Here is a 144179-nt window from a genome sequence, read left to right on the forward strand (position 1 = left end):
AGGTTTCGATAAATGAATATCACATATTTATAAACCATTTTGCGGCAGGATTTCAAGGAACTAAAATGGTTTACGAAAAGATTATGCTAAACATACCGGTTTTATAAAAACATAAGTGTTTTTCGAAACATGCATGAGTTTTAATAACACGAATGACGTGGGCAAAGGCCCAAGAACATGGGCAGAGGCCTAAGGACATGAATAACTCTCACATTATATGTTAACTAGGGTATGGTTAAGCTAGGGAATGAACTGTTACATCAGGTAAGCGAATAGTAATATCTCTTAAGTGCCATTGATCTTGTATAAGACCGAGGGCAAAAGTGGTAGATCTATCGGGTGTAGCGAGCCCCACTCTTGGGTCCTTGTGTGGCCCATGTAGTGCTTTTGTTGTTCTAACCGGGTGGACCGGGGGAAATCCGCTAGGGTTGAGTGCTTCCTATGTCGCCACACATATTAATGTCCTTGCAAAACATTAATGATCTGTTCATAGACGCTTACATACCAGTTTTAATACTCAGATTTTCAAATGTTTTTAAGATTCATTTGAAGTAAACTCACAAATACATGGATTTACAAACTTTGGTAACGTTTTTCAAACTATACCTAAGTAAGAGGACACGCTGATCCTGCTTACAAAGGTTCGTTTGGGCTCGGCTCATTCTCTCTCGTGCAATGCACAAAGACTCTCGTGGGCTAGACTCACAGTTTTCATATATCATGCCAAGAAAATGATTTTACTATATTTTCTCAGCAACTTTAAAACCGGTTATCAAAAAGATTTATTTTAAATCTTTTCAAAACAAACTATGAACTCGCTCAACTTTATGTTGACTTTTTCGCATGTTCTTTCTCAGGTTGCATTTTCAAAACTATGGAACGGTTGGAATAAGAGAACCCATGGGAATTCAAGTACTTAGCGGCGTTCATTTTCTAGAAGTCTTAGCTATTTGCTTCCGCTGTGCAATGAAGATACCGGTCCAGTCACGCCATGCTCTGATATTTTTCGGGGTGTGACAGATTGGTATCAGAGCTATAGGTTTCAGTGAATTAGGTTTCTATAGAGATACCTAGGCTTTAACCTCACTATCCTCTGGGGACTTAGATATCAAGAATTGAACATATACAGAACGCCTAAGACTCGAATATGGGTTCCAACCGTTGCCGAAAACAATGAGTCAACAATTTTGGTTTTAAACAAACACAAGTGTTGTGTTGATACATAGTACACGAAACAATTACACACATAAAGCAAGACTTTGAGAGTTGTGGTAACACACATTTAGGACCTCTGGAAAACTTATGACGAAATTCGTTAAAGGTCCTCACGTAGGAACTGTGATTATTAACTCGCGCAAACGCCAGTATATTATGTCGTCTATGCTATCTTACTTACCCGAGCAGGTAACCTACGCGGAACGAAACACTAGTGCACGAGAATACATGAAACTCAAATTATACGTCAACGGATATCGGAGCACATCACATTCTACGCGGAACGAAACGCTAGTGCGCGAATATACATGAAACTTAAACTATACGTCAGCAGGCGTCGAAGTACATCGCACACGACTTTCGAGACATGGCCTTTGGAAAACATGATTGGGCACGATAGAAATGATGCTAATCCCGACAGCGGGAGAACTACCGACTGCAATGCAACACTTTGCCACGTGATCATGCAAACGACACGAATCTCGCTGAGGTACGTTAAAGCAAGATTTCACAACAGTCAATACTTAGTCTAAAGAGACTCACAATTGTTGGCGCTGCAAAAGAAGTCACACGTCTTCGCATCCCCCCTCTTTCATTTATGGCGATTAGGCTATGTTCGACATTCCATGGTAATGTCATTTGACAACCGGTCATCACACGAAATTCCAGGTAAAGTCCTTAAATTTTTTTTTCTATTGAAATCCTGACTTTTGCATATAGTGAGTAGATTTTCGTATTTCTACTCTCCCTAATGGTCATTGCATCATGATAACGAACGCTCAATTGTTTCATTTCTTGACAAAGTCATCCGATACGCATGCATTGTGTGTTGCGCATGTGGTTTCACTCCAAATGATTGATTTATCAAAGTCCAAATATTGTTTCGCTATACTTGATCTTTGCATTGTGATCTAGATGACCCGCATTATTGCAAAGCGTTGTCTCTTTGGTATCGAGTCAACGGATTTCTTGGAAAACTCGTTTTCTTTTGAGTGGCACACATGCTTTTTCGTTGTGGCCATGTCGAAACTTTCTTATTGATATATGAATTCATTGTTGGATTAAGTTTCAACCAAGTTCAATTGATTGAACTTGCTCGTAATATATATTCGATTCAAGATTCCATATGATGGATTGAGGCCATCATATTCGAAATAATCCCAACAAGCACTTCATTTGCTTTGAACCATTACATGCTTGTCTGGTCTTCGACTTCATTAAATCGTTTCTTTGATCACGATCACCTTGTGGTGGCGTTTTTCACAAGTTTGAAGCTTGCGCTAATCTCATTGCTCACATCATGTACGGATTTAATTATTTATTTATTTGTTTAGTCATATTAAATCCGCTTTGCCGATTTATCATATAAAAGCAATCTTAACACAATCGTGTGTTAAGATAATGGTACACAAATCCATGTCATACTTCGGTGTACCTCTTAACGGTTCTTTCATCATCGATCGAACATTTAGTAATGTTTATTGCTTTCCAACTACGATCGAAAAACATTATTTATTTGTTTCATTTTCAATTGAAAATCCTATGAGATTTGATTGAAACAAGCATTCAGATTTACTTCGCTTAGCCCTCAATTTGATTTCAAACACGGTGATACTTGTTCTGTCGCTGCTATTATTGAACTATTTCAATCACTACGACACCTTGTGGTGTCGGTATACATTTGTAGCTTGGGCTAATCATGGTCGATCGTTTCATGCAAAACTACATACGTATTTCGTTTGACTAATCATTTAAATGGTCTTAATGCAACTATGTATTAACATGATGATACACCAGGTTCGGTTGTATTTCATTTCGGTGTATCCTTGCAACACGTTGATTTTATTCATTTAACGGTTCGATTGTTGATAAATCATTTTCATGAGTCTATTTATTTGAACTTGTTAAACTCGAGTTTCAATCATACAACAACCAACACCAGTTTCTGTTGGTGGTGAATTCTATTGTTTCAAAAATTGATTTGCAGTTTGTGAACTTTCATTTGGTATTCCATTGGTTGAATTTCCTCTTTTGTTGAACTCTATCAACTTGGTCGCATTGGTGATAGTATCACTATGCTTCGTTCACTTGACATCGATTTCTGTAACAAACTCAGCTAGGGTTCTTATTGTTGCAAAGTGTCTTTACACTCACGTAATCTGAAAGTCTTGATTCGATTATGCGTTCGTTCACTTTGTTATTATCCGGACTTACCTGCGAACCACACAACTTTGAGGAGATAACATAGACTAAATTTCGAGGACGAAATTTCTGTAACAGGGGGAGAATGTGACAACCGTTAATTAACGGCTCCTAATTATGCGATTAACAAACATTTAAGGTGATAATAAATATTGTTTAAGGCACGAATTAACTTAATTAGACTATTGAAATTACTAAGAACGACTATTCGACTTTACAGTACGCGAATCATAATCTGCGGAGAAACTGCGTAACGATAAACGATAACGAAAGGAAACCGAACAAAATACTGACAACGCCGACTAATATTAAATTTTTACGATATATTTTAGATTCGTAATTAAGTTTTTATATCGGTAGTCGAAACCGAATCGAAAAACGGATTAAAACGGCGAGCGACGCCTTTTACGCGCTTTCTACGTAACTGACGATCAAACGCGACAAAAACGACTAACCTACGCTATTTTAAATATTTTTGAACCTAAAAACTTGAGTTTACAACGTTCCGTGGTGCTCGGGTGTGAAGACGGGTTCATATGTACAGACGGGCCGCTTAAAACACGGAGATTGGGCTCGTGGGCCTTGGGCCCAAGCCCAAGCCCATTAGAGAAAACCTACCTATTTAATAGAAGTGTAACCCTAAATGCATCAATTATTTTCAGCCGACACCAAGCTTTTATCTTTTATTTGTCTGCACTTCATCATCTTTTGAAGGAAAACCCTAAAACCTCTAACATCTTCACACATACTCTCCATCTCTCAAAAACACACCACACATCAGAGCTCACCTCACCCTCTCCCTTCGATGAACAGTCGGCCGATGACCGACGGCTCCTTTTCCGATGTCACACCAAACGCAACCCCCCCTCCTTCGTTTTCGTCGGTCAAGAAGACACCACCACCTGACGGTGGTGGTGAGCGGCAGTTGCGGAGAAAGAGAGAGCGAGAGAAGAGAGAGGCACCGGCAGCAGCGACAACATTCTTCGGGTAAGCCTTAAACATCTACCATTCTTTGATTTTTCCGATCAGTAGACGGGTTCCATTTTAAGATTTCATCTTCTGATTATCTTTCCTCTCTGTTGATGTTGATGATGAACGATGATGATGACGATGTCGAGGTTGAACATATGATGGTGTTAAAGAATGACAGAGGGAGCGAAGACAGCGGGGACGCCGTTTTTTTCCGGCGACAAAGGTGGAGACGGCGCTGCCGTCTGCGGCGGTGGCGGTGCGTGCCTCCGGTGCCGTTCTTGTTCAGGTGTGGTGCAGATTCAGTTCGGGTCAACAAGTTAACTTGGTTCAGGTTTGGGTTTCATATGGTTCGGGTTTTTGGTTTGAGTCAACTCGGTTAAACCGAGTGAACTCGGTTCGGACTTTGGTCAAAGCGAGTCGACTCGGTCAACACCCGAGTCAACTCGGGTCAACAACAGGTCAAGCATGTCAACAGTCAACAGTTCGGATTCGGGTCAAAGACGGTTCGATACGGTTCAAATTTAAAGTTCGGTTAGATGATTTCGGTCGACTGGTCAACGGTTCGGTCAATTCAGTCAAACTCAGTCAACGACAGTCAACGGAAGTCAAACCAGTCAACACGCGACCCGGTAAAGTCAACGACGCGAAATTTAGTTAGTTCGATATAGTTTTTAAGATTCTTAGTTAAACTCGCAACCGAGCTTGACCCGATTAAATAACGCCTATATATTAGCGACCTTGTTTTGATTTTGGCACATTTGACAAGATTATTATATATTGTTTGGATTATTGTTGAATTTTTGACAAAAAACGACAACTTTGATTGTCGAGGCATCCTAAAAACAAGGGAAACTCTGCCCGATTTTCGTAAAAACCCGACTTACAAATCGGGATTTTATCTTAAAAAAACGACACCAATCGAGACTCTAGTTTTCGTATAAAACTAAATATAAAAAGTATATGTATTTTAATGTCGTTTTATAACTTATAAACTGCAAATATAATATTTCGACAACAAATGAGTTATAACTTAACGAAACCCGACACATATTTAGATAAATAAAATTATCTATATTTATTCAAACATTGAAAATCCGATCGTTTTTATAACATAAATATAATAGTTTATATTTATTTCAAATATCGCGAATTCGAATACTTACTTCACACATCAACCTTAGACGCTTTTGGTGAACTAAATATACTTGTTATACTTATTTTAAGCGTCGACGACTCGAATATTTTCTAGTATTTTTATAACAATAGTATATTTGTTTGCGTTCGTTACAAAACATCAAGTTTTCGAATAGATGTATATGTATATATGTTTATTTATTTCCATCCTACGAAAACTACAACGGTATATTACCGTATCATATACGACACAACAAGACGCACCCTTATCCACGTACTTCTATTCGCGTCAACTAACACGACTTTGTAAAAATATTTATATTTATAAATAAATATATATATTCTAAATCACTCAAAAACTAAGTCGATCTCGAGACTTAGTATCTGTCCCGCTTAAATGGGATCAAATAACCATAAATTGGTTATTTCAAAACCAAGACGATAACACTATACTAGAATCGTTTAGTTAACGATTCGGTAGAGCTCGGACACGTAGTTTAACTACGTCTTTAAACTAGAAACTGATAAGTTATTCCCTGTTAGGTATGCTATAGTTGCACGCTAGCGAGTTCACATTCTTGGAATTACACTACGGATTCACGTTAAGCTAGCTTGCACAGGAATGTCAAGGTGAGTTCATAACCCCCACTTTTTACTCTTTTACATTTTTATAAAATGTTTTCGGGGTGGAAAGACATGCAAGTTTTGCAAAATCACACAAGGTTTCGATAAATGAATATCACATATTTATAAACCATTTTGCGGCAGGATTTCAAGGAACTAAAATGGTTTACGAAAAGATTATGCTAAACATACCGGTTTTATAAAAACATAAGTGTTTTTCGAAACATGCATGAGTTTTAATAACACGAATGACGTGGGCAAAGGCCCAAGAACATGGGCAGAGGCCCAAGGACATGAATAACTCTCACATTATACGTTAACTAGGGTATGGTTAAGCTAGGGAATGAACTGTTAGATCAGGTGAGCGAATAGTAATCTCTCTTAAGTGCCATTAATCTTGTATAAGACCGAGGGCAAAAGTGGTAGATCTATCGGGTGTAGCGAGCCCCACTCTTGGGTCCTTGTGTGGCCCATGTAGTGCTTTTGTTGTTCTAACCGGGTGGACCGGGGGAAATCCGCTAGGGTTGAGTGCTTCCTATGTCGCCACACATATTAATGTCCTTGCAAAACATTAATGATCTGTTCATAGACGCTTACATACCAGTTTTAATACTCAGATTTTCAAATGTTTTTAAGATTCATTTGAAGTAAACTCACAAATACATGGATTTACAAACTTTGGTAACGTTTTTCAAACTATACCTAAGTAAGAGGACACGCTGATCCTGCTTACAAAGGTTCGTTTGGGCTCGGCTCATTCTCTCTCGTGCAATGCACAAAGACTCTCGTGGGCTAGACTCACAGTTTTCATATATCATGCCAAGAAAATGATTTTACTATATTTTCTCAGCAACTTTAAAACCGGTTATCAAAAAGATTTATTTTAAATCTTTTCAAAACAAACTATGAACTCGCTCAACTTTATGTTGACTTTTTCGCATGTTCTTTCTCATGTTGCATTTTCAAAACTATGGAACGGTTGGAATAGGAGAACCCATGGGAATTCAAGTACTTAGCGGCGTTCATTTTCTAGAAGTCTTAGCTATTTGCTTCCGCTGTGCAATGAAGATACCGGTCCAGTCACGCCATGCTCTGATATTTTTCGGGGTGTGACAGTAATCACCATATTACAGCCGGTATGTGGGGTTTTGTATACATTACTTGTTTCCCGTCACACTTGGACAAACGGGTGGCCAAGGGGTGATCTGACCACAGTCACAGACACCATTGGACAAATGGGCTAGCCAATGGTTGGTCGAGTGACAAATACTGTGGGTAGTTGGTTTGATATCAGAAACATTGTAATTCCCCTTAATTCTGTAATTTATAACTAACGGGTCGTTTTCAGTAAACAGAATGATTCACTCAGTATTTCCCCGCTGACAAAACCTTTTCCAAACATGTTTCAGGTGATCTGTGTGATCCAAGAAAAGTGCAGTAAAGCACTACAAGCTCAGAGAAGTGGCTCATTGTGAATAAATAAATAAAACATGTTTTAGAAAATAATGATTTCTGTGTGAAATCAACTGATTGTAAATTATGGGAATTTATCCCTAAAACTTTGTATAATATATTAAACGAGCATTTTTACGGTGAAAAGATCCTGTAATAAAAGACTTCCACTGCCATCAGATACCACGGGTACCACTAGACTGCTCACGGCTCCCGATTCCGTCCAGGGTGGGTCGGGGGTCGCGACATATATTAAACTCATCACGCATGGTATGTTATGCAATTGGAAGCAGAATCTAAAAAGAATAAAAACTGAAATCATGCCAAATGACGGTTTTAACACGATATGTTTTTTTAAAGGTTTAAGTCTGTCTCTTATTGTAGGCTTTAGTTGCTTATGTGCTTTTATGGGTGTTGGAGCAACATTCATGTCTGCTCAAATGGTCAAGCACCTTAGTATTTTAAAGGTAGGCTTCTTTTTTACTTATTGTATACTTATATTCCCAGGCTTTCGTATATTTCTGAGGACATCCCAAATTCTAAATTAGAGGTAGCAAAACAGGTGGGTTTTGTATAGGTTCATCAAAATGGGTTGGGGCCGTTGGGCTGACCCGCTGGCTCTTTTTGATTAACCCATTTGACCCTTTAGAGATAAAAACATAACTAAAATTGATCCATTTATTGAATCATTTCCTTAAAACAATATAATTGTGAAAGATGAAAATGCTACGAAGTTGTAATGAATTTCAAGTTGTAGGCTGGAGCAGCTGGATTCATATTGCAAGCTTCAGTTCTGTAACACTCTAGTTATTATATTAAAGGTTTTCGTATAAATTACGAATACAGACATGTATTTAGTGTTAAGTATCCTTAGGAAATTCCGAGTAAATTAAAACTTTTACAATTCATAAGCTATTCTACAAACGTGATTGGGTTCGTCGTTAAAATTTACAACGAGGCAATGTGCGGAAGCATGAGTCTTTATAGTGTTCGGTTCTTCATTGAGCTTGATCGTCTTCCGGCATCTAAAATGTACCTACATTTCATAAACATGAAATGCTTTAGTCATACGGGACTTAAAACGCGTCTAAACGAATTCGAGAAACAATTGATAACAAAACAAAGTTTTCAACCTGACCTCCACCGTAAATTACGGTGGCACCGTAATTTACGGTGGCCACTGGTAGTACAGGCCCCCACCGTAAACCAGGAGGGATCCACCGTAGCATTTTTCAACTCCACCGTAAATTACGGTGGACACCGTAATTTACGGTGGCCCCTGCATCAGCAGGTCTGCAGCTTAGTTCAGCTATGCCAGTTTTTACGGAAACGGCCATAACTTCTTCGTTATTGATCCGTTTTACCCGATTCCTTTTCCTACGCGTCCGTAATTTAATCCTCCATCTTATGAGGTTAAAATCCGACATTCGACTTAACAAAATTTAAGACTTCTAAGTTTTCGGCTTATTTCCCTTTTTTGCCAATTTTGACCCGTTTGCGAGTTCACCATCAAACATGTTTATTTGACCCTTATGTCACATATACCTCTTCGACTTAATGTTGCCTATCATATTAGATTTTAATCGCCGGTTTAATTACTCAAATTAAACCCATTTTTACTCGGATACTTATTTTGACCCGTTACGGGTATTTAAGCATTTTCAAGCCTAAAAACGCTTTCGAATGCTTCTATATTTATTCTAAGCATTTACCTAATCATAGAACTCGTTTCCAAACAACTTTTAAAGGTTGTTTGCTCGAATTAGCCAACAAGGGCGTTTTGGTCGATTATGTTCTTTTTACTACGAAAGACTCTCTATCCCATTTATTCGACCAAAATAGCATTTTAAACTACGACATGAATATGCATACCTGGCCCGGATCAACAAGTAGACCCGATTTATAAATACCTTGCTTTTTTAATCGCTAAGTAAGAGCGATGCGAGTATTCATTGGATTTCTATTCCTGTAAGCATATAACTCGACAAAAGATCATTAGTCAATATTGTCAAAAGGTGACGTCTACACCTTTTGACCCGTTTGGCCGAATTGACCGTTTGTCTTTTCGAGATGATATTTATTATCATCTCAACTACATGACCCGCTCCGTTTAACACGGTACGGTCATTTTTACTTATAAACCTTTTATTACCACTTTCGTCATAATATGACCGAATTATCTATTTACTTCCTTTTTAACCATTATTATGGTTTCTTTCATCTTTGATTATCTAGTTCCGTACGCCTACACGACGGAACATCGTATTTTAATTGTTTAGTTATTCCATTCGTTATTTATACGCTAAGGGAATATTACACAATCTAAGACTAGTGTAAGCTATACTTACCTTGCATCCGAATAATGCTTTTCCACCATTCTTGCTTCGTTTGACCCGCTTCCTTTCCAAGCCTCCACCTAGCTTGTCAAGCGTCAAACTATCATCATAATTCGTAAGACGATTATATTAATCATCATTAATTATGACTATTCCATCTTACATATTTTCTATCACAAATACCGTTCGATCTTATTAATGGTCGGTTTGACTATTCAAAAGTCAATTCACCAATTAACACTTATGATTGCACTATCAAGTTCACAAGACTCAATTAGGCACATTATCAACACTTAATTCTCATTTAGGCATTTTAACAAACACCTAGTGTGCATGATTTTACATATTTACTAACTAGTCCATAACTAGTTATCTTTACCAAGATTTACATCAAAAATCAAACCTCTATGTCTAGTGTTCATGGACTATATCAAGAACTTATTTCAAAACAATCAATATTCATCAAATTAACACTCTAATTCAAGTGTTCTTCATATTGTCAATAAACCCATTTACCACACATGTAGGTAATCACCAAATCATTCAAGTCATAGCATCATATGTATGATTTTCACTTAGGGTTTCGTTCCTAAGCAAGTATTCATCACTAATCTAGCCATAGCTTCTCTAATTCATGCCTAATTCGCGATTAGGATGATTATCAATTTTTACAACTTCACGAATGTTAGAAATTCAACATACCTCACGATCCCCTTGACTTGGTGATCGTTTCTACACGTTCATGCATTGATTTGGATCTTGATTCGAGCTTCAATTTGGTGAATTTGTTGATTCTAGGGTTAGCTCCCATGGAGCTTGTCTCCTGCTTCATCTCACGCACACACACACACTCTTGTGTGTGTGTGTTATGTTTTATTTTTAAGTTTATAATTCCATTTTCAAGTTACCCGGCTTTGGTCCCTCGTGTTTGGTTAGTTATTAATTAGGTCACAACCTAATTATTTTCAATGATATTCCCACTTATTAACTAGGTTTAATATTCCTAGTTAACTTAGCGGGTTCGGGAATATTTATGACTAAGTTTATTTTAGGTCCCGTTAACTCGGGCCTTTTATCCATCTTATTCCTTAAAAGCTTTTATTCACTTCTTATTTAATATTAGGATTAATTATTTAAATCCTAATATTTACCGGGTAAGTTTTACCACTAACGGTATTTTACCCGTCTCTTAGTGCTAATGTGGATTGATCACCAAACCCATTTTCGGGGTGTTACAAGTTCTTACAAAGTCGGTCGGCGTATATTGGAGTGGAGCTCTTACAAATCAGACCGCACTTCTGTTTTTTCTTGGTTTTATTGTAAGTCTACTTTTCTTATGTCTACACACACACAAAAACAAATGGAATTTACAGCTAGCATAAAAGACAAGTTAGTTGTGTGCTGGGTAATGTGTCAAAACAAATTAGATTGACCTACCAACATTGTTTTTGAACTTTTTATTAATACATTAAATATAATACTAATGAAATTGTGATCTAGCTCTTAAACATTTCAATATAGGAGATTGTAAACACCTTTCCATCGGCTATTGACCCGTTTGACCTGTTATTAGTAATTAATATCCTTGGCCAGTTTCATATTAAGACCTTAAAATTGCCATCTCTAATGGAAGTTGTGATCTTTTTCGCATCAGAAAAAAAGCCCATTAATTATGCTATCACTGTGTGACATTGGCATTTTAATAAGCTACCATTATCAAATTTCTAAAATGGTTATATATAAAAAACAACTAATATATAGGTGTTATCAAGACTGGGACACATGTCGTATGAAGTAATCGGCTCACAGATTCTACAAACCGAGATCACGCCTTCTAAAGCAAATCTTATCGGGGCAACCGAGGTTTCAATTGCCAGCTTAGCAGAGTCAATAATATTGGGTGTTGTTATAATTGCAAACCACATTTTGGATTTTTGGCCACACTTTCCCTTATATCGGTGGTGGGTGCAGCATGGTTGTTTTGCTGGTGGTTGTTATAATTGCTAACGACGTATCACATTTTGGAATCTTTCTACTGCGTTTATCGGTCTCGGGTTCATATTTGCTACATCGTGGAAGCTAACATGTAATATAGGCATTGCAATTTAACAAATAAACTTTCAGGATTCTAGCGGTTCCAACATGTTTCTTATAACTTGCATTTTTGTTATTTTTAGTATTGGCTTTAGTTATTGTTCCATTCATTTCAATTGGCAAGAGTATTGAAATTCTTATAGGATGACTTTTTAAGGTCAAACATATTAGTATTCTAATACAAATTTGGGATAATTATTTTTAAAATTTTGAAGAGGTTGACAACTAGGTTGAATTATACATGAGTAAGCACTATAAAATCTAGATCTCTAATTTTAGTTTCATAAAGAAATCCATGTTCTCTTAGATCAGAATAGGTAAGAAGTTTGACCTAAAAAGTTCAAAGTGTACATGGCTTTTGGAATAGAAGACACATTCTGATTATTGATGGAATAAGTCCCTTTCCAATATTGCATATGTAGTTTTTGTTCTTTAATTTTATATTCAAATTAGCAAGAAGCTACACATATATAACATATCGGCCTGTTTACTCATGATGAACTTATCGAAGTTGACACGTATATAAAATATGAGATTACAAATGTGGTGTATAAAGAAATTTTTAACGACTTGTGATGTTTTGTTGTTCTTTCTTTACTCTTCATTGTGATTTTATATTAACATAAGTAGCGGGATGTGTCTTTCATTCCAAAGACTATGTCAACACTGTTTGGTAATATAATTTATTAGTTCAACTATAAATAACTATTTTTAGTTAGTTAATTGCCGCTACATTTGTCAACTGTTGTGCCATTCAGTAGCGCCTTTCATTTAGGATGGGTGGTGTGGAATAAAGCCTCTATGGGCTTTAGCACGTAACGTCAACGCCAATTGCACAAGAGTCCCATTGTGGGATAAAACCCATGTCATAATTAATAAATCAGTTATTTTAATTTAATTTTGTTTATTAGATTATAAACATAATAAATTTATAACAAAATAACATAATAAAAAAAACAATTAAGACAAGAATTACCATAAAACTAGAATAAAAAAGAAATTACAAACAAGAAATAAAAAAATAATCTTTTAATAGTTTATGTAATACTATTAAATAATAAAATGTTTGTGTTAAGTCACCCGCGAAATTCGCGGGGTTCTTAGACTAGTTTTTACAATATATAAATTGGGTCCTATGACTTTAGTCTGCCCCCTCAAAACTTTTGATCAAGCTCCACCACTAATCTCCAATACATTTTAGTCGGGTCTTGAATATTTTCAATTCTCTAAACTCATTCTTTACATTATAAAAATAACACATGGATAATAGGGCATGTTCCTTAACAATAATAACTTTTGGACCACCCTATTTTATTTGCGACATTAATATGGAGGCTTATGGTCTCCCATTACATGTAAAAACAAAATGGACTATTATGAAAATCTTCCCTCATAATTGTCAACTGAAGTAGATTGATGGTCTCCATGTGCTCTTTTTTCAATTGGTTAGTTACAACTTACAGGACTTCACTTCTCTTTTTTTTAACGGCAAGAACCACGTGTCAACCATCGTAATACCGGGCGCTGTGGCCAAGGTTGACTACTCGACCGTCGCCAGCCCCTTAGCTCTCCCAGATGCGCGGAAACCCAACCTTCACCTACCCGAAGGCACGGCAGTGGAATAATTGGTAAAACCTCGCCTCCATCCAAGACGAACCGGCGCCACCAGTATTCACCCTTCACCTGGATGCCGTAGAAAATAATGTGAAGAGTGAGAGTCGAACCTGGGTTACAAGAAACACTAAATCTTTCCTCAACCACTCCACGGCTACCTCATTGGCACTTCACTTCTCTTTTACCTTTGTGTTTTATCCGTTTATGATGCATATAAGCTCTTGTTAACAAATTTATAACCATACCTATTATATGTATGTATCACTATCAAATATCAACTTTCTAACATTCGAGATAAATTCAATAGCGGAATCAGGACTTCATTGTCGGAACAAAGTTTGACGACTACAGTTAAAAGGTCTTAACTCACATATTCGTCATGTAGATAAGTAGATGATCAACGTTCAAAACAAGAGTAAAAAAATTGTTCTGGTGTGTTTCTCTTAGCAACAACGCGTTTAAGATCAGTTTGTTAATACATTGTTGTCAATGGTTTAAGAGAGCCGTATAAATCATGGAGGTTGTAAGTGTCAATCACTGTTGAAGTGAATTCATGTCATGTGATTAGTATTTATGAGTATTCTAGTCAAATTCAAGACACTTATGTGGATAACACCTCCCTATAGAGAAGACAAAACATCCATTTCATTCTATGAAAATTTATCAAGGTGGTAGTTTTCTAAAAATCTATCATTTGTATCCAGATTCATTATAACATCTAAACTACCAGTTATCTTAGCATGTATAACCTAGAACAACAATCAGACCTGAAGAGGTATGATCCCAAATCACATGTGAACATGTGTTAGAGGGACCACACCACTCCAAGCTGGCAGCCTTGCCACACGAAAGCATCCAGAAGGTTCTGGAAGATTCTGGAAGGGGACACCTGACGACAAGAAGATACTCTTAGTATACCAAAAAGGACGACATGTGCCACCAATGGCAGGACGCCAACACCGATCGCAAGATCTCCATAGGACAGATCGACAGCCAGTACCAAAGGACGCTAAGCTGGAGCGAATAACCATGCGCCACGTCACCTCCAGGCCTTAACACGCCAGAGGGGACAAAATGGATATCCCTCTTGGTTGGACAGCTGGCAAACAACGGCTAGCTGGCAACCTTCTTCCTTCACACTCCTCTGGCTATAAATAGAAGACTCAGCCTCCAGGTTTAAGGATCTGATTTCTTACTCTCTCACTCTATACACACACTTATCCTCAAAGTGATTCCTTATTTTCACGCCGGAGGGTGGTTACAAGGAGAACCCTCATCTTCTCCTCCTTGTAGCAAGTCACCGGTCTTGTTCTTTTTGCAGGATACCTTGGAAGAATCAGTCATTCGTCGAGTGAAGAACAGAGATTGAACCATCTTGTATGAGACGACCCAGTTAAATAGTTCCGTGCTATCTAGTGTTTCTTCATTGGCGCCCACCGTATTTTTACAACAATTTTCATCTCTTTTCTTTCAAAAACACTTTTCGATGGCTGATCCAAACTCTTCCTTTCAAATCGACGGCGAACACTCTCCGTTTGGTACAGCGGAGGACAACACACATGTCCAAGGCCACCAAAGGGATGAGCAGATCGATAGAGAGTTCACAAAAGCAGGAGTCACTAACGTTTTTGGTAGTGCTACCCGAGCAAACCAACAGACGAGTCCTGGTGCATCAACGACGAGTACAATCAACACACCCTTCCCTTCCCTTCCCGAAGGAAAAACACCAGCGTCCTGGTACACTAAGTCACAAGCTGTTCTGAACATGGCATACGTGCAGATGTGCGCGCACGCTCAATTTCCAGCACAAACGCCAATGCAGCAAGCACATGTGCAACACACATCACCACACCCATCGCAATGAGCTCAATCACTCCACCAGGAGTTTAGTTGTGACACCGAGTCATACCAACAAACACCCTCACGCGCGACAGCACGAAACACTAGCGAACAACACCCAAGAAATAGTTATCAGAACATAAGCAGTACTCGCAACACACACACTAACACAGGAAATCCCAACGATACATACCTCATGAGGCCTAGAGGGCGCATGCCGGTACTCGACCGACTAGGCCCACGTAGGATGACAGATGAGTTCAATGGAATGTCAGACAAACATGACTCAACTTATCAAGAGAGAGACATCACAAGCGTGTTTAGCAGACTCCCACCAGGCTACGAAGCATATAAACCCTGCGCGCACAGGGTACAACCCGACAGCAGAACACGATTTTACCTTGAGCTACAGACCAGAAGGAGTAGCTGAAAAATCAAAGTTTGTCAGAGAAATCGCCATGGCTCCACTTTAAAAGACAAAGTTGCCACACAATTTTGGGAAGTATAACAGGCTTACAGGTCAAGATGATCATATTCAAATATTCACTAGTGCAGGTGTCGTGGGAGGATGGTCACTTCTAGCCTGGTGTCATTTATTTGTCTAGACTTTCATTGTCGCAGCGCGCACATGGTTTGACAGTTTACCATCCGGAAAGATCAGGTCTTGGATGGATTTCCAGGAGAAATTCTTGTCACATTTCAGCCAACAACGCAGATATACCAGAGATCTAGCCGATGTTCTAAACATCTGGCGTAAAGTAGCAAGGGCATTAAAGACTTTATCATGAGGTATAACAAAGAATGTCTAGAGATTGGCAATGTGGGTGACGAGATTACGTGCGCACACTTCATGCGCGCTATCAAATGTGATGATTTAATACGAAGAGTGAGAGGAAGGGATGGAGGCCCAAAAGATTGGGAGACATTTATCGCAGCTGCAAAGATCATTGCGCAAACAGAGAAAAACCTAACCGGTGACGAAGGCCGTCTGTACACTCATAACCAGCACACCAATGGAAGACGTAACAAAAAAAGGGTGAAATCTTGCATGGAAAGCGTCTGGTTATTATGAGAAACTCCAACCTTCAGAGGATGCTCGCGCAACCATCAATCGGATCGGGGTAACGAAAAGAAATTAAACAAGAAAATAGAGAAAGACAATGGACACCTCTCACCAAGACTCCTTCCGAAGTATTATCCACCGAGAACCTTCAGTTCAAAGCTGCACAACAGATGCGCAACAAAAAGGGGCAAGACCCAAATCTTTTCTGCGACTATCACAAAGATTCCAGCCACTTAACGGATGACTGCATAAGCTTAAGGCAAGAAATCGAGAGGGCGTTAAAAAGTGGAAAACTGACACACCTGGTAAAAAAAGTCAGGACAGACACACGCCACATCAATCGAAGAGACGAAGGGCCAGGCAACAAAAAATTACGCTTATTAGAAACGCACATGGTGCAAGGCGGTCCCAAAAGAGGAAAAAAGAATTACAACAAGCGAGTGCAGGATGACACGTGGCGTGAACAGCAAGTTGTTTTTCCCTTCGTCAGAAATGGACCACGAGAAAAAAAGACCCTTTGTGATCTCAGGTGTATTTTACCATTATCAAATAGACTATATCTTCATCGATCCCGGCAGCACCACTGATATCATATACGAACAATGCTTTAACCAGTTAGACCCAGAAGACAAGGCACGCTTAGAACCGGTTGACTACCCTCTCACCGGCTTCTGCAATGAAGCTGTCTTTCCTCTGGGCCAAATATCATTCCCAGTCTTGTTTTCAGACGGGAAGTATTCAAGAACAGAAGACGTCACTTTCATGGTGTTTCCTGCCAACTCTCGTCATGACATCCTTCTAGGACGAGAATCTCAAGGAGACTTCAGCATGATCTGTTCAGGACCTCATTCTGCAGTCGGATTCCCAACTGAAACACGGATGGCAATCATTTATGTAAGCAAGGAAGTGCTGGTAACAGAAGAGGCATGGCCAACGAAAGCAAGCAAACCCACACTGCGCACCGAGCTGGAAAAATGGATCCTCAACAGAAAGTACCCAGAACAAACGATCATGTTGGGACCCTCAATTTCTGAGAGCGTTCGCACGTTTTTGAAGTAGTTGTTTAAAAACATGGATATCTTCGCTTAGACCCCAACAGACATGGTGGATGTCCCACGAGATATCGTAGAGCATCACCTAACTTTCAGAGAACGTAAAACCATTCGTCTAGACAAAGTGTAATTTGGGCCCAGAAAAAAATGAGGCAATGAGAGAGCAAGTAATGGAGCTGGTAAGCGCTGGCATTCTACGCGAAGTGCATTACCAAACGTGGGTCGCAAACCCAGTAGTGGTTCCAAAGGTAAATGGAGGGTGGTGCATGTGCGTCGATTATAAAGATCTGAACAAAGCGTGCCCAAGGGATTGTTACTCATTACCCGAAATTGATGAAAAAATCAACTCCTTGGCCGCTTTCAGGTGGAAATATTGTCTTGATTGCTACAAAGGCTATCACCAAGTTCAAATGGCCTTAAAAGATGAAGACAAAGCAGTATTCTGCACCGCAATGGGCTTGTACTGCTGTACCAAGATGCCTTTCGGACTGCGCAATGGAGGGGCTACGTACCAACGATTGATGAACGAATTGTTTGGGGATGACGTCAGTAAACACGTGGAAGTTTACATGGACGATCTGGTAATCATGAGCAAAGAGGAAGATCAAATGCTATAGAATATCGAGAAAATTTTCAATACGTTGCGCAAGGCCAACATGAAGCTCAACTCGAGCAAGTGTTCATTTGGCATGGAAGAAGGGAAATTCTTGGGGTTCATAGTTAAGAAAGACGGCTTCAAAGTGAATCCAGAAAAGGTGCAGGCAATCGAGCGCATGCCATCACCTTCAACGCTCGAGGAGATGCAAGCCTTGGCAGGACGATTAGCTACGCTAAACCGTTTCCTTGCCAATCAGGCAACAAAGTCATTCCCTTTCATAAAAACATTGCGTAACTGTGTCAAGAAGAACAAATTCCAGTGGACCCCAGAGGCAGAAGTAGCGTTTAGGGAAATGAAAGAGTGCCTGATACAGCTCCCAACCCTCATAGCCCTAATGAAAGAAGAACCATTAATAATGTTCTTGTCAGCTTTTGAAAAAGAGGTTGGAGCAGTTCTTTTGGTTGATCGAAAAGGCGTGCAAACTCCAGTATATTATGTCAGCCGCATGCTGAATGAACCAGAAACTCGATACTCGATGATGGAAAAGCTAGTCTTAGCTCTTGTCCACGCTTCTAGACGATTACGCAGATACTTTTCAGGACATGTCATCCATGTTCTCACTAATTACAACATCGGTCACATCTTAGCAAAACCAGAAATTTTAGGAAGATTGGCTAAGTGGGCCATTGAACTAGGAGGACACAATGTGGTTTTTAGACCAAGGCCAGCAATCAAAGGGCAAATGCACGCAGATTTTACCATAAGAGTCCCTGACGAGAAAGACAGAGAATGCAAAGCAATGGAAAAACCTGAACAGAAAACTACAGACGAAGTCTGGTTTTATACATGGACGGCGCATCCAACGAGGATGGAGCAGGAGCAGGTTTACGGTTGGTAAGTACAGATAAACACGAGTTCACGTACGCTACGCCTAGAGTTCAAAAACACCAACAATGAGGCAGAGTACAAAGCATTCTTGGTAGGCCTACGCTTGGCAATAAAAATGGGAGTTAAAAATCTTGAGGCACACGTAGATTCGTTACTAGTTGCAGGCCAAATAAACGGGTTATATGATGCAAGGGGAGAGACCATGGCACTCTACTTAGAATAAGCCAAATCATTAATCCAACAATTTCAATCGTTCAAAATCACTCACGTACGCTATACGCCTAGAGTTTAAAAACACCAACAATTGCCAGTGTTAATCTTGTGCCTATTTGTTGAGGCGTCATCTACCAGCCATGTAACAACCCGCACTTTCGTGCGTTGTCACTACTCGATCTACTCGTTACGCCTAGCACCAGAGATTCGGATCATAATCTACTCACATCAGATACATCACTATATCGCAATATTTTCGCATATTCTATCACTATCACATCACATTTCACTTGCTGACAACCACGAAGATATCAAGTGAGGACCAATTCTACCCTCCTTGATAGCCGTGATGTATCGCAGTGCAACTCATTACTTAAAATACATCTAACGTTCACGATGGCATTGAGAGAGGACCTATTCTACCCTCCTCGATGACCGTGAAGCATCGAAAGGAAATCGAATACTCGAAACGAAACCCAGTTATTGTATCGCAACTTTGATAATTAAATATATAATATGAGTACGTATACACGACCCTTTTGTGATTTATTAAAATGAATAAATAAATAGAGAATAAGTATATGAAAATGTGTGACCAAAACTATCGCAACGCGCAACACACGGATCGAAACGCCAAAACATAGCTCGCTGAAGGACATCCGAACAGGTAGGCCGTCCGGACGGATGGGCCAGCCGAACGGCTGGGCCAGCCGATCGGATGGGCCAGCCGATCGGACGGGCCATCCGATCCGGATCACTGCTCCTCCCTATCCTCCTCTTTGCCTATAAATACCCCACTTGTCACATCAAGCACACTTGCTGTGACTGTTGCTGTTCGACCAGACATTCCAACCTCTTCATCTCTCGATTTCTCGCGATTCTTGTAAGTTTTCAACTCAAATCTTGTACTTCTTTGATCTATACGCACTCCTCCACCTTTCTATCTTTCGAATCTCAACTTTTAACCATGAAATCAATGAATTTGAGGTGTTCTAGGGTGATGTCATCATGAAGTTCTTATGAACTTCAAGTGTTGGCCTCATTCCACCAAGAACAACTCAGATTCGAAGGATTTCCACAAGAATAAACAACATTTTCACAGCAGATCTACTCACAATCATGCATAAAAGGATTAAAAGATGGTTTTCCAACTTTCTTTCAACTCTTTTACTCTCAAAGCACTCAAGATCGGTGGAATCGGAGCTTATACCGACCTTCTACTCACTTCTAGTGTCGTGTGGGTCCAAGATCTGATTTCTAACGATGAGACGACCAATTTTGGGTTAAACATGAAAAAACCGTTAAGAACGGCCAGATCTGGTGGGACGGGGTGGTTCCCGGCCGTTAGAACAAGTCGGACTTGATGGAATTTCAGTGCTTAGCACGTCACAGCAACGTCTCGACCAAAACCACCGAAAAACCTTCAAAATATTGTCGAATACAGCTGGACGGGCCAGCCGATCAGACAGGCAGCCGATCGGACAGCCCAGCCGATCGGACAGGCCAGCCGATCGGACAGGCCAGCCGATCGGACAGCGCATCCGATCGGACAGCCCATCCGATCGGATAGCAGCCCATCCGAACGGGCCGGCATTCGATCAGACTATTAATCGTTCTTGTTTATTCCGCTATCATTTAACGTGCTATCAAACGCTCATGCAATCAGTCTGTAACTAGGGTATTATTCTCAGACATTTTCCCGTCAATCCAACCAAGCTGTGTTAGCCTACCAAAAACGCACTGTGAGTACACTTAAACCCCTTTTTATCGCATTTTGGGTGTTACATACGTTCCTAACAAATCGAACTTAACAAACGAATTATTCTGTCAATCAATTTATCACTTGCGAATAACTGTTATGCATAGATATACGTGATGCTAGTTGCATATATGCTAGGACTTATACTCGTGACGTTCCACCACGACTAGTATAGTACTATTGCGCCCGACGGGGTCTAGTTATGCCATCGAAGAATCGAGCATCGAGGACTTAGCTGGTAGTATCAGTTTTGTGAGTATATATGTCGTGTATTATGTTTATGCATGTGGAAATTCGCAGCACTTTTTAATCTATTATGCTATTACATATCAAACCTGTATACTCGCCAATACTTTAGTATTGACATTATTTTAACGTATGTTGCAGGTTTAGTCGCAGTCTACATCAATATCAAGCTAGGAAGTCTAGAGACTCACCTAAAAATCTAGGTTGTCGGATTGTGTTGTTCGAGAAGACAAGAAATATGTGATAACTTATGCGATTGTATTATTTGTTAGTATGGGATAACGAATGTAATAAATATTATCACAAGATAGTTGTTATGGATTCTCTTGAGCAATCTGATTCGCCTAGTGCCGCGCCCCGATGATTCTGCCATCGGTTGGGGTGTGACAGATTGGTATCAGAGCCATAACTATAGGGAATTAGGCAAGACTCGACCTAGTCCGGGTCGACGTCTTAGAAATTGACCTAGTCTATAGTCTAAGTACCCACAGGCCGACTCATACGAACTCAGTAGGGTTTGTATTGGGCCTACTTGATACTCTTGGTTAAAATTTCTAAAAGCTACAACTTTGTGTGAACACCGCATACTACAGCTTCACACGAAGAAGCCTTTCCTAAGGCCGAAATACTACTTAGCCTTTTCTAAGGCTGACACAATACACATGTTTTCGAAAATACTCGCATCTCACAACCGAGTGAACCAGTCGAGACCAGGTGTGAAAACCAAGAACTCTCGATAGGGTTGCTCACTCAGCACATTTTCTAGCACGAGAATCTTTCGTTGGGTTAGGAGTGACATCTATACCTCGACGAAAGCCTCCATTTTGAAATTCTAGTGGAAGCACTCGGATTCATTCGATGAGCATAACCACAATTGGGAACGAAGCTGTTAAGACAGGGGTGAAACCCGTACCTTAATAAACCGTTCCACTCTCTAAAATGGTTTTTGAAAAGCTCTCACCAAGGACTGACCACCACAATGACTCGAGCCACGCGATGACTAAGAGGACGAATGCCATGAGCTGCATCCCAGTGGAAGCATAAGTCTTCTAGGTCAACGCGCATGCACGAACTTGTTGGGTATAGTTGGGTTACCTTGGGTAGTCAACGCCTAAACACCCAAGGCACTCCGGTTATTTTACTAAGCCTACGACTCGCCGGTTTTACACCTTGATGAACTTAGTTATGCTTTATGAGTTGATTTTACGATTTATCAATTTTCGCTCCCTGTTTTACAAAATGCACAACTCGCACCGCCATCGCAATCTAAAAAGAAGACCGAATGCTCGCAACAAAACAAATGACTAACTACTCGCCTACGCTCTCTCTCGCTCTCCCTCTCGACGCGTCCTTGCGCATTCTAAACCGCAATATATGTGTGTATAAGTGTAAACTACAACTATCTATATCTAAATACAAACAAATCATTGTGTGGGAACCTAGGAATCTCGTGTCTCCTATGTGGCTCCTATGTGGAATCTAATATATTATATACGTTACAAGTTTTGATCGCGCTCAATCGCATCGCAAACTCAAAAATCATTATGATCGAATCTCATTCCAAATATCTCTCTCTGTCTAGATGCCTTCCAACAACTCTACCTCGAGACGAACAGCTAGGAGAAGAGCCAAACGAAGCCGATAAGAGGATTGCCTCGCTTGTGACCAAGGAAGTGGTCAAGCTCATTCCTCAAATTGTCGCTCAAGTACACTCTCTCAGCCACTCTCGAGTCTCGGAAGACTCTAAGATGGAAGCGCCGCAATTTGCTTTTCTCTACAAACACTTCAAAGCCTATGATCCGATGGAATTCACGGGCGAAGGAAGTGTGACCCAACTACTCCAGTGGTTCGATTATATCGAAGTTACCCTTCGACAGAGTGGGTGTCCCGATAGTTTCCGTACTACTTGCGCTACCGGAGTATTTCAATCACGAGCACTCGACTAGTGGACCGCCGAACGCAACAAACGTGGGATCTCCGTAGCTTACGCTATCTCTTGGGAAGAGCTGAAAGAGCTCATGAAGAAAGAGTACTGCCCGCCCCACGAAGTCCAAAAGCTAGAAGACGAATTTTGGAAAATCAAGTATGTCGAAGGTGACAATGCTGGCTACACTGCAAGGTTCAAACAGCTTAGCATAATCTGCCCAAGTCAAGTCAACACTTCAGAAAAGGCCATTCCAAAGTACATCCGTGGCTTGCCTGAGTGTGTGGGCGATTTTGTCCAAGCTGCAAGACCTGCTACCGTTGAAGAAACCTACCGTTTGGCCGCAGAGATCAATGACAAACGAGTTTTGGATGGATTCTTCTCCAAGAATCCTGTCAGACAAGCTCATCAAGCAATTATCATCAATTCTTCTGACGATTCTTCCAGCGAATCTACCGACAATCCTTCTGAAGGCTCCACTGACGATGTCTCCAGCAAATCACCAGACGAATCTGCCGACGACACTGCATCATCTCAGGAAGCTCAGCACAGCTGTAAACGAAAGACCGTGAGCCCAGACTCTTCAACAACTGGACTGTCGCAACCAGAACCTCTCCGAGCAGCCCCAGTTCAACTGAAACGTGCTTACAATGGACCCCATCACCTGTGTCTCAAGTGTACGTATCATCACCCGCCAGACGCTAACTATCGCTATTGCGCAAATTGCAACTGGTACGGTCATCTTATGCAACACTGTCGCACGGGACCGCAGCTTTGAGGAAATTCAGCAACAACCGCAGTCTCCGCAGAAGTCCTCCACAACAACGTTATTTTGCTTCTAATGTTGTTATAATAATACGACTTATCGCCGTTAATCTCTTTTATGTGTGGAACTTGTTTCATCCATCGTCGCATGTGGATACTATTTCTCTTATACTCGTGCACCATCTAAATGCTAGCACTATGTACTATATAATATACTTTACCCCTATCATGCGTTCTTGAGGTGAGGTACGATAAACGTGCAAGAATCAAGTTAATCACGGGTGCACACATGATTATTTTGGTTAGTGCACGGAGATCGCAGTGAATCTCAACGATGCCTTAACGTTCAGAGCATGGTTAAGCGTGGTGGATACGCCACTGGTACTTCCTATATATAAGCGTCTTGACCATGTCTGACGAATTGTGACACATATTCACGGAACAGAGGCGCATGGATGAAACATGGCGGTGTTTCGCTATGCCAACCGAAGTTTTGTGAAGAAAGTGCCATGTGAAGTTGGAACGTAGACCTATTATACTATTGTGGTTATTTTCGACACACTAAACTATACATCGCAAGGCGTAACAATCTCAATCGCAAACCAAAGCGTGTACTCGCAAGACTTTTCGTAAGTCAACACACTCGCAACCGCATTATCGCAGGGAATCTATCTCGCAAAATCGCAATCGTATATGATGTGTCTCGATAAAATCTATCAAACGCTTATAATGTGTTTTAATCTCAAACGCTTACTATGTGACTCGAAATCGCAAATATATATTGTGCGTATCTCGCAATCTCTACCGATGCTATGTATCGCTTGCTGAGAATCGTGTATCGTGAATCGCTTGACGAGTATCGCATGTCACTCGTCGCCTCTCGCTGTAACGCTTCTCGCACCTATCTCATCGCTTTGACATTCTCAACGTTCATCGCTATTCGTGTTATCTGTGTTAGCTGTGTTATGTTAGCACTCATGACCTCGCTTCACGGGACGAAGCTAACAGGGCTAAGACACGGTGGTGTTTTAGCCGTATCAGTAGACTTACGTGGAAAAAGGCCATGAGGGTTAATGGTAGTTAAAATTGTGGTGTCATTAAATCTAATCGAATCGAATGTCTCCATCGCTTGTAACGCATCGACTGTCGCATATCGCTCGACGGTTGTCGCTATCAATTAACGCAATCGCTCCTCGCTTTTCGCTTATCGTCGTCATTCTCGCTTATTGTGTTACGTGGTGTTATGACTCGATTTACTATATCTCTTGTATCGCTGAACTGAGTTCGGAAACGACTTCATCGCTCAGCTCACCCTTTTAAGACTTGATCCAACCTTTCTCGTTTGGATCGAGTCATCGCAATTCTGTCTGTGCTATGTCGACACGTATGACACCGCCTCACGAGACGGAAGCCATAGGAGTAAAACATGGTGGATACGCCGCTGGTACTTCCTATATATAAATGTTTTAGCCATATTATAGAACTTTCGTGGGAAAGTGCCATGCGGGGCCGACTTTAAAATAAATTTTTTGGTATAATAAAAAGGTTTTGTTTAAACGATAAATTTTAAACTTATTTTCTTTAAAACTTCTTCCAAAACCTTTGTACAAAACGAGATTTTCTTGTGACACCAGTGCGGCAATCGACTCAAGTCACCGCTGTGAGGCGAGAAAATTTCATAAAATAAGTTCAGTCACTTAAACAACGCTACAGCTAACGCCGCACCGTGAGAAGATTTTCATAAGCAAGATTTTCCTAATTAAATCGACTTTTCAGAAATTTTAAACGCCCTCTAATCACTTTCGATGTGTGTTATCAACATTTGTCCTGCAAATCACCCTACTCGCTGCTATCACCGGTTATCGCAACACTCTCGCTCGTCGAATCTTAATCGATCGCTCGCTTACCTAGACGCTTTTAATCGCTACTCTCATTCGCATCAACTCTTACAACCCTACTGGTGGATTAATTTCGGGACGAAATTTCCTAAAGCAGGGGAGACTGTACCAGAGATTCGGATCATAATGTACTCACATCTCGATAGACTCGTTAACAACCCGCACTTTCGTGCGTTATCACTACTCGATATACTCGGTACGCCTAGCACCAGAGATTCGGATCATAATGTACTCACATCACTTACATCACTATATCACAATATTTTCGTATATTATATCACTATCACATCACATTTCACTTGCTGACAACCACGAAGATGTCAAGTGAGGACCAATTCTACCCTCCTTGATAGCCGTGATGTGTCGCAGTGCAACTCATTACTTAAAATACATCTAACGTTCACGATGGCATTGAGAGAGGACCTATTCTACCCTCCTCGATGACCGTGAAGCATCGAAAGGAAATCGAATACTCGAAACGAAACCCAGTTATTGTATCGCAACTTTGAATAATTAAATATATAATATGAGTACGTATACACGACCCTTTTGTGATTTATTAAAATGAATAAATAAATAATGAATAAGTATATGAAAATGTGTGACCAAAACTATCGCAACGCGCAACACACGGATCGAAACGCCAAAACATACCTCGCTGAAGGACATCCGAACAGGTAGGCCGTCCGGACGGATGGGCCAGCCGATCGGACGGGCCAACCGATCGGACGGGCCATCCGATCCGGATCACTGCTCCTCCCCTTCCTCCTCTTTGCCTATAAATACCCCACTTGTCACATCAAGCACACTTGCTGTGATTGTTGCTGTTCGACCAGACGTTCCAACCTCTTCATCTCTCGATTTCTCGCGATTCTTGTAAGTTTTCAACTCAAATCTTGTACTTCTTTGATCTATACGCACTCCTCCACCTTTCTATCTTTTGAATCTCAACATTTAACCGTGAAATCAATGAATTTGAGGTGTTCTAGGGTGATGTCATCATGAAGTTCTTATGAACTTCAAGTGTTGACCTCATTCCACCAAGAACAACTCAGATTCGAAGGATTTCCACAAGAATAAACAGCATTTTCACAACAGATCTACACATAATCATGCATAAAAGGATTGAAAGATGGTTTTCCAACTTTCTTTCAACTCTTTTACTCTCAAAGCACTCAAGATCGGTGGAATCGGAGCTTATACCGACCTTCTACTCACTCCTAGTGTCGTGTGGGTCCAAGATCTGATTTCTAACGATGAGACGACCAATTTCGGGTTAAACATGGAAAAACCATCAAGAACGGCCAGATCTGGTGGGACGGGGTGGTTCCCGGCAGTTAGAACAAGTCGGACTTGATGGAATTTCAGTGCTTAGCACGTCACAGCAACGTCTCGACGAAAACCACCGAAAAACCTTCAAAATGTTGTCGAATACAGCTGGACGGGCCAACCGATCGGACAGCCCAGCCGATCGGACAGCAGCCCATCCGAACGGGCCGGCATTCGATCAGACTATTAATCGTTCTTGTTTATTCCGCTATCATTTAACGTGCTATCAAACGCTCATGCAATCAGTCTGTAACTAGGGTAACATTCTCAGACACTTTCCCGTCAATCCAACCAAGCTGTGTTAGCCTACCAAAAACGCACTGTGAGTACACTTAAACCCCTTTTTATCGCATTTTGGGTGTTACATACGTTCCTAACAAATCGAACTTAACAAACGAATTATTCTATCAATCAATTTATCACTTGCGGATAACTGTTATGCATAGATATACGTGATGCTAGTTGCATATATGCTAGGACTTATATTCGTGACGTCCCACCACGACTAGTATAGTACTATTGCGCCCGACGGGGTCTAGTTATGCCATCGAAGAATCGAGCATCGAGGACTTAGCTGGTAGTATCAGTTTTGTGAGTATATATGTCGTGTATTACGTTTATGCATGTGGAAATTCGCAGCACTTTTTAATCTATTATGCTACTACAGTACTACATATCAAACCTGTATACTCGCCAATACTTTAGTATTGACATTATTTTAACGTATGTTGCAGGTTTAGTCGCAGTCTACATCAATATCAAGCTAGGAAGTCTAGAAACTCACCTAAAAATCTAGGTTGTCGGATTGTGTTGTTCGAGAGGACAAGAAATCTGTGATAACTTATGCGATTGTATTATTTGTTAGTATGGGATAACGAATGTAATAAATATTATCACAAGATAGTTGTTATGGATTCTTTTGAGCAATTGAAGTGGTTAGGATAACCACAATTGAGGCAGGTTCCTTGTGGGTAGTTAGGACAAACATGTATCGCATGAGGAGTTGCGATAGGTTGAGTAGGAACTGCCATAGCTTGGTTTGGCGTAGTAGCTGAACGACAGACATTTACTGTATGACCAATAAGTCCACAGTTTGAACATTTTCGGCATTGGACACTGGCATAGTGATGAAGGTTACATTGATTGCACAGAGGAGTTTTTCCTCTATATGGCTTCTTAGCTGGTGGCGATGCCACCTGGCTAGGTCCCACTTGGTTAGGCGGAACTGGAGCAATCGCTGTAAGATTCCTTGAAGCTTTACGTTTCCTTGATTTTCTTGAAGGCTTGGCTTTTGTCTTCTTAGGTGCCTTGTGAGTAGTTTCATCATCGAGGTGAGACATGGCGACAGCTAACTCAATGGTTCGACAGAGTATTATGCTTATTTGTTGGGCGATTGTGTTAGCCAGTTCAGACCTTTGAGTATCGCTGCGATGAGGAGGCATTCTAAAGAGAGTGGAAAATATGAGAGAAAACAAGTGAGATGTTATTGGATAATCAAACTAAACGTTTAAAAATATCGACAAAGCATAAGGATTGTGATCATTTGTTCGTTACCTAAAACAAACAAACGACACAGTGACTAATCAAAGTAAATGGATCTTTATAATGTATTGCGAAGACATGCTTTAGCCTATAGGTGGACACTCACCCCAAGAGTTCCCAGGTAAGAGTGACTGTTCCGGTGATGTGGATTTGTACGAACACTCTACCCTTAGACAGAAAACTCAGAGTACAGGCATCCACCCTTCCGGATTACACATGTGCACATTATTAAAGCCCAAACTTTGACGAGATTTTTGAAAACATCAAAGGCTTAAAAGCCTAAAACAAATCATCTAAGGATAGATGATTTCTTGTGAAGTTCTGGAAAAATTTTGACTCGAGAGAATGAATTATGTTTTGTTTTGTTTTTGGTCATCACCTAAGGATAGGTGATGGTATTGTATTAAGAATCTAAACGCAAAGTTTCTTGCGTTAGGGTCCTAGGAAGGTTATTGACTAGGTCAAGAGCATTACTAATAACCTAATTCCCTATAACCATGGCTCTGATACCAACTTTTCTGTAACACCCCGACCGCGTAATACAACAAACCACGGCGGAAACATCGGGGAGTCATGTCACATAATCATTGTTTCACAACACATGGTATTTGAAGTTTCATTTTGTTTCGTTAATAGACTCGTTGTTTTGATACAAACCAAATAAATACAAACAATTGTCTTTCAAGTTTTAAAGTCACTAAGGCTCGCGTCCATCCTATGTGTGTGACAACCCTCACTAAACCAGGTATCCGTACGATTTAATTAATAATTAATTGCTGCTTAATTACTGTGCTTAACTGAAATTACTGATGAACTGCTACTTGACTGTTGATACTTGTACATATCTGCATCATACTTTGATTTCTGTCACTACATTATTTACATGTTGTACTTTAGTGACAAACTTGATGCACAAAAGCACAGTAGCACTATGAACGGATAACCTATTGAACATGCTGATAAAGCCAGCATCAGGCAGACACTGCCTCTAAGGCCTGTATGAGCCAGAAATATTTTACTACACCCATAGTGAGTGTAGGGATACAAGGGTTGTAGAACTGCGTCTCTAGGAATAAGATATAATGACTGGATGTGCCTAAAACATACTCTAAGCACCAGACACAGCACTTTAATTAACATACCAGCTTCTGGCTAACTAATAAAGTGCCAAAACATGAGGAAAATATTCCTGACACTTTGAGAAATAAGTTGTGTCACTAAAAATGTTATTTACGACACTTAAAAGCTTACTTAAGCACTTTAACGGATTACTATCCAACCGAACAACCGGACTTTACCCGGAACATGAAAATATTGACATTAACAATATTGGTCTTTTTCTGAGCTAGTTAGGGTCCCTGAATACCCTAACACCCGCATTAGAGCACATCACACCACTAACCGAGTTAATCTCTAAACTAACTTGGTTTAACCTAACTATAACCTAACTAATCTTGTTGGAATCGAACCAAGACCCCCCCCCCCATTGAAATCGGCCAACTAGAGGGGACAAGAGTTGATTTCTTTTGATTAAAATATTATGGTTGTCCCATATCAAGAAAACATAATAACCCTTGGACGATGAACTTGAATTTGTCTATAAGATCACCACTTAACTCAACATATCATTCACTTAACAACTCACCACACAAGCACACTCTCTCCCCCTCCCTTGGCTCTCGGCCGAGATCCACAACCACCATCCATCCATCATTCGACTTCCATCCTCAAGATCCAAGATCATTCAAGTGTTCAAGGTCACGCATAAGGAGTCTTGGAGCTAACGGAAGGCGAAGGACCTCTCTATCTCGCTTTTATCCACCACTTCTTCGCATAGATTCTTCCCTAGCCCCGAGCTAGAGGTATAACACTTGAAACTCATACTCGAATCATTCTAAGGTGGTTAATAAGATTTGTAACGGTTAAAATGCGGAAACTTATCTTTTGAAGCTTTAAAGGCTACTAAAACATGAATATTGTTGGATAAAAGCTTAATACTTGTGTAAAAGTTGCAGTATTAGAAAGTTGTGAATATTGAGGCCCGATCTACGTTGTGGTAGCTCGGATCATCGTTTAACCCGACTTTGTTAAGATCATAGATCTTGACATAAGCTTGTTTCTATCGGTACAAGGGTTAAAAGGTGAAACTCTACCACACGAGAAACATGAACTTGTGTAAAAGTATTTTTACTTGTAAAATAGTGTTTAAAACTAGCAGATCTACGTATCTGCAAGTGGTATTTTCAAAGGACCAAGTGTCGAGAAAATCATGTTCTCTAAAAATCGGATAACACACTAACAAGTATGATTTTTACAAACCACAAGGGTATAAACACTTGTGAAATGAAAGATCCGACAAAATAATAATTTTTGCAAAAGATGACGGGAAGTTGTAAAGATAGATTTATTCTAAAAACGAGGTTTTTACAAGATTAAGTTACTTTACACATAGATCCACAAAATATAACGGGATCTACACTATAGTTTCGGAAAAACTACAAGTTCATGCGATTATGCGATTTACATACTTGTTGACTAGTTTGATGTGTCGGAAGTTGATTGATTGATTAAAGAAGTGTTGAAATGATTTGGTAAAAGAAAATGATACGCTTGAAAGCGTGGCCACCTCCAGTTACAGAGGAAACTCTGGCGAAATTTTTCTAAAACCTAACACTTAGAATTATTTACAAGTGTTAGAATTATTTTCGACATGTTTTCAAAATATATTTCGCCACGACTTTATTTACAAATATTCGGAGGTGGGATTTTCACAAAACTAAACGTGATAATTATATATTTGGTAACTATAATTTTTCACAACACTGTTTATGATTATTTTGTGAAAATACACAAATATTATTTTTAGAGTAAAAATAATATTTGCAAACGTTGACAAATCCAAAATAATACAAACGCTTTCACGATAAACATATAAGTTACAACGGTAATTATTATTACCACACGATTACTAAAACGTAACTTATGCATTATACGGAAATGATTATGAACGTATATTTTATCAACGTATTATTTTTGGGGAAAAATTATGTGAATTGGAAATATAATATTTTTGAGAAAAAATATTTATATTTGGAATGAAGATATATTAAGTGAGACTTAATATTATAAATTGAACGCACATGTATTAAATCCCCCATCCTTGGGAAGGAGATTAACTACCAAGTACATGCAAAATATAAACACGAAATAGTTGTCTAACTATTTCCCAAAAACCCAAACTATAAAGCTAAGGCACGGCCATCCGTCTAATAGAATTAGTACATGTAGGTCGTCGCACAGCTGACATTCGGAGTACTTGGTAGAGACGCATTGACTGTGAGTTCATGTCCCCCTTTTCTCTTAACTGTTTTCAGTTTTCTAAACTGCGGGGGTGAAATACATGTTACTTTGATTATGATTACTTTATACATGGTATGGTTAGCGTAAGGAGGGTTACTACTTAGATCATGTGAATGGGTAGGCGGAAACTTGAGGTCATTAATCCTCAGGGTAGGACCGAGGGGCAGGAGCGATAGATCTATTTGGGTGTAGCGAGCCCAGTCCCAGGCCCAGCATAATGGACCTCGGGATGACTTTGTACCCGACGCATAAATCTGCTAGGTTTGAGCCTTCCTACTTGCATTTCACACATATCAATGGCCTTGCAAACCATTGGTGATCTCTTTTTCCTTATTTGCTACATACCAGGATTTTGATAAATACAAAGGTTTATTTACTCACTTACACATGAACTCGCTCAACATTATTGTTGATTTGTCAACTTACATGTATTTCAGGGAATTAAAAGATCTGGCACGGTATGGCACGTTTTCCCGCTGCACTAGTTTCCAAGGTCATCCGGGGTTTAGAGAATGTGACTCTTTCCTGGACAAGTCACAGTCCTTAAACTGTGTTTATGTTATGTTTAAGTGTAATGTTTGTTGAACAAGGTTATGGTTGTTAGGACGTGATCCCGTTTTAAACAATGATACTGTATTTGGTTTTTAAAACTTAATGGATGATTCTTGCATGTTTTTAATTCATATAGCTTTGTTATGATTAAGCTATGGTATTAAGAAGTCACACCAAATTAACCACGCTTCCACAAAGCCAGGGTGTGACAATGTGAAGCAAGCAATCAACAATCGTCACATAATATAACCTAAAACATATGTGAAAAACAGTCAGAATAAAAAGCTGGCGAGTACATAGGTTTTGTATGTCAAATTCATGGCTTTGAATTCATATTGCAATATCTCGTCCAACTTCGAGAGTCGACGGGTATAAATCTTGAAATCAAAAAGTGTTTGATATTGCAATATGTTTTTATCAACTTTACAAGTTGATATAAGTAAAACAAAACCTTGTAGCCATGAATCTTGACCGAAAACATTTGTTTTGTAAACCGAGTAGTAAATCGTCTTTGAAAGAACACTTTGTATGGTTTATATCTTTAAGTGAAAATCATTGCATGACATTGTTCAAAAACCATTCGTCCTTGTTATAAACCAATTGTTCAAATCGTCCGTGTTATCAATATATTGTTCGTGTTATAAAACCAATCGTCATTCGTCCGTGTTATTAACCATTTGTCATTCGTCCATGTTATAAACCAATCGTCATTTGTCCGTGTTATAAACCAAATCGTCATTCGTCCATGTTTTAATTATGAAAAATCTTGGTCGTTCTTTAATGAACACATTCAAACATGTGTGACTCGACTATACCACCCATGACATATCTTTAATAGACCCTGAAAGGTCTCTTTAAATCGACTAACAAATCAACACATGATTTGTTAAAATAACAGATTCTGTCGTTACCCCAAACTATCCACCAAATCCAGTGGATAGCCCGATAACGGGATTGTCAGTCCTATGGTACCATAACATACCACTATTCGGCTTGATCAAAGCTAATGAATGTCATTCGTGTTATGAACTAACACACCAACAAGTTCATTCACATTGTTGAAATCGTCATGTTTTATATAAACCATAGACTTTGTTTTTGAAAACTTGAAAACTAACTTAGCACATATGAGTCATCACAAAACAATTGAAAGCATAAAATAGGGGAGCTATGTACTCACTTGGGATTGCAAAGTATCCTTGAATCAAGTGAAATATCAAAGCTTCGAACGTGTCCTAATGTGTCTTGTGTTCTAGGATCCATGAATGCTTAGTAGGAAGCCTCTAAAAGATGGTAGCCTCCAATTTAGTGCAGAGATGAAGATAGAAAGAAAATGAGAAAGTGTAACCCTTAGAAAAGCTTGCTATTTATAGCCAAAGAGAGTGCATAGGATCATGACAAGTGTCTTGAGTGATTAACAAGGCTTTATAGGATTAAAACAAGTGTCCATGGCAGGTTAAATGCTTGGGGATTACATAACTTGGCCTCCACACATGAATAAACAAGGGGCTAATCAAAACAGAAGGTCTGATGACCCTTTACGGACTGCAAGGGTCCTGGTTTGAGGACCATAAAGGTTCAGCAAGGGCAAAAGTTTCATTTTTGACAGCTTTGGTCCCTGAACTTGTTTTGTCGCGTTTTGGCACTTCTAACACCCGTTAACCCAATTTTTAAGCTCCATAAGTAAGTTAAAGTATATTAAACTTGAATTATGCTAAAAAAATGTCATGGATGTCGGTTCGTTCGGTTGTACGGTTGCATTTTTCGCTTAATTACGATGAACGCGAAAACGACCCAAATTGCGTAACGAATGAAATTTTTGCATTCTTATAACTAAAATACAATATTTTAATAATTACAAAAATTTTTAGAAGTGCGTACGTGGTCCGTACTAAAAAATATGCGAATTGGCAGACTTTCGTAGTTTGTCGCAAATAGTCCCTATGATCAAATAAACATGTTTTTGCCATACCGAACCCTTCAAAACTTATTTCTAAGTTATGTAAAGGATATTTAGGGTATGTTTGACTTATTACCTTGTTCGCGGAGTGTACGTTGCATTAAACAGATTACGTTTACGTATCACTTTACGTATAACTTTCCAGGAAAGGTTTAAGAGATTGAAATCGTACAAGAATTGAAATGTGTAAATGTCACATATAATTATACCATTCCGGATATGAAAATCAAGATTTCATTAGATTCGAAATTGTTCGGAATTGTATAATGGTCGTAAAGGCATAAATGTCACACCAAGAAAGTTGACATGCGGCAAATGCAACATATAAATTATATCAAATGAGGTATGAAACAACCCTTTTTAGTACTGATGTTGAAAAAAGTGCGTTTCTTTGTATACTTTTGATTTTCAGGATTAAAAGAGCTTATATGTACAAAAGGAACAAACTAACGGCGAAAACCAGTATGAATACAAAAGAAGGGAAATTGATACAGTATACCAACCTTCTGAGCTTCACCCCAAGACCAAAAACAGCAAATCAGAAAATAAGCACAGGTCGTGCCTGCCGGGCAAGGGGTCGTGCCCCACCCAAGATTCCAGGAAGAATAAGACAAACAGAAGCAGACAAGAGACACGGTGTAATGCCCTGTGTTTTGAAACTTTTACCTTTTTGGCAAGTCTCGTCCCTGTAATGCTTAAGTGATGCTTATTTGAGTCTTAACTATGATAAGCTATGTGAAACTTTTACTCTATGATGCTTTTGTGATACTTTATGCGTGAATCTTGAAACTATACTAGACTCTTATGAAACTTGACTCTTTTGTGATACTTTGAAACTCGACTCTTGAAACTTGACACTTGTTATGCTTGATGCTTATTAAACAAGAGACTTTGAAACTCGATGCTCATGGAACGAGAAACCTTGATCCTTCATTGAACGAGAAACTTTGATTCTTTATTGAGACTTTGATACTTGATACTTATTAAACGGGAAGCTAGCTTATATGCAGACTTGAAACTTGGAAACTTTTGTGTTAATTATATAATTATACCATGTAATGGTTACCCACAGTAATACGCAACACAACGCTTAATCTAGCTCGCAAAACGAAAAAAAAAGTCGGAAAACTAGCAAACGGTCTCAGCTGTCCGAATGGACATCCGATCGGATAACCATTCGACCGAATGGCCATCCGACCCGTTTGCACACTTACACCGCCTCACCTGTCACTTTCACCTATAAATACGCCACTTGTGCTCTCATTTCACACTTTTGCCTCTGTCATCCGACCACACGCACTCCCAAGTCCTTTCAAGCACATTTAACTCGATTCAAGGAAAACTTGTAAGTATCTCTCTAAGATTCTTGTACAACTTTAATCCTTCATCACTTGTACACCAGATTCTTCATCAAATTCACACGAACACTCCAACTTTTTCATGAAAACCAACTGATACAGATGTTGGTATAAACTGTTGTGGAGCACCATGTAACCAAGATCGGCCTAAGATCTAACAGATTTTCACATCTTTTAAATGAAATCTAAAGAAAACTCACACTCTTACCTCAGATCTGATGGAATGACACTTGTTTTCCGGCTCAGATTTGAAGAACACCATGTTTTTACAACTGATTTTCGGATTTTTCTAAAACATCTATACAAATAGTAGTGAAATCGGACTCAAACAGGCTATTGACTCATTCCTTAGTCAAAAGCCGGCTTGAAAACTGATTTTCACCGGAAAACGGGCCGATTGGCGGATCCAAACATGAAACCTCACCATAACAGCTCAACGGTTTGAGAAGGGGTGGTTCCCAGCCGATCGAACGAGCTGGGTTTGGTATGTTTCCGTTGTTTGACACGTCCTTACACCGTCTCCGTAACTCAAAACTTAGAAAATTTTACGAAACTTCACTCACTGATCGTCTGTCCGGATGGCCATCCGATCAGATGACCATCCGTCCAGATGATCTGATTATGTTGACACATGTTTGTTTTACAAGACATTATGATCACGGCGTTTGAAACTTTAAACAGTTCACAAACTTTACCCACTGTTCGAATGGCCATGCGTTCGAATGGTCATCCGTCCGGATGACCATCCGCTCAGGTATACTATCAGACACTTTCACTCGATTTTCGCACCGTTCGACACTTTGTTCCCATCCGGGTCAGCTCTTAGAGGACTTATGCTTTGTTCCCCGCATGCAGGCTGATCCAGCGCTCCCTTCGATCCAATTTAGCAGTTTTTGGTTATAAGCACCCACTGTGAGTATACTCGATCCCTTTTTGTTTTAAACACTTTTGGGATGCAACATGTATTCTATTATCAAGACACTTGACACTTGAAACTTGAAACTTGAAACTTTTTTGAAACATACTCTATCCTCGTTAAACATGAAACTTGAAACTTGATGCTTGAGACTTTTAATGCTATGTGAATGTTTAATCCTTGTGTGTAGTTCCGCCTTAACAATGGTAGCGCTATAGGGGTAATGCACCTCCCCGTTAGTCTTTGGGGTATTGTTAGGATGAGACATTTAACTCCCGTTAGTCTTTGGGAAAGGCATTTAACGCATTGGAAACTTAGGCTATCACTTGGACTGCGTAAACTAGCATAGTGAAACTTGTTATATGTTTTATGATGGATATGAGTTTTTAAACTATTATGCTACGTATACAAACTTGTATGCTCGTCAACATTTTTGTTGATATTATTTTAATACATGTTGGAGGTTGATAATAGCTGAGGAAATCAAGAAACAAGCTAGGATGATGCCTAGAAATTCATCTTAGTTAATCAGAAAATTTTGAACACTATTTGAAGTATGATGTAATTTGATACTTTATGTGGTTGTGGATCTTGCTGACTTTTAGACTATATTATGAATTTAGTTAATCATTATTGAAACAATTCAGTGTTGTGGATTTTTTTGAGCAATCTGATTCGCTTAGTGTTGCGCCCCGATATTTCCGCCATCGGTTGGGGTGTGACACACGGGGCTGTGTCTTATAGACACGGGTCGTGGTCAACTTCCAGATTTGCAAATCTTAGATAGTACAGCAAGTACAGTGGCCACGGGGCCGTGCCATTGACACACAGGGTCGTGTTAGCATCTAGACTGACAAGCTCATTAAATGAAGACAAAGAAGAAGGAGGGCATGGGGCCGTGTAAAGCCAGTATTTCCAGCTAAAATAGGGGTGCTTGGTTTAATTGCAATCCATCCATTAGCAAACCAATTCTCTCACACCTGCCACCACTCCACCACCACAATACCACCATCATCCATCACATTCCTACATCATCCATCTCTAGAGTGTGTGTAGTAGTCTTGGTATCCATAATTGATGGTAAGAGTTTTTGTCAAACAAAGGCCATGCTTGGCTAATCTCTTACATCACTTGGTGAAGACAAGTCATTTATGTATTACTTTTGATTTCCAATCTTTGGCATGGGGTCGTGCCCCACCCAAGATTCTATATGTATTTATAACGAAAAGCATCGAAATTAAAAAAAACCATGATTTTTAATATATTAAATTGAATTTTTAAAAGTGTTTCCCGATAAACCCCACCTGTATCATTTTGTTTTTGATAGATTAAAGGTAATATTATTTATTTTACATGTACGTGAAATCTAGAAAAGTTCAGGGACTTTTATATAACAAAATTTTGTAAGTGACGCTTTCGTTGTTTTTCTCTACAGTTTTAGAGACTTTAGCATATGTATAATGGGTTGAGTAACGTTTTCATGAAAAATTATAAATAATGTTGGGTTCTCTTTTTTTTGATGTTATACTTTTAATTATTCAGCCAAATCGGCTTCAAATAAAAGAACTGTAAAATATTGGCTTTTATATGTATACACTAGAAGCGGCATGATCCTCCCCAACCACTTGTATTACCATTTGTCTTTACTTTAATTTAATTTAATATCGTCATGTTATCCTTTCTTTAATTATTTGCAACATATCACCCCTTAGATCTCATACATAGATATAATGTACGTATTCGCATGAGCAAAGCTTTTAACGGGCGGGAGGGGGTGGCCGATCCTCCGAACTTTTCACTACTCAGTAGTGGAGAGTATGTAGTTCTCGTATAGAAATTTTTGGGTATGTACGTTTTCGACCCCTCGGTTTTATAGAAATTTTTAGGTCCAGTGACTTCCATCTCCCGGGTCGGAAATCTCAAGCTTCGCCAATGCGTATTCGCCCTGATTGGCACACAAATTTTCAATATTTCTAATAGCACACAAAGTATATTATGATTGACTAAAAGCTTGAACATGGAAAATTAACATAGTTGTGACCCTTTAGATAACATGTTTTCTTCAGTACATGAGAGACACTATGCTATAAGGAAATGTGCACCTAAAAAAATATCATCAACACTTTTTGGTCACATCGGTTCTAGATGAGAGAACAACTCCATAGCAAGCGTGCTTGAGTGAGCAATCCATGATGGGTGACCTAGGCATGATGTTACCACTCGGCAACAAAAACAGACCCGTAAGCTCCTTGTCCTTAAAGCTGACAATATTGTTCGGTATGATAGGTCATGTTTGATCGTGTCGGTATAGTATGATGTATCTCTATCTAAGCATGGAAGTAAGTGACTCAAAGACTTGTTCTTCGCAAGGAATGGTGAGACCCATGTCGTGATCAAACCCATACTCGTCTTCTGCTTGTTGAAGTAGCCTCTGGAACTCGGGACGCGACAAGAAAGATATGGGGATGATGTACCGGCTGCGGTTTTGGCCAACGTACACAACAAAGTGGCCTTTGGGGACATCCTCGTAGTGATGTTTTCTACCCAAGGTACACCTCTTCTTCACTATGTGCTTCAAAACTGCTGCTTGTGAAAATTTGTTTGAGGTTTTGTTGAAACCCATTTTCAGAACTCACACTTGGCTTAAATGTGCTTTGAGAGTGTGGTGTGGTGAGAATATAACAAAGAAGAGAGTGGAGAGAGATATCTGATATTCTCCTTCCTTCCTTTAGTTTTTATTTCAAACATTTTTTATTCATCATATATATACACATACATACGCAAATATTGGGGACTTTAAAGAAAGATCACTAAATAAATTAATAACAAAACCATTATATATTCATTATTAACTAGGGATATTTTCCCGCGCGATGCCGTGGGAAATCGACTAGCATCAGTTGGTTTCCTGACGGTATCTGTCAGATACTGACATTTGGTTTAAAGTCGTGTTTTTTTTTCAACAAAGTTCATACATGAACACTGAGAAAAATATATTAAACAAAGTCGCGCAGTCATCTTTTAAAACAAAAAGATAATGAACGCAAGTTATCGGAGGAAAAATCAAATTAAATAAAAGAGTTAACTGTCATTTTCGTCTCCGTGATTTGTCCAATTATGTCAGTTTAGACCAAATTTCAAATTCGTACCGTTTTCGTCCATGACATTCTTAAAACATGCGAGTTCCGTCCAAAAAAACTAAGGTTGAATTGAATAATTGAACAAACCATAGAGACGAAAATGACAGTTAACTCATGTTTTTTGGACGGAACTGACATGTTTTAAGAACGTCAGGGACAGAATTGGTAAAAATTTGAAATTTGGTCTGAACTGACATAATTGGACAAACTACAGGGACGAAAATGGCAGTTAACTCTAAATAAAAACAAAATGGGTTAGAATCGTATATTGTTTAAGGTATATAATGGGTGAAACTGGAACATAATTCTTTTTATGTAATATCTTAAAAACTGATGTTACTATCATTAGGGGTCGAAATTTATATATTTTGTGCGCGATGTGGTGGGAATTCGCCCGTTACTGGTTTGGTTCGTAACACTATCACTATTGTACCGACTTTTAGTTTAAAGTCAATAATATGCACAAATAAATGTGTTTTACATTGAAAACAAAAATAAAACGAATAGTGTCACTGGTTTCGATAATAATAATAGCGATACCAACGTCGATAGAGAATAAAAAATGAATATCGATATTAGATTTGATAATAACAAACAATAACAGAACCGATACGGGTATCAGTTCGATTCACCACTAAACTGTGTTAAATAAAACTTTTTTTCTCAACAAAATCTAGACAACATGTCAATAAAAAAATATTAAATACAATCGCATATTTAGCTAGAAAGAATAATGAACATGAGTTATAGGATAAAATATTAAATTAAATAATAATTAAATTAACTAAAAATATAATTTAATATATGTAAAATCGGAAATTAAAAGAAAGAATATAATAACATAAATTTTTTATTTTACTATTCATCACAAGTATAAATTTAAATTTAAATTTAAATTTAAATAAATTAAAAATATGTATAATAATATGCATTTTTATTTATGAAATCATAAAAAACTAAACTGTAGCGTATGATACACTATTAATAGGACTATACTAGGTTATCACTGACACGGGTTAGAGGAAATTGTTATATTAATTAGAGAGACTGACTCAGGTCGAGTCGGATGTAGTTGGTGTACGGGTGGACGTATCTCGTATACAGAGCAACGTACAGTGGATGGTCGAGGCGATTATTGCTATGCATTCTGGCACACCCATACCTCCACGAGGTTGCGCTGCACCACCACCACCATCGTCGTAGCTGCTTATTGTATTTTGATTTTGTTGTTTTACATTTGAAACATTGTAAATTTTTATCTTTTGTTGTTTTAGATGTAAAACATTGTAAATATTAATCTTATGTTTGCATTTTATCTTGTTTGTTTAATAATTGTTATCGTATTGTTTATCATATGCACATGTTTTGCTTATCCGATATATATAAAAAATAATATGACAAACACTATTGTAACGTAGACGTTCCACATAATAAAGTGAAAATTATTCATCGTTCTTAGTACGTTTAATTACAAGCTCGTAACACAATCTGATATATCTAAATAATACAGCAAGCGCTATCTAAACAATTACTAAAACTTATTAAACGGTTGTCCGGTTTCACATAAAAAATAATAAATAAATAATTATATACGAGTTGTATAACATTATACGACTCGTATACAATTGTTAAAAACCCTAAAACCTGATAAAACCTCACAAAAACACATTAATTCGTATAATATTATATTACTCGTATATTATTGTATACGGCTCGTATAATGTTATACGACTCGTATACATGTAAAATAAAAAAAATATTCCACTACATCTATTTCTGTGCAACAACGTTCTATACATCTACGGTGTGAGAATAGTATTTGCCTTTAAAGAACATATGAAAGTCAAACTAGTATGCGGTGATATCTGCCCATTGCTTTATAGCCTAGTGGTATTTTGAGGGTGAGATAAAACTTTGAGACCAATAGGTCTTGGGTTCAATTCACACAAAGAGGTTTTTCCATATTTATTGAGTTTCCTCCTAAGCATCGGATGATTCCGCTAGTAGTATGATGATTTATGTCAGTAATCTAAATTTATTGTTAAAAAAATAAATAAATAGAAAATATGCGGTGATATTTAGGCCAACACCCCCTAAAAAGGGTTTTAACACACCAGTCTCTCCTCTGCCGCTTGCTGCTAAACCCTCGTTTTCTGTTTTTCATTTCTAGAACCTTCATGGCTTCAACAATGAGGAAACTCAACCGTCTCGCCGCCACCACCCGTGCGGCAGCATCCTTCTCCTCTACCACCACCACCACCACCACCACCGTTCGCCGCCACTCAATCATTCAAACGGCGTCGTATAAGAGCACCATGAGTAACACTTTCTCTTACACACCTCAATCTCACTGGTTACCATCACACAATAGGGTTACCGGCGGACGAAGTTGTGCCGGATGTAACAGGACGTTTTCGACGGCCGCCACCGCCGCGCGAGATCTCGATGAGAAAGAGTTACCGCAGTCTAACAAGAGTTATGTTCCCAACGACGTCGTTCTGTATCAGTACCAAGCTTGCCCGTTCTGTAATAAGGTTAAAGGTAATGATGATTCCTGGTTGTTATATGTTAATTGTCTATATTACTGAAAGTAGTAAAAACACAAAATGAATACATAAATACTCATACAAATACTGAAATTAACTAATATAGAAAATGAAAACCATAAAAATAAATACTTAGGGTGGAGGGAGTGGTCTCGGGGAGTGCTTTGGGGAGGGGGGTTTACCGATTGGGGATGTATAGCCTGTGGATGTTCGGTGGTCGGGGAAGAGGAGAGAGGTGGTGTAGGTGGTGAGTAGTCACCGATGGGGAAGAGGAGAGAGGTGGGAGAGAGAGAGAGGGGTTAATGGTGGGTCTAACCCCTTTCAACCAATCATATTTTTTTTAATTGTTTACCACTCTCCGTGTGTTTGATCATTGCTAGTGATTGACTGCAAAATAAGAGTTTTTTCCCAAATTAGTGTTGGTGGAAAAAATATTTACCGTTTTTGGTGTTCTTTGAAAACTATTTGCCGAAATAGTGTTTTCTAACTTTTTTTAATCAACATATTAGACTTACTTTTTTTATAAATGACATATCAGCTTACTTTTTTTTTTCATTCAATCAATCCATTTACTATTTTTTGTATTCCTTTTTTTTTTGGGTTTCTATCCATTTTTTATCAATATAGCTGAATATTCGAATCACATTTTGTATTCTTGTTGGTTTAACTTGTTAACTTAGTTTGTTATATCATCATTTTTTAATGAATAGAAAGACTGAAATCCTTATATTAATTTGTAATATATGGAGCATTAGGATTATAACGTTCACTTTATTTGCGATTTCATAATTTTCTATGATGAAACAGCAATGTCAAACTGAAAGATTGTATGGTGGCCGGGTTTCATAGTTTTTTAGAATAAAGAGTGAATTGCAAGTTTTGTCCTTTATCTTTAGGCCATTTTGCAAGTTTTGTCCTTTATGTTTAAATTTGACGAGTTTTGTCCTTTATGTTTAAAAATCAAGCACGTTTTACCCTTTGAGCCTTAAAAATCAAGCACGTTTTGTCCTTTATGTTTAAAAATCAAGCACGTTTTGTCCTTTATGTTTAAAAAATCAAGCATGTTTTGTCCTTAAAAATCAAGCACGTTTTGCCCCAAAGGGTAAAACGTGCTTGATTTTCAAACCTAAAGGACAAAACTCGTCAAATTTAAACATAAAGGACAAAACTTGCAAAATGGCCTAAAGATAAAGGACAAAACTTGCAATTCACTCTAGAATAAACTAGAACTTTCATATTTGGGTTTGTGTTATTTACATAATGAACATAAATTAATATATCTAGTATTACATTATATTAAAAACATGTTAAAAGGGTAGTCGCTCAACAAACGTGTTTTTAATATCAGCCGGATTAAAAATTTTATTTTGTTTAATATTAAGACCGGTAACGACTCACTTTTATTTCACATTTTTATTTTGCTTGTTTAGAATATTGACACTGGTAGCGACCGGATTTGTTTTTTGATATTTTTATTTTCGTTTTTATGTGATATTGAGACCGGTAGCAAGTCAGGTTTTATTTATATATATTTTTTTTGAATGGCAAATCTTACTCCTACTAATTACACCAATAAATCTAAATTACACCTTAACCTAGATTACAAAAAAATAGTAAATGGCTTATTGAATGAAAAACATAAGGTGAGTCTAGTATGTTAATTAATAGAAAAGATAAAAGTTAAAATGATGAAAAACACTATTTTGGTAAATGGTTTTTAAAGAACACCAAAACGGTAAATATTTTTTCCACCAACACTTATTTGGGAAAAAACTCGCAAAATGAAGAGTGGAGTGGAGACTTGACGTGGCATGCCATTATTGGTTAGAAAATAAGTTTACCACTCCCCAAATGGTGACCACTCCCTCCACCCTTAGAGAAAGTAGCGAATATGAGTAGAAACACAAACCGAAGATAGTACTGATTTTGGCGGTAGAGTACTGGTTCGTTACATGTAGAGCAAAAATACTGATACCGGCTAGATGGGAAACTGAAAACAATGAAAATGAATACTGATATGTTGTTTGGTACGGTACTGATACTCGGTAAAAATGATTTGTCTTGTATGGGATGTATATGAACCCTAACTGAACACCTATCTGCAGCATTCCTTGAATACTATGATATTCCATACAAGATTGTGGAGGTCAATCCCATGAACAAGAAAGAGATTAAATGGTCTGATTACAGGAAGGTGCCTATATTGATGGTGGATGGTGAACAAATGGTCAACTCTTCAGGTTAACCACATAGCTATGAATCTATAGATATATGATTTATCGGTTTTGTTTATTGCCCTTTTTAATAGTTTTTGAACGCAATATTGATTGATGTTTGCAGATATTATCGATAAAATGTACCAAAGGATGCATCCTGACTCTGTCACTGAGGATGCCGAGACTCAGAAATGGCGTCGGTATGATCTTTTTTGAAATTGTTTAACACACATGATGAGATTTCTCTGTGAGATTGATACTTTATTGCTTATGTTGTAGGTGGGTGGATGACCACTTGGTGCATGTTTTATCACCAAATATATACAGAAGTCCCTCTGAGGCTCTTGAATCATTTGATTACATCACTACTAAAGGTAATATTTTGAAGAGTTAAATGCCATTTTAGTCCCTGTGGTTTGAGCCATTTTGCCAGTTTAGTCCAAAGGTTTCATTTTTCACCTGTGGGTCCAAAAAGGTTTCACCGTTGCCATTTTAGTCCACTGGGTTAACTTCATCTATTTTTTCTGTTAACGAGAAGGGCAATTCGGTCATTTTATATGGCCAAATTGCTCTTCTAGTTAACAGAATAAAAAAATGGATAAAGTTAATCCAGTGGACTAAAATGGCAATAGTGAAACTTTTTTGGACCCAGATGAAAAATGAAACATTTGGACTAAACTGACAAAATGGCCCAAACCACAGGGACTAAAATGGCATTTAACTCTATTTTGAAACATATTGACAAACTTAAAAGAGTCTATATGTTCTAGTTTGTATATGAAGTTTAACTAAATAGGTTGCTGTTGAGCTAGTTATATGAATTTGGAAAAGATGATTATAGATTTTTACTATTTCAGGTAATTTTAGCTTCACTGAAAGACTGGTGGCAAAGTATGGTGGAGCTGCTGCTATGTATTTTGTGTCAAAAAAGCTGAAGAAACGACATAACATTACTGATGAACGCGCGGCTTTGTATGAAGCTGCGGATACATGGGTTAATGCCTTGAATGGCAGACAATATCTCGGTTCGTGCTAATCCTTCTAAGCTAAACTTCTGTTTCTATACACTTGTTTGATTTTCAAAATGGGGGCATACCATTATGATAACAAGTTTTATAGGAACCTAAAGTTATGGTTGTTCATAAACTGTTGACATCGACCAAACCGAAGTAAGTTTGCCGGTTTAAGATTCACACGATTTGGGTTTGTCGGTTTGGTTATACACCGGTTCGGCCGATGATTTTCTAAAATTCATTTATTTATGTATGTATTTTTTTTAAATAGGGGTGCAAACGAGCCGAGCGGCTCGCGAGCTACTCGAGATCGGCTCGAGAAAAAGCTCGAAACGAGCCGAGCCTTATCGAGCCCGAGCCGAGCTTGAGCCTGAAATAAAGCTCGTTTGTTTATCGAGCCCGAGCTCGAGCCTTGCATGTGAAGCTCGTTAGGCTCGTCGAGCCTTAGTGTAAACGAGCCGAGTTGAGCCGAGCTTATTCAAACTTGTTTACAAGCTGACCTCGAACCTAAAAATAAGCTTATTTAGTAAGGGTGTGCCTATTGGCACACTAAAGTGCCTATTGGCACACCAAAGCCTAGCAAAATTAAGGTTTATCTACGCAGCGTATTGGTCAATACGCAGCGTATAGGGTTAACCCTCTACGCTGCGTATTGACCAATACGCTGCGTAGATAAACCATGGATCTCAGTGCCTGACAACTAATCATTGCACAGAAAACAAGGGTCATATACGCTGCGTATAGGTTGAAAGTGGCTGTAATTGTATTTACTGAATGAATAGAATTGATACAATGAATCCCTTTATATAGGGATTGAACCCTAGCCTAAATAAGGAAACGAAAATCATAACTAAATATAATACAATCAACAATATATGGAAATAATTCCCTGCTGAATAATGTTCGGCTAATACTCCCCCGCAGTTTGAGCGGTCATGGGGCAAACGGTCAAACTGGATCTGAATGTCTGAAAAAGTTGCCGAGATAAGCCCTTCGTAAAGATATCGGCGTATTGATACGGAGCAGGAACATGGAGAACTCGAACATGTCCGAGGCGCACCTTTTCGCGAACAAAATGAATATCAATTTCGATACGTTTGGTGCGCTGATGTTGCACAGGGTTATCAGACAAGTACACTGCTGAAACGTTATCGCAGAAGACAACCGAAGCCTGTATAAGGGGGACACGCAGCTCTAGCAGGAGATTACGAATCCAAGTGATTTCAGCTACTGCATTAGCAACACCGCGGTACTCAGCCTCTGCACTAGAGCGGGAGACGGTAGCCTGACGCTTAGACGACCAAGATATTAAATTATTTCCAAGAAAAACACAATATCCACTCGTAGATCTCCGAGAATCTGGACAGCCGCCCCAGTCCGCGTCCGAGTATGCAACCAAGGAATTTGTAGCTGATTTGACCATGCGAATACCATAGTCTAGGGTCCCCTGAATGTATCGAATGATTCGCTTCATAAAGGCATAGTGGGGATCATGAGGCTCATGCATAAACAAGCAGACCTGCTGCACGGCATAAGATATGTCTGGCCGGGTGAAAGTGAGATACTGTAGGGCTCCGGCAAGGCTTCGGTAGAGAGTGGGGTCATGGAACAACGGACCATCAGTCGCACTTAATTTTGAAGAAAGATCAACAGGAGTGGCACAAGGTTTACATGCTGTCATATTGGCCCGATTAATAATGTCTTTCGCATACTGAGTTTGGTCCAAAAACAGACCAGTAGCCGTGTGGGTTACCTTGATCCCCAAAAAGTAATGCAGTGTACCAAGGTCAGACATGGCGAACTCTCGAGAGAGCGTCTGAATGATGTCATGCAGAAGCTTGTCAGAAGAAGCCGTGAGGAAAATGTCATCCACATATAGTAAAAGATAAGCGATCTCATGGCCGGCACTGTATATAAACAGAGAGTTGTCACACGCGCTACTTTGAAACCCGTGGGATAAGATATAGTTTGCAAAACGTGTTTACCAAGCGCGTGGGGCCTGTTTAAGCCCGTATAGCGATTTCTTTAACCTGCAAACAAAACCTGGGAACCGTTTATCAATAAAACCGGGCGGTTGGTGCATGAAGACTGTCTCGGTTAGGTGGCCATGCAGAAAAGCGTTTTTGACATCCAACTGATGAATGGGCCAACCTTTGGAAACCGCAAGAGACAGTACGGTACGAATCGTGGCAGGTTTCACCACAGGGCTAAAAGTATCCTCACAGTCAATGCCCACAGTTTGCAATTTCCCATTAACTACTAAGCGTGCCTTATACCTTTCCAACGTACCATCTGATTTAAACTTGTGGCGAAAGAGCCACATGCATCTGATCACCGGTCTATCAACCGGTCTAGGGACCAAATCCCACGTCTCATTTTCCTGTAAAGCAGAATATTCGGCCTGCATGGCGCGCAGCCAGTTCGGGTCGGTAAGAGCCTGGTTATAGGTTTTGGGGACAGGGGAGATGGTAGTGGTGTGAAGGGAATAAAGAGGAGGCTGCAGGCTACCTGTTTTGGACCTGGTAGCCATCGGATAAGACGAATGCGGTTGGGTAGGTGGCTGGGGTATAGCCGGTGACTGGGGAACGGCCGTATGTGGCTGAGGAAAAGGAGGTGTTGGTTGTAGGTGAGGGTCGGAAGGGTGGGGTGAGCTGGTCGGATGTATAATGGGTGGGTTAGGAGGGGCCGATTGAGGTGCTGGGGTTTGGTGGGGTGGGCGGTTGCGGCGAGAGTATGTGTAAGGGAAGGGTGATATGGTAGTGGGCTGTGGGATGGTCGTAGGTTTTGGGGGCTGGTAGGTGGGAGCCATGGGTGGGGCAAAGGTGAAACTGGGTGGGAGGGTGTCGTCTAGGAACTGGTAGGAGGTGGCGGGAACGGGAATGGTATAGGGGAAAACAGTTTCATCAAATGTGACGTGCCGGGAAATTGAGACTTTCCCGGTGGTGGGGTCAAAGCACCGGTACCCACGAAAGTCTGGTGGGTAACCAAGGAAAATACACCTGGTGGACCTTGGGTGAAGTTTGTGTGGTTGAGTAGCGGAAGTGTTCGGATAACAAGCGCATCCGAATACCGGAAGGTGGTCATATGTGGGGTGCCGAAGGTAGAGAGCAAAGGTAGGTGTAAAAAAGTTGAGTCTTTTAGTTGGGAGAATATTGTGTAGGTAAACGGCGGTGTGTAGAGCCTCGACCCAAAAGCTAGGTGGAAGGTGGGAGTGGATAAGGAGAGCGCGGATGATGTCGTTTAGACGACGAATCATGCGCTCGGCACGACCGTTTTGGGAAGAAGTTTGGGGACAGGAGAAACGAAATAATAGGCCATGTTGGGTAGCAAAGGTTTTAAAGGCATTGTTGTCAAACTCACCACCAAGGTCGCACCGAAAGGTTTTAATTTGTCTGTTGAATTGTGTGGCAATTAGACGGTGAAATTTAACAAAAGTGGGAAAAGTTTCAGATTTGTATTTTAGCGGGTAGACCCAAGTAAAATGTGAAAAGTTATCAATCAATACCATATAATATTTATACCCAGATTTACTTGACACGGGTGAAGTCCAAAGGTCACAATGAATGATATCAAACGGTGCAAAAGTATAAGAATTAGATGCATGAAAGGGTAAACATTTGCTATTGGAAAGTTGACAAGAATGACAAATAGTAGATTTGTTCTTATTACAAGAAAAATTAAAATCAAAATGATGACTGAGGACGTCCAAGACTTGAGCGCCGGGGTGCCCCAAACGATCGTGCCATGGAAGAGAAGATGAGGTGATGAAGGCTGCTTGAGGTGGTAGTTCTGGTGGTGTAACTGGATAGAGATCCCCGGTGCTATTGTGGCGGGAAAGAAGACGCCCAGTTCGAAGGTCCTTCAAAGAAAAACCAAAGGGGTCAAATTCAATGGACACACTGTTATCACGAGTAAATCGTCTAACAAATATTAACTTTTTAATGATTTGAGGGCAGTAAAGGAGTCTGGGTAGTATGAAGTGGGCCTGCGGCTGATATGGGGCCGAAGGGTAGGTGGGTGGGCCGTAGGCGGCAATAGGTTGGGCTGGGTTCGGCTGAGGTGCAGGAGAGTAATGGGCCGATTGAGTTTGGGCTGTGGGTAGGTTGTATGGTGTAGTGGGCTGGAAAGCAGGTTGAGTTGGGTAAGGGCAAGGTGGAGTGTTCCACCAAGCCCATTGGGGGTAGGTTGGGTGACTTGAGGGCCAAGGTTGAGAAGATGATGTCGGTCCGCGGCCAGAGCCACGTCCCCGGTTGCTTCGGCCCCGGCCACGGCCACGACCGGTTCGGTGGTAGTAAGGCTGTTGGGATGGTGGGTTAAGGGAGCCAGATTGGGGGTAATGGTTGGGATGCGGTTGTGGTTGTGAGTGGGACGAGTGGTTTGGAGTGGTGGCTACATGAACGGACTGGGTTGATCTTTTGGCGGGCTTCTTGTCTAATACGTTCATCTTCCAGCATGCTACGAGCAAGATCCCAATCCGCACTGTTGGCATTGATGAGAGAGGCGGTTGTGTCATATTCTGCAGGCAAGCCTCGAACAAGTTGAAGTACCAACCTATCTTCAGTTACGGGATGGTCCACGTCCCCAGCTGATTTGCTAAGTCTTTGAGGCGCTGACAGTAGTCGTCCAAAGACGAACAAACAGATAAAGTGAGGTTGCAAAACCTGGTTTCAAGGGCCCCCGCCCGAGCTTTCTTGTTGCTTAGGTAAAGTTTTTCGAGTTTCACCCAAGCATGGCGAGCCGTGGGGCCACTGTCGAGAACTCGGGGTAAAAGATCATCGGATACAGTGCTAAGAATCCATTGGAGAACGAGAGCATCAAGTTCCTTCCAAGCTTTGTACTTGGCTGCGGTCTCTGGTGGGGGTTCAGTTCCATCGATGTGGTCAGTAACTTGATAGGCCACAACATGGAATCGAAACAGCTTAACCCAAGAAGTATACGTGACCTTGACGCCATCAAGGGTACGTATCTTTGACTGCACGTTGGTGACCGAGTAGGCTGGGTGCAGCTGTTTGAGTGGTTTATCGGAGCCAGAAAACTCAGGCTCATCTTTCTTTTCGTCGCCGGACATTGTGTGAGGAGGCTAGGGTTTTCGGCGCAGACAAGGGGCTGTCGAAACAGCTGAGAAAAAACAAAAAAAGGGAAGGAGGGAAGAGGGTATGCAGAACCTAGGGCTCTGATACCATGAAAGTGGCTGTAATTGTATTTACTGAATGAATAGAATTGATACAATGAATCCCTTTATATAGGGATTGAACCCTAGCCTAAATAAGGAAACGATAATCATAACTAAATATAATACAATCAACAATATATGGAAATAATTCCCTGCTGAATAATGTTCGGCTAATATAGGTCAATACGCAGCGTATATAAACCATTAGATTTTTTGGGTCATTTTGGTAGGTTTGAGGGATATTTTTTCACAAAGTTTAAATACGCTGCGTATTGACCTCTAAGCAACGTATATAAAGATCTGAAAATGTCTTTTATACCCTTCTATTGAGGATATACGAAGCCAAATACAAGGGTAGTTGTGTCATTTTTGTCTCATACGCTGCGTAGGGACCTCTAAGGAGCAAGCTCCATTTTTGTATTTTTTTATTGTGTATTCCTTTGTTTATTTATAAAAAAAAGAAAATTATTTATAAAAAAACAATATTATTGGTAAATAATACAAATATATTGTTTTATTATCGTTTAAATTAAATTATCGTATTCCTTTGTTTATTTATAAAAAAAAGAAAATTATTTATAAAAAAACAATATTATTCGTAAATAATACAAATATATTATATTGTTATTGTATTGTATAGTATCGTATTGCATATAAGTCTCGTATAGAGGCCTATACGGGTGTTATTGTATTGTATAGTATCGTATCGTATAGTGTAGTATAAGTCTCGTATAGGTTTCCTATAGGTCTTGTATATGCATATAGGATTAGACGGGACCTAAACCACACCTATATGATACGATATCACACTTATAGGTTTATACGAGGTTAATACATGACCTAAACCACACCTATACGATACGATATCACACTTATAGGCTTATACGAGGTCAATACGTGACCTAAACCACACCTATTCGATACGATATCAACACTTATAGGCTTATACGAGGTCAATACGTGACCTATACTACGTTATATGAAACGATATCACACTTATAGGCTTATACGAGGTCAATACGTGACCTATACGACGCTATACGATACGATATCATACTTATAGGCTTATACGAAGTCAATACGGGACCTAATATTTGTATTATTTTTAATTCTTATAATTCATAATATTTGTATTATTTTTAATAATATTGTTTTTTTATAAATAAACATGGAAATACCCCAAAATACACACAATTAATTTACTTTTTTTTTATAAATAAACAAAGGAATACACAATAAAAAATACAAAAATGGAGCTTTATATATGCTCCTTAGAGGTCCCTACGCTGCGTATGAGACAAAAATGACACAACTACCCTTGTATTTGGCTTCGTATAGCCTCAAAATAAGGGTATAAAAGACATTTTCAGACCTTTATATACGCTCCTTAGAGGTCAATACGCAGCGTATTTAAACTTTGTGAAAAAATGATCCCTCAAACCTACCAAAATGACCCAAAAAAATCTAATGGTTTATATACGCTGCGTATAGACCTATACGCAGCGTATATAACCCTTGTTTTCTGTGCAATAATTGCTGATAAGGCTCTGGAATCCATGGTTTATATACGCTTAGTATAGCTCTATACGCAGCGTATTGAGGTAACCCTATATGCTGCGTATTGACCAATACGCAGCGTATGTAAACCCTAAGTGTGCAGATAGGCAAACTGGGTGTGCAGATAGTTAGGGCCTTTAGTAAACGAGCCCGAGCCTGAGCTTCACTTATCGAGCTTGCGAGCCTAAAAAGTTTATTATTTGTATTATTTTTATTTAATACATTAATTAATAGATAATAAACGAGCCGAGCCCGAGCCGAGCTTGAGCTTGAGAAAATACAAACGAGCTGAGCTCGAGCCTTGAAAACAAAGCTCGAATCGAGCCGAGCTTGAGCCCGAGCTCTCATAAGTTAATCGAGCTGGAGCTCGAGCCTGGTAAAGCTCGGCCCCGGCTCGGCTCGGCTCGTTTGCACTCCTAAATGTATTATATTTATAAACCAGGTTTATTATTTTAAAATTTTATAATACAAATTAGCGATTTAAGAAATATAAAGGAAATGGTTCAAACCGACAAAACCGAATCGTCAACTACCAAACCGGCCGGTATGGCGGACCCCTAAGGTTTGTCGTTTTTTTGTAAACATAGTTAGTAGTTTGGCTCATTGTTTTCGACTAATTTGCTTGACCGGACTATGAACACCCCTACATAAAGTCAATAGGTGCTAGATTTGAATTTCAAAAACCGAAGTAGAGTAATTCATGCAACCTTTCTGATATGTTGCAGGTGGTTCAGAACCAAATTTGGCTGACCTTTCTGTGTTTGGTGTGCTGAGACCTATTCGCGAACTCAAGTCAGGCAAGGATATGGTGGAAAACACGCGGATTGGGGAATGGTTTATGAGGATGGAGAGCCAGATGAAGCCTCATCGTGACACGGCTCTTCAAGGTTCATAATCACACTTAGTTTTCACCTACTTATAATAAGTATCTTATAAATGAGTACCGTTTTGAAAGATGGTTTGGAAAATAATATCCCATATGTGGATTGCTTATAGTTACACCACAGTAATTGAACACGCCACTCGGCTGGTTATTCGGGTTTTGTTGATAGTTTAGTGAGAGAACTTGTTTTTTGTCGTTTCAATCGATTTCCCGCCTTGTGTAACCTTACACATCAAAAACGTTTTTAGCTAACGGGTTCTTCAAAGTTTTGTGAAAAAATATGATAACTTAGGGATTTAAAACCGTCTAGACCCGTTAAACCAAAGCGAGTTGGCTGATTTGGCTGGATAAATTAGTGTATTATCGCCTCGTTTAGATTTGCGAAACCCGTCTGACTGATGGTAAAAGTTAGTGGACCAGGTGTGTTGGACTAAGAAGGCTTTACCGCGTCTTTAGCTGTTTAGTTTGCTGTTTTCTAAAACCACACATAGTGAGTGGTTCGGTTATGATTTTTTTTTTGGCAAAACCGATCAGAGTCAAATGGTGAACGCAACTCATCTAAACAGCCCTATAAATTAAATGGTCGCTACAGGAAACCACAGGATAAGAGTAATGTGTGACAATTTCTAATGAATTAGTTTACACCTGTTCAAGTGAATTAGTTTTTATTAGGCAAATTGGATTTAAATAATCTCAACTTTCTCAATTTGGCTGATAATAATCCCAAGTCAGTTATTTGCCTTTTTATTATTGTTTTATTAGTATGTCTAATGTTAAAAGAGTTAACTTCTGTTTTACTTCCTGTGGTTTGGTCACTTTGACGGTTTTGCCCCAATCATTTAAACGACTATTTTTCTCCTGGATGTTTCGATCTTATCGCCAGTTTACTCTCCTGCTCTAACTCCATCCATATTGTATGTTCACTGAAAGAGTATTTTTGTAATTTCAAGTTAACATACAAGATCCAAGTACTCTTATGTTATACTTGAAATTACCAAAATACCCTTCCAGTTAACATACAATATGGTTGGAGTTAGAGCCGCGGAGCAAACTGGCGACAAGATTGAAACATCAAGGAGGAAAGTGGACCTTTTAAAATGATTGAGCCAAAACCGTTAAAGTGACCAAACCACAAGAAGCAAAACGGAAGTTAACTCATGCTAAAGTGTTAAATTCACTTCACATTTGGAATTGGGAATATGAGTGATCGTAATTGTTTTGTTGGTGAGTTAGGATTAAAATCTGAATTTGGTACTTATAAATTTAATTTTATTTAAAATAAGCGTAACTTTCACGTATCATTCTTATTTTCATAAATATAATTTTGAGTAAATTTCTGTTTTGCTCTTTGTGATTTGGTCGTTTTAACGGTTTTGCTCCAATCCTTTAAAAATAGCCATTTTACTCCCTGATCTTTTGGTTTTGTCGCCAGTTTGCTCTATGGCCTTAACTCCATCCATATTATATGTTAACTGAAATGGTATTTTGGTAATTTCAAGTATAAAATAAGGGTACTTTGGTAATTTATATTTAAAATAAAAGTTTGATTATTTATATATTAACACATACAAACACACAAACATTAATCATTATATACACACAAACACCAAAGATCAGCATATTGTCTCTATCACCCTTAACCTACCAACATCAACCACCACCGCCGCCACCATTATGATGTTTGTGTGTATATAATAATTAATGTTTGGTAGGTTAAGGGTGATAGAGACAATATGCTGATCTTTGGTGTTTGTGTGTATATAATAATTAATGTTTGTGTGCTTATATGTGTTAATATTTAAATAATCAAACTTTTATTTTAAATATAAATTACCAAAGTACCCTTATTTTATACTTGAAATTACCAAAATACCCTTTCAGTCATCATACAATATGGATGGAGTTAAGGTCGTGGAGCAAACTAGCGACAAAACTAAAAGATCAGGGAGTAAAATGGTTATTTTTAAAGAATTGGGCAAAACCGTTAAAACGAACAAACCACAGGGAGCAAAACAGAAGTTTACTCTATAATTTTTGTCCTTTTAGTTTTTTAGTCTTTCGGTCAGCTTTGCTGGCATTTTATTCTCTTTCCATTCCATCGTCAATCCTTGGTTATGCATACAAAGTCTAAATGTTAAATTTTGCAAGTTTGCGTTCTATGATTTTCATTTTGTAACAGTGAGTCTTTACTAAGTTTTGTTAGATCGTATAAAATGATCAAAATATCTTTTTTGGCTATTTTGGCATACAGACCAATATGTAACTAACGACCAATTGAATTACTTGCCAAAATCAATTGTGCCAAACAGATGCATTGATTCGTGATGCGTTATGTCATTTTTTTCAAAATGATGAGGTGGTTCGCTGTTTATGAAAGTACACTTTTGGTATATTTTGGGTGACACGATACACACACTTTTTTAAATTATCTAATTGAAAATTTCAAGCAAGCCATTGAATTTCTTCAACCTAAAAGTGCTTCCCCGAATTAGAAAGATTGTTCGAAATAAACCGTGCAACATAATCAAAATCTTCAAACATCTTCATTCACACCAAAATGTCGTCTTGATCGCTTAGAGTGTAACACCCCGTGTTTCGAAAGTCAAAGTCAACATTGAAGTCAAAAGAAGAAAAGATTGCTAATTGTGATCTGTCACTCCTTGCTCAACTACTGTTTTGACTTCTTTGACTTGTAGATAATCTATTTATTTTATCGCATTAGTTGTATTATGTGGAGTACATTTTAATAATCGAGGTTTAATCGCTATTTATCGCATGTTTTATCGCTTATCGCATCGCAATCGCATTCGCAACCCGAATCATGCGTTCTGGATATTGTTTTACGTGTGTGTGTGTGCTATTTATGTGTTACTTGTGCATGTTTATTTATGTTGTGGTGATTAATCGAAAAGCAATCGCAACGTTATCGCAATCGAATCGCAAACGCTAAACGCAACTTACTTAGGATGATTGTATGTTAGATATAGTAGTTGGGATTAATGGATAATGATATTGCATCGCTCAATCGCATTGCAAAACTCAACACACGAATCGAAACAATAAAACTCAACACGCCGGACACCGGATCGAGTGGCAACCCGATCGAGTGACCATCCGATCAGATTGCCACCCGATCGGTGGCCCGCCCGATCCTATGCACTTTCCTTTTTGGGAAACCCTATAAATACCTCCAACTGTCACATCACTTGATGTGACAGCCTCTCACTCGACCCAGCCGCTCTCAAGCTCATTTCTCTCGATTTCTCGCGATTCTTGTAAGTTTTCAACCTAAGAGCATTCCCATCCAGTCCATCATATGTAGTGTGTGGAGTTTTTAAAATGTAAAGAGTATAAAAAGTGGTTGTGAGTGGAGGAGAGAGAAAATATTACTGTTCATCTGTATATTTGGGGGGACACTGTTCACCCACTATAATTTTTTAATATATATTGAAAGTGGTTGTGAGTGAAAGAGAGAGAAAAATGTAATATATATTGAAAAGGAGAGAGAAAAAGTATTTGTTTTTAGTGGAAATATATTGATATAGGAGTTGTTTTTAGTGAAATGTATGTATATTTTTAGTGGATTGGATGTGAATGCTCTAATATCTTGTACTTTCATGATCTACATGCACTCTTTCATCTTTTTCTCTTTTGAATCTTAACTTTTAACCGTGAAATCACTAGATTTAAGGTGTTCGAGGATGATGTCATCATGGGGTTCTTATGAACTTCATGTTTTGGCTTCAATCCACCAAGAACAACTTAGATCTGAACGATTTCCACATGAATGAGCAAAGATCTTGCATAGATCTGAACATATTCATGGTGAAAAAGGATTGAAAGATGGTTTCTAACTTTCTTTCAACTCTTTTACACTCAATGCACTCAAAACCGATAGAATCGGAGCTTGTTCTGATCTTCTACTCTTTCTTAGTGTTGTGTTGGTTCAAGATCTGGATTCTATCCAAGAGATTACTGATTTTGGGTTAAACATGAAACACCGTCTCGAACAGTTAACTGGTCGGACTAGGGTGGTTCCTGTCTGATCGGGTTACCTGATCAATGGCGAGGTTTCTGATGTTTAGCACGTTATCCCATCGTCTCAATCAAAACTACAAGACAACCAAAGTGTTAAAGACGATCAGGTCACGGGACGAATTACCGTCCGATCGGATTGCCATCCGATCGGACTGTCACCCGATCGGCTTACACTTGGTCCCACACTTAAACTATTATTTTAACTTTTCAAAGTCTTGAACGTCGAACGGATTGCCGTCCGATCGGATTGCCGTCCGATCGAGCGACCACCCGACCATGTGATATTTGGACTTCACCACTTAAACAATTTTCAACATGATCAATGCATGACCAGTGACCAACAGATTGCCACCCGATCGGATTGCTATCCGATCGAGTGACAAACTGTTGTGAACTTGTTCTCACTAAAGTGTCCTACTAATCGGATCGTCACCAGATCGAGCCGCCGTTCGATCGATCGACCTGAAGGGTAGAGATACTTCTAAATTTTCAAAATGCTACAACGAAAACTTCAAAAGGCAAACCATCATGCACAAACACAAACACATCCTCACCAAACGAGGTGATAATCCAATCGAATGGCCATCCGGTCGGATTGCCATCCGATCGGATTACCATCCGACAATTATCACTTTGCACCGTTTTACGCGCCGCTTATCGTTTATGCTATCGTTAACTGTTCAGGCTACTCTCTCTCAGCGCTCCCTTCAATCCAAGAGAGTGTTTACTTGTTAAACACAATCTGTGAGTATACTCGATCCCTTTTTGCTTTACGCACGTTTGGGTGTTACATACGTTATCCATATTCAAATCACATCAATCACACAACGCGAACACTATTTATACGCTAACCGCTATTGCATGTTATACGTGACTCGATGAATGCCTGTTGTAGGATCATTTGCACGACCAAACGAGTCGTTCAGATGAGATCTCGTCCAATACGAAAGGCGGAAACAGACGTATCGAAGTTATTTCAGCTGATTTGCACTTAGATTCACTTAAAATGTCTCTTGTATTGATATCAGATCGTTTTACAATGCTAGAGACACTTCGGTAGAGCTTCGCTACCGGAAACCAAACGTTACAAATGAAATGATCAAGGCTCCTATTTATAGGCACTGCCAATTCGCATGGAATGGCTCACACGAAATGGCATTTCCATTTCATGCGAACTGGCATTCTCATTTCGTGGGAAATGACCTTTCCATTTCGTGCGAAATGACTCAAACCTATATGTTTCTCGTTTTTCTCGTAAATCGTGCCCTGATCTATCTAATCTATAACAATACTCACAAGACGAAGTCGACAGACATATGCACCAATAGACTCCCCCTTGGATGTTGACGAAGTCTTCGGTGTCGAGTCTTCAGTATGTCAACTCTTCAGTCTTTATCAGTCTTTTCGCTCTCTTCCAAAGCATTCTCCATTGTAAGCATCCTCAATCTCTATCGCTTCTCTTACTCTTCAGAATCTCAACCCTATCTCTATCTTCTCTTGATCAGATCTCTTGATTCTTTAAGCTCTTTAGCATCCGCAGCTTGCGTGGACAGCAGGATTCAAATCTGGCTTTCTTCCATTCAAACTCCCCCTTGAATGTTGATCCAGAATAAAAAACTGGCTCATGCATCTTCAGACTCCCCCTTTCGATAAGCTGGGATCACAATCTGGAATTCACAAACTACAACTTTTGGATCTGAAATCTGGCACAATCTCTGCTCATCACACTTTGCAGCTTTCACAGATTCAGAAATGTTTCCTGGCTCTCCGTAGCAACAGGATCTGGAACCTGTCTTGAGTCTGCATATCCTCATGCTGAAAGTCCACAGGAATCGGAACCTGACTTTCGCATATCTTTCAGGAGTCGAAACCTGGCTGCTTCTGCCTGCACAATCTCTACCTCAAAGTAAGATTTTACAACATAAATCTTTGCTTATCATTTGTAAAAAAATCTCAAATCATTACTTGTATATATCATCCAAAATGGTTTAACATTAAAAATCTTAAATGATCACATGTAAGAATAACTTTTATCTTTCTAAACAAACTCTCCCAACCCTGTTTATCATGTTTAGCACTTGGAATTTTGAAAATCAGCTTTTCAACATCAGTTGTCGAAAATCTTTTTGGTTTTTCAAACTTTTATACTAAAACACATTCTTTTTGGGTTTTTGTTTATAATGGAAAGCAATAAAGAAATATTTATACACAATATTTTTGTGAGTTTGTGTAAAAGGATCATATCAGTTTTTGAGACAAATCACTAACACCGTTAAGCTTTAAACATTTTATGTTCTAAACGATTCACGTAGATTGTCAGTATACTAATCCACTTAAATTTTCACACAAAGTTCAATTGTTTAGAGATACGAGATTAATGTTTTAATTGACTTAAACTTATTCGCGTGTCCCACCTCAGAATATACTCCCGTATCCAGACTTCTATATTCAGTCTTACAAGTGAATGTACACTAATGATATCTGTAAACGGGTAAATGCGAGACCATGAGAGCTCAGGTTAGAGCTTCCGTTCAGACAGAGAGATGATGGCTCGTCTTTAGGTGTGTCCCGTTTGGGGATCTTTTCTTCAACAACACATGATTAGCATTTTTCAATGTTTCATCATTTTTTATGCTGAGGGTAGGCTTTATGATTAAAGCTGTGCAAAGTATTATACGAGGACTAGGCTATTGCTCCCGCAAAATTAGAAGTCCTGGTATAATACCCCAGATATCATCACGCACAAAGACCTAGTATGTCAGAAGTAGAAAGCCTTTCAAACAAGATTTCAGGGGTTACCTATATATTCGAGAGATGTTCTCCACGAGATAAGTAAGCATTTGATATATATGTTTATATCTCGAAAACAATCTACTGAATGTGTAAAAACCTACTAGCATATCATCAGTGAGACTGTTTATCACTTTTGACTTTCCAAATCTTTAGCATGTTGTGATAGTCCACTGATGTACTATCATTTCCTCTTTTTCACAACAAAACTCATTTTTAATTTTTTGATGTTTTTGGCTTTTTAGATTTTATCATGTTTTTGGTGTTGGATCAGTTCTGTTTAAACATAATGGAAAACATAAATAATACCTGTTACAGCAGACAGGCCAGCAGAGAATCCAGTCAGAGATGCAGCCATTGAGTTCGACATGATTGTCAGGATGATCTGGTTCCTCTTTAGGGTGTAAGTTATGATGGTGATGAAAACCGAAGTAGGGTAATTTCGGTTAGGGGAGAGAGTCACGAATTCTTGATGTTAACGAGGGTTGTGATTGTGTAATGTGTGTAACCGTGTAACCCTTTAACTCTCTAATAAGCCCCTTATTTATACACCCAAGAGGAAACCCAATTAGTTAATAAGGGTAATATGGTCCATCAACAATTACCAACTAATTATTAATAGGTTAATAAATATATTTTGATCTAATATAATATAAATGATTATATAGGCTACAAGATTAAATATTACATTTTATATATTTAATCTCACATTCTCCCACTTAGCCAAGTAATCATTTATCATGAGTATTAGGTAAGCCTGGCCAGGAGTTAACACTCATTTTAGCTTTAAACCAAGAACTATAGCAGAGAAATACAGCCGTTGAATCATCATTCGACTCAGGACCCCCATTAGTCATACTATAGCCTCAATTTAAAACCTAATAGTTACGATCAAAATATGTATAAGCCCTTTAGCGTCTGATTTGTATTTATGTTTGTCTATATGTCATTACACCGGCAGAACATATGTTAGAGACATACAAAATCAAACTGAGGAAATTTTATTAATTAAAACATAAGCTAGTACAATATGCCATTAAACAAGGTCTTTAGTAAGTCCCATATTCGATACATGTTCTTCGAAAACTTTAGGTGGGAGACCTTTAGTCATCGGATCCGCTAGCATATCTTTAGTACTAATATACTCAATACAAAGATTATTTTCCTCAACTCGTTCACGTACGAACAAGTATTTTGTATCGAGATATAAACCAGCTCCAGTCGAACTGTTACTGTTCGAGAAACTAACGGCAGCTGAGTTATCACAGTAAAGCTTCAATGGTCTAGAAATGGAATTAACGATTTTGAGTCCAGTGATCAGATTTCTAAGCAACATTCCATGACAGGTTGCGTTGTAAACAGCAATGTATTCTGCCATCATTGTGGAAGTTGTAGTTAACTGTTGTTTATGACTCTTCCATGAGATAGGTCCGCCTGCTAACATAAAGATGTAGCCCGAAGTGGATTTCTTGTCATCTTTGCATTTGGCAAAGTCAGAATCAGAATAACCTACCACTTCTAAGTGATCACTTCTTCTATAAGTCAGTTTATAGTCTTTCGTCCCTTGCAGATATCTGAGGACCTTCTTAGCTGCTTTCCAGTGATCTAGGCCAGGATTAGTCTGATAACGGCCTAGCATTCCAGCAATATAAGCGATATCTGGGCGAGTACAGACTTGAGCATACATCAGGCTCCCGACTACTGACGCGTAAGGTATCTGGCTCATTTGCTCCTTTTCAACCTCTGTTGTCGGACACTGGAATGAACCGAAAACATCTCCCTTAACTACTGGAGCGACGGAGGGTTTGCACTGTTGCATGTTGTAACGTGTAAGGACACGATCTATGTAAGTCTTTTGAGACAATCCTAAGATCCCTTTGTGTCTATCTCGGTGAATTTCGATGCCAATGACGTAAGAAGCATCTCCGAGATCCTTCATGTCGAAGTTATGCGAGAGTAACCGCTTCGACTCATGCAACATGTCTAAACTATTACTTGCCAATAGAATGTCATCTACGTAAAGGACAAGTATAGTAAAGTTACTCCCACTCATCTTGAGGTAGGTGCATTGATCCACTTGATTCTTCATAAAACCTTGCCTCTTCATGACTTCATCAAACTTGAGATACCATTGACGTGATGCTTGTTTTAACCCATAAATGGATTTCTTCAACTTACAGACTAGATGCTCCTGACCTTCAGGTTTAAAGCCTTCAGGTTGTTTCATGTAAACATCTTCGTCTAAGTCTCCGTTAAGGAAAGCAGTTTTGACGTCCATCTGATGCAGCTCTAAATCAAAATGAGCTACTAGGGCCATGACGATCCTTAATGAATCTTTACGAGAGACAGGTGAAAACGTCTCTTGATAATCAATTCCCTCTTTCTGAGTGTAGCCCTTTGCAACCAATCTCGCTTTATAGCGTTCAACGTTCCCATTCGGATCTAGTTTTGTTTTGAACACCCATTTACAACCTACAGGTTTGACACCGTTGGGTAATTCTACCAAATCCCAAACGTCATTTTTCTTCATGGATTCAAGCTCATCAATCATTGCTTTGTTCCATTCAGAAGACTGATCACTGCTAATGGCTTCATTATAAGAGATAGGATCATTGAGCTTTCCAGCATCCATTTCAGTCAGGTAGGTAATATAATCATCCCAATTAGTAGGCCGTTTTTGCCTAGATGACCTCCTGAGCTGATTTTCGGGTTGAGCGTTGTCTTGGTTTTGAGCGTTTGATGTGCCTTCGTTATGAGGTATAATGGGTTCTGGTTGTGGAGTTGAAGTTTGTGCAGTGGCTTCAGGTGCAGTTGCATGTGGTACAAGAGGAGTAAACGGAGTAATGGTAAGCGACGAGTCTCTCCCCCCCGCGTCTTGTACTTCTTGCAATTCTTCATAAGGGTTAGTACTGCTCCCACTGACCTTGAAATCCTCCAGGAACGCGGCACGCTTGGTTTCAACAATACGGGTGACATGGGAAGGACAATAGAAACGATAACCCTTTGAATGATCAGGATACCCGATAAAGAAACAGGTAACTGTTTTAGGGTCAAGTTTCCTTAGGAAAGGATTATATAATTTTGCTTCAGCAATACAGCCCCATACTTTCATATATTTAAGACTCGGTTTCCTTCCTGTCCAAAGTTCATAAGGAGTTTTAGGGACAGACTTAGAAGGAACTCTATTGAGTATATGAACAGCTGCTTTTAATGCTTCAGTCCAGAGGAATAATGGTAAATTAGTGTTGGCTAACATACTGCGCACCATGTTCATAAGGGTACGATTTCTTCGTTCAGCGACACCATTCTGCTGAGGTGTACCAGGCATGGTGTATTGGTTCACAATCCCCTGGCCCTTACAAAACTCATAAAATGGACCAGGAGCTTGACCCACATCAGTATGTCTTCCATAATATTCACCGCCTCTGTCTGATCTCACAACTTTAATCTGACGATCTAATTGCTTTTCAACTTCAGCTTTATAATCTTTAAAAGTTGTAAGAGATTCAGACTTTTCCTTTATAAGATACAAGTACATGTAACGAGAATAATCATCAATGAAAGTGATAAATGAAGTATGTCCTGTGATGCCAGCGATTTGATAGGGACCACTAATGTCAGTGTGAATGAGTTCTAATAAATTAGAGCTCCTAGTGGCACCTTTCTTATTCGCTGATGTCATTTTGCCTTTAAGACATTTGACACATGTTCCAAAATCGGTGAAATCGAGAGGAGGTAAGACTTCATCCTTTACGAGACGATTTAATCGTTCTCTTGAGATGTGGCCTAAACGTTGATGCCACAACATAGATGAAGTCTCTAAGTCTCGAATTTGTTTCTTTTCCATCTTTGTGAGTGATTCATTAATATTATATGACAACAAAGATTTGGAAAAATTATCATCGAGTTCTAATCTATAGAGACCACCATCCAGAATGCCAGTACCATAAACAACGGAATCATAGAGAATAGAGAGTTTGCGATGACCATGAGAAACGACAAAACCGTCCATGTCTAACTTTGGTCCTGATACAAGGTTCCGAGTTACCTCAGGAACATATAAGGTATCATAAAGTTTAATACATAAACCAGTTTTCAAAAATAATTGTAATGTTCCTATGGCCTTCACTTCTAATTCCCGATCATCCCCAACTTTAAGTGTTCTTTGGTTTCTTCCCAGCTTCCGGATTGTAAGGAATCCCTGAAGTGAATTGGTTACATGAACCATAGAACCAGAATCAAACCACCAAGAATTAGCAGGAACATTTAAATTAAAGGACTCAAGTATCATGAAAAAATCGTTACCTTTCTTAGCCAGCCACTCCTTAAAGTCAGGGCATTCCTTTTGCTTATGTCCTGTTTTCTTACAGAACTTGCAATAGGGTTTGCCTAAGGAGTTCTTAGAGCTGGAAGGTGCACTTGTATTAGGATTTGGATTTGGCTTTTGAACCTTAGAAGCATCCTTTCTGTGATAAGAGTTCTTCCTCTTCTTTGAGCTGGAAGTGGTGAAGTTAGCAACATCAGTTGTGCGATCCATCTTCATACGCTCTTCCTCCTGCACGCACATAGCGATCAGCTCACTCATCGTCCATTTGTCCTTCTGAGTGTTGTAATTGATCTTGAAAGCTTCATAGGACGAAGGAAGCGAAGTGATGATGAAGTGAACGAGAAAACCATCACTGATTTCCATCTCTAGGCCCTTCAGCTTATTGGCCATATCATGCATCATCATGATGTGTTCGCGAATGCCGCTCCTCCCATCATACTTAGTTGTCACCAGCTTGAGGATAAGAGTGCTAGCGTGTGCTTTTGATGTTCCCTTGAATTGATCCTCCACAGAAGCCAGATAGGTTTTAGCATTTTCAGAATCAGGAATGGCCCCTCTGATTGAGTTATGAATGGATTGCTTCATGAACATGAGAGACATGCGGTTACACCTAGTCCATTTGTCATGGACTATCTGCTCAGCAGCAGTACTGGTGGCAGTAAGGTCCGCTGGCTTATTCTCTCTTAGAGCATAATCAAAGTCTAGCAATCCTAGAGTAAGCATGAGGGCATCCTTCCATTCAGCAAAGTTATCACCAGTCAAAGGTGGAATCCCGCAATTGGGTGCTGGTAGTGGAAATAAGATGAGCAAGTTATGATACAAAAGAAGAAATCCTAATGTGATCTAATGGGCTTGTTACACTAAGGCAGGCATAAATAATGACCATTATAATTATGAAGCTGTGATAATGTCTATTACTAACATCAAAATAATAGACTTAGTAAAAATTCTACTTAAACGAAGACAAATCAGCTTTGGCCAGAAGTGTAATCATTTAAGTATGTGTGCAAAGCAATCGTGACAAATCAGCTTTGGCCAGAAATGAGACAATCACTTTAGTTATGCACTTGTCAAGCATGCTAAACATAAATGAATTAAATCAGCTTTGGCCAGAATTAAGACATTTCAGGTTTGTAATGCATACTTAACATAGCCTTTTATAATACTTGAACAATAAATAGATGTATTAAATCAGCTTTGGCCAGAATTAATACATCAGAAGCTCATCCAAGTTAAGCTATTTTGGTTTTGTAAAAAATTATCTGATTCTGATTAATGAATTAAGTATTGACAAAACCAAGTATTTAATAGCAAACCACCTGTTAGCGCGGATCGAACTTAGTCTCGAGTCGCAACCTTAAACAGCTTAAGTTTTGAGATTTCGAGTCACAACCTTAGTCTCGAGTCGCAACCTTAGTCTCGAGTCGCAACCTTAGTCTCGAGTCGCAACCTTAGTCTCGAGTTGTGCTGTTATGGTTGCGAGTCGCAACCTTAGTCTCGACTAATCACGTTATGGTTGCGAGTCGCAACCTTAGTTTCGACTAATCACGTTATGGTTGCGAGTCGCAACCTTATGGTTGCGAGTAGCAATCTCCTGGTTGCGATAAATCACGTTATGGTTGCGAGTCGCAACCTCATGGTTGCGAGTAGCAACCTCATGGTTGCGAGTAGCAACCTCATTAACAGCTGTTTTGTGATAATAACTGAAAACTCGAAATTTAAGGGATTGTGGGATAATGTTTCCTGTTTTAATGCTGATCTAATCTTATCAAAATATTTCGAAAATAATAACTGATATCTCTTTAACAGTTTTCGGAATTTTATTAGATAAAATAAAGATCAAAAACAGGAAAAACACCCACTAATCTAAATTATATTCCAAATCTTAGGGAATTTTCGAGTTTTCTTAGAACATTATGATGAACCCTAACAAAATAAGAACATAATCTGGAAATCCGAAACCTGATTTTAATGGTTTTGTAAGGGATTTCGTGATAATAAGTTTAATCTTTATAATTTCGAGTCGGTTTATCAATTAACAGTTTCCGAAAACAGGGATTTCGGTCACAAACAACCCGAAAACAGTTTTTGATTTTAAGGCTTAAAAAAACTTCCGTTTTCCAGATTTTGATCCAAGAATAATGGATACGAAAACAGAACTGGTTTATCAACATATGCTCTGATACCACATGTTGGATCAGTTCTGTTTAAACATAATGGAAAACATAAATAATACCTGTTACAGCAGACAGGCCAGCAGAGAATCCAGTCAGAGATGCAGCCATTGAGTTCGACATGATTGTCAGGATGATCTGGTTCCTCTTTAGGGTGTAAGTTATGATGGTGATGAAAACCGAAGTAGGGTAATTTCGGTTAGGGGAGAGAGTCACGAATTCTTGATGTTAATGAGGGTTGTGATTGTGTAATGTGTGTAACCGTGTAACCCTTTAACTCTCTAATAAGCCCCTTATTTATACACCCAAGAGGAAACCCAATTAGTTAATAAGGGTAATATGGTCCATCAACAATTACCAACTAATTATTAATAGGTTAATAAATATATTTTGATCTAATATAATATAAATGATTATATAGGCTACAAGATTAAATATTACATTTTATATATTTAATCTCACATTTGGATTTTTCAAATTTTCGAAATTTCTAAAATTTTTTTACTCCCCTGAAAATCAAAAATATGTTTCAATTTTTGATTTTCAAGGAAAATTTGAAAACAAACTGTACAAATAAAGTGACAAACTGATTTTCAAGCTTCAATTCTCAATCCACTTGGCATAAACAATCAGAACTCCCCCTGACAACAAACTATTTTCCCATTATGATTTCAAAACACTTAAGTTTGTTTTGATCAAAATGGTTTTTCCGGAAAATAAGTTTTGTTGATTTCAATTATAAAATCGGGGATAAACTCATCACTTTGTTTGAAAGTTAAATCAAGTTCAACTCAATGACCTTGATTAACCACTTGTAGGTGAAAACCCCCTTTTTTAACCACTTGAAGGTCCAAACCATACCATTTGTAAATTTAAATATAACAATTTTTGAGATTTTTTAGAAAGATGCCGATTCCTGCTCCACGATTACCAACTTGGGAGCTCCGGCAAGTCCAGATTTTTAGTCATGATAGGTTCTATCCCAGTTACTAACCTGGGGTGAACCATCTTCATCTGGTTTACTCGTTTTCTTTTCATAAAATTCCTTTACCCCTTTGATCTTCCCTTCAATCATTTTTCCAAAAATATTTTGAACTGTGGGGTTAAAGGCTTTTTCAACGTCAAATTCTTTCTTTTCAAAAAAGAATTGATTTGAAATTTCAACTGTTCCAATTTTTGATTTTAAATTTTCAGCCCGCAATGGTGGAAAATTTGCATCATCCGATGGCGGAACTGAATTTTCACCTTTTATCTCAATTTGTGGCTCCTCTGACTTTGACGAGTCAGATTCATCGCCAGAACTAGCATCTGATTTCTTAACAACCCACTTTTGGTTGTTAAGCTTCACTTTTCTTCTGTAAACACTCTTTGAACATTCACCAACCTCAAACTTTGAATTTTTGAAAACTTTAAATTGTTTGGTTGGTGGTTCAATATCAACCATCTTTTCTTTTAGTTTTTCAGAGACCCCCTGTTTTGTTTGGATTGCCTTTGGACAATTCCTGGCAATATGACCAACTGTTTTGCATTGAAAACAAGTTGTTGCCTCCTTTTTCTTCTGAGCAACTTCCTTCCTCATTCCCTCTTGCTTTTTTCGCAAGGAATTCTTTGTTTGTCTGCTTCCTGAACAAATTTTCTTTTTCTTCTTCTGATGATATCCCTGAAACAAATACAATTTTTGGTTTATAAATTTTCTCATTTTTATGATTTTTCGGTGGAATAAAACCTAGACCTTTCTTTTTGAAATTACCGTTATGGTTTGGTTTCTTTTGAAAACCAGAACCAGAACTGTAACCTTTTTTCTTGTTTAATTTTTGTTGAACTCTTGAGGTGTACTTTTTAGGTTTTTCAGAAAGATTTACATCTTTTATTTCAGAAATATTAATTTCTAGTAGTTTGAAAACCTTGTTAATCATTTCAGTTTTAACACCTCTTATTGGAAATTCTTCATCAGAATATAATTTGTTAGAATCATTCAAAGTATATGCTACTTTGAATGTTTCGTCATTCAAATTATTTTGTGATAACAGAAATTCTTTATTATAAACCCGTTTGTCCTTTTTAACTGTTGGTCTTGAAGTTTCGGACTCAGACTTTGACACTGACTTTGACTCCTCCGTTTCATCTTTTTCCAACACCTGATCGACCACTTTCTTTATTAACTCGGACTCATGATCAGTGTCGGATGATGTAAAAGTGACATCAATGTTGTCTGGCAAGTTATCTGAAGGCTCAGATTCCCACTGTAAGTTGGTTGCCTTTTTGACTCTTTCTGAATTAGGATTTCGTGGAGAATATCCATTTTCAAGCAGGGGTGGACACTTGTTATAGCCAAAACTTTGTTTCTTACTAGAATTCTTTACTTCAGTATCCTCTTTTGTTTCGGAATTCTTCTCTTCAGATGTTTCTTCTTCAAACGCCTTCATGCCTTCCACTGTAGGGTAAATCCTGTCAATCACATAAGAAGAACATGAGTAACTTTTCAATAACCTGTTTACTCTCTCAGTTTCTATCCTCTGAGTTTCCAATTTTTGTTCAAGCTCAGCACACATCTCAATGTAATAATTGACGATTTTCTGCTTTGTCATGTAAGCTCCATTGAGTGTCTTCATAGCTGTAGCTTGTTCACTGCTTGACTCATTATATTGATTCATGGCTTTGTTTAAGACATCATACGATTCTTTCAGTCTGTTCATGTTGTGAATCAACTCATTGTTTTGCTTCTTCATAGTCTCACAGTTTTCACATTTCTCAGACACCTTTTCTGCATCAGCTTCCTTTTTAATCTCGAAAGCTGGAATTTCTTTCACCTGCTTCTTTATCACACGGACATCTTCATCATCATGTTTATCTTGTTTTTTAAGCTTCTGCTTTGCCACTCGAGCATTTTCAGCATCTCTCTCGGCTAGATATTTTAAATGCTCTTTCATACTATCTGCCCAATAATCATCAGCACTATCTTCAACGATTTGAGCAACAAAAGCTTTATGATCTGCAGTTCTGTTAGGATCATAATCATCCCAACTAAAATCTTTTGGAAGCCTTTCATCATCTTGAACTGTCAAACATGCTTTACTCTCTGCTGAAATATATTTGTTCCAGTTAAATCCTTTTGACGATCTTTTATCATCTTGATTAACTAAATAAGCTTTCTTTGATTCTTCAATCTCCTTCCTAGCATGAGCAGTTTGTGTTGATTGTTGTTGATACGGCTGTTGAGCAACTTGATGATAAATCGCTTTCCGATAATAATCATTGTTTCCGAAAGGATTTTGAGCTCCACTTGCTTCGCGGTTTGTGCATTCTCTCTTGAAATGCCCTTTCTCCCTGCAACGAAAACAAGTACCTTTAGATTTATCAAATCCTAAAGTAGAAACATTAGAATCACGGAAATCATCTCTTCCTATAATTTGTTTAAACTTCTCAGCTCTTCTCAACACACTAGCCAAACACCACTTTATATCCATCAATTCCATCTCCTCAGCATCGATCTGATCGTAATCCTCTTTTGTCAACATTGGATTTTCGATCCTTCCTGCAACTAAACTCCCATAAGACTCTAACACAGTCACCAACAAAGACATATGATTTTTGGCTACTTCTTCAGAGTAATTTTGATCATTCTCAAGATTTAATGCAATGTTGCATTGTAGTACTTTTCCATTCTTGGTTGCTGAAAAATTCGGATCGAATGATGGATATGAAGAGAATCCAGTTTTCCAACTTGATCCTTGAGATGATCCTCCAGAAGAACTTTTTGCAAGCAGTTTCAATTTTTGGTGCAATGTGGGTCTTATTACTAGTACCTCCTTTGTAATACAGACCAATGTCTTGTTCACCATCAAAGTCCTTCATTCTCGCTATCTTTCGTTGTTCCATCTCTTGAGCTTCGAGTTGTTCAATAAACGTGTTCAGCGTTAGATTGTCAAATTCAGGTTTATTTTTCAACATCATAAGATACGTGCCCCAGACATCTTGTGGCAATGCATCGGCCAACTTTTCAATCAATTCATCATTATCTTTCTTGATGTTCAATCTCTTCATGTTCATCAACAAATTGCAATATCTTTCTATAATTTGCTTGGTGTTTTCAGTTTTTAATCCACGAAATAGATCAAATTATTTCTTCAAAAGTGACATTTTGTTCTTGATCATCTCTTTACTTCCAACAAACTTCGATTTTAGTTCTTTCCATATTGAATGTGCACTTCCGCTGTGTTGTAGTAAAATCAAGATTTCTTCCTTAATAGCTTGCTGCAAGAGACTAACCATCATCTTTTCATTTTTGTATTTCTTTTTCTCATCAACACTTAGATCTTTGATATCAACCTTCTTTCCGTGTCCTTAACCGGTCTAATATATCGATATTCAGTACATTCCCATGCATCTAAGTAATATGCTTGAACCCAATTTTCAAAACGTTCCGCCCATCCACTATACTCCTCAATATCCATAAGCTTAGGCGGTTTTTGCATGGTGCCCGTTTCATTTTCTAGCATTGTATTCTGAGTCACAGTGATCGGGGTAGCAAAGGCATTGTAGAATTCGTTTTCCATGATTCGGTATCAAAAGTTTCACAAACTCAGACTTTCAAACGAAATGGAATCAACTCTCAAGCGAACTGAACTACCGGAACACTTTCAAGCGAACTGACTCACACGAGTTGGAGTCTTTCAAACGAATTGAACTCTTTTCAAGTGAACTGGTGTCAATAAGACTTAATTCGTACGAACTGGTGTCAAACATGTTCAATTCGTGCGAAATGGAACCAAATTTCAAACGAATTGGCACTTTGATGCGAAATGGGATACCAATTCATGCGAATTGGGTAATTTCCAAACGAAATGGTCCTTTCAAGCGAGTTGGACACTTGGTGCGAAATGGAAGCTTAGCTCGTGCAAATTGGAAGTAGTTTCAAATGATCTGGTATCCAATTCGTGCGAATTGGTGCTGACGTCACACGAACGGATAGTTTTTTGACAAATTGATCAAGTTTTACTTCGATTTTAGATCTGATTCTTTCAAGGATTTGTTAAAATAGTGTTTCGCACATTATATGAGAAAATCAAGCCATTTTAACCGTAAAATCTTGTTTAATTTGAAAAATGTGAAGAAAGTGAGTAGAAATCAGAATTTTTTGATGAAATCAACCTGAAATGGTAAGAACTCTTCTTCCTGAGCTCTGATACCACTTGTAGGATCGTTTGCACGACCAAACGAGTCGTTCAGAAGAGATCTCGTCCAATACGAAAGGCGGAAACAGACGTATCGGAGTTATTTCAGCTAATTTGCAATTAGATTCACTTAAATTGTCTCTTGTATTGATATCAGATCGTTTTACAATGCTAGAGACACTTCGGCAGAGCTTCGCTACCGGAAACCAAACGTTACAAATGAAATGATCAAGGCTCCTATTTATAGGCACTGCCAATTCGCATGGAATGGCTCACACGAAATGGCATTTCCATTTCGTGCGAACTGGCATTCTCATTTCGTGCGAAATGACCTTTCCATTTCGTGCGAAATGACTCAAACCTATATGTTTCTCGTTTTTCTCGTAAATTATGCCCTGATCTATCTAATCTATTACAAGACCCGATACAAGACGAAGTCGATAGACATATGCACCAACACCTGTTTGTTATGTTTACACATTGATTGCTGTCTACCTGCCTTAGCAACGATAGTACTATAGTTTGGACTCAGCACTTGTCGTGGACAGGGGTTGTTAAGGATATTACTTCACGTGTTCGCAGTGGTGAACATGTGTTGCGAACTCGTTACTCGCAGTCATTGGTATTGATAGAATCTTTATCGATAACTTACATGCTTCACATTATACGTTGTACATGCTGGTTAAGCGTAAACTATTTCGAACTCTATTATGCTATATCAAACTTGTATGCTCACCTTTACACTATGTGTATTGACCTTTATTTTAACGTATGTGACAGGTGTTTAGGATGCTACCTGCTAGGATGTGGTGTTTTTCCCGCTTTTGTGGAATCAAGTAGGATGAGGTCTAGAAACAAAGACAATTTATTTTTATTTGAAATATGAGTTGTCAAACATGTTTTGTTTGGAGAATATCTACGTCTGTAATAATTAGATTACTTAATGGATTATGGTATGGTACATAATGTTAACTATTTGGTAATTTAGTCGTTATGGAATTTCTCTTGACAATCTGTTCGCTCAGTGCCATGCCCCGATGTTTCCGTCATCCGTTGGGGTGTGACAGATTGGTATCAGAGCCATAACTATAGGGAATTAGGCAAGACTCGACCTAGTCCGGGTCGATGTCTTAGAAACGACCTAGTCTATAGTCTAAGTACTAGCAGACCGACTTGTGCATACCCTTAGGGGTTTGTTACGAGCTTACTTGCTATCTCTCGCTATTCTCGCTTACACTACACTATCACTGCACTCTGCTTTTCAAACATGAACGAGTGGTTAGGCCGAGATTAGGTGTGAAAACCGCAAACTCTCGACCAAATCGTTTCTTCAACCCGCATTTTTATCTATAAACACGAGAATTTGCGTTGAATCAAGAGTGAAATCCGTACTTTAACGTAGATTTTCTTCTCTATTTTGTCAAAACAGGAACGAAGTTATAAGTTAGGGGTGAAACCCGAATCTTGACGACTTGTTCCGATCTTTATTTTTGCTTTTACAAAACTCTTACCAAAGTCTCGACAGACTCCAACGACTTGAAGTCACACTATAACTCGAAGGATGCGTGCCGATCGCCCAAATTCAAAGCGAGAGCACAGTCCCGAAGGCTAAGTGTGTACTAAAGGTCCTTGTGAATAGTCGAATCACTTTCGGTAGTCGACGTCTATCGAGCCTAAGACAATCTATCTCTCGATTTTATGTGTTTCGATTCTGGATTTCGCCATCGCTGACTCTGATAATGTGTCGTTTTATGTGGCTTTTATGTTATTATGTGGTTTTGACTTGTTTATGTGCTTCGATTTTGGTGATTTATTCGCTTTCCGCTCTCGCTTTGATCGACACACACGAATCACACTGCACATCTATATCAAAACGTTAACAAATCGCTACTACTTGGGGAATGACTGTATGCTATGTTGCTCGCTGTGTATTCGCTAATCGCAATCGCTATACTCGCACGCGCGCGAACTTTGAATGATAGGTTTGTGACAACTATCAAATTTGCATTCATCCGTACAATTAATTAACATTTAATTTGTGCTTAATGACTGTGCTTGATTACAACTGATGATTTAACTGCCTTCTGATTACTGTTGCATACATACATATGCATCATATTTTATTACTGTCACTCCATTTATTACACACAAACAACAGTGACAAACTTGATGCACAAAAGCACAGTTAGCACAGTGAGCGGATAACCCAGTAAACATGCTGACATTACCAGCACTAGACAGACATTGTTTCCGAGCCCAATATGTGCCGGGAGTAGATTACTACACTAGTAGGGAGTGTAGGGAGGTGAGGACCATAAAACTGTGTCACTAGGTGATAGTTATAGTGACCGGAAGTGTCTAAAACACACTTTAATTACAAAATTCTGCACTAAACTCAAAAATGCAGCTTTTAACATAACTATTAAAGTGCAAAAACTTGGTAAAATGGTTCTAGACACTTTCCAACGTGTTGGTAATTTATTGTATCACTAAAAATAATATAAAAGGCGCTTTAAAGCTTCATTTAGCACTTTAACGGATCAATAACCAACCGAATAACCGGACTTTACCCGGAACATAAAAATATTACCAAAGATATTGTTTATATTTTTCTGAGCTAGTTAGGGTCCCCGAACACCCTAACACACTATATAAATAACAACACACATAAAGCACTAACTAATACCATTACTTTCCAACCAAATTACTTAACAAATATTTGGAACCAAACTAGCACCACACCCCCCCCCCCCAACCGGTTATGGGAGGTGGGGACACCCCCATGATTTTCTTTATTATTTTATTTGATCTTGTAGATGGATAAAGGAACATTACGTACAAAGGTTAAAGATGAATTTGGTTTATAAGTAAGCACAAAGGTCTTGAACTTCACATTCACAAACCCACTTTCAACAAGCTCTCTCTTCTCCTCTCTCCCCTTATGTTCGGCCGCCACCTTCCCACCACCATACCACCACCTTCAAGTCTTGCTCATACAATCCACACATATACAAAGGTGCAAGAGGTCCTACAAACAAGCCCGGTGCTTTCAAAAGTTCAAGAACCGCTCTAGATTTCTTTTATCCACCACATTTATATCTTGTTTCTTCCCTAGCCTTGTGCTAGTAGTAAGTGCTTCTAATCATCATCTTGATCTTGTTTATGGTGGTTAATAGGTGATTTAATGGTTAAAAATTTAGAAACACTAAAAAACATAACTTAAGTCTTGAACATAAGATGAACAAGGTGGATAAAGAGAAGTTATGTGTGTAAATCATGTAAATCTTGTATAGTTGAGAATCTTTGATGTTGTTTGTTACTAAAAGTGGGATGGATCATCATCTAGACATACTAGATCATGTTCAAGAACATGAACTAGTAGTATGTTAGTGTTAGAAATGTGAAAGATGATGAAACCATCCACCATGAACTTGAAACTTGAATAAACATAATTTTTCTTGTAAAATGAAGTTGTAAACTTGTGGATCTAAAGATCCACAAGTGGTTTTTCGGAAGAACCAAGCGGAAAATACTAGTTTTGTCATAACCCGGATATTTTATGAAAGAAGCACATTTATAGTAACTAAACAAGTGTGTAAACACTTGTGTAACAATGAAATTTCATGAAGAAGTATTTTTGTAAATCTTGACAAGAAGTTGTGAAACTTCAAGTTCTTTAAAAATAAAGTTTTTAAGAAACTAAACATGTTTTTAAAGTTAACAAAAACTACTAAATATGTTAGTGACTTACTACATAATTTAACAAAAACCTTCAAGTTCATGAGTTTAAGGTTTAGTCTTATTTTTATCAAGTTTGATGAATAAGTATTGTATGTTGTTGATTGGTAAATTGGTTGATTGATTTTAACAAAAAGAAAATCATATGCTAAAAGCATGGACGCCTCCATTTACAGAGGAAACTCTGGCGAAATTTTTCCAGAATTATAACACTTAGAAAATATTTCTCTAGTAAGTGTTTACGTATATATCTTTAACTTGTTTTCAGAAATAAACTTCGCCATGATTTTTATTACAAAATACCAAGTACCGGAGGTGGATTTTCGTAAATAAAACTTGTTAAATATATATTTAGAATATATATTTCATAATGAAACGCTTGTGTGATTATGTGATTATTTTGTGAACTAGATATATATTATTTTTAGGGTAAAAATAATATAACTTGAAGTATCATGAAAATACGACTTCCAAAACAATATCAACGCGCTCACAAAAATAAATATTTAAGTTACACAAGTATCGTTGCTTTACGATACGCTAAAACGTAACTCATGTATATTTCGGAAGATACTCTGATACAGATATTTTGATAAAGTATTATTTTGGGAAAATGTATGAGGTAAAATATACTATTTTTGGGAAAAATATTTATATTTTGGGAATTAAAATGTTTTAGACAAGTGATTAAAATATATTTACTAAGTGGGACTTAAAATATATATTTCGGAATATACAATTACGCGATATTTTTGGAAAATATTATTTTGGAAATAAGAGAAGTGAAAATATGATTTCGTAAATGTTACTAAGTATATCATATTTTTGACAACGAGAAAATGTATTATTTTTGAGAGATAAAAAAATATATTTTCCTAGTATATTTAGAAGATATATAGTTTTTGAGAAAATATATATTTTCTGGGACAATACATGATTCAACAAAATAAGGTTTGTTTATATATATTTAAGTGAGACTTGGAATATATGGTTTTGGGAATATATTAACATATTTTATTTGAAACAATACACCGAAATATGACGCCATTACTTGGCAAGATATACAAATACAGATACGAAAATACATATAAGGAATACCCCATCCTTGGTAAGGAAATACGAATACTTGAGGAGCATTAATACAGAGACACTGCAAAAACAATTATTCCAAAACTAAAAATAAGGGTAAATTACTTTTTGAGTCCCTGTGTTTTATGGGTTTAACCACTTGAGTCCAAAAGCAAAAAGTTTAACGACCTGAGTCCCCATAAGCATTTTCTTTAACCATTTGAGTCCAAATTTCTAACACAGTTAGAATTTTTTGGTTAAATTTTGTTAAAAGACCAAATTACCCCTATACTTAAAAACTAATTTATCACAAACACACATCACATATTTGTCATCTCCCTTATCTATCTCTCTCTCTCTAAATCTACATCTCTCTCTCACATCTTCAACCTGGTTATCTCCTCCTCCTCCTTTTAATCCCCAAACAGATCTGAGCTCCATCAGTGGACCCTGTTTAATATCCTCCTCCTTTTGGCCTCTCGTGATTGCGAAGGGGGACACCTGGACTGGAAACAAAATCAAGAATGAAGAAATCTTTTGGATTGGATGAAACTTTGAAAAGAAAAGGTAGGATGTTTTGGCCGACCTTGGAAATCAAGAATGAAGAAATCTTTTGGATTGGATGAAACTTTCAAAAGAAAAGGTAGGATGTTTTAGCCGACCTTGGTAACCATCAACTGCCACAGGTTGGTAAGTCGGCTCTAAACTTTCAACTACAAATGTTTAACAATATTGGTAAGTCGGCCCTAAACCCCTCCTCCTTTTTGCAAAATAAATAAACAACACTGTCCGTCTCTCTTTGGTGCGGTGTGACTGTGGCCACCGGAGCTTCGAACCGGGCTGAAGCAGTGGCGGCTGTTACCCCTTTGGCCATCACCGTCGCACCACCACCACACCACCATCACCTTCTTCGCCCCATCTCAATGGTGGTTCTTGATTCTTGAACATTCTTGAAGATGAAAAGATGACTTTATCAGTCAAGATCCAAAACCCATTTGACCATGAAATTCAATTTGAGGAAAAACCATTTTCTTTACATTCTTTTTCTTGCTACCCCAATCATTACCCACAATAAGTTTGCATCTTTTTCAATGGATCTTTGAAACCCAGTTGCTGATTTACTTTGAAAATCATATGAGATGGGTCAACTGGGTCAACACTGGTGTGTGTTGTTTCTTATTCTTTTATTGTTTCAATGTGCAATAAGTGGTGATAAAGGAGCATATATTACCAATTTAGGGGCCCATATTAATTGCCAAAGTTGAATGAACTGAAAGCTGGATTCAGGTATGGTGCGGTGTGGTGGTGGAGGTGGTGGCATGGTGCAGTGCGGTGGTAGTGGTGATTACTACAGAGGTGGGTGTTGATGGAGAGAGAGGGGGATGAGAGAGAGAGTTGACTGAGAAATTGCAGATTCATATCTGGTGTATAAGTACACATAAATATAAAATGGTGAAATAATATCTTGTGCATAAAGAGTTGTACTTTATGTGTAATTGACTAAAATGCCCTCGTAGTTAACAGACTTGGTGGATGGTGTTAGAAATTTGGACTCATATGGTTAAAGAAAATGCTTATAGGGACTCAGGTCGTTAAACTTTTTGCTTTTGGACTCAAGTGGTTAAAACCTATAAAACACAGGGACTCAAAAAGTAATTTACCCTAAAAATAATTATTATAACTTGGAATAATGCAAGGTATGTAACCCAAAAACACAAATACTAAACAAAGGCACGGCCCGTTCGTCTAATAGACGTTAGTACACTGTAGGTAGTCGTGTTGACTGAGGAGACTTGGGTTATGCATACTGAAGACACAATACTGTGAGTTCATGTCCCCCTTTTCTCTTAATTGCTTTCAGTTTTATAACTTCGGGGGTGAAATACATGTTACAATTATTACAAACACTTTTATACATGATATGATTAGCTAAGGAATTTACTGCTGGATCACGTGAATGGTTAGGCTATTTTCATAAGACCATTATTCCTTGTATAGGGACCGAGGGGCATGAGTGATAGATCTATTGGGTGTTGCGAGCCCCACACATGGGCCAGCGTGTGGCTGCATGTGGTGACTATGTCGTCCGCCGGAAGGACCGGTATAAAATACGCGTTACAGGTTTGAGTGCTTCCTAGGCCATGTCACTTATTAATGTATTAGCTACACATTAATTGATCTCTTTTTCCTTATTGCTACATACCAAGAACATACATTTATACAGACACATTTTAACGATTTATACAGACTCACATACACATGAACTCGCTCAACTTTTGTTGATGTTTTTCAAACTACATGTATTTCTGGAAATTAAGTATGGATCTGGCAGGCGTTGGAGTTTCAAGTCATGTTAAGTAAAAAGATGTCATCCATGGTCTTTGGGTTTGGCCAGCGTGTCTTAATCCTGGACGAGACACGTCTTCCAAACTTTGGTTACAACTAATATCTTTTGACGAGTCCTTAGCGAACTTTTACACAATTCATATTTTTTGTAAAACTTAAATTTGAAGTCAACGTTTTAGACAATGTTGTTATGTTTTAACTCATTTTATGGATGGCAAATCTCTACTTTATCATATAGTTGTTTGATATGGTTGAATGCAATGATAACAAGTAAGTCACACCATAATCACGCTTCCGCAAAAGTCAGGGTGTGACAACTTGGTATCAGAGCTTCGATCGTAGCGAACTAGGATTCTTTCTCGAGTCTAGACTACGATCATTAGGGCTCTCACGAAAACATTTTACAACATGTTTTCATTGCATACACAAAAACGTCCAGATCCAGGGAACAAACATTTTTACAAACAAAAAGGGCACAAATACACATTTCAAACTTATATTTATAGTTCAGTCTTGGGGACCACGGATTCAGTCTTAGTGACTGGGAGGTTGGTCATAAAGATCAGGGATTCAGTCTTAGTGACTGGGAGGTTGGTCATAAAGACCAGGGATTCAGTCTTAGTGACTGGTAGGTTGGTCATGGAGACCAGGGAATTAGTCTTAGAGACTAGGGAGTTCAGTCTTAGAGACTGGGGGAGGTTTAGTCTGAGAGACGAGATGTGTTAGTCTGAGAGACTGGGAGATTGTCTGAAAGACTAGGACGAATATGTGGATACATGATTACAATATGAATTATCTTTATTTGCAATGTACAAAGTGTTAAAAATTATATGCATGCTGTGATTATTATGTACCGGCACACACGTCACTTTCCTAAGGGAAGGAGTAGTCAGATGATGAGACTAAACCTGCGCCGGAGATATTTACGTCAGACGCTGAGAGTGACCCTGACGTGTTGACCAAGAACGATGACGACTGCCAACCGTCCGCGCTGCCAGACCTTGGTAATGAATTACCCTTGCTGATGGCTTCCTTGACGAAAGTCTTCTTGACATTCTTGATTCGATCCATGACTGCCTCACCATTTGGGCACTTCGGTGGAGAGCACCTCTTGACTCCAAACCTCGACAATGCGCCTCCTGTGGACATTCCTTCTGAAGGTTGGCCACTCAACGAATAATTGATGATGACGTTGACTTGTTATTGATGGCCCTTCCGATAACACCCATGATGATGGAAGAATGGACGAGAACGTTGCTACTAATTTCACTTTTGAAGACCCCTCTTAACGAGCCATCCTCTGATTCTAGAATACATTCGAATTCAGACTCCTTTGAGTCTGTGACATCTGCAACCTTACAGACAGCCAGATTACAGCTTTCGACTACTGACGCAGACGACGACACCATTATAACTGCTGCAACTATCACTTGCTCGAGACGCCACACCTTTACACAACCCAGGGCCTACTCCTGAGCCAGCTCCTGTTCCTTTTGGGGTCAGCCTGAAGTTGTACCTGCTGATCCTGCACCCTTACTTGCTCATGACCCTGTTTCATTTTGGCTTACTAGACATTGCATCCCTTATACCTGACAGTACCTGCAACTAGTGATTCTCCTTTCGTGAGACATTTACTGCTGCACTTTCAACCGCTGATGTTGCTCTTGTGAAGACCGACGTCCATTGCGCCAATGTGCCTATCGCTTTCTTACAAGACATACCCGCACCCCGGGAAGGAACCCCAGGTCAGCACCCGCATAACGATCTTTTGCTACAGCAGCATTTTTCCCGACTTTACAAGTCGCACCATTTGTTATAATCACCTCTACAACGCTGGCCAAGCCATTACGATGGTTCCTATGCTACACTATGCTGATTTTAGACCCTTGTCATCTAATGGAGGCTACACACGGAATGAGTGCTCCTATAACATCAACTACAGTTTGAGGATATAAGTCGCAGAATGTTGAAGCTGGAGCTGACACCGCGTTCTCCATACTGTTTATTGCCACTATACTTTGATCCTCCACAATTATCAAAGACTTCTTTTGCGTTCTCATCTGCCGCTATAACGCCTTTCCCTGGTTTTTGATGCTCGTTTCTCTTACTACCAAGCGGCAGATCAGTTAACTACTTCGACATAAATACAAGCTCGATGAGGAATTCACGCATGTCGATATTTTACTTTTCTTTCTTCCTCTACCTCAGTCACCAGTATAGTTGGTTTCTGGATTATGCGGATTGCATTACATTTGGGTAGGACATTAATGATAAGCCGAGATTGTGGAGACTTTTGAAGACCTCGTCTGACTACGTAATTTTGACACACTAACATATTTAATGGACAAGGGTAGGGTGACCCTATGTCCCTTCTGATGTGATACATTTTGTAAGACACAGTGATTGTGGCTGGAGGATAACGAAAGCCCAATCATCTTTAAAAATGCGACAATACTTATGACTGATAACTAATGAAAAACTTAGTCACTATGTTCCCACTAAGCACGTTGTTAATCTGCATATTTGTGCTATAACTATAATGCTACATGCTTACTTGCTACGTTCCTATTTACAAGTTGTGCAATAATTGTGATGATACGTGATTAAATGTTATAATGACTGCGTATATACATATATGTAATATACCTCTGAGTACTTATTCGTTAGATAGAGACTTGTGTGCTCGTGCCTTAACAAGACCTGACCTAACCGACTTTCTTCTAGGAAGATGTCGACTCAAGGGAACACCGATACCAACAACCCTCTGCCAATGACAGAGGCGGAATTTCAAGAACGCCTCTTACAGGTCATCGCACAGTACGAGGCCCTTCGCTCCAAGCGCAGCGGAGGTACCTTAGGAAATAACCCACCCAACAGTAATGTTTAGTCCTTTAAGACACATTACAAAACATTTGGACATTTCCACGAGTGCTTTGTTAATACCTTACACGAGTAATGTTGCTTATATCGCAGGCTGCACCTACAAGCAGTTCTTGGGCTGCCAACCCCTACATTTCGACGGCACAGGGGGTGCCGTAGCCTTCGTGCGCTGGGTAGAGAAGACGGACACTGTTTTGCGTGCGAGCAACTGCGCCCCAGAGCATCAGGTCACGTATATTTCCGGACTATTCCAAGATGGGGCTCTGTCATGGTGGAAACTCCAGGTTCAGACGATGGGCGAGGCTGCTGCGTATGCCTTATCATGGGACAAGCTGAAAGAGTTAATGCATAAAAAGTACTGTTCGAGAGTAGAAAGCCAGAAGGTGGAAACTGAGTTCTGGAACTTGAAGATGAAAGGTCCAAAAATAGCTGAGTACGTGGAAAAGTTCCAAGTTCTGTCGCGTATTGTTCCCTACATGGTAGATCCAGAGTTTAAGAAGATTGAGCGTTTCATTTGGGGATTGGCACCCCAAATCATGAGCATGGTGACGACATCAAAGCCTGCAACGATCACTGAGGCCATCAATCTAAGTGTGGCCTTGACTGAAGAGGCAATCAGGATGAACAAATTTTCAACCTCTGAGGAGAAGAAGGAGACTCATGTAGAGTCATATGGGGACAACAAGAGAAAGTTAGTAAATTTCAAACAGGGTACCCAGACAAGTAGCAACAACAAGGCCAAAAAGAGAAAAGAGTACATGGGTAAACTACCTAAATGCGACAGGTGCCGATGTCATCATACCGGGCGATGTAAAAATGGGAAGTGTGACAACTGTGGCAAAGTGGGACACAACAGGGAAACGTGTTGGCGTGAGACGAAGCGTGGAAAGAAAGGAAATGGGAAAGATAAGGGATGTTATAACTACGGGTATATGAGGCACTTTAGGAAAGATTGCCCAAGGGAGATTAAACAGAATCATGGGAAAAATGTCTAACACCGGAGCTAGGGAAGCACGCCAGGAATCCAAGCATGGATATCGGTACAACCCATATTACTCAACACTATGCATTTGCACTACTGGATACTGCTGCAAATTTTAGCTTAGCAACTCTAGGGTTTGAGAGTATACTTGGTTTGGTAGTAAGTAAGTTAGATAACCCGCACTCGATAGAACTAGCTAATGGGAAGCTAAAGGAAGCCAACGAAGAACCAAAATAGGACCCGGAGAACGTGAGTTTACGCTTGCTCTACTGCCAGTGAATTGGGAGACTTCAACAAGGTAGTTGGATGGATTGGTTAACGAATGATCAATAGGAGATTGATATCCGTACCGCAATGGCGAACGAAGAAACAGTCATGACTGATGTCGTGGACGAGGGAGCCGAAGAACCAAAACTCGGAAATACCCCTGTGATAAGGGAATATCCCGAAGTTTTTCCCAAGGACTTGCCAAAAACTACCTCCTCAACGACAAGTTGAATTTCGCATCGATTTAATTCCAGATGCAGCGCCTGCTGTTAATGCACTTTAGCGACATACACTTTCGGAGATGCAAGGATTGCCAGTGTAACCTCAGTGATTGCTAGAGAAGGAAGATAACAGACCAAGATTCCCTTTTGGGTAATCCTAATTCTGCTCGTCAATAAGAAGGACGATACCTTCCGAACTGACAGCAAACTACCAGGAGCCGAACGACCTAACCAACTAGAGTTGATAACTCTTGCTAAGGATTAACGAATTATTTAACTTACTGTGAGGATTCAACTATTATTTCACAACTGACCGATGATCGAGTGTGATTAGCTGTGACTCCAGGAAGAAAGCATGCCGAGAAAATGGCGGGACAATAATTTGTTTCAGACGTACACAAGAATGGTGCTTCCTACACGACGCATAGAACGATTCTACACCAAATACGAAACCCTGAGAATCTAGGAAACACGTACTTAGGACCGTCGGGAACCCAGGTCCAAATTCACAAAGCTTGTTGATTTGGAACCACATCGGTTAACTCAAGCAGACACCATTAACCTGACATATATGCCAGTTCCGTTGACCAAAGAGAAAAGCACTTAAACTTCTTTTGTTGAAATCTTTACTTTTGCTTCTAGCAAATAGATGTTTGCATCTCTACTCCCCTTGATAGTAGTTGCATCGCGTTGATTTCCTTCGCTAAGAGCGAACACACATTTGTTTCGATACTTGGTCGTTTCTTCATTTTAGCAAGTACTCATTGCTTCAGTACTCGGAAACTTTCATGACATACATGCATCATTTGCTGCGCATGTGGTTTCGTTTCAAACAAACACTTCATTGAAATTTAAATACTATTTTGCTAAACCTAGTTACTGATTCGTGATTCGAATAACCTACATTATTGTTATTGTTGGCTCTTTTGTTACCAAGGTCAACACACTTCCTTGAAATGGCTTTCCTTCAAGTTACATGGTTTACCTTTGTAACCGTACCGAGATTCCTTTATTGATACATACGTTTATTGCCAGGTTACGCTAAAACCAAGTTCAATTGCTTGAACTTATCCACTTCGTAAATCCAGTTTAGGACGTCATATGATGTATTGAGAGCATCATATTCAAATCATTTGGCAAAGATTCTTTTGTTTTGAGTCGTAGTAGACTTGTTTGGTCTACGACTTCACTAACTCATTTGTTGGTCATGACACCTTGTGGGGATACTTTCACAAAATTGAAGCTTGCGCTTATTTGGTGACCCACTTCGTACACGGATTTAATTGATTATTTGACAACTTGCCCTAAATCCGTTTTGTTTATCACGATTAAATCGTTCTCGACACACTTGCGTGTTGAGGCAAAGGTACATAAATTCATTTCATATCACAGTGTACCTCCTAACGATTCTTTTATGATCAATCGAATGCCTCGCGGCACTTATTGCTTTCTTACCTTCGATTAAAAACAACGACTCTTTGATGTTCCATATTCAACTGAAAAACTTTATGACATTGTGTAAATCAATTCTTCAGGCTTGTTTCGGTACACTTTCATTTGATTTCAAACATGGTGAACTTGTTCAGTCACCACTAATATTGAATTTCGTCATTACTACATCTTGTAGAGTCGTTACAAACTTGTAGCTTGTGCTAATCATGGTCGACTGTTCCACACAAAACTACATATATTTCTGTTTGACCCATCATTTAAACATTCTGATGCAACTACGAATTAAGACAATAATACACCAGAGTCGCTTGCACTTCATTCGGTGTATTCTCACAATTCAGGAATGTCAACACCCTAAACCTTACCATTCATTTATTCGGGAGCTGACAGATCATTTTACTATCACATTTGAGTTGTTGAATTTAAATTCATATAGCGGATGCTATGGTTTGTGCAAACTCGTTTGCATTTTCCGATCGATCGTTTGAGAATCTGATTAGTCAAAACTCCTCTTTTGTGGAACCCCCCTGCTAGCTGGATTACACTAGACTATACGTCAAGTACGTCTTGTACCTTTGACATCAAATGCTAAAAGCACATACCTTTTAACCACAGATTTGGGTTGTTATATACTCTTGGACTCATGACGGGTGGTCCGTAGGACAACCCTTAAAAGGTCTAAATGTACGCACATTCCATGCTTTATTCAGTTAATTGCTTGAACTTGGTAACCACTCTATGTTTGATTTTGCAGGTGTTAAAGTGCATAAAAGATGGATATTATGGAGCTTGGATGGATGCTAGATGATGGTGGAAACAAGAATTATTGATTCCACTTGTAATGAAAGAAACAAGAAAAAACATAACATACAGCACCATAACCTACGGCTCTGGCCGCAGGTTACGGCTCCAACATGTCCAAATTTCATCGCCGTAAGACAGGAGCTCCTTGCCGTAAAGAACCACTCAGAGCCGTAACCTACGGCCGATCAAAATTTGACGTGATGTCGTGGTCACAATCAAATTTAATCCAAATATAACTAAATAGATAGTGGTAAGTGGGTATCGAACATAGGGAGTTTGTGGAATATGTGTTATTTCAAGGTTTATCTAAATTAACTAAATTAGACTAATTGCAAGAAAATAAAATTCAAGAGTTGATTTGTTTGATTTTAAAACTTAGGAATGCTAAGCTAATTGCAAAAATGTAAGTTTAGTTGTAAACAATTTCGAGACAGATGACCATCTTTAGTTTCCAGTTTGTTTCAATGGTTGTACTATCATCCACTAGAAAGAATCACATATTCATGATTCATGTAAAATTACTTGTTGTGATAAAAGGGAACGAAGTACTCAGATTCCTAGAACATGAGGTTGTTACCCGATGACCAATCAATCCTTACCCCATCCTAACTTTACCCATGATATCTCGATTGCCAACGGCACCAAGAACGTATGATTTCAAGAGAGGATAAAACAAGACTCAACAATTTACAAGCAAGTAATCAAACACCATAGTAAACAAAACATAAATAAGTTTACCATTCTAGAAATTGAGAATCAAAATACAACCGTCTTAACAACCTTCAACTAAAGATGACCATAAAGAACCTAGCCACTCATGGCTTGGACAAACATTGTAGCAAAATAGAAGGAAATATTGTTCACAAAGATCACCAACAAAACTAGATAGATAGTAGATGATAAGATATGTTTTTCACTTCCAAGTGCCTCAAATATACTCCCCCAACTCGTCCCCCATCTTCCGTAACCGAATACCCATGATAAGATCCCATAAATCCTCATGAAATGGCCAATAAATGTGTAAGTTACATTTTGAGATCAGTCGGAGGTGTAACCTACGGCTCCCAGCCGTAGGTTACGGCTGTCAGCAGCTCCAAGGTCAACATAGGGTGCCGTAACCTACGGCCCTCAGCCGTAGGTTACGGCTCTGAGTGGTTCTTTACGGCAAGGAGCTCCTGTCTTACGGCGATGAAATTTGGACATGTTGGAGCCGTAACCTACGGCCAGAGCCGTAGGTTACGGTGCTGTATGTTATGTTTTTTCTTGTTTCTTTCATTACAAGTGGAATCAATAATTCTTGTTTCCACCATCATCTAGCATCCATCCAAGCTCCATAATATCCATCTTTTATGCACTTTAACACCTACAAAATCAAACATAGAGTGGTTACCAAGTTCAAGCAATTAACTGAATAAAGCATGGAATGTGCGTACATTTAGACATTTTAAGGGTTGTCCTACGGACCACCCGTCACATCCCCACACTTACCCGTTGCTTGTCCCAAGCAACTCATTCACAAACTATTTTCAACCCTCAAGCAATCAATCATGTAAACCAAGCTAAAGTGCCGTCCTTTTACTAACTTTCAATCATTCCACAAGGCACACTCCTCACAAGAACTCTCGGTGACAAGATAAATTAGCATGTTATGCTAAATCACTCAGTATGTGTGTGTGTGCGACAATAAGCTTGTATGAGAATCAAGTTTCCTCCTAACAAATATCTAGCATGCTTATGAATCAAGAAGGACTTACGGGTTGTAACGGGGCTGGGTGCAAGGGTAGGAAAATGGTGGAATACATATGAAAGAGCTAATTGATTTGACCCGATTTTATTTCCCCTACTAAACAACGCAAACAACTATATACAAAACATCATCAACTTCTAACTATCATTGAAACTAAACACTTTTTCTTTTTTTTTCTTCATATTTTTCGCTTTCTCTATCTCTTTTTTTTCATAACACATCAAACTCAACAATATATACAAGAACATCAATACTACATCCTAAATCTCCTAAACCGGGTCATCTCAAAAGGTAAAATTTTGTAGGAAGTAGGTTTGGGTCACAACCGAATGGTATAAGGCTCAAACATGGCTTTCTAAAGACCAAACCCCCACCCCTCACAATACCAAGCTCATATATGTAATGTATGAGGTCCAACCCACCAATCCCGCACTCTCACACATCTAGACGAGGCTTCCTAAAAGTCCCCTATCATTTCCAAAAGCATGCTAACTCTAGGATTTAACAAGTATTCACACACAAGTTCTATTAACACACTACACACACCGCCACTCAAACAAAGAAATATCAATAACACTCATATGTGGCTCAATTCTCACCAAGAAAAGACTAGGAATGGGTGTCGGTGTGTCAAATGGAACAATATCAAGTGTTCAAATTTCGACAATTTTTCGCTTGATTTCACAATTTTTAAAATTCTCAAAAATTTCCCCCCATCCCCACACGTGGGATACATTGTCCCAATGTATGGTTTTGAGGGGAAGATCGCTTTTACCCAAAAACATTAGCTTTCGCTAATACTCTCAAATCCCAAATTTCTTTTTGTATTATTTTTTTTATTATTTTTTTAAACACATCATCAACTAGCCCAACCCCAAAACATAACATCAAACTAATACACCCCCAAACCTCCCAACCATAAACAAAAGCAAACAACTAACTACCAAAATTTCAAAGCTAAAGAACATAACAAGACTAAGGAAAGAGTACATTGACCTGGTGAAGTTTGACACAACCGATGTTGTAGACAATCCGACTTCCTATCACCACCTTCACACAAATATCCGTACATCTTCCCCACACTTGAATGTCGCCATGGCCCTAAAACATAGAAAGATAAAAACAACAAGATCAATATAAAACCCCGGGTTGCCTCCCGAGCAGTGCTAAGTTTCGAGTCTTCAGCCAGACCGTGCCACCCCTATTTATGGTGGCTCAAAGAATCGGCTCCTGCCATCTCCATCACTTCCTTGTGCCATTGAGCAAAATGCATCCATCTTGTTTTGATTCGGTGGGTAATCAAATACGCTCTTGCTTGAACCCATATGCTTTTCTTCACGATCCGGTGGGTGATTTCTTCTCATTCTTTGGAACATCTTTTTTATACAATCACTAGACTCACCACCCTTCCCCTCAATGGATTCATAACTAATCACTTTAGTTTGAACATCAAAGGACAACTTACGCTTCTTTTCGGTCATGGTAATAATCCCATCTCTACAATTAATTTGAGCATTTGCTGTGTATAGAAACGGTCTACCTAAGATTACCCTTTGTTGTGCTGCTATTTTTGGTAGAAGCATAGTCTAGAACTAGAAAATCCACCGGGTATTCGAATTCTCCCAAACGAATCATAACACTCTTAACTATTCCCCGTGGATGCCTCCAACTCTCATCCGCCAAGCAAACAATAGTGTCTACATCCTCAAGCGGACCGAAATCGTACATGTCATATAGCTCACCCGGTAACACACTCATGCTCGCCCCATAATCCAACAATGCATGAGGAATTTTTAGTTTCCCCACTCGGATAGGCACGATTGCCGCTCCATACTCTTTATCATTCTCGATTTCGGCATCTTTTTCCAAACCTGCATTCACTTGATATGAAGAAGTTAGCAATGTTTCATTAAATTAAGTACTAGGAACGGTGCTTACCACATTGATATTAACACTTTTAATGTTTTTGGGATTTATCACCGTGTCACTTGGTAACTGGCCTTTTGCTTTCTTCAATATCGCCACTTCACTTGCAAGTTGACCCATTTGGGTGGTCAAAGTTTGAATCGCTTTATCACGGGCCTCGTCCTTTTGCATCCGAACCTCATCACGTTGATTCATTCGTTGCATTTCAACTTGCATCGCCTTCAACATCTCCATTACTTCGTTTCCACCCGAAGAGCTTTGACCCGTTTGATATTGCCTTTGAAATCCTTGGTTTCCTTGGAAATTTGGGTTAGCTTGATTTGAAGGGTTCCCATACCGAAAATTCGGGTGGTTCCTCAACCCGGGGTGGTAAGTATTAGAATTCATGTTGTTATAATTTCTACCACCCCCTCATTGACCTTGAACGGCATGAACTTCTTCATATTGCCCTTCCACCATTCCTTGGCAATTTTTAGCCGCATGACCTATTTCATTACACAATGCACAAACATCATAAATTTGGTTAGTGGTTTGAACATTACCGTCATCTATTGCGTGCACTTGAGGTCGGGCAATGGCCGGTCGTGCTCTCCTCGATGCTTGAGTTTTTCTTTTTGATGTAGTTGCCATGCTCTCCAAAAACTCCCAATCATCATTCTTGTAATTTGTACCAAAAGTCCCATCGGTGATAGACATTAAATCACGAGCATCTTCAGCACTCAACCCCTCGTGAAAAGCATTCATTAATTCCAACAATTCAATTCCATGGTGAGGGCAATTTTTGATCATCATATTGAAACGCTCAAAAGCCTCATGAAACATTTCACCATGTTGTTGTTGAAAGCTCCTCAACCCTTTTCTAGCATCATTCGTCTTTTGAGTAGTGTAAAATTCATCCAAAAAGGTTTGTTGCATTTCCCCCCATGTATATATAGATGCTGAAGGTAATGTGTAGAACCACTTTTTCGCCTTGTCTTCCAAGGAAAATTGGAATAGTACCAATTTAATATCATCGGCTGAGAATCCTTGACTCCCAAGAGTGTTGCAAATCGAGTCATAAGCCTCCAAATGAAAGTAAGGCTCCTCCGTTGCTAAACCCTTATACTTAGGCAAGCTTTGTAATGAGTTAGTCCTCACTTCAAATGTCCTCCCTTGATCATTGTGAGGAATGACTACCGGTGAAGGATTATGAGTGATTACCGGCCTAAAATGCACTTCAATGCCCCTCACATTTTCTCTAAGGTGCCTCCTTGGTACACCGAACCTACCCCTTGGAGGAATAGGACCCATTGGCCTTGGTACATGCCCTTGTGGTGCAATTGGTTGTTGAAACTGTTGTTGTGGCATCGGTGGGCGTTGAATTGGTCTTTGGAATTGTGGTTGTACGTGTTGCGGTCGAACTTGTTGCAATGGTGTAGGGCGTTGCATTTGTGGCCCTTGTGGTCTTGGCCGAATGTGTTGTGGTATGAGTTGTTGTTGTTGTTGTACTCCACCAACACTTGGCATTACTTGCATTTGACCTTGCATGTATCCGAATTCTCCTTGATTTCCATCACCCCCATAAGCATACCCGTCTTCATCAAAACCTTCAAACTCCTCATATCCTTCATCATACCCATCTCCTTGAATTCCCGAAGATTGCCCAAATGGAAGAGTCGAGTATTGGAAACCCGACTGGTTTGAGGGTCTAAATGATGTAGTATGGACAATGGTCGAGTTTGGTGCTATGGTATGGCTTGAATATGATGGACCCGCACCCGGGAAGAAATGGGATAGTGGTGGTAGAGTGGTGGAAGGATTGAAGGTAATGGTTGGTTCTTCTTGAGTAGTAATGGGTTGTGTGGTGTTGGTTGGTGTAACATTTTGAAGTATGGTGGGTTAGGTGGTATTGGCTGGAAAGGTAGTATTTGGTGAAGGTTGAGTGGATGTTGGTGTAAAAGGTGGAGTAGGTTCACCCATAGTGGGTGGTGGTGGTGGATCCCTATCCATGTATCGAAGTGGTGTAATCGGTGTAATTGGTGTTGTTGGTGAACCGCTGATTGTATTTTCCCTTAACAAAATTCTGTTTGCTCGCAAAGTTCGTTCGATTTCTAGATCAAACACTAGTGGTGAAAGCTTGTGAGAGCTTCTAGTACGCATGCACCTGTAAATACCTGCACACTAACACACCCCGCGTAAACCAGAAAAATAACAAACTTAAAAAGAACTAAAATAACACACGTTGCGCACTACTCCCCGGCAACGGCGCCAAAATTTGGCGTGATGTCGTGGTCACAATCAAATTTAATCCAAATACAACTAAATAGATAGTGGTAAGTGGGTATCGAACACAGGGAGTTTGTGGAATATGTGTTATTTCAAGGTTTATCTAAATTAACTAAATTAGACTAATTGCAAGAAAATAAAATTCAAGAGTTGATTTGTTTGATTTTAAAAATTAGGAATGCTAAGCTAATTGCAAAAATGAAAGTTTAGTTGTAAACAATTTCGAGACAAATGACCATCTTTAGTTTCCAGTTTGTTTCAACGGTTGTACTATCATCCACGAGAAAGAATCACATAGACATGATTCATGTAAAATTACTTGTTGTGATAAAAGGGAACGAAGTACTCAGATTCCTAGAACGTGAGGTTGTTACCTGTTGATGCATATTTTGTCTATCGCCTTCGTCAATCCGAGTCGTAGTGAGAAGCCAGAAGAAATCTAGCACATTATATCATATTTAGTTAGAAATGGCAAGGTGGCAAACTTGTAATTAGTGTGAACTTTCATTTAGTTACCTTGACCATATAAATAGGAGGTATGTCATGATTTTAGTTAGAGATTTTGAGAGAGACTTTTAGAGATTGTTAGAGAGATTTGGAGATAGACTTTTGGAGAAGACTTGGAGAAGACTTTTTAGAGAGAGAAAGTTGTAGATTTGTGATTCTCGTATTGTTCTTGTCAAATTTAGCAATGGAATCACATTAGAAGTACGTTATCGTGTGTTTGGTCACGTTCGTTCACGGATTCCGCACGTGAAACGTTCGTTACGCAATCGAACGGTGTCAAAACCGGTCCTACAAGTGGTATCAGAGCTAGGAGCTCGATTGCTTGATCAAACACGTCGTTCTCGTACAGATTTCAGCCGATTCAGAGCCGATTCAGATCCGATTTCTCCTATTTCTTCATCTTCTACTTATTTCTTACGTTTTTTACTGAAAAACGTCAAATTGAACAGGTAAATACGGTTCAAATCGTCTGATTTTTGGATATGTTGTGCGTTTAGACCCGATCTACAATCCTACCAAATTTCAGCTCGAAACTCCAAGCCGTTTTGGAGAAATCTCGATTTTTCGGTCCGAATTCGCAGCTGTGGATCGCCTTTTTGAACATTTCAGGACCGCTTATTTGGTATTCATCGTGGTTCGCTCATAATCAATGATCTTGAATCGCTCGAAATTTCATTAGGTGGATCGCTCGTAATGAAATGTGTTGAACCGCTTATTTGACACAAGGTGGATCGCTTTTAATGACACAAGTCAGATCGCTCATATTGTAATACTCTTGAACCGCTTTTAAGACAGACTTTGGTCCGCTTATGTGTCGTCTTCTTCATGGCAGCTGATGTATGATTTGCATATGTTGGTCTGAATCGTAGTCAGAGTGCATGTGATCTTTACAAGGTCATATTGACATTATCATCACTTGTCGGTTAAGTGTCGGCCACTAGTTGTTTAAAAATTTTTGTTGATTCATGTGAAGCCCATGTGAAAAGAATATTACCACCGCCCCATTTGCTAAAAACAACCCAATCAAATTTTTTTCAAAACCGCCCAAAGGAACCAATTAAAGGCACTACCCACTTTAATAGCGGCCCAATCCACGTTTTTCTACACTGACCCACTTATACTTTCACCGCCCCACTTATACAAAGACCCAATCAAGATTACTGGAGGTGCTGCCATTTAAAGGTAAACACGTGTCGGGTTTGTTATTGCGAAAAAATGGCAATGGTATTTGATGAACAAGAAAACATTATGTTAGAGGATTTTAACAATTGGTATATGAGAACGATGGATACCGGTTATAGAAATGTGAGTACAGACACTTGGACTAAAAGTTTTGAACTATTCATATGTCAAAAGGAGGAGACGTTGAAAGAAATAGAAAACCGGTTTAAAATTTTAACAGATATTATGTGGAATAGGGGTATTAAGTTGTCAAATGAGGAATATCTTTCAAAATTGACAACTGCATTACCTGCTAAATGGGATGAGTTTATGGTTGAGCTAAAACAGAAAGATTACTTTCCCAAGCTTTCTCCACATCAATTCTTTAATGAAATTAGATCAGAGTGGTATAAGGAAGAAAAGAAAAAGAGGGAATTTTTGTCTGAGATGGAAAAGAATTTACATAGATTGGAGCTGGATGAACTCATTGAAGTTGATCGAAGAGTTTGTGGTTTTCTTGCAACAAAGAGTATTCTGAAATATGATATCAAAAGGAAATGTTATATTGATGATAATATGAATCCTTTTGACTTTGTTAAACTCTTTCGTGCAGGAATCGACAAGATGGAAACAAAGGATACTCCAAGGATTGAAGAATCTGTAGAGTTTGGATCTTCAAGCTCAGCATCAGCATGTTCAAAATGTGACAACTTGAAGACCGATAATGACAAACTTGTCAAAGATGCGGAAAGTTTGGCATTGGAGATCAAGAAGTTGAGAGATATGAAGCAAGCTGATGATAAACAGATTCTTATGGTTCAGGAAAATTGCAAAAACCTGAAAGCTGAAAATGACAAACTGTTTAGTAATTTGAACAGTTTGACATTTGAAAACAAGAAATTGAAAGAAAAGGAAAAGGTTTTTGAAGAGAAAATTAAGAATTTTGAAATTGAAAAAGCAAAAGGTGAAAAAGAATTTCAAAATCAACTGAAAATTCTTGAAGATGGGAGAAATGTTTTTAGCCAAAACAACATTGAAAAACAAAAACTGATCAATTCACATCTTCAGAAAATTATAAATTTGGAAAAAGAATGTGAATGTGCTCGAAAGAAAATCAAAGAGTTAGAAAAAGAATTTGAAAACAAACAGAAATCGTCAGAAGATGAGGATTTCTGGATTAAGCTTGAAAACAAAAATCTGAAAGCTAATGAAGTGAAACTTCAAGAACAGATAAATGTGTTGGAAAATGAAAAATCTGTTCTTGAAAATTTGAAAAATGAAAATGAAAAAACAATCAAGTCTCATTTTGGGAGAATATCTCAGCTTGAAAGTGAAGCTGAGAATTCGAGGAACAGAATTGATGAACTTGAAAAGAAGTTGATCGGTTTTGTGACTTCATCTGACAAGTTGAATATTCCTTGTCCAAAACCAATTAACTCTGCTCCAATAAGTGACGATGTCACAAACTTTGACTCTGTCAAAGTTGAAGATTGTGATGTAAAATCTGATGATGAACATGTTAAAATTGAAAAACAAAAATTGTTTTTAAATTTAAAAGAAAATTTTCAGAAAACTGTTCTACAATCGACTGAAAAAGGTGAATGTTCTAAACAGAAACCTTTGAAGAAGAAAGTGGAACAGAAACAAAAAGATAATAAAAGTTCATCAGATCGATCATCCAATCAAAAGAAAAAATTACAAAAAGTAAAAAATGAAAATTCAAAAATTGTTGGTAATAAGTGGTGCAGGTCGGACCACAGTGCTCAAAAGCCAAATCCAGCAAACTTGAGGAAGGAATATCACCAAGCCAGACAATGCTATGATTTGAGCGTTTGGTGTGAAGGTGGTATACGGTACGATAACAGAGTGTGTTACCGATGCGGTTATCAAGGACACATTGCTGTTAAGTGCCGGAATTGGAGTTATGAGACCAGAAGATGCTACGATTGTCAGATCAAAGGTCATATTGCCAGAGATTGCCGAAGGAGATCAAATGAAAGATCGAGGGCTGTATCTCAGAAAGTGGCAAGAAATCCAGTCAAAGTCAAACCCAAAGAACTGAAAGTTCAAGAACCAAAAGTTCAAAAACCAAAAGTTCAAGAACAGAAAGTTCAAGAGACGAAAGTGAAGCTTTCGCAGGGGCAGAAAGATAGACTGAGGAAAAAGAGGAAAAAGGCGAGAGAGTATCTCGAGCAGATTTTGTCCTCGGGTTCACCGGACAGATCGAATAAGAGTTCTGATGAATCAACTTCCTCGGCTGCAAAGTCAAGCAAGATGAATTCTTCAGATACAAATCTGAGGACTAAAGAGGATAAGAAGAAGAAGAAAGTGAAGTTTTCACTTCCCGGCGATGAATCTGACTCATCAAAGTCAGACAAGCCATTTTCAGGCAATGATTCTGGTTCGTTAAAACTAGAGGAGCCTTTGGTTGAGGTAAAAAAGGAGAATTCAGGTTTAGCAATGGATGATGCAAATTTTCCACCATTGTTGAACAAGAATTCGAAATCACCCAAGGACCGTCAGGCTTGGGTGAATCTGTTTAAATGAAAACCTGACTTGCCGGAGATCCCAAGATGGTATCGTGGATCATGAATCGGCACATTTCTTGAGAAATTTCACTTTGGTGATTTTTCGCTTCAAATGTGGTAAATCAGGGACATTAAGTTGTACTTGATTTTCTACAGATGGTTTATGATAAAACTGGAAATGATATATCTTTAAAATGTTTGAAGAAAACAAGATGAAGAGATAACCCCGAACCTACAAATGGTTGGTTCACAAACTAGTTTTTCCGGAAAAACCATTTTGATTAAAACAAACTTAAGTGTTTTGAAATCATAATGGGAAAATAGTTTGTTGTGAGGGGGAGTTCTGATTGTTTTTGCACGAGAATGGTGAATTGAGGTGATTCACATAATGTTGTCATATTTCTTGTATAGTTTGTTTTCAATTTTTCCTCAGAAAATCAAAATTGAAACATATTTTGATTTTAGGGGGAGTAAGAAAATTTAGAAAAATTTAAAAAATTGAAAAATGAAAATGAGTTTTGTTGCAAAAAGAGGAGATGATAGTACATTGGTGGACTATCACAGCATGCTAGAGATTTGTAAATTCAAAAATGTTTTAAACAAGTCTTACTAATGATGTGTCAGTAGACTTCGCACAGTTAGTAAATTGTATTCGAGATATAAACCTAAAATCAAACTTACTTATTTTGTGGGGAACACTACTTGGATATATAGGTAACCCCTGAAATCTCGTTTGAAAGGTTTCTTATTTTGAAATACTAGGTTCTTATACTTAAATGATGTCTGGGGTATTATTCCGGGACTTCTGCTGAACGGTGGTTCTGACCTAGTCCCTGGCTAATACTTGCTTCAATATGCTTGAAACATAGCATAAAGCCCTCAGCTGATTAGACAATAAAATTGATGATCAGTTGTTGTAGCTGAAAAGATCCTCTAAAGGGGACACACCGCTAAGTCGATGCTGATATCTCTCTGCTGAACGGAAGTTCTGACCTGAGATCCCTCAGTCTTCGCATTTTTCCCCTAATTTATATACAGATATCATTTGTAGTATACTTACCTGCAAATCAGAATATTGAGATCTGGATACGGGAGTATATTCAAGAGGTGGGACACTCAAATAAGTCTAAGTTATAAAACATTAAATACGTATCTTGAATCAATTGAAAATTTGTGTAGAGGTTTAAGTGGACAACAATACTGACAATCAGAAGTAAATTTGTTTTTAACATTTGCAGATTAATCAAGATCAACGGTGTTGGTGATATGTCTCAAAAAACCAATATGATCCTCTTGCACAATCTCTCAAAAATAGTGTTCATTTTTGTATTTCATTGAATTCAAAAATCCAAAAATATTGTATTTTTGTTTGATATTTGAAAACTTCAAAAAGATTTTCGACAACAGAGTGTGAAGAACTGATTTTCGACATTTCAAGTGTAAAACATGTTGAACTTGTGGTTTGGGAGAGAGTGTGAAATTGTGAAGATTTGAAATGCAAAATTGGTTCATTAACTTGATGACTAAGTTGAATGGTAACCTACAGTTTGATCTTCATAATTTTTCTTATACGATTAGTTAATTCATTAAGTTGAATTACAAATTGTATTGTTTTGTGATAGTATATTTGAGTATTGCAGGTTTCTGATCCTGTTGTTACGGATAGCCAGGAGACTCATCAGAACCAGAGAAGAGCTTAAACAGAGAAAGCCAGGAGTTGATTTCAATGGTGATAACGATTTCCAGACAGAGATCCCAGCATGATGATAGGGGGAGTCTGATGAAAGTTAGAGCCAGAGAAAAATCCAGGCATATGATTCCAGGAGGAAGTTTCTGAAAAAGAAATGATTCCAGGCAGAGTTCCTGAAGAAGATCGAACAAGATTGAGGTGCTGTGAATGATTGAAGACTCTCACTAAAGATTCCGTCAACATTCAAGGGGGAGTTTGTTAGTGCAGTTGTCTGTTGGCTACATCTTTGTTCGAGTCTTAGAGAGAGAGAAAGACAAGTCGTTACGAGTTTCACTACGAGATTGACTACGGCAATATCCAAGGGGGAGATTGTTGATGCATATTTTGTCTATCGCCTTCGTCAATCCGAGTCGTAGTGAGAAGCCGGAAGAAATCTAGCACATTATGTCATATTTAGTTAGAAATGGCAAGGTGGCAAACTTGTAATTAGTATGAACTTTCATTTAGTTACCTTGACCATATAAATAGGAGGTATGTCATGATTTTAGTTAGAGATTTTGAGAGATACTTTTAGAGATTGTTAGAGAGATTTGGAGATAGACTTTTGGAGAAGACTTGGAGAAGAATTTTTAGAGAGAGAAAGTTGTAGATTTGTGATTCTCGTATTGTTCTTGTCAAATTTAGCAATGGAATCACATTAGAAGTACGTTATCGTGTGTTCGGTCACGTTCATTCACGGATTCCGCACGTGAAACGTTCGTTACGCAATCGAACGGTGTCAAAACCGGTCCTACATTACCCGATGACCAATCAATCCTTACCCCATCCTAACTTTACCCATGATATCTTAATTGCCAACGGCACCAAGAACGTATGATTTCAAGAGAGGATAAAACAAGACTCAACAATTTACAAGCAAGTAATCAAACACCATATTAAACAAAACATAAATAAGTTTACCATTCTAGAAATTGAGAATCAAAATACAACCGTCTTAACAACCTTCACCTAAAGATGACCATAAAGAACCTAGCCACTCATGGCTTGGACAAACATTGTAGCAAAATAGAAGGAAATATTGTTCACAAAGATCACCAACAAAACTAGATAGATAGTAGATGATGATATGTTTTTCACTTCTAAGTGCCTCAAATATACTCCCCCAACTCGTCCCCCATCTCCCGTAACCGAATACCCATGATAAGATCCCATAAATCCTCATGAAATGGCCAATAAATGTGTATGTTACATTTTGAGATCAGTCGGAGGCGTAACCTACGGCTCCCAGCCGTAGGTTACGGCTGTCAGCAGCTCCAAGGTCAACATAGGGTGCCGTAACCTACGGCCCTCAGCCGTAGGTTACGGCTCTGAGTGGTTCTTTACGGCAAGGAGCTCCTGTCTTACGGCGATGAAATTTGGACATGTTGGAGCCGTAACCTACGGCCAGAGCCGTAGGTTACGGTGCTGTATGTTATGTTTTTTCTTGTTTCTTTCATTACAAGTGGAATCAATAATTCTTGTTTCCACCATCATCTAGCATCCATCCAAGCTCCATAATATCCATCTTTTATGCACTTTAACACCTGCAAAATCAAACATAGAGTGGTTACCAAGTTCAAGCAATTAACTGAATAAAGCATGGAATGTGCGTACATTTAGACCTTTTAAGGGTTGTCCTACGGACCACCCGTCAACTCACCTGATGTGAGTGAGGTTTGATTAGGTTTAGTGATTATCTACCTCGGTATTATTCATATACATACACGTGTGACCTAACCATAAGGAGTTAAGGTAATACAAATTTCGAGGACGAATTTTTTTTAACGGGGGGAGAATGTGACAACTGTCAAATTTGCATGCATCCGTACAGTTAATTAACATTTAATTTGTGCTTAATGACTGTGCTTGATTACAACTGATGATTTAACTGCCTTCTGATTACTGTTGCATACATACATATGCATCATATTTTATTACTGTCACTCCATTTATTACACACAAACAATAGTGACAAACTTGATGCACAAAAGCACAGTTAGCACAGTGAGCGGATAACCCAGTAAACATGCTGACATTACCAGCACTAGACAGACATTGTTTCTGAGGCCAGTATGTGTCAGGAGTAGATTACTACACTAGTAGGGAGTGTAGGGAGGTGAGGTGTTAGTGCACTACATCTGTCGACTTCGTCTTGTATCGAGTCTTAGATTGCATTATATAGATCAGGGCACGTTTCACGAGAAAATAGGAAGTGTTAGTGAGTTAGGAAGCTGATTTCGCTCCTGAGGGTCATTCAGGTGATTTCGCCCAAGTTGTTGATGTTGAACCACCAACTGAAAACTTCAAAATTTTTGAAAACTCTATTCATGAAGTTGGTGAATGTTCTAAAAAGAATGCTTACAAAAAGAAAGCTGAAACAACCAAGTTTGGGTTGTTAAAAAGGTTGATAAGAAAGTCGGCGATGAATCTGGTTCCACAAAGCTAGAAGAGCCACAAGTTGAAATGAAAGTTTTAGTGAATGATGATGATTTTCCATCACTGAAATTTGAAGAGGTTAAACAGAAAGTTGGTAAGGTTGAGATTTCAGATCAGTTTTACTCCGTGAAAATTGAGTTTGATGTCGAGAAAACATTCAATGGGAATGTTAAGAAAATTTTTGGGAAAATGCTTAATGGGAAAGCAAAGGGGGTTAAAGATTTTTATGCAACTAAAAAGGCAACTTACAACCCTACTGCGCAAGAATTGAAAACCATCAAGTCTGAAAAGACTTGGATGGAAGTTTGTTTTCCTTGAAGTCTTAGGACTATGCCGGAGATCCCAAGTTTGTAATCGTGGATCAGGAATTGACATCATTCATGTTTATTGAGTTTGTATGAAAGGTTTTGATAGTATTTGAATTTTACAGGTGAAGGACTACGCCGGAACTTCCAAGTCGGTAAATGCAAAGCAGGAATCGACATCCTGATTGGTAAAATAGTTCATGTAGACATGACATTCCTACAATTGGTGTTGTTTATTTTTTAAGTGGTACAGAGGTTGCTTGATTGCAAACAGTAAATCAGGGACATTTAGTTGTACTTGATTTACTACACATGATAAAAACAGACAAGATGATGAACCATATCCCCATACTTAACAAGTGGTAAACTTACATGTGATCAAAACAAACTCATTTTCCGGAAATGTCATTTTGATTAGAACAAACTTAAGTGTTTTGAAATCATAATGAGAAAATAGTTTGTTGAAAGGGGGAGTTCTGATTGTTTATGCCTAAGTGGATGGCGAATTAATGTGATTCGATTTCGGTTGTCAACTTTTCGTATAGTTTTGTTTTACAATTGGGTCAAGAGTCTAGTTGTGTTTTTTTTTCAATTTTTCTTTAATGTGTTTGCATTTTAGGGGGAGTAGAAAAGTTTCAGAAAATCCAAAAACATTAGAAAATTTGAAAAATACAAAAACATGATAAAACCAAAAAATGAGTTTTGTTGTATAAAAGAGGAAATGATAGTACATCAGTGGACTGTCACAACATGCTAAAGAACTGGAATGTAAGAATGTGATAAACAATCTCACTGCGGATATGTTAGTAGGTTTTTACACATTTAGTAGATTGTGACGAGATATAAATCTAAAATTCAAACTTGCTTATTCTGTGGGTAACAACTTCTTGGATATATAGGTAACCCCTGAAATCTTGTTTGAAAGGTCCTTTTTTCTGAGATACTAGGTCTTTATGCTCAGTGATATCTGGGGTATTATCCCGGGACTTTTGCTGTATGGAAGTACTAACCTAGTCCCCGGATAATGCTTTCTGCAAAAGCTTTGAAATATAAGCTCGCCCTCAGCAAGTTGATGAAACAATAAAATTGATAGTCACTGCTGTTGTAACAAAAGATCCTCTAAAGGGGACACACCAAAAGTCGAAGCCGTTATCTCTTTGCGTATACGGAAGTATCGACCTGAGCCCTCACGGCCCTCGCAATTAACCCCTGAACAAATATCATCTGTGGTATACTCACTTGTAAGACTGAATATTGGGATCTGGATACGAGAGTATATTCAAGTAGTGGGACGCACGGATAAGTTCAAGTGTTTAAAACATTAACATCATATCTCGAAACAATTGAACTTTGTGTGAGAATTTAAGTGGACAAATATACTGACAATCTAGGTGAATTGTTTAGAACTTAAAATGAAATAAAGCTTAACAGTGTTAGTGACTTGTCTCAGAAACTGATATTATCCTCTTACACAAACTCACAAAAATATTGTATGTAAATATTTCTTTACTGCATTTGCTTTCATTCAGAAAATCCAAAAAGATTTAGTGTATGTTTTTAGCATAAATTTTGGAAAAAAATCAAAAAGATTTTCGACAACTGATGTTGGAGAACTGATTTTCAAAATTCCGAGTTCTAAACATGACGACTATGTGGTGAGGGGGAGTTTGTATTGGAACCAAATCTTTTAAATCTTATTTTTCAAAATGGTTCATCATGTGTGTGTGATCGGAGGGAGAGTCAGTGTTGGTGCATGCCTCGATATTTGAAATGTTTGAAACTTATCGAGAAGTAGAGTCTATGCAGGTTGAAGTTTGAGCTGGGTTATTGATCATGAGCTGAACAAGAGTCAAGTTTCGATCTTTGAAAAATCTTCTGAAGAGCCAGGATAATCGATCTTGAGATCTGAGCTAAATGAGAGCCAGGTTACGATACCTGAGGACTCTGATTGAAGAAAGCCAGGTTTCTAATTCCTGTGGATTCTGAAGACAAAATATGAGCCAGGCTATAGATCGTGGACAAAGTGTGAAAGCTAGACAACGATCCTGAAGCAGACGATGCTGAAGAACTAGAGGAATGCCAGCATATCGCAAGGGGGAGTCTGAAGGTGTGAAAGAGAAGAGAGAGTGAAGCCCAGAGGCTGATCAAGACTGAAGTTTGTCAAGACTCGACACGTGCGACTCGTCAACATCTGAGGGGGAGTCTGTTAGTGCATGCATCTGTCGACTTCGTCTTGTATCGAGTCTTAGATTGCATTATATAGATCAGCGCACGTTTTACGAGAAAATAGGAAGTGTTAGTGAGTTAGGAAGCTGATTTCGCTTCTATGTGCATGTGGATGTGATTTCGCCCGAAATCACTTATTGGTGATTTCGCTCCTGATGACCTATGTCATCTCGGGCGAAATCAGAACACTATATATATGTGTTCCATGAGCGAAATCAGTAGAGTTATGACCTTGTAATCCATGCCGAAGTGCTGCGGGTGTGAGAATCGATTGTAATCAACGTCAAATCAATACAATCAAGGATTTAAGTGAAGATTCAGCTGTTTCTACGTCAATTACTTGTTTTCCGCACCTGTGATTGATAAAAACTCCTCTGAACGACTCATTCGGGTCAGCATAACGATCCTACATGAGGACCATAAAACTGCGTCACTAGGTGATAGTTATAGTGACCGGAAGTGCCTAAAACACACTTTAATTACAAAATTCTGCACTAAACTCAAAAATGCAGCTTTTAACATAACTATTAAAGTGCAAAAACTTGGTAAAATGGTTCTAGACACTTTCCAAAGTGTTGGTAATTTATTGTATCACTAAAAATAATATAAAAGGCGCTTTAAAGCTTCATTTAGCACTTTAACGGATCAATAACCAACCGAATAACCGGACTTTACCCGGAACATAAAAATATTGCCAAAGACATTGTTTATATTTTTCTGAGCTACTTAGGGTCTCCGAACACCCTAACACACTATATAAATAACAACACACATAAAGCACTAACTAATACCATTACTTTCCAACCAAATTACTTAACAAATATGTGGAACCAAACTAGCACCACATCCCCCCCCCCCCAACCGGTTATGGGAGGTGGGGACACCCCCATGATTTTCTTTATTATTTTATTTGATCTTGTAGATGGATAAAGGAACATTATGTACAAAGGTTAAAGATGAATTTGGTTTATAAGTAAGCACAAAGGTCTTGAACTTCACATTCACAAACCCACTTTCAACAAGCTCTCTCTTCTCCTCTCTCCCCTTATGTTCGGCCGCCACCTTCCCACCACCATACCACCACCTTCAAGTCTTGCTCATACAATCCACACATATACAAAGGTGCAAGAGGTCCTACAAACAAGCCCGGTGCTTTCGAAAGTTCAAGAACCGCTCTAGATTTCTTTTATCCACCACATTTACATCTTGTTTCTTCCCTAGCCTTGTGCTAGTAGTAAGTGCTTCTAATCATCATCTTGATCTTGTTTATGGTGGTTAATAGGTGATTTAATGGTTAAAAATTTAGAAACACTAAAAAACATAACTTAAAGTCTTGAACATAAGATGAACAAGATGGATAAAGAGAAGTTATGTGTGTAAATCATGTAAATCTTGTATAATTAAGAATCTTTGATGTTGTTTGTTACTAAAAGTGGGATGGATCATCATCTAGACATACTAGATCATGTTCAAGAACATGAACTAGTAGTATGTTAGTGTTAGAAATGTGAAAGATGATAAAACCATCCACCATGAACTTGAAACTTGAATAAACATAATTTTTCTCGTAAAATGAAGTTGTAAACTTGTGGATCTAAAGATCTACAAGTGGTTTTTCGGAAGAACCAAGCGGAAAATACTAGTTTTGTCATAACCCGGATATTTTATGAAAGAAGCACATTTATAGTAACTAAACAAGTGTGTAAACACTTGTGTAACAATGAAATTTCATGAAGAAGTATTTTTGTAAATCTTGACAAGAAGTTGTGAAACTTCAAGTTCTTTAAAAATAAAGTTTTTAAGAAACTAAACATGTTTTTAAAGTTAACAAAACTACTAAATATGTTAGTGACTTACTACATAATTTAACAAAAACCTTCAAGTTCATGAGTTTAAGGTTTAGTCTTATTTTTGTCAAGTTTGATGAATAAGTATTGTATGTTGTTGATTGGTAAATTGGTTGATTGATTTTAACAAAAAGAAAATGATATGCTAAAAGCATGGACGCCTCCATTTATAGAGGAAACTCTGGCGAATTTTTTCCAGAAATATAACACATAGAAAATATTTCTCTAGTAAGTGTTTACGTATATATCTTTAACTTGTTTTCAGAAATAAACTTCGCCATGATTATTATTACAAAATACCAAGTACCGGAGGTGGATTTTCGTAAATAAAACTTGTTAAATATATATTTAGAATATATATTTCATAATGAAACGCTTGTGTGATTATGTGATTATTTTGTGAACTAGATATATATTATTTTTAGGGTAAAAATAATATAACTTGAAGTATCATGAAAATACGACTTCCAAAACAATATCAACGCGCTCACAAAAATAAATATTTAAGTTACACAAGTATCGTTGCTTTACGACACGCTAAAACGTAACTCATGTATATTTCGGAAGATACTCTGATACGTATATTTTGATAAAGTATTATTTTGGGAAAATGTACGAGGTAAAATATACAATTTTTTGGGAAAAATATATATATTTTGGGAATTAAAATGTTTTAGACAAGTGATTAAAATATATTTTCTAACTGGGACTTAAAATATATATTTCGGAATATACCATTACGCGATATTTTTGGAAAATATTATTTTGGAAATAAGAGAAGTGAAAATATGATTTCGTAAATGTTACTAAGTATATCATATTTTTGACAACGAGAAAATGTATTATTTTTGAGAAATAAAAAATATATTTTCCTAGTATATTTAGAAGATATATAGTTTTTGAGAAAATATATATACTGGGACAATACATGATTCAACAAAATAAGGTTTGTTTATATATATTTAAGTGAGACTTGAAATATATGGTTTTGGGAATATATTAACATATTTTATTTGAAACAATACACCAAAATACGACGCCATTACTTGGCAAGATATACAAATATAGATACGAAAATACATATAAGGAACACCCCATCCTTGGTAAGGAAATACGAATACTTGAGGAGCATTAATACAGAGACACTGCAAAAACAATTATTCCAAAACTAAAAATAATTATTATAACTTGGAATAATGCCAGGTATGTAACCTAAAAACACAAATACTAAACAAAGGCACGGCCCGTTCGTCTAATAGACGTTAGTACACTGTAGGTAGTCATGTGTTCACTGAGGAGACTTGGGTTACGCATACTGAAGACGCAATACTGTGAGTTCATGTCCCCCTTTTCTCTTAATTGCTTTCAGTTTTATAACTTCGGGGGTGAAATACATGTTACAATTATTACAAACACTTTTATACATGGTATGATTAGCTAAGGAATTTACTGCTGGATCACGTGAATGGTTAGGCTATTTTCGTAAGACCATTAATCCTTGTATAAGGACCGAGGGGCATGAGTGATAGATCTATTGGGTGTTGCGAGCCCCACACATAGGCCAGCGTGTGGCTGCATGTGGTGACTATGTCGTTCCGCCGGAAGGACCGGTATAAAATACGCGTTACAGGTTTGAGTGCTTCCTAGGCCATGTCACTTATTAATGTATTAGCTACACATTAATTGATCTCTTTTTCCTTATTGCTACATACCAAGAACATACATTTATACAGACACATTTTAACGATTTATACAGACTCACATACACATGAACTCGCTCAACTTTTGTTGATGTTTTTGAAACTACATGTATTTCAGGAAATTAAGTATGGATCTGGCGGGCGTTGGAGTTTCAAGTCATGTTAAGTAAAAAGATGTCATCCATGGTCTTTGGGTTTGGCCAGCGTGTCTTAATCCTGGACGAGACACGTCTTCTAAACTTTGGTTACAACTAATATCTTTTGACGAGTCCTTAGCGAACTTTTACACAATTCGTATTGTTTGTAAAACTTAAATTTGAAGTCAACGTTTTAGACAATGTTGTTATGTTTTAAACTCATTTTATGGATGGAAAATCTCTATTTTATCATATAGTTGTTTGATATGGTTGAATGCGATGATAACAAGTAAGTCACACCATAATCACGCTTCCGCAAAAGTCAGGGTGTGACAAGGTTTCTGTATTCTAACTGCCTCTGTGTGCCCTATGTGCCTTACGTGTTTATGTGTACTGTGATTATGTGCTTATGTGCCTAGGTGTTTATGTGTTACATGATTGTGTTCTTGAGCTTTAGTAATATTAGGCGTGTGAGGTGAGATTCTACTTTATTGTGTTTGAGTCCTGTGATGATGTCTGTTGCAGATAATGTTGTCGTCTGGATCCCTTCACTCTCGAACTGCTCGCCAAAATCAGAAAGACAAACGCCTTGCTGCTCTCGTCACTAAACAGATAGCGAAGGTGATTCCTCAAATCGTTAGCGACCTGCATGAGAATACCAGCAAGTCTTCTGAAGAGTCCAGGACACATTCGCCAAAGTCTGTTTTTAGCTTCAAGCAGTTCAAAGCTTGCAGTCCGAAAGAATTTACTGGCGAAGATGGCCCTGCGGCCCTGATCTATTCCAGGTCGAAAGCGAAACACGCGCAACATCTACGTTTGGTTCTCGAGCTACTCTAGGGGAATCGACTCTATGCCAAGTTCTCCAAGTGTGAATTTTGGCTGGAGGAGGTTCAATTCCTCGGTCATATTGTCAATAGTCAAGGTATTCACGTCGACCCCGCAAAGATCGAAGCTGTTAAGAGTTGGGTTACACCTAAGAACCCCTCTGAAGTCCGTTCTTTTCTCGGACTAGCGGGCTATTATCGCTGATTTATCGAAGGATTCTCTAAAATCGTTGTGCCGCTTACTTCTCTCACGCATAAAGATAGACCTTTCGTTTGGAGAACTGAACAAGAGTCTGCCTTCCAAACCCTCAAGCGTATGCTCTGCGATGCTCCCGTCCTTGCTTTACCTGACGGAAACGATGACTTCGTTGTCTATTGCGATGCCTCAAACCTTGGTCTTGGTTGTGTTCTCATGCAACGGGACAAGGTTATCGCTTACGTGTCTCGTCAGCTCAAGATCTACGAGAAGAATTATACAAACCATAACCTCGAGCTAGGCGCAGTTGTTTTTGTGTTGAAGATTTGGCGACACTACCTTTATGGTACTAAGTGTACGGTCTTCACCGACCATAGGAGCCTACAACACATCTTCAGCGCCGATGGGTGGAACTTCTCAACGATTACGACTGTGAGATTCGTTACCATCCTGGCAAAGCAAATGTCGTTGCCGACGCTCTCAGCAGACGAAGCTATTTGCATAGCGTTCGTAATGTTCAAGCCCAGCATCATCTCAAAACCCTCATCCGTGAAGCCCAACATGCTTGTTTTACCGAGCGTACTTTGTAGTAGGAAAGGATTCTCAACGATGGAGCCCAGCTAGTGAATAAGTCGAATGGGATATTCCACTATCTGGACCGAATTTTGATCCCTAAGCGGACCAATTTGCGATAGATTCTTGTAACAACCCTCACTAAAATTTATATTTAGTATGATAATTATGCAATAAGGAGACCCTAATTAAGTTTGGTATGATTAATTAATCAGTTAATCAATATTAATTAAGCTAACAAGATTAATTAAGCTAAGTAAGGTCTATTAAAAATAGATATATATGAGGTCGTATAAGAACGTTTAATATTAATAATAAAATATATTATTTTTTTTTCCTTACTCCGTTTTTAATGAAACTTAGGTTAAAACGTAGATAAAAATATGCTCGTTCTAAAGACATATTCGTCGTTTTATAAAACGTTATATTTTAAAAGTTATACAAGAAAAACGAGTTAAGCAGCTGAAATAAAATAACTAAGCTAGCTAGCTAGCACGTCAAGCTAGCTAGCAAGCACATCACTTGAATCCCACATCGAACAGAAAAGGAATTGAGCTGCCTGCTTGCTTGCTATAAATAAGAAGCTTAGGATTCATTTTTCTTTGCTCATTTCTCTTCTTCTTCTCTCTATACGTTGGTGTTCTAACCAATAATCACTCAATCGCTATTACGATTCATTTTCCGAGTGATCAATATATCCAAGGAATGCCTAAGTGCCGCCCACATTGGGTTATGCTTTGTCGTTTGTCGGTAATCCGATAAATGAGTTGAAGCATTGTACTTTGTCGTTGTCGATAATTCGATAATGAGTTGAAGTACTATACTTTGTCGTTTGTCATTTTGATAAATGAGTTGAAGTATTGCACTTGGTCATTCATTGTGAGAATTTGATCTCGGGAAATTATCGTAACTGCTGTATTGATCATTAACCCGGTTTTTGTGAAATTCGTTAAGGTTCGAATCTCATGACTACCGTTAAGGTTTGATTTGGGTTTTACACCAATACATATTCTATTCTATTAAACCACCAAAAACACTCCCAACTACACCCTTACAATCAAACAAACTATTAAATCATCAGAAGATCCAGAATAATAAAGTACATGCTTAATTATCGGGAAAAGTAGAATCAAGAAGTTTGTTAACTCAATCCTGCATGCTGAATTGTGAGTTATTCCTCTTTTGTAAATTCTTTTCTCACAGTTTGTGAGTTATTCTTCTTTTATAAATTCTTTTCTCACCGTTTGTGAGTTATTAACTATTTTACAATACTCCAAATTCATTTTCCGAGATTATAATACCAGTGATTAAGTTGATGTAATCACCAAATTACAGCCAGTATGTGGGGTATTGTGCACAATATTACAGTTTAAATCATTTTAGGTGGGCGAACCTAATTTAATTGATTTACGTCATTCATTGGGGCAGCCAATGGTGATATGACCACTGTCACAGATTCGGTCGAGTGACAAATACTGTGGGTAGTTGGTTGATATCAGAAACATGCGTAAAAGATCTTAACACTGTGAATAATCATAAAACGTGTCATTTTCAGTAAAATGAATAATTCACTCAGTATTTCCCGCTGACAAAATCTTTTTAAAACGCGTTTCAGGTAATTACAGTAGATGGGAGTAAGGATTGGATCCGGCACTAAAAGACTTCAAGAAGTGGCTTATTTTATTAATTAAATCAACTTAAGAAATATTGTTTTCATTAAAAGCTACCTTTGTAAAACTTGGAATTTATTCCATCCATTTAAATAAAATCCGGTGTTTCTAAACTCTGATATTTTTCCTAACTCACGGTCCTGATGAAATTTCCGCTGCAATATTTTTCAAAATAATCACCGGTACCACTGAACTGCTCACGGCACCGATTCCGGCTAGATGGGGTCGGCGGTCGTGACAATTCTGATGGACGAAGCCCACAAATCTCGGTATTCTATTCATCCCGGTGCCGATAAAATGTACCAGGACCTTCGCTACAAGTACTGGTGGGCGGGCATGAAGAGAGATATCGCTCTATATGTTTCAAAGTGCCTGACTTGCTCGAAAGTCAAGGCCGAGCATCAAAGACCCTCTGGCTTGCTCATCCAACCCGAGATTCCCATGTGGAAATTGGAGAGTATAGCTATGGACTTCATAACGAAACTTCCGCGCACGCCATCAGGTCACGACAACATTTGGGTTGTTGTTGACCGCTTGACCAAATTTGCTCATTTTCCGCCGATACGAGAAGACTACAGGGTAGACAAATTAGCCCGAATCTACACCAATGAGATCATTTGTCGACATGGGACGCCTCGCGACATTATCTCTGACTGCGATGGTCGGTTTACCTCGCGTCTTTGGGAAACGTTTCAAACCGCTCTCGGTACTACGCTTAATCTAAGTACCGCTTTTCATCCCCAAACCGACGGTCAGATTGAAAGAACAATTCGTACCCTTGAAGACATGCTCCGTTCGTGTGTCATAGATTTCGGTGGTAATTGGGACACGTACTTACCTTTAGTCGAATTCTCGTACAATAACAGTTATCATTCCAGCATTCAAATGGCACCATTTGAGGCATTATACGGAAGAAGATGTCGGTCGCCTATTGTGTGGCACGAGATCGGACACTCGCAATTAACCGGTCCCGAGCTATTGCAAGAAACAACTAACAAAATCCTCTAAATTCGAGACAATCTGCTGAAAGCTCGGAGTCGTCAGAAAAGTTACGCCGATAGACGAAGCAAGCCCCTTGAATTTGACGTTGGCGACCACGTACTCTTAAAGGTGTCACCTTGGAAGGGTGTGGTCAGCTTCAGCAAGAAAGGAAAGCTCGCACCACGATATGTTGGACCCTTTAAGATTCTAGAAAGGATCAGAAAAGTGCCCTACAGACTCGAACTACCGGAGGAACTTAGCAACGTCCACCCGACTTTCCACGTGTCGAACCTCAGAAAGTGCCTGGCTGAGCATGATTTGTACGTACCACTTGAGGATCTTCAAGTGAACGAAACATTACACTTCGTGTAAAAGCCTGTCGAGATCATGGACCGCCAAAACAAGCAGCTCAGACGCTCACGCATTCCCATTGTGAAGGTCCGATGGGAAGGCAAACGAGGCGCAGAGTTCACTTGGGAACTCGAAAGCTACATGAAGGCGAAATACCCGCAGTTGTTTGTTACTATCAAAGCCTAATTTTGGGACGAAATTCCCTTAAGTGGGGGAGGCTGTAACACCCCGTGTTTCGAAAGTCAAAGTCAACATTGAAGTTAAAGGAAGAAAAGATTGCTAATTGCGATCTGTCACTCCTTAACTACTGTTTTGACTTCTTTGACTTATAGATAATCTATTTATTTTATCGCATTAGTTGTATTATGTGGAGTACATGTTAATAATCGAGGTTTAATCGCTATTTATCGCATGTTTTATCGTTTTATCGCTTATCGCATCGCAATCGCAATCGCAACCCGAATCATGCGTTCTGGATATTGTTTTACGTGTGTGTGTGCTATTTATGTGTTACTTGTGCATGTTTATTTATTGTGGTGATTAATCGAAATGAAATCGCAATGCTATCGTAATCGAATCGCAAACGCTAAACGCAACTTATTTAGGATGATTGTATGTTAGATATAGTAGTTGGGATTAATGGATAATGCTATCGCATCGCTCAATGGCATCGCAAAACTCAACACACGAATCGAAACGACAAAACTCAACACGCCGAACACCGGATCGAGCGGCCACCCGATCGAGTGACCATCCGATCGGATTGCCACCCGATCGAACAACCATCCGATCGGTGGCCCGTCCGATCCTATGCATTTTCCTTTTTGGGAAACCCTATAAATACCCCCAACTGTCACATCACTTGATGTGACAGCCTCTCACTCGAACCAGCCGCTCTCAAGCTCCTTTCTCTCGATTCTCGCGATTCTTGTAAGTTTTCAACCTAATATCTTGTACTTTCATGATCTGCACGCACTCCTTCATCTTTTTCTCTTTTGAATCTTAACTTTTAACCGTGAAATCACTAGATTTAAGGTGTTCGAGGATGATGTCATCATGGGGTTCTTATGAACTTCATGTTTTGGCATCAATCCACCAGGAACAACTTAGATCTGAACGATTTCCACATGAATGAGCAAAGATCTTGCATAGATCTGAACATATTCATGGTGAAAAAGGATTGAAAGATGGTTTCTAACTTTCTTTCAACTCTTTTACACTCAATGCACTCAAAACCGATAGAATCAGAGCTTGTTCTGATTTTCTACTCTTTCTTAGTGTTGTGTTGGTTCAAGATCTGGATTTTATCCAAGAGATTACTGATTTCGGGTTAAACATGAAACACCGTCTCGAACAGTTAACTGGTCGGACTAGGGTGGTTCCTGTCCGATCGGGTTACCTGATCCATGGCGAGGTTTCTGTTGTTTAGCACGTTATCCCATCGTCTCAATCAAAACTACAAAACAACCAAAGTGTTAAAGATAATCAGGTCACGGGACGGATTACCGTCCGATCGGATTGCCATCCGATCAGACTGTCACCCGATCGGCTTACACTTGGTCCCACACTTAAACTATTATTTTAACTTTTCAAAGTCTTGAACGTCGAACGGATTGCCGTCCGATCGGATTGCCATCCGATCGAGCAACCACCCGACCATGTGATGTTTAGACTTCAACACTTAAACAATTTTCAACATGATCAATGCATGACTAGTGACCAACGGATTGCCACCCGATCAGATTGCTATCCGATCGAGTGACAAACTGCTGTGAACTTGTTCTCACTAAAGTGTCCTACTAATCAGATCGTCACCCGATCGAGCCGCCGTTCGATCGATCGACCTGAAGGGTAGAGATACTTCTCTTTTTTCAAAATGCTACAACGAAAACTTCAAAAGGCAAACCATCATACACAAACACATCCTCACCAAACGAGGTGACAATCTAATCGAATGGCCATCCGGTCGGATTGCCATCCGATAGGATTACCATCCGACACTTATCACTTTGCACCGTTTTACGCGCCGCTTATCATTTATGCTACCGTTAACTGTTCAGGCTAATCTCTCTCAACGCTCCCTTCAATCTAAGAGAGTGTTTACTTGTTAAACACAATCTGTGAGTATACTCGATCCCTTTTTGCTTTGCGCACTTTTGGGTGTTACATACGTTATCCATATTCAAATCACATCAATCACACAACGCAAACACTATTTATACGCTAACCGCTATTGCATGTTATACGTGACTCGATGAATGCCTGTTTGTTATGTTTACACATTAATTGCTGTCTACCTGCCTTAGCAACGATAGTACTATAGTTTAGACTCAGCACCTGTCGTGGACAGGGGTTGTTAAGGATATTACTTCACGTGTTCGCAGTGGTGAACATGTGTTGCGCACTCATTACTCGCAGTCAAATCGCAGTCATTGGTATTGATAGAATCTTTGTCGATAACTTACATGTTTCACATTATACGTTGTACATGTTGGTTAAGCGTAAACTATTTCGAACTCTATTATGCTATATCAAACTTGTATGCTCACCTTTACACTATGTGTATTGACCTTTATTTTAACGTATGTGACAGGTGTTTAGGATGCTACCTGCTAGGATGTGGTGTTTTTCCTGCTTTTGTGGAATCAAGTAGGATGGAGTCTAGAAACAAAGACAGTTTATTTTTTATTTGAAATCTGAGTTGTCGAACATGTTTTGTTTGGAGAATATCTATGACTGTAATAATTAGATTACTTAATGGGTTATGGTATGGGACATAATGTTAACTATTTGGTAATTTAGTCGTTATGGAATTTCTCTTGACAATCTGTTTGTGACAACTCGTAATTTAGAACTTTTCGTGTGCTTCGATGTAACTTGTTTGAACTATACGTGACTAGTTGATGTGTATGATTGCATTGAATGTTATGGGTTTTATTATGTTACGTGTTATCATGTATGGGCCGCACACTTTATTTCTGGCCACACACCTTTCTCTCGGCCCAACTCCACTCACTTGGCCGACTCGAGACTGAGGGCAGCCCGTTGATGGGTTCGGCCCACTCCTCTTGTGCACGTTCATTAACCTACTTGGGGGTTTTGATTTTCATAATTTACAAATCATCAATCACACACAAAACCCTAAGCTCTCTTCCTCTCTCTCTTTATTGTGATGCATCCATTCAAGGTCTTGGATGTGTGTTAATGCAACGTGACAAGGTCATTGCTTATGCGTCACGTCAACTTAAGGTCCATGAACGGAACTATACCACGCATGATTTAGAGGTGGGAGCTGTTGTTTTCGCGCTTAAGATATGGCGACATTACCTGTACGGTACCAAGTGCACTATCTACACCGATCACAAGAGTCTCGAGCATATCTTCAAGCAGAAGGAATTGAACATGCGTCAACGTCGATGGGTTGAGCTACTTAATGATTACGAATGTGCCATCAAGTACCATCCGGGCAAAGCCAATGTTGTGGCTGACGCCCTCAGTCGAAGGGATACTACGCCTAGGCGCGTACGAGCACTACAACTTACTATTCAGTCTAGTCTTCCTGCTCAGATACGAGATGCTCAGGTAGAAGCATTGAAACCAGAAAACGTCAGGGCTGAAGCCTTACGTGGCTCAAGGCAACGGTTAGAACAGAAGGAAGACGGCGCCTACTACGTAACAGGACGCATTTGGGTCCCACTATATGGCAACTTACGCGAGCTTGTAATGGACGAAGCACATAAGTCTCGCTACTCGGTACATCCAAGTTCGGATAAAATGTACCACGATCTCAGAACTACGTATTGGTGGCCTAGCATGAAGGCCCACATAGCAACTTACGTCGGCAAGTGTTTGACTTGTGCGAGGGTCAAGTCGGAATACCAGAAACCATCAGGCCTACTTCAGCAACCCAAGATACCACAATGGAAATGGGAGGAAATTTCCATGGACTTTGTTACTGGCCTGCCTAGATCTCAGCGGGGTAACGATACTATTTGGGTGATCGTGGATCGACTCACAAAGTCTGCACACTTCTTGGCTATCTAGGAAACGGATAAGTTCTCCACCTTAGCAGACGTCTACTTGAAAGAAGTTGTTTCGAGGCACGGAGTGCCAACCTCTATTATTTCCGATCGTGATGCACGATTCACTTCAGAACTATGGCAAGCAATGCACAAAGCTTTTGGCTCACGATTAGACATGAGCATAGCTTATCACCCTCAGACGGATGGGCAGTCTGAGCGCACTATCCAGACTCTAGAAGACATGCTTCGGGCATGTGTTATCGATTTCGGCAACAACTGGGAAAAGCACCTCCCTTTAGTGGAGTTTTCATACAATAACAGTTACCATACCAACATTCAAGCCGCTCCATTCGAGGCATTGTACGGACGTAAATGCCGGTCACCTCTCTGTTGGGCAGAGGTGGGGGATAGTCAGATCACAGGTCCAGAACTTGTAGTTGATGCTACTGAACGGATTGCACAGATACGGCAACGCATGGGGGCGGCTCGTGACCGTCAGAAAAGTTACGCTGATAAGCGCAGGAAACCACTCGAGTTCCAAGTTGGGGATCGAGTGCTACTCAAAGTCTCACCCTGGAAGGGTGTGGTTCGTTTAGGCAAACGGGGTAAACTTAATCCACGGTATGTCAGACCATTCGAAATCATAGAAAGAATAGGCAAAGTGGCCTACAAACTGAACCTACCAGCAGAACTCGGTGCAGTTCACAACGTCTTCCACGTGTCAAATCTGAAGAAATGTCTGTCAGATGAGACCCTCATAGTTCCTCTGAAGGAGCTCACTATCGACGAACAGTTGCGATTCGTCGAGGAACCTGTTGAAATCACGGACCGGGATGTCAAGGTCCTTAAGAACACTAGAATACCTCTTGTTCGAGTTCGTTGGAACTCCCGTCGTGGCCCAGAGTTCACCTGGGAACGCGAAGACCAAATGAAGCAAATGTATCCCCAATTGTTCGCAAACAGTACAACCACTACTGAGGCTGAAGCTACCACGGAATTTCGGGACGAAATTCCAGATCAACGGGGGAAGGATGTGACACCCCAGGAAAACCATGCAACTTAACTAGCTGCCTCAGTGAGTACGTACCAAATTTCGGGACGAAATTTCTTTCAACTTGGGGATAATGTGACAACTCGTAATTTAGAACTTTTCGTGTGCTTCGATGTAACTTGTTTGAACTATACGTGACTAGTTGATGTGTATGATTGCATTGAATGTTATGGGTTTTATTATGTTACGTGTTATCATGTATGGGCCGCACACTTTATTTCTGGCCACAAACCTTTCTCTCGGCCCAACTCCACTCACTTGGCCGACTCGAGACTAAGGGCAGCCCGTTGATGGGTTCGGCCCACTCCTCTTGTGCACGTTCATTAACCCACTTGGGGGTTTTGATTTTCATAATTTACAAATCATCAATCACACACAAAACCCTAAGCTCTCTTCCTCTCTCTCTTTGTTCGACGGCATCACCTCTCACCCAAAGCCCCCCTCGCGATCAAGTTTGTCACATCACACGATTCGGTTAGTGTTACATCTTTGTTAGTTGCCATGATTTTGATTGCTATGCTTTCTTTGACAACTAGGGTTGCATGCTAGTGATTTTGTTAATGAGATTAGTATCCATAATAATTGGCTCACATGTGTATTTGATAACATTCATGTGATTTGGAATTTCATGCTGTTGATTTAGAACCGAGTAGGTGTTAATCGGCCATTATGTTTCTGTTTTCGGATCGTTACATGTTGAACATCGCATCTTAATGAGTTACCCAAACTATTAGATTCATTAAAGGTTAAGATGGTTGGTTATGATTAGATGAGTTACTAGAGTTTATGTGAATTTGGTGATAAAGGTTTGATTTGATGATGATTAAGTTATTTATGAATATGCATGATTTTAGAATGATTGTTGATTTGATCCGATATGAAACTGCCAAAGTTGTTTGCGGATATTACGGAATTGATGAGCTGCAAATTAAGGAAATCAGGAAATCAGTTACATCTCCGGTCTCGAAACGGGTTGCGAGTCGAGAACCCACAGTCTCGGCTCGAGACCACGCATCATCAGCACAAACATCATAACTCGAGACCATGGTTGCGGGTCCTGTTGCGACTCGAGACCGTCTAGTCTCGACCAGTACATGCATGACCCGAAACCCTTAGTTGCGACTCGAGAACGTTGAGACTATAACTCGAGATCACTGTCTCAACTCGAGATCTCTAGTCTCGACTCGAGACCATATACACGTGCACACTGTTGGACTTGCACACTGTTACGGGCCTAAGTAATTGGGCCGCACTATTGGGCTTTGTTTGTTTACGTGATGCTACTGTTGAACTCGTATGAACAGTTAACTGCCATGATTATACGCGCCTGCCATGATCAATACTTGTATGCAACTAGATGGAATATGTGTAGAAAACATATGTGCACTACTTGAATATGAACCTGACTTGTATGGTAACCATGGTAGGACGTGGTTGACCACCAAATAGCTTGATTGACTTTTCTATGTATCTGCCGAGCAAACCAAGGTGAGTTCACACTCATACCAAGGCATGCGATTCCCGGTGGGTAGGGAATGGGGTTGAAGGAATGGGATTGAACAATTACTTGTACTTACACTGTTACTAGACTATCTACCATCGTCCTCGGATGCGAAGGACCCATACGTAAAACCTACGTATACTTGTACTTATCACTATCCTCAGGTTGCGAAGGTCACTTACGTAAAACCTACGTAAACTAATACTCACTACTGCCTCGGGTTGTGAAGAGCACTTACGTAAAACCTACGTAAACCCCCGCGTACCACTGTCCTCGGGTTAAGAAGGACACTTACGTAAAACCCACGTAAACCTCGTACGTACTACTGTTCTTGGGTTAAGAAGAACACTCATGGTTACAACTAGTCTAGTACATACAACATGGGAAGCCCCCACTAACTGAACATACAACATGGGAAGCCCCCACTAAATGAACACACAAATGACTTAGTTAATAACGCATGATGATGCAACGAACATACTATTACGAACTTGATCACTGTGAACTCGCTCAACTAGTCGTTGACTCTCTGTTACATGCCTTGCAGGACAATAGGTACTCATGGAGCTTGCACGGGAGGCGCGAACGTTGTGGGAACATGGACTGTTGAGTTCCATGTTAAACATTTACACTTTATGAACTTATACTCATGTTTGGGTTTTAACAATTATGCTTCCGCTATACTTTAACTATGTTTGGTTTTGACCACCTTTTATACTGATGGGTTGAATTTTATTTAATACTTGAAATGTTCAATATGATTGGTGGCTTGATCCTGGTCATGTCACGCCTCCATGCGGTGGTACTCTGCGTGTGGATTTTGGGGGTATGACACTGTTCGCTCAGTGCCATGCCCCGATGTTTCCGTCATCGGTTGGGGTGTGACATAGAGGTACTATTGAAGTTCAGTGATTTGAAATACTCTCTGGTATATATTGTTTATTTATGTAAAGGGATAGTTAAAATTTTGAAGAGATACTAAATTACCTCGCATATTGAAAAAGGGATATTAGCGAGCTAAATTGATTATCGTGGCTTTGTGTTATATTGCTTATGTAGTGTATGTGGTATTTTAGGTGTAAAATAAAATTGTTTTTCTGAAAAAAAAGGAGCCAAAATGATTAATGATAAGACTTGAGGTTTGGCCAAATTAAGAGATTGTGGAGTAAATACAAAATTGAGTAAAGAGGGGCGAATTTAACAGCTATAGTTAAGATGGTTTTAGAAGATCACGTGAGCACTGGATTTAACTTTAGGGTTTTCTATTTTAAGCGATTTAGGCTTCGATTAGAAAAAAAAAACATTTCAGGTACTAGACGACGTGCATCTCAAAAGCCCATTGTTTGATCCGAAGTAGTGTACACCGTTCACCGACGTTAGAGAAGGAGCACCATCAGTGCTAAGCTCACGCATCTCCATCTCTATCCCCTTCTCTACACCTTAGATCTGCAGAAACGTGGCAAGAAAACCTCAAGAGACGCGTGGGATAATGAATACGTAAACACTTGTCGTAAATGTTCATGTTGCTAAAGCACTAAAAGAGGGAAAAAACAACGACGAAGAATCGAACTTGCATCTCAGCAGCATACATCCAGACACCAAATCACTTTACCAAAGACAATTTTATGTTGTAAAGTGAATACAAAAACTATTTAAACACAATCAATAAAGGAGGAAGAGAGAAAAAAGAACAAATCATGAAGTGACATGTGTACGTTGTTCTATTCACAAGGTTTTAGATTTAATAGATAGTTAGTTAATTAATTAATTATTAATTAATAGCCAATGAGGTGGTGGTGAAGTGGTAAGGAAGAGACTTGGTGTTCTAAGGGACCAAGTTCGATTCCTGCCCTCCCCATTATTTTCTGCGGCAACTGGTGATGATGGAAGATAAGCGAATAGGTGGAGGTCACTAATTCGATCCTTGAACTGAGCGGGTTTTACCTCATCGCACTGTCGTGCCTTCGGCCGAGAGTGTTCACGGGCTTCGGCCCTAGGTGAGGGTTTTCCCCGGTTTGGAGACGAGTGTATCACGATGTGGTGAATTTCGCTAACAGCTCATTTTTGAGGATTCGTTGACCGTTCAAAAAAAAAAAAAAACACAGTTAATAGTTAATTAATTAAGGGGTGTGATAAATACACCCAATACAAGGATAAATCTACCCATTAGTCAAAAGTCAAAAGTAAAAATTATATTTTTTATGTTATTTTATTTTATAATACTTTTGTTACTTTTTTATATTTTGTTTTTACTACTTGTCTTGTATAACAAAAAACAAATACATATATACAGTTAACCATTACAATTTTATATATTACTAATGGACGAAATACATATATATTGCTCAAAATCTCACAACATATTACCGGTTTGCTTGTCAGTTTAATCTATACTATATAATAAAAGAAACCAATAAAGGGACACTTGTCATTATTCTAGACCATCCTTAATTATAGATAATTATTATTTAATTTAAATATAACTATAAAATTACATTTATTCAAACCGCACAATAAAAAAGATTCTAAAAGATATAACTTTTTTATTATTTAATATATAAAATTATATTTACTCAACACGTGTAATACATGTGGTTTTTTAAAATATATTGTTTTTTATTTAGTATATAAAATTTTATTTATTCAACCCGTGTAATACACGAGGTTCTAACCTAGTTAGTGTTGATAATTAACTACTATTAAACCTTTATAATGTTTCTATTAAATTAATCAAGTATCTATTTTTTTAATTCTTTAACGATTGATATTTTTCCAATCAATCAATATACTTTTTAATTTTTAAATATAAGTTACGTTATTATAATTTAATGATTTACTGGGAATTTATATAAGATAAATGATCGAGAGATTATTACAATATATAACTAAAATTTTATTTACAAATTACAGATCGAAACCCATTTCTGTTTCGATTTACTGTTTTTGAAACTCATGATGCACTACAGTGCCTAGTAACTAGTAAGTTATATTTTAATGTTAATAAAATAATCATAGTATTAATAATAACTTGGATTAGTCTTGAACTAAAAAAAGATCAATTCTTATTTAAGAAAAAGGTGTAAAATAAGTATACAGAAATAGATAATGATTTAATTTTATAGGAAAAGAAAAAGAAAACTAAAAAAAATATTAGAGTTGTTAAAAAATATAAATTATTAAAGAATAAAAAAATATACACTTCATTAACTTATTAATAGAAATATTATAAAAGTTTAATATGCTGGTTACAAAGAAAAGACAACACTTTAGGTAATAGAAACTAATGATTGTAATTAATAATTAAAAAATAAAATAGAAATATTAGATAATTAATGATTTAGATAATTAATGATAACACTTTTCTCTCTCCTACTCATAATTCTTTTCTCCTGAAATATTGACTTTTGGGTATATTTAACAACACCCTTAATTAATTAATTAATACTAGTATTTATTCATTTTCTTTTAATCCTAAAATTTCGTGCAATCGGTCGTCGTCAACCTCTTCAAGAAAACCCAACCCAGAGTCTTCTCACAACTCACCGATCAATCAATCCACCACCATCACCACCATGCAACAAGGCGATTACACCTCCACCACTCCATATTATACCTACCCTCAAAACCCACTCCCCAATCCCCCCTCCACCACCGATCTCCACCCCGCACCCTTCAATTACGCCTCCGCCCCTCCTTCCTCCGATTACTACCCTCCCTCATACGCTCCTCCCCCTCCAAACCCCAATCCCCAATTCGATTATCAATCTCAACCACCCTACAATCCACCTTACCATCAACCCCAAACCGCTCCCAGTTATCCCCCTCCGCCCTCCAATCCCATCCAATTGAACCACTCCTCAACTTTCCCCTACTCATCCTCTCCCTATAATAATAATAATATTATTCCGAGTCAGCCTACGAGTCAGGTATATGAGTCTGGTTATGGTGGCAGCTATGGCCGGGATCTAGGGGGAGTTGATTATTATGGGAAGCGGCCGGATTCCAGTGGTGATGGTGGATATGGTGAGGGTGTGTATGCTTATCAAGGGGGAAGGTTGAGCCATATGGTGCTAGGGGGACTGGTGCCAAGTCGTCTACATGGAAGGAGCAGGTGCTGTTTGATGACTTCGGACGGCCGATTGGGTTACCGGGTGGTAAGGGTAAGGACTCGGGGTCACCCAAGATTGTTAAGGCGGTGCCGAAGGTGGAGACGACGGAGGATGTGAAGGGTGGGGTACAGAAGTTTAGGGTTAAGTTGTTGGCTGAAAGTGGGGGTCAGAGTACCATGGATGTTCTTTGTCAGGTACGGTTTGGGTTTGTTAAGAGGTTCATGTTTCTTTGTCTGTTAGGAACCTCGTGGTGTTTCTTTGTCTGTTAGGTACGGTTTGTTAAGCGGTTCATGTTTAGGAAAGGGTGGTTTACATAAAATTGGTCGCAAGACTTTATATGATTGAGCGTTAGCATGCGGTGTACTTAAGTGAGCGTTAGAATTGTATAAGCTACTAAGTTAGGCGGTCAAAGTATCAATTAAGCTGTGAAAGAGAAACACAAGCTATTTGTGAACTACATGTTAAAAGCCTGTTATGATTCTTTGTTCAACATGATAAATTGTGAAATTAAGTAAAAAAAATAGAAACCTCAGTACTACATGCACTTGTGTTCTATGCAGTTAATGCGGTAAAATATCGGATATCGGTAAAGGACCGATATTTGAAATATAGGTTATCTCGGTGGGATATCGGTAATTTTAATATAATGCAGAATTTATATATATAGCAATTTAACACCAATAATTCATTGATATATCAGGGATATATCGGTTATATAGGTCAAATATAGGTGATATATCGGTCAATATCGCCGATAATATCGGTACCGATGTATTTGACACCGATATTTTACTAAGGGACCGATATATCACCGATATTAACTGCATAGCTTGTGTTCATCATTCTCTTTCTTGATATGCTGCTGTCAACCGGCCACCACAATGGTCTTCTGCTGCGATGGTTAAAAAGCCATGAATGCTGCTGTGGTGTCGTATCTTTTCTTTTTATAATTGTTGCTGTGCTCTACTGCTCTATATCTTTCTCTGTTTTATTGATGCTGTAAGACGGAGAAAAGAATTGATACTAGTTACTACAATTCAGCGTCTGCAAAAACCTAGTTTTGTATTATTTCATCTGTAATCAGCCGTTATCTACTAATACATATTATTATTCACTACTACGATCTCGTTGTTCTCAGTGTTATTCTTTGGTAATTTGTTAAGTAACAAGTTTACAACTATTATTTTACACTAGGCGTGTGCAAAAATGCATCAGGACCAACTAAATCTGGAGGCTGGAGCACAAAATTATTTCTTGAGATCTTTTATTTGAGATGTTGTGAATTTGTTTCATTCAAGAGTTGTTATTTTATCCATGTGCCACCATACAATGCGCTTGATGATTATAGTTCGTATAGCATGAGTCGGGAAAAACTCACACGTGTAGTTAATGCAAGTCGTCACATTGGTACATCTAGTCTGAGTTAATGAAACAGTATTCTCACCTTTTATAATAGGCGAATTGGAAATAAATAATCCCAAGTTGCCTGATAATAATCCCAAGTCAGTTATTGGCCGATAATAATCCGAACTGGTCAATTTTTTTGTAAGATAGTCCACCGTTAAAATAGCTTGACGGAGTTAAGTTTTTTTCCGAATTACAAACCGATGTTTTAGGACTTTTGATCAGAACGAGGATATGAGTCGATTGATGTAAAACTTACCTCGAAATGGCTTGATTTTTGTTAATTGGAAGTTTAAACACCCGAATTGAAGCACCGTTTTCGTGGGTTGGGGCAGTATTTCGAGGTAAGTTTTACATCAATCGACTCGTATCCTCGTTCTGATCAAAAGCCCTAAAACATCGGTTTGTAATTCGGAAACTTAACTCCGTTAAGCTATTTTAACGGCGGACTATTTTACAAAAAAAAATTGACCAGTGCGGATTATTATCGGCCAATATCTGACTTGGGATTATTATCGGCCAAATTGAGTTAGATGAGATTATTATTTCCAATTTGCCTTTATAATATTTTACAATGAACATTAAAACACGAAAGGTGATGTGATCTTTATATAATTTAATGTTTGTATGTGATTTTTGCATTCTTACACTTGTTTCTCAGGGTATATGCCAATCTTTTTCTTTTCTTGTTTTTACATTTTAACATGGCTTTATGCTATCCCCTCAGATTGGATTGGATGGAATTCGAATGCTTGATCCCTCTACGAGTCGGACGTTGAGAATATATCCTCTTGACACCGTAACGAGATGTGAAGTATGTTTTTTTTTTTTTTTCCTCATTATTTATTCTTCTGTTTTTTCTACCTTCTATTATTCATCTATTTTTCATGTATTGTGTAGAAATATGATTCATCAACCTTGGTGTTTTGGTCCAAGAGTTATGTAGACATCGAGCCAAGACGTATAAGGCTGCAATCCAACAGTTACACTACAAACACATTGTTGGACACAGTAACCGCTGCAACCTTTCAGGTTAGAAATTTCAAATCGAAAACTTCATTGTCGGCGGCGTTTTCATGTATTTGTTTTATTGCTTTGGGGAATTGGCAGGTTAAGGAAATGGGTGGAAGTAGCAGGCCCGTTGATCCTGTTAAATTTACCGAACAGTCAACTGAAAAGAAAAAAGGGTTGGGTGACTGGATGAACATAATTAAGCCCGCAAACGAGGAGAAAGATCATTGGGTAAACTTGTAGCAACTTTGTGTATTTTCTTTCACCTTTTGTTTTAAATGATTATTTATTTAGAGGATATTTCGTGTATTTTTTTTGAGAGTTAATTACACAGATAGTCCTGGTGGTTTAGGTAAAATAACGGGTTTGGGTACTAAGCAAAAAAAAAAGCAACAGGTTTGGGTATTAACTTTTAGTTTTGTAACGAGTTTAGGTGTTAACACTAACAGACGTTAAATTTTATGTTAAATTAGATTAAAATGACCAAAATACCCTTTATGAATTTAAGGGACTGTTTTCTAATCAAGGTTCATTTATGTATGCATGTGTATACATATATATATACACACTCAAAGATATTTAACTTAGTTAGTGTTAATACTGAAACTTGTTACAAAACCGAAAGTTAAGACTAGGGGTATAAACAAGCCCAAAGGCTCGAGAGCTACTCGTTATCGGCTCGGTTAAAAGCTCGAACGAGCCGAGCTTTAACAAGCTCGAGACCGAGCTCGAGCCTGAAATACAAAGCTCGTTTAGGCTCGCGAGCCTAAACGAGCCCAAACAAAAATTTATTTACTTTTTATATAATATAATAATTATATAATATAATAATGATGATAACATTGGCGAGCTGAGCTCGAGTCGATCTTTGGCACGTTTAAGCGACATTGAAGCGAGCTCGAGTCAAGTTTTTAGCTTGTCTGAGGTTGTTCTTAATATAGCTTGAGCCGAGTCGAGTCGAGCCGAGCTCGAGCTCAAATTAGGAGGCTCGAATCGAGCCGAGCTTGAGCTCAAGCTTCATAAAAACATAACGAGCCGAGCTCGAGCTCGAGCCCCGTCGAGCTCGGGCTCGGCCCAGCTCGTTTACACCCCTAGTTAAGACCCAAACCTGTTACTTTTTTTAGTACCCAAATCCGTTATTTTGCCTAAATCACAGGGACTATCTATGTAATTAACTCTTTTGTTGAGCACCCATTTGTTGGCTCTGCAAGACTAAATGTTTTTGCACAAGGTTTAATCTAGAGTGAAGTACACGTATGGTCCCTATGGTTTTAACTTTGTAACACATTTAGTCCCTGGCCTTTTCCAAAGTACGCGTATGGTTCCTGTGGTTGGCACTTTGTAACACATTTAGTTCTCAACTTGGACCTGCTAAAACCTTTAGATTTGTTGGCTGAGGATAAATGTGTTACAAGGTGCAAACCATAGGGACCATACATGTACTTTTGGAAAAAGCTAGGGTCCAAATCCAAAATTCTGGTAAACTTCAAAGACTATCCGAGTACTCTACTCTTTAATTTATTATTTCTAGTTGCTGATGTGGCAAAAATACAAAATTAAGAAGTGGCAAAAATTTGGAACACTGAAACTTGGTACTTTGTTACAATTGATGTTTAGCCAAGTTGCTATTTCTTTCTTTTTTTTTTTTGAGTTAATTATTGTTTTCGTCCCTGTGGTTTGTCAAAACTCACTATTTCAGTCCATTAGTTTAAAAATTACGATTTTCGTCCCTATGGTTACGAAAGTGAAACCACAGGGACTGAAATGGTTACGAAAGTGAAACCACAGGGACCGAAATCGCAATTTTTAAACTAATGGACTGAAATAGTGATTTTTGACAAACCACAGGGACGAAAACAGTAATTAACTCTTTTTTTTAAACCTTTTTTTGTTAACCATGAGAACATGTTACTTGAAATCTCACGGGTCCCAACGATGCTATTGATAGCAATATATATGCAACCTACTTCAATTTTGTCAAAGCGTAAAGCTAGTAGTTTTCAGTTTCCGTATCTTCACTGTGGCTTATTTTCATATTCTTGTAGGTACCTGATGAAGCTGTTACAAAGTGTACTGGTTGTGGATCAGACTTTAGTGCTTTTAATAGAAAGGTCGGTGAATCTATGCCATTAATTTCTGAAAGATTTTTTTTTTTTTTTTTTTTTTTTTTTTTTTTTTTGTGATTTTCCATTGATTGGTTTTATTTGCTATTTTTCGATTATGTAGCATCACTGCCGGAATTGTGGAGATATATTTTGTGATAAGTGCACCCATGGAAGAATTGCCCTTACATCTGAGGAAAATGCTCCCCAAGTTCGTGTTTGTGACCGTTGCATGGTATGCTTACGAACGAACAATAACAGAGGCATGTTTGTGTTTGTTCATTTAACTTTGACCGAACCCGAACATGAACATATAATTGAATACATTTTTTTTTCGTTCATGTTCGTTCATTGAAAAAATAGGCGTTTTCGTTTTATGTTTGTTTAAAACCTAAACGAACAATTCATGAACGTAAGCGAACATAAACGAATAAACTTAAATGAATATAATATAACAAACAATAACCAACACAATTGAACATAATTGAACACAAATGAACATGATTGACTAAACATAAACGAATATAAAGTTATTTTTTATATAAATTAGTGATTAATTATGATAAATTCCATTGAAAACCCCTTTTTTATTAAGAGTAAATTACAAAAATCGTCCTTTATGTATGTCACTTATTGCAAACTGTGTCCTTTATCTTCAATAATTACAGAAAACGTACTCGATGTTTGCAAACCCTTTCAAGTTATGTCCTTTAGCCCTAACTCAGTTAGTTTTTTGTGGTTAAATTTGATCAAATGGAGCCCACATGAGGGTTTTTTGGTCATTTTACTCTCATGTGGGGTCCATTTGGTTAGATTTAAACACAAAAATATCCTCATGTGGGGTCCATTTGGTCAAATTTAACCATAAAAATTAACTGAGTTAGGGCTAAAGGACATAACTTGCAAGAGTTTGCAAACATCGAGTACGTTTTCTGTAATTATTGAAGATAAAGGACACAGTTTGCAATAAGTGACATACATAAAGGACGATTTTTGTAATTTACTCTTTTATTAATAGAAAGACAATTACCAATTAGTTATACTTATATAAGTAGTTAGCAAGTTCCTTTTATGTTTAATATTTATATTAATATAACTAGTAATGTATTTAAATTGAAACGAACAAACATAGACGAACGGACATAAACAAATGTTTATAAACAAACATAAATGGGCGTTCACGAATATAAATGAACAGAAAAAACGTGTGTTCATGTTCGTTCGTTTAATTAAACGAACATAAACGAACTTCCTGCTGAACAGGTTCACAAACAGTTCATGAACGTTCGGTTCGTTTATAGGCCTAAAGAGTATATATATAACTAAATAACAAGTTTTAATTTCTCTGGTTATACTATTTCATGAAAGTATTATATAAACTCCATTTTTTGATTTTTTTTTTCTTTTTATTTCCAGATTGAGGTTACTCATCGGTTGAGCAGTGCGAAGGAAGCGGCTGCAAGCAGATCATCAGGATTGCAGAGTCATGAAGATCTTGCAAAGAAACTTCAACAGGTCAATTTAAGCCATAAATATTATGGTCTACCGTCTATCCTTATACTTTGTTTAGTGTTTATTTATGACCTCTTTCTGAGTTAATTAATGAAACAGTTTATCTAGAATCTATGTGTCAAAGGCGATTAGGTGCAAAAAAACCTGAATGAAAAAAGCGAACATAGAGGAAAAAAATTTATATATCATCCTGGATTTAAATGCTTGATGCGCCCGATGCACTGATGAGAGCGCATCGCCACATCTGATGCGTTGTATTTACGTGATGCAAGAATATTGCGCGTATTTCGCATAATGCGCTCATCGCATAATGCACTCCGATGCACCCAACATTGTTTCTTATGTTTTTTTTTTCCAGATTTTATGAACTGGGTTCGGTTTTTTCAATAATTAATATTTTAGTATGCTTGATTTGAACCAAAAAGCACAACTCTTATCTTCTTGTTACGTCATTTGTTTTAGAGTAAATTGCCATTTTAGTCCCTGAGTTTTGGTCCAAATTGCCATTTTAGTCCAAATAGTTTTTTTTTTCTCCTCTAGGTCTCCGACTTTTCTATTTTCTTGCCATTTGGATCAAATTGCCTAACTCAATCTAAAAATCTGGTTATAACCAGGGGTATTTTTGGAATAACTGTTAAGTAGTGATAGCAGGGGTAGTTTACAACATAATTTATAAACCTCATAATAATTTAATGCCAAAAATACCCCTGATTATAACCTGGTTTTTAGACTAAGTTAGGCAATGTGATCAAAGTGGCAAGAAAAAGGATAAGTCAGGGACCCAGAGGAGAAAAAAAAACTATTTGGACTAAAATGGCAATTTGGACAAAAACTCAGGGACTAAAATAGCAATTTACTCTTTGTTTTACTTTTGGCATGTTTTTATAAGTTTTTATGTATAAACATTTTTTTTAATATTTTATATAAAGAGCACTCGTCACATACGTGATGCGCTTGCATCGCGCATCACGCATCAGATTTTTGGACCAAACGCATCAGAGCGCATCACGCAATTTAAAACCAAGCATGCATTGAAAATTAAACTATTCCCGAGGTATAATAAAATAAGTATTGTAATTATCATTTAAAATCAACTAATTGTGACCAAAAGTACTAAAGATTCAAACACAATACCGAAAGTTCAAAAGTAATACCAAGTAAACTTCCCCATTTTTGGGTTTTTCTTAATTATACTAATACTAGTGGGCTTTGCTAAGTAAATCTGATTTTTTTTTTTTTTTAAATACAGGAGTTGGAAAGAAATCACAAATCATCATCAGGTATAGTTAATGATCTACCACTACATATTGTATCGTTCAAGTAGTATATTTATGAATCTTGCCTTTTTTGTCGTTTTCTTCCGTACAAATAGCCCTATATTTGTTGATGTTATAATTATACTAACGATTAAAATGGAGAGTAACGAAGGTATAGCGGCACTATCTTGTGTATTTTGAGTGTAAGAGTAAAATGCACGGATAGTCCCTGTGGTTTGGTTAAATTTCACCTTTAGTCCCCAACTTTTCAGAATTACACTCTTAGTCCCTGTGGTTTGACAAGTTGTTACTATTAGACCATATTATTATTGTTATTAGTGTGAGCCCACGGGCCCAGCTTAGGTTTCTAGGGTTTCACATATTCTCTATATAATGTAATCTTATTGAATCAATAAAGCATCGAGTCTTTTACCACCTTACAGTTACTTGGATAGTCCTCAAAGCGGATGAAGGTTACTCGGATAGTCCCTGTGGTTTGACAAGTTGTTACTCGGATAGTTCTTGTGATTTCACACCCACTTAACCAGAAAAACTAACTTCCATCCGCTTTGGGGACTATCCGAGTAACAACTTGTCAAACCACAGGGACTAAGAGTGTAATTTTGAAAAGTTGGGGACTAAAGGTGAAATTTAACCAAACCACAGGGACTATCCGTGCATTTTACTCTTGAGTGTAATTATAAGTTGATAAACTTATATGGAAGCGTAATATCTTGTAGTGCAAGTATTATCAGCTGAAATAAATTACAGTAAATAAAGAAGAATTATACGTTTTTACGGTTCAAAAATTAACATTTTACTCAACAGGTTCCAGGTCTGAAGGGTCTAGTAGACGGATGAAAGAAGTTGCCTGTCCCACTTGTACCGTTCATTTGCAGGTTCAAAATCATGTTCCTGGGTTCTTTAAAGTTCTAGTTAAGGTTACAGGTGCTACAAGTGCCATATGAACCGGTCGGGCGGGTTAGGTATTAGCTAACGAGTCGAGATGGGTTTAGGTCAACAAGGGGAATCTTTTTGTTCATGTCAAAAGTGCTCAGGTTGGGTTTGGCGGCCGACCCACAAATTGTTTTGTTTTATTCATTTTGTTCGTTTTTATATAGTTAATGTGTTAAAAAATTATATTTTGATAAAGCGATTTAGGAGGTTTTATGCATTTGAGTAGACTTTGAATGACTTTCAACCCATTTGACCCGTACTGTTTTTTTTGTTAAAAGCTTTGAGTAAAGTACACGGATGGTCCCTATTGTTGCCCAAAATTTTGGATTTGGTCTCTAGATTTCCAAAAGTACACGGATGGTCCCTGTGGTTGCTCTTTGTAACACATGTAGTCCCCAACTTTTTCCAAAAGTACATGGATGGTCCCTGTGGTTTGTACTTTGTAACGCATTTAGCCCCTAACTTGGACATGTTAAAACCTTTAGATTTATTAGATTAGTACTAAATACGTTACAAAATGTAAACCACAGGGACCATCCGTGTACTTTTCAAAAGCTAGGGACCAAATTCAAAATTTTGGTTAACCACAGGGACCATCTGTGTACTTCACTCTAAATCTTTTAAACTCATTTGACTTGTTAGAAATAAAGGCGAAACCCATTTGTATCTGTATTGAAGCTGCCGTTATTATTTGCAGGTTCAAGTTCCCAGCTCGGGATCCGAGACAATAGAATGTGGAGTTTGCCAGCACCCGTTTCTTGTAACACGCTGATGGCATAGGTCCGTATTGATCATTTTATTTTCCTGTTAAGTTATCTGAGGGTTTCAATCCAGTCATTGTTACTGGTATGCTCACTACCTGGATTTGTTTGATTCGTGCGGTTTGGTTTCATAAAATTTCGTTCGACTTTGTATGTAAATGTGATGTTATGAAGAGTATGTTTCATGTACAGGCTTTTTATAGTGTGATTCTTTTAACATAACTGAAACACAGATTTGGAACAATGTTGTCATAAGAACCGTACCTTTTGTAAGGTGAGTTGTATATTGTTTGGTCGGAGGGGTTGAAATGCACTCGAGATCCAGTCAATGGTGTTGGGTTAAACCTTGGTTTTAAAAAGCGTGACGCGAACAAAAGCGATGAGGTCTAAAACCGAGGTGCGAAGCGCAAGCAAAAGCGGCAAGCTTTTCGTACCCGAGGCGCAGGGTGATTAGATTTTTATATAAATAAGGTTTGGGTTGAGTTCATTTCAGAACTTTAAATAACTACAGAACTTTCAGAATTCCTAATAAACAATCATTTTATATATAAGTTTTTGTATTTAGGATCTTTTTATCATCTATTATATGTATTTCTTTGATTACATACATGTTAAAAGTAGTTTATATATGTTTAATTGCCAAAATTATATATATGTGTCATAACTAATTACATATATGTAAAAAAACTAGTTTACATATTTGTGATTATAAAATCACATATAAAAAATGATAAAATTACTCTTAACATGTATGTAATCGTAAAAATACACATAATAAATGATAAAATTATCCTAAACGTAAAAATATATAAATAAAAACATTGTTTATTAGGAGTTCTGCGAGTTCTGCAAATATTTATGGTTCTGAAATGATCCTGGCCCAATAAGGTTTTATATATGATTTTACCTACATGGACAAGCCAAAAGACCTATTGTAAGACAGTTTGCTGCACAAAAATCCGATAAATAGGTGAGGTGCGCGCCTCTGGTTTTCTTGCCAAAAAAGCGCGTCTCAGGTGTGCTTCGGGTATCTTGCGCCTTTCGTAGCCTGCGACGTTGAGGCTTGCGACTTAGGGCGCTTCGTGCCGCAGGCGCCCTTTTTAAAACCAAGGGTTAAACTGGAATTTGGTTTAGTTCCAAGTGTTGTCCTAGTTCTACCTTGGTTCTGGGCTGGACCGGTTTTTTCATATGGCCCAAGCTCCTTAATTCTATACAACCCAATGTTAGAATTAGCTTCTTAATTTTCATTCCTTCCTTTGTTGAAACAAACAAAATAAGGATTTGAATCTACATTCCAATTTCATTCGGATTCCATTTCATTATGTGAAATGAACACTGTTTGTTATGGGGTAATTGAATGGACGATGGAATGGAATGAACAAATGAATGAAATGGATCATTACCATTCCATGGTCTTGTTTGGTTACTATACGAGAATGGAATGAATCATTATTTTGTGCTTGGTAGACAGGAAAAGACGAAGGATTAAATCTAGGAAGTGTACAAAGACACAACATATAACACAATACCAAGGAAAAAAGACAATGAATCGCCCAAAAGACACAATGACGCAAATAAAAAAAGACATAATGCCAAATAAAATGACAATGCTCTAAACAAATAAAATAAAATAAAATAAAATCTACAAGGTAAAAATCCAAAAGCAAAAACCTAAAATCTAAAATCGTAGAGTTTGACGAAACGGTTCCAATACTTCTAAAATGAGCTCAATCGGAGTTCGTTTGATATCAAATCCACGATTTTTATTTTTAGAAGATTATGTATTTAAACTTTTCCCACATAGTATATACTATTCAGTAACTGTATCATTATTGGTACTATCATGTAATATAAACTTAATGCGTTAAACATAAAGAGTATAAACTATGGTCTTAAATATGCTTATTTTTAGAGACTTTGTTTTATTTAGGCTCGACTTGATTCGATTCATGCTTTAGCTAGTCGAACCCGAGCGCATCATGAGCGCTCGTTCACCTGGTACAAACATATGATTTTCAACAGAAAGTAAAATGACAAGCATTTTCATGATGAAAATGGATTTGGATATAATAAAATAATAGGCTAAACATATTATTAACCTTGAAACTAACTTCTTGCATGATTTTTAAATGGTTATAACTTTTTTATACGTTAATATTAAAAAAAAATCTATACAATAAAAACAAACATTTTATTCTCTTTAATTTGAGTATAGTATTGCTATAGTCTTTTTTAATTATTAAAAATTATCATGTTACATGATTACCAGTTCTGTGTTTCGCGCCATATCACGTAGGGTTCCCTCTAGTGTGTGCGCGGGGAGTGGGTGTATTGAAACCCCACTTAAGTTGAGTACACCATGAAAACCCCTATGTACCAAACCATTATTTTCTAACAATTTTAGGCCATGTAATATACATATTTTTTAGTGTGGAATGCCAAAAGAAAAATAATTCCAAAACGTCAAGCATTTTTCAAATACGTTAAAAAATATTTTTTAGTGTGTAACAACATTTTTTTCGCTAAATAACACATAGGTTACCCTTTTTTATAAATTTTCGCTACTTTATATATATATATATATATATATATATATATATATATAAACTTAAAAAAAAATTTGTAGTGCACATTGCAATAATGCACATGTGTAGTACACATATAATGCACATGTGCAATACAAGTTTTTTTTTTTTTTTTAATTTTGAAAAAAAAGTTTTTTTTATATATATAAGCCCCCCCCCCCACCCAAGCTAAATGCTAAAAACTAAACCCCCAAAAACCTAAAAAAAATATAAAAAACACACAATTTTATTAATATTTTTTTGTCTAAATCGCTACTTTTAGTAGCCAATTTTTTTTTAATAACGAAAACCAACGATTTTTCAATAAAAAATATTAAAAAAATAAAAAAAATTTTGTGTGTTTTTTTAGCTTTTTTTTTATGTATTTTTGGTTGTTTTCACATTGGTTCTCGCGGTTCTCGCAATAAAGGGTGATTCGTAAATGATCTTTCTCATATATATATATATATAGAGAGAGAGAGAGAGAGAGAAAGTATAATGTACTTCACGGCTTAACGTACATAACGTACGCGACCAAATTACGCACGTTCATTTGAAAATCACACACGTTATAAACTTAAAAAACCTAATTACGCATGCAGGAACTTTGTATATAATCACGCAGACTTGTATATAATCACGCACGTTAAATTGATCACATGTGTGATTAATTATCCATGCGTGATAAGTTGATCTGACGGTCAGTATTGTCGCGTACGTGAAGTACGATTACTCGTAATGTATGTTAACCGCTCCATATATATATATATATATATATATATATATATAAGGTAAGGTTCATGAGTGAACAATGATATATTTGTAAACAAAATGAACTTATCTTGACCATTGATTTTGTAGATCTAAATTTTTTCTTTAGCTGCAAGATTGTAATTATCTTTTGTAACTTACATGTATTTTAATAAACACAAGGGTATAACTGTATTTTTCTCTCTTCATTTAACTAATTGGTTTTATTCTCTCTCCTGATTTCTCTTTCCAATTAAAAGAATATTTAATTATATTTTCTATACTTTTTTTTCTCACAAATTACTTAACTTAATATTTGATAAATTAAAAAAATACAAACATTATCAAATATTGTTCTATCTAGAGCACGATTAAAAATATTTAATTACATTCTCTATACATACATGTATTAGATCAATATTTGATAAAAAGATGCATAGTGAAAATAATATATAATAATACACAAGTGTACAAGTCTGGTATATACCCACCTATATACACTATGTACTTAAATAATACACAGGTGTATATGTATGGTATATACGGACCTAAACACACATATGTACTTATATTATACACAGGTGTATAAATCTGGTTTATACCGGCGTGTGGGAACGAGATGTAATAATACACAAGTGTATAAGTCTTGTATACACATATGTTAAAAAACATAATTTAATTAGGTTTGATATTTAATTTTAAAAAGAATATAAGAGTTTATTTAAAAAAAACATTAGCCCTTCAATATCTTATAATTAAAATAATGGGTAAATAATTAAAAATGAGAGAGAGAGAGTTAAGAGATGATAAAATTAAGGGATTTTAATTAAACATACTTGGCAAATGTCAATCTTACCCTTTTAATCTAAAAAATGATCAAGGATTCAAGGGACACGATTAGTTAACTCAGTTCACTCTTAAGAAGTTGTTCACAAATGAACCTAATCCTATATATATATATATAAAGTGTAACGTACAATTAGGGCTTATTGTACGCTCGTACGATATTGTGAAATCGCATGTTAGTATTTTTGATGAAATCGCATGTTGGTTTTTTAAGCAATTTCGTATGTTGGTAAATATGATGAAATCGCATGTTGGTATATAAAGCAATTTCGCATGTTGGTTTTTCAGCACAAATCTGTTCAATAGTGAATTCGCACCAGATCGTACGACTGAGATAATCGCGTACATATTATACGATAAGAGTCATTGTACGTTAAATGTTAAAAAGTATCACTAAATATGATTATCATTCATTGTGTCCTAAGATTGTTGAAAAGGTCCATTTTAATGTTGATCATGTGATATTTATTATTCTAACACTATGTTCTTGAATGTACAGTTTGCATATGTTTAGGGGCTGTTGTGAAAGTATCTAGGGACTGCGATCATCTTGGAGCTTTCTTTGGGGTGCTAAGTGTAATTTGTGTGTGAGGTGATATAAAAGGTAGTTTTACTGCTTGTTCAGTCATTCTCCCCAAAAATTTGTTCACACACTCTTTCTTCTTTCTCTGTGTAATCGTTGTTAGGGTTGTTAAAGATTGTTAGAGTTCTTGTTACAATCTCTCATCTGTATCAGTGAGAGATTGCTGTATTCTTGTGGTTGATCATCCGTTGATGATCATCAGTGTATTGTTGTACTTTGTATTGATTAGATCTCACTATTGTGAGATCTAGGGTTTACTGGGGGGTAATCTTTTTTGGGTTGGTTTAATAAGATTTTCGTCACATTTTGCCGCTATTTCTTGTGTTGTTGTTTGATCTTCAGTAGTTTATCTTTGTCCTGTACCATTTTTACATGGTATCAGAGCTTGTTAGCTCCTGGTTTTTGATTTCTTGGGTTATCCGTTGTATAATTTCTGATTGTTTGTTGTTTCTTCTTAGGGTTTCTGTTCTCGGAAACTGGTGATTGGTGGCTGATCTTCTCAGATTTGTTATTCTCAGAAACTGGTGATTGTTGCCGGACGAAACCCTAAATTAGGGTTTGTTAACTTCTGATTTCTTCTCCGATCTGACTTCTGCGTTAGTCTCTGAAACCCTAGAAGTTTCAGGGCAAACTAACCGGAAGTGTTATTGTTGGTTGTCTATATCAGATCTTGTAGGTCTTGAAAACTTCAGATCTGGTATTTGTTGAAGATATTTGCACCCGTTGTAAGATCATTCCTATCCCCTCTTTTTCTTTTCTGTTGTTGATTAGTTGAAGTCGGGGTAGTGAGGCCCGACATTTCTTATTGTTGTTATTGTTGATTCTGGTTATTATCTGTGGCTGTCTATTCTGTGTTACTTGTTGTTTTTTGTTGCGGTGTTCTCTGTTCTTCTTGTCTTGTTTCGTGTATTAGATCATTTAGGTATTGTAGTAGCTCCTGGGTAAAGGTTTGTCTAGGCACCTTTGACTGACGAACCTGGAATCTGGTCCCTGACTCAGCTTCACCCTTGTTTATTGTCTTCTGGTTGTATCTTCTTTTGTGTTGTCTGTTGATTTGTTATTTGGTTTGTGTATTGTTTGTGCATTGTTATCATGGGTGATGGTGAAGGCACCTCACAGACCTTACTTAGTAAACTGGATATATGTGATCCTCTCTATTTACATTCGAGTGATTCTAGTTCATTAACTATAGTTAGTATAAAACTAAAAGGTACAGAAAACTATAGGGTTTGGTCTAGTGCTATGAAATTAGCTTTAGAAGCTAAAAATAAATTTGGTTTCATAGATGGTAAATGTAAAAAATCCACATGATCCTGTTCTAAGTAGTCAATTCGGTTGTGTTGACTTGGTTACTAAATTCTGTTTCTGAGGAGTTATATTTAGGCCAAGTGTTCTCTAAACTTGCATATGAGGTTTGGTTAGATTTGAAAGAAACTTATGATAAGGTAGACGGTTCTATTGTTTATGGTTTGTATAAAAAAATTAGTTGTATCTCTCAAAATGGGAGCTCTGTCTCTGAGTATTATCATAAACTGAATACCATGTGGAAACAGTTTGATGCTATGGTTCAGTTACCCACATGTTCTTGTAATGCTGCAAAGGAATATAATGATTTTTCAACTCTTATCAAGCTAATGCAGTTTCTTATGGGTTTGGATGATGTATACCAGCCTATAAGAACAAATTTATTAACAAGAGAACCGTTTCCCTCTATTAAAGTTGCTTTCTCGATTGTGTCTAGAGAGGAGTCTCATAGAAACGCTAGTGGTAGTTCTAAAAGTCAAAGTGTTTCGTTTGTTTCTAAGTCAAACCAGCAGTATGATTTAAAGAAAAAACCATTTAGAGGACCTAACCCTAATCTTAAATGCACTAACTGCAACATGCTAGGTCACACAGTTGACAGATGTTATGAATTGGTAGGATATTCTCCAGGTTTTAAAAAAAGGGTTGGTTAGGTTGGGAAAAATGTATCAAATAATAGTAAGTCAAATTTGTCTTCTGGTTCTTCTATGTCTCCTTTCTCTTTTGAGCAGATTGCTAAACTGTTAAGTCTTGCGAGTGAGAAAACCGGGTCTGATCCTCAGAGTTCCAATATGGGAGGTAAGTCTAATTGTGTGTATAATGTTAATGGTGGTTTTGTTTGTTGTTCCAGTAGTATAAATTTTGTATTTGAATATAACTGGATTGTTGATTCTAGTGCAAATCAAAACATAGTTAATACGGACAAAGATATGTTTAACAGTATAGATGTTTCTGAGTTTGATCTAAAGGTCTCTCACCCAAATGGGACTAGTGCCAAAGTGTCTAAAATTGGTAACATTAAGTTAGCTGACGGGGTTATTTTAAATGATGTTTTCTTTGTTCCTGATTATGGTGTTAACCTATTGTCTGTGTTCAAATTGACTAAAGATAATCAAATCACTGTTATATTTAATGAGAATACATGTTCTTTACAGGATTCGAAGTCAAAGAAAGTCCTGGTGACTGGTAACCAGGACAACGATCTGTATTTTGTTAACAAAAGTGGTAATATTGTTAATTTTTGTTTTAATAGTTTAAGTAATAGTAATCTTTGGCACAGTAGGTTAGGTCACCCTGCAAACCAAGTTCTATCTGTGTTAAAAGATGACTTAGGTGTTAATAAAGTTGTTAATCATCCTTGTGATGTCTGTCACAAGTCTAAACAAGTTAGAGAACCTTTTCCATTAAGTGAGCATAAAACTAAATATGTTGGTGAGTTAATTCACTTGGATGTTTGGGATCCGTATAGGTGACAAGTAGAGATGGTTATAAGTATTTTTTAACTGTGGTTGATGACTACTCGAGATCTGTTTGGTGTTATTTATTAAAAAAATAAGACAGAAGTTTTTGAAAACATTCAAATTTTTTATGAGTTAGTGTTAACTCAATTCAGTAAAAGAATAAAGATGTTTCGAAGTGATAACAGGACTGAGTTTGTTAACAACCAAATGAGTTTATTTTGTAAAAACAAGGGTATAATTCATCAAACTACTTGTGCTTATACGCCACAACAAAATGACGTGGTTGAAAGAAAACATAGGCATCTCTTAAACATGGCTAGGGCTCTTATGTTTTAGGGTGGTCTACCTCTTCGTTTTTGGTCTGACTGTATCTTAACTGCTATATATCTGATTAACATGTTACCGTTGTCTGTGTTGTTAGGAAAAAGTCCGTATGAGTTGATGTTTATTTTAAACCCTCTTTAATGCATGTTAGGAACTTTGGTTGTTTATGTTTCAGTACTATCTTAGATGATTCTGATAAGTTTTCTTTCTGTGTTGAAAAGTGTGTTTTGATTGGTTATTCTAATGTTAAAAAGGGTTATAAGTTGTGGAGTTTGGATAAAAAAAGGGAGTTTTACTCTAGGGATGTAAAGTTTTTTGAAACGGTGTTTCCTTTTAAGTATGAACAAGTGAATAACCAAGATGAAATTGTGTTTAATAAACTGAATCATTTAAATTTTTTTGATAGTATTGAAATGTCTTCATCCACTGTTCCTGTCACTCCCGATGATGAAGAGAGGAATACTGATTCTCGCGAGGTATCTTGTGATGATCAGCAGCCAGTCCCCTTTACATCTACCACCACTAGTAGTGTTGATGAAACTCAACACACTGAATCTAGGGTAGAGGATAGTAGTAGAGGTGGATCTGGCGTGGCAGAGGACACATGAACCTCAAATGTTGAGACTGTCCCATCTGAGGGAAATAATCAAACTGTTAGAACGTCTTCTAGAGTTACGTCTGTTCCTAAAAAGTTTGATGATTTTGTGTTAGATAATAAAGTTAAGTATGGGATACAAAAGTATGTGAATTATGCCTGCTTGTCATATGAAAATAAGTGCTTTGTGTCTAATCTGAATAAGTCTGTTGAGCCTAGTAGTTTTAGTGAGGCTGTTACTGATCCTAAATGGGTAGAAGCAATTAATCTAGAGATGGAAGCATTGCTTAGGAATAAAATATGGGATCTTGTAGATTTACATGTAGGTAGACAACCTATAGGTTGCAAATGGATTTATAAAATACAGTATAAATCCAATGGTGAGGTCGAAAGATACAAAGCTCGTTTGCTTGCCAAGGGGTATAATCAACGAGAAGGTATAGACTTTGGTGAGACATTCTCACCAGTTGTGAAATGGTAACTGTTCGATGTGTTTTAAGTCTTGCTGTACTAAACAGTTTCACTTTATTTCAATTAGATGTGAATAATGCTTTTTTGTATGGATCAATTTTGAGGATGTATATATGACACTTCCTGAGGATTATTATAATGAAAATGAAAATAAAGTGTGTAAACTTGTTAAATCATTGTATGGTTTAAAACAAGCCCCTAGGAAGTGGAATGAAAAGCTTACAAATGTGTTACTTCGTGTTGGTTTTGTTCAAAGTGCTTGTGACCATTCTTTGTTTACATATTCTAATGGTGTCATGTTCGTTGTGTTATTAGTTTATGCGGATGATATAATTGTCACAGGAAAAGATGAAACTGAGATTGCAAAAATAAAAACTCTGCTTAGTAATACATTTCAAATTAAAGACTTAGGCATTTTAAAGTATTTTTTAGGTTTAGAAGTTATATATGACAAGTCTGGAATTTGTTTAAACCAAAGAAAGTCCTGCCTTGAATTGTTGAGCGAATTTGGGTACTTAGCTTGTAAACCTATTTATACCCCTGTTGAATTAAGTCATGTTGTGAATGCTAGACCCAGTACTTGTAAAGAAAGTCTAAAAGATATTACTAGCTATCAAAAGTTAATAGGGAAACTGATTTACTTGTCCTTGACTCGTCCTGATATTAGTTATGCTGTCCAATATTTGAGTCAATTTATGCATTCTCCACTAGAAATACATCTTAAAATTGCGTTGAGGTTATTAAGATATTTAAAGTCTAGCCCGGGTAAAGGTCTTATGTTTGAAAAGGGTTGTGATTCTGAGTTAACATGCTATGTTGATTCAGATCGGGCTAAGTGCTTAGTGACCAGAAAATCGGTCACTGGGTTCTGTGTTTTTCTGGGTGGAAACCTGGTGTCTTGGAAAAGCAAGAAACAGAGTACTGTTTCGAGGTCCACATGGGAAGCTGAATACAGGGCCATGTATTCAGCAACCTGTGAACTCGTCTGGATTGTTAATGTGCTAAAAGAATTGAAAGTTGATTGCAAATTACCGATAAAGTTGTTTTGTGATAGTACTGTTGCTATTGCTATAGCTGCTAACCAAGTTTTTCATGAGAGGACTAAGCATTTCGAGATTGACTTATATTTTTGAGAGAAAAGGTATCAATCGGTTTTATGTGTACAAAAAAAATTTGACCCAGAGAGTCAATTGGATGATATACTTACTAAAGGTCTGAGTATAAGTCAACATGAATATTTCTGTAAAAAGTTGGGGTCAGTAGATTTGTTTAGGACAAATGAATGGAGGGGGGATGTTAAAAAGTATCACTAAATATGATTATCATTCATTGTGTCCTAAGATTGTTGAAAAGGTCCATTTTAATGTTGATCGTGTGATATTTATTATTCTAACACTATGGTCTTGAATGTACAATTTGCATATGTTCAGGGGCTGTTGTGAAAACATCTAGGGACTGCGATCATCTTGGAGCTTTCTTTGGGGTGCTAAGTGTAATTTGTGTGTGCGGTGATATAAAAGGTAGTTTGACTGCTTGTTCAGTCATTCTCTCCAAAAAGTTGTTCACACACTCTTCATTCTTTCTCTGTGTAGTCGTTGTTAGGGTTGTTGAAGATTGTTAGAGTTCTTGTTACAATCTTTTATCTGTATCACTAAGAGATTGTTGTATTCTTGTGGTTGATCATCTGTTGATGATCATCAGTGTATTGTTGTACTTTGTATTGATTAGATCTCACAATAATCTAGGGTTTACTGGGGGGTAATCTTTTTTTGGGTTGGTTCAATAAGATTTCCGTCACGTTTTGCCTCTATTTCTTGTATTGTTGTTTGATCTTCAATAGTTTATCTTTGTTCTGTACCATTTTTACATTAACCTGACCCATACATATATATATATATACATATATATATACATATATATATATATACATATATATATATATATAGTGTGAGGTTCGTTGGGAAACACTAAAAAAGTGGGGAACCGGGGAACACTCTTAAAAATTTAACTTAACATGTTAAAAATTATTTTTTTAAACATCTTTTTCGACGCTTCTCCTTGTATATACTTGTAGAAGCATTTTTAATAAAAAAAATCAAAAACTAAAAATATTAAAAAAACAATTAAAAGAAGGCTAAAAAATGTTTTTTTTTTTAGAAATTTTTTTCTATTCGACTAATTTCTCCTCCTTTTTATACAGAAAAGCGCTGAAATTTTTTTTATAAAAAAATATTTTTAAGATGTTAAGTTAATTCTAAAAGATATAACTGTTTTTTAAACATTTTTTATATATTTTTAGTTTTTGATTTTTTTATCAAAAATGTTTCTACTTTTATTTATAAGAAAAAGCGCCGAAAAAAATTTAGAATTTTTTTTTTTTAACATTTTAGTTATAAATTTTTAAGAGTGTTCCCTCGTTCCCCACTTTTTTAGTGTTCCCCAATGAACCCTCCTATATATATATATATATAGGGAGAAGATCATGCGAGAACCACCTCTTATTGTGAGAACCGCGAGAACCAATGTGAACACAAAAAAAATGCCTAAAAATAGCTAAAAAACACACAAAATTTTTTTTTTAATATTTTTATATAAAAATTGCTACTTTTCGAAGCTAAAAAAAAAAATTTTTTTTTTGCCACTAAAAGTAGCGATTTGAGCATAAAAAATAAAAAAAAAAAAATCTTTTAGATTTTTTTTTTTGGTTTTTTTAGATTTTTTTAGGTTTTTGGGGGTTTAGTTTTTAGCATTTTAGCTTGGGGTGGGGGGGGGGGGGGTTTAGTTTTTTTTTAGGTTTTTTTGGGGGTTAGTTTTTAGCTTGGGGGGGGGGTAGGTTTTTTGGGGAGGCGGGGGGGGGGGGGGGGTTAGGTTTTTTTAGGTTTTTTTTAGCTATTTTAGGTTGTGTTCACATTGATTCTCAAGGTTCTCACAATAAGGGTGGTTCTCGCATGAGCCCCTCCCTATATATTTGGCCTATTGGGTATTAGACTTGTTTTTTTAATAAAAGATAACTGGAACTTGCTGGAATATTTGGTTTAAAGCTTTTGAGTGTTTCTTATGCTGTTTGAGACGCTTCCATGTCTGCATCAAATCTTAAATTAGCATAGTTTTTCATTATTAAATTTGCAAAGGCTTATTTTTAACAATTTTTCAAATTTTCTAGACTCGGCAATTGTTTTGCCCCTTGAAATCTCCATCATAGATTTCTTATATTTAATATTGTCGGTTAAACGTTCCATCAATCCATTGCATTAGGTGAGCCATCATGCATGGGGCACTACAAGCCTCTCTACTTTCGTTATCTTTTCCGTTTGGTCCGAGAAAAAAGTCAGACCCAATGAAAAAACTCAAGGGCTAAACCCAACCCAATATTTAGAGATGTTTAGAGTCTCATTTCAGGGTCGGTCCAATCTTTTCAGAACCACAAAGCGAAATGAAATTTTAAGGCTTTTTTTTCGTTCTTTGATTGTTATATAGGGAGGAGAGGCACTCTAGGGTAGTACCCTAGTCCCGACCAATAAACTGGCGCCATGTCAAATTTAAACCAAAGTAACCTAGCACTACAAAAAAACGGCGGCGCCTACCTTAAGTACCCTAGAACCATGAACCTCACTCTCTTACTCCGACGGTTCGGTTTTCGGATTTTTAATAACCGAAAATTTCGGTTCGGTTTTCGGATAATCATTTTCAATAACCGAACCGAACCAATAAGTTTTAATAGTATACCAAATCTATATATTTTATGTTTAAGTTGTTTAAGTGTTTACTCATGCTACTAAGAATTATTAATTTTATTCTTGTTTGTTAAATATTTATAATAAGAACATTACCATGTTTATTTATCATTAAAATTATCCATTGTTTATAAGAAATAACAAAGTTTAATATAAAAATTAAAGGGTTATTGGATTTTATCACCCCCAACTATCGGCCTTTGGCCGTTGCCACCCGCAACTAACACTTTGACACCCGACACCCTCAACTTGACTTTTTGTTTGTGCTGGCACCACTCAGTTAAATCTTCACTAACTGGGTTTGTTTTTTATCTGACGTGGCACAAATATGATGAGTTGGAGCTGATTACATGGCGATGATGTGTCTTTAACATTTAAAGGATGATGAGTTGGAGTTGTAAATTTGGCACAAGTATGAATCATCTCTCCGCTTTCTTCTTCAACATTTAAAGTTGACTAAATTGAACTGTGCATCATCCCCTGTTTAATAGAGGAAAATTTACAATTCCAGAATTCTAAAGTCTGCAATCTTAACCGATTACTCTTCAACCCTTCAACCTCCAAAACTAAAAAAACAAACTCCAAACAACCTCACATTACTTATCACCTCACATGGATCAAACCTAGGGTTCCAACATATCACACATTCAATTATGCATAAACCACAATTAACTAACCAAACGTAACATAAAAAAACATACAAATTCAACAAAACACAAACACTTTACCCAATATCGAAGCGATAGATACTCAAAAACCGATTCATCAGGCGAACACCCCAAGCTCCGCTGCTTAGCAGCCTTAATCTGCGCCGTTTCAGCGTCCGGCTCACCGGCCGTAACCGATCCCGACGAAACACTAATCGCAAGCACAAGCTGCATCTGAAACTCCTCCTCGAAGAAAATCAATCAACGGTGGACGCTTTCGAGTGGTCGTTGACGTTCTCAACGACGACGTTTGGATCAATAACCGGAGATATAGGTTGAGGAGAATAAGATGAGGTTGTTGGAGGTCGTGATGACGTGTCGGCGGAGGGTGGACGGTTGTTGTTGGAGGTCTAG

General features: G+C 38.0%; 2 protein-coding genes, 1 long non-coding RNA gene, 1 other non-coding gene and 1 pseudogene across 4 annotated transcripts; 3 read left to right on the forward strand and 2 right to left on the reverse strand.

The window, feature by feature from the left end:
- Positions 1–38896: 38896 nt before the first annotated feature.
- Positions 38897–39621, reverse strand: LOC110864178 (auxin-responsive protein SAUR50-like). Its single transcript, XM_022113225.2, has one exon. The coding sequence runs from the start codon at positions 39526–39528 to the stop codon at positions 39229–39231; it is 300 nt and encodes a 99-aa protein (XP_021968917.1). The 5' UTR covers positions 39529–39621; the 3' UTR covers positions 38897–39228.
- Positions 39622–42142: 2521 nt separating this feature from the next.
- LOC110865894 (prostaglandin E synthase 2) lies at positions 42143–53635 on the forward strand. The gene is made up of 6 exons (XM_022115233.2): positions 42143–42586; positions 44697–44831; positions 44932–45007; positions 45087–45181; positions 45665–45832; positions 53276–53635. The coding sequence occupies exons 1-6, from the start codon at positions 42223–42225 to the stop codon at positions 53443–53445; spliced, it is 1008 nt and encodes a 335-aa protein (XP_021970925.1). The 5' UTR covers positions 42143–42222; the 3' UTR covers positions 53446–53635.
- A 23588-nt stretch (positions 53636–77223) lies between these two features.
- LOC118479883 lies at positions 77224–78240 on the reverse strand. The gene is made up of 3 exons (XR_004861215.1): positions 77974–78240; positions 77405–77691; positions 77224–77248 (listed from the first exon to the last, which is right to left on the reverse strand). It is a non-coding gene; the product is annotated as an uncharacterized LOC118479883 (long non-coding RNA).
- An 11887-nt stretch (positions 78241–90127) lies between these two features.
- LOC118480101 lies at positions 90128–90233 on the forward strand. Its single transcript, XR_004861737.1, has one exon. It is a non-coding gene; the product is annotated as a small nucleolar RNA R71 (small nucleolar RNA).
- A 30620-nt stretch (positions 90234–120853) lies between these two features.
- Positions 120854–130730, forward strand: LOC110865895 (annotated as a pseudogene).
- Positions 130731–144179: the final 13449 nt, after the last annotated feature.

The sequence above is a fragment of the Helianthus annuus genome, chromosome 6 (genome assembly GCF_002127325.2).
Source record: "Helianthus annuus cultivar XRQ/B chromosome 6, HanXRQr2.0-SUNRISE, whole genome shotgun sequence".
Taxonomy (NCBI): Eukaryota; Viridiplantae; Streptophyta; class Magnoliopsida; order Asterales; family Asteraceae; genus Helianthus; species Helianthus annuus.

What these genes read in the sequence shown, in the direction of transcription:
- LOC110864178 (XM_022113225.2), bottom strand. Translation starts at nt 39,528, where the DNA reads ATGGGTTTCAACAAAACCTCAAACAAATTTTCACAAGCAGCAGTTTTG.
- LOC110865894 (XM_022115233.2), top strand. Translation starts at nt 42,223, where the DNA reads ATGGCTTCAACAATGAGGAAACTCAACCGTCTCGCCGCCACCACCCGT. An exon ending in ACAAATGGTCAACTCTTCAG is followed by an intron (nt 44,832 to 44,931) that starts GTTAACCACATA and finishes TGATGTTTGCAG; the next exon opens with ATATTATCGATAAAATGTAC. An exon ending in GAGACTCAGAAATGGCGTCG is followed by an intron (nt 45,008 to 45,086) that starts GTATGATCTTTT and finishes CTTATGTTGTAG; the next exon opens with GTGGGTGGATGACCACTTGG.